The sequence below is a fragment of the Coturnix japonica genome, chromosome 12 (assembly GCF_054131305.1).
Source record: "Coturnix japonica strain WE chromosome 12, WE-NBRP24, whole genome shotgun sequence".
Lineage (NCBI taxonomy): Eukaryota > Metazoa > Chordata > Aves > Galliformes > Phasianidae > Coturnix > Coturnix japonica.
In genome coordinates this window covers 11,602,049-11,746,227 of record NC_140674.1, presented here as the reverse complement: position 1 = coordinate 11,746,227, position 144,179 = coordinate 11,602,049, and the positions used below count along the sequence as shown (strand labels likewise).

Below are 144,179 nucleotides of genomic sequence, written 5' to 3'. Positions count from 1 at the left end.
TTACCACTACCTCTATGCTGGAGATCTTTCATGTCAGAGCCAATTGCTATGGTTACAGGCAATCTGCTGTATGTTTCATCTCCAGGAGCTGTAAATGAGGGAGTTTTAACAGCATTTGAGTAAGCGCTGCCTCTTCTTTACATGGACCACACAATCCCATTCAAATTCATCTATCCACTAGTTGCTGCTCACATCATATATATTACACTAATAAGAAATTCTACCTAGATATACCAAGTGTGAATGAGTTCACTCCTTGCGAGGAACAACAGCTACAGAATTTTATGACGTTTTTCATTTTAATGGCCTAAGCATACTATTTCAGTCACACATCTTTTTGGATGTAAGCTCACATTCTGACTGTGGGATGCTGGAGAAAGAGAGCTGTGAGGGAGAAAAAGATTTGATCTTTTTAATCTATCTGTGGTGGTGTAAAATATCAGTGAAATTGAATCTACACACCCTGCATCTTGAAAATAGTTTTTAAAAAGCCCTACAATAAAAATTATCCAGTATTCATTCCTATTTTATGCCCAAAGTGCACTGGACTGTTACTCCTGAAGTGCAACGGAGATGAAGTTTGTTACAGTTGAGAATCAACTAAATACATGCTCTTAAGCCTGTTATTCATTTTTTCTATGTGTGTAAAAAGGATGGGAGAGTAGCAGAGCACTCAACTCTGGATCTGAAAATATTTGTGCCAGTTCTAGAAGCCAGATAAAACTGACAATGCTAATATATTAATATTTTAACTCAGGTGTAAATCATACTAGCCAGAAAATAACGTTTTCATAAACGCTAATGAAAAACACATTAAGAACCACTGATGGTGTGATCCTTCTTCAATTCTGAGTGAAAATTTGACAAAAGCAGCTTGCAAGATTTTATTGCCAAGGCATCCGGCACCATTTCTTCTATAATTCTGTCAAAAAACAGAGCCCCAGTCTTCTTACAAACCTCAGCAGGATCAGGTCTCTGATCACCACGCTTTCAGACTCAACACAGGTACCCACAATGTAAATCCTGATCCTTTCAGCCCTCAGATGAAATATTCAGCTGCCTCTGCCAGGCTGCAGCAGCACAAAGTGCCTCCTGCCCCACCCACCATCAGCAAGAAGCCACCAAGCTGCATAGTCCTAGTTAAAGAGCAGCCACAGACAGGCACACTCGTAGCCTCAGTTCAAGCATGCACCTCAGCACTGGTGGAGACTGTCACCACTGCCATACCCACTCCCTTGAATTAATCCAGGCAAGTTCCGTGGCCTTCTTTATACAGAATGGCCTCTTTCAACTTTGTAACCTGTGACTCCACCAAATCTGCACAGAGCAACAGTCCATAATCAGGAAAGCAGCCTTATGTAAAGCTTCCTTTCTGCACTGCAAGCATTGCATGTGAATGATGGGGACACAAACAAAAAGCATAGTCCCTGCCTCCTGCCTGGAAGCAGAGCGGGTCAGCTTTGGCTCCCTTCCATTTCCCACCACTAGGGTCGTGCCAAGTCTCCCCAGTGCTGCAGACAAGGATAGAGCTGCCACCCCTGGAACCAGGCTCCATGCTTGGGCACAGGCTGCTCCCTTTTCTTCTGCTGTCAGTCGCAGCCCTGAATTCTTTCTTACTCATAGCTCGGATCTAGTCCGGTGTGAAAATGGAGCAATTGGCTGGAAAACAATTCTTTTCTGTAATCACAGAACAGTATTTAGATCTGGTACAGTGCAAAAATAAAATGAAGTTGAATAAATCTAGACCCGAATTTGGCTCTCTGTCCATACTATCTTACAAGAAGATGGTGACAGCTGAATGAAATCAATATATCCCTTAGGCAAATGACTTCCCCTTCCAAGAATAAATCTTTACAAAAACAAGATTGTGCACAGTCATTTCAGGTCCCTGAAAATAACATGACCAACAAATAAAAAAATTATTTTATTATATATTTTAATAAGCTCTCACCCAGTTGACAACACATCCTTTTAAATCTCTCCTTTCATATAGTTTTAATACTCATCATGGACCCCTAGCTTGTGAAATTTTCACTGGAGTGTATATAAGGAACACATGTGTAAAGCTACTGTACCCACTATTAATTCCTGGGGTTGGTCAGAAAGATATCTGTACTGCGCAAGATCACATCCATCCAGGACAGCCCAAGGGATGTAAGTTATAGGAACAGGTTGCCCAGATAAATTGTGAAGGTGTTCAAGGCCAGGCTAGATGGGGCCTTAAGCAGTATTATCTACTGGATGGTAACCAGCCCACAGCAGAGGCTGGAATTAGATGGTCTTTAAGGTCTTTTCCAACCCAAGCCATTATGCAATTCATTTGGAAAGTCCTGCTCCAGTCTCAGAACTTTATTCTGGCCCCCAAGGATGTCCCAAGGAAACAGCACAGGTCTGGGTACTAATCTCTGCCCATGAAGTCAATACCCTTTTTTTGTCATGTGTTACAGAAGATGATGTTGGTTCTTAGGACAACACAAGTTTCAGTTTATCTGAACACACATTAACCTCTTTGTCAGTTATAAACCTACATTTGTTTCTCAAAGTAGACAAGTGTAATGCTTTCCGCAGGAATTTACTATCATCGTTTGGAAACTCTCAGATAAAAACCTTAGGCCCACATTATTTTGTTTTTTAGCATCACTTGATTTCTGCATGTAAATTTACGGATCATTTTGCTCCATTTCCTGCTGTGGTCATCATCGGGTCTTGGCCTAATTGTGAGGAAGTAAGCCATGAATGGCAGAAAACCCCATGGCTGTCCTTATCTACAGAATGGCAAACATGAGCTGAACTCTGTGCAAAGTCTGCTTAGCTGTCAAAAGAAAAAATACAAAAGGCCTTTCTTATTTCAGTGTAGTAATATATTTCTGACTTTGCAAAAGTCTTTTACTTAACCACAATTGCATCATATCTGAAATGATTTTATGACCTGAGGCATGCATAGCAGGCCCATCTGTTCTCTCATATTGGCTCTGAAATGGCCGCCACCATTTCAATCAGTGTTTGAAAATGCCAACAATTAAACACTTCCATATTTGTTAATGAGGTTTACCAGAAAAAGGACACCACCAAAAAAAGCAAGAGCAAAAATAATCTCAATTTGGGTCTTCCCAAGCCAATATTTTAACTTTCCAAATATACTCAGTAAATGCATTACAATTGTCACCAGAAAAACAACTGCAGACCAGCTATCAGTGAAAGGAAAAGTGGCTGGAGGTTAAGATGTATTTGGTAAACCACAGCTAGCTTTTACACTTGTGATTTTTAAGAACAACCCTTTAATTTTGAAATTCACAGTCTCTCCACCATTACAAGACCCTTCAGGGCAATGATCTATCAAGTTCTGACTGTTTCAAACTGTTTGTGCTAGATTCAGCATCTATCACTCCTCAGACTTGCTTCACATTTAGCCACAGAGCCAAGAAACAATAATTTTCAATTAAGAAACCTGGAGAAGACTTGGGGACTTGATTTATGGTGCATGACTAATTATCGAATAGCTAGCCTAATGAAAATTAAGCTGCTAGTTACTACAAAGATTTAACTTCATTTTCCTGAGAAGATGCTGATATGACCCAGAATAAAATTTATTGAAGTTTTATTATATATTTTAAAACGGGCAAAATAGCAGAAATGATCTAATTAAATTTTTAACTATGATTTAAATTTTTTCTTTTTCACATTTTACACTATAATGGAGATAGCTCATGTAAACTTAGATCTGAATTAAAAGCTTCTTATTGCCTGAAGTTAAAGTGTTTCCTTTCGGATGGTGATAAAAGAGATAAGAATATGAAGGAGGACATGACAGAAATTGCTTTTAAGGCTCAGTGCATTTACAAGCAAAAGATTCAGTTCAGCACAGAGTTGGTGCATAAAAACTGGGTTCAATATCAACAGTATTTTATATGTAGAAATCTGCTTAGAAATTCTGTTTCAGAATGAAATTTGGTAATCTTGGGGAAAAAAACTATGCTTATTTAATTTAACTCTTGGTGTGCTTGGTTCAAGGCCTGAAAAAAACCAACAGACTCTCCTCACAAGCAGTATTTGCTTTCCACTAGTACTGATCTTCTTCAGTGCTATAATGGTCCAATCATATTTGCAATATATGCTCATACAAGCGACACCATTAGGAAGCGTAATGGGGAAGTGGAGAGTTTACAATGAGGCCCTAGGAGTGAAGGTAAAGGCCTATTAATTACTATTTTTGTAGTGAAGCATTGTATAGAAATTCATAAAACTATACTTCCATACTTTTTTTATACTGTGTTATTAAGCAGGAGGAAATAGCAACATTGGAAAGGTCCAGCACAAACAAACAACTCAGTCAATAGTCACTACTTTTTCTATCTGTACATTCACAGCAACTTCTATTGGTCTCCCTAAATCTACAGACAAAAGAAAATGAAACAATAAATTCTCAGTTGCACTCTTTTGCAGAAGTTAAAAACCTCAACTTTTTCTTTCCAAGGAACAAGTCTGTTCCTCCATGAGAAACTAACCTTAGTTTGATATGTGCCACTGTAAACAATGCATTTTCTACTGCAAGTCCTGTACACAGAGCTCATAGACATTGTTTTGTACACGTAGGGGAAAAAACGAGGAAGGAAATGTCAAGGTGAAATGATGAAAGCCCTAGATTAGAGCAGCTGGTAACAAGACTGTTCAGGGTTGTCACCAAAGATACCAGTCACTGAAAGGGATTTAAAAAAAAAAAAGGGGAAGGAGGAAAGGATAACTTGATTTATTCAGGAAATTGCTTGTTTCTTCAGAAGGCCTTTATGGGGACCATCACTTCATGTTAGGAGAACAGCTGGTAACCAGAAAGGGAGTGGGAAATAAATTAATTTCCTATCTAACTCTTTAAAGATCTGGGTCCTGTTCAAGTAGATGTACAGATATCGACTGAGGGAAACCGATGATTTTCCTTCTGCTTCCCAATTGCAATCTGTACCAAAAACAGCCTATACAGACTGTACATGTAAAGACTGTACATTTTATTATTTTCCTGGTAACTCTGAGTTTACTCTACTAACCTAAATTTCCTTGATAGTTTCAAAAACAAACAAACAAACCACGCATGCTTACTTGTATGCTTACAGAACAAGACAGAATGGAGGACCTTCCTGAGAAAGGCTTTGTGCAATATATGTCAGTGCAGAGGGGGTAAGGACAAACAATCCCAAGCAGGCTGCTTCTCTATCACTACGTAGTGACTGCTCTCCAGATTTCCTGTGACTTCTAGGTTCTTCTTGATGAAGCTAATAGTGGTGTGATGGCTCTCAAAGCAGCCCCAGATGCTTAAGTAACAGTTATTTGCACTGGCCTGTGATGGAAGAAACCTTTCCTTTTATCTTCCAAGGTGTTTTCCAGTGCCCCCTCTGAATTACTTAAACTGGCATTGGGAGAGCATGTTGCCTTTGCTCTCCTAAACCCATTGTGTCGTAGTGCTGTGTGCTGTTAAACAGCTGCCACAATTCATCCCTGGGCTGGCCATACTTCAATAGTGGGTGAAGTGATTCATGCATGTATGGATTGTAAGGTTTGTAAAGCACTTCAGGATCCTTTGACATAAAAGCTGCTACATCACTGTAATTTATTAGCAGAGTGGGTTAAGTCTTAACTACAATACCCTCCGAGGTAATGCAGCTCAGACTATTAGCCTGAAATGGTCTTGAAAAGTTTACACACAAAACTAACTGTATACTGTAAAAGCATTCCTCTGTCTGCAGTCTGGGGCCACTGTCTATCCATAGAAAGACTTCCTTGTCATGGTTGTTTCTTTAAGTTTTATGGCATTTAGAAGCTGGAAATAAACATATGTCCAGTACCTTCCTTGTGCTGTATGGCAGTACAATACAAGTGGTTGTTGTATTCATTACAGGAATATTATCTGACTGAGAAAGAGGGGGAGGGAAGATCTGTGCAGTCATACATAGTTCAATTTCCATACAAAAAATGATGAGCATCTCAGTTCAAAACTTAGTTTAGTCTCCTGATGTATCACTGTAGATAATTTTTCCAATCAAGTCTCATAATAAATACTTACAAGTGAACCCACTTCCTGAGGAGGGGAAAAAAAAAAAAAAAGAAAATATTGACCAAGCAAAAAAAAATCAGAACTTTATTTCAGGTCTAGGACAAGGTATTTGTATTTTTGTACCACCTTTGGAGACCTAACATAATTGCATTAGGTAGATCAATGGCAGATAAAATAAAGCATCAAATCCAGGAAGAAAATTATATATATTTATATATTGTGCGTGTGTGTGTATATATTCCTATAAGCACACAGTGCAGGTCTTCTATATCTGTAACACGTAGGAGAGAAATTTACTGCAGGAAAACAAAGATACTCTGTACAGAAAAAAAGATATATGGTCCTTCATTAAAGAGGGTTTTCAGAAAGAACTCAAATCTCCCATTTCCCCTAACCACCCCCCCCCAGCTTTGGCCCTTCGCTATATTCCTTGCTGCTAATTTTTAACATCTTCTAATTTCAGTAACGGAGGAAATCTTCCAATTAACACTCTAAGGCAAGAGTGAGAGCTGCAATCATTTAGTTTGACCCACAGAATTCGACAATAGCTATGGTACGTGGCACAGGATTTCATGGAGAGGTGGCTATCTGGGCCTCCAGCCTCTCCTACTGAAATAGCCTTCCAAGACAGAGTCTACCACCCTAAGAAGTCATTGGTCCAAGATATAAGACCCAGCATCCATTCATGACAACATTCATGCTGTTGTCATTTATTCCATAGTAGATAACAGATTCACCCATATACTGATTAATTACCTGCCTGCATGTAGATACTGAGTTTGAATCAAGATTAAGTTCACTGATCAAATCTACATGTCGTACATAACAAGTAAAATGCAACGTAGGGCATTATTATACTCCGAAGTTATCGGTAGATGAAGTCCAGAAAAAACATGGTACAGACTTAAACTACTTTTTTGTTCCTTTTCCCACTGATATTTTGCTATGTGCATTGAATTCTACTATAAAACTCAACATTTCTTGGAGCAACTGCACCCTAAGAAGTAGAAACACTGTGGGCATATTTTTGTTATCTGGGACATATCCTCTGTATTTCCTCTTTAGAGGAGAAAGACCCAACTTATGCAAATAGGCACTAACAGAACAGTTTCCTCCTATTTCTCTGCTCCTTAGAGATAATGCAGATAGTCAGTTGGAGTGGTTTGGCACCAAGCAGCCCTAGGCAAGGCACAGGCAGCAGGCAGTTCACAGCGGAAGGCTAGACCACAGGACCCAGGCTGCTGAGCCCAGTACCATCCTATAGCAGGGAGGGCCCAGGGCCCTCCAACATGAAAATAAGAGCCTACTACAAATATTGAGGCGGGAAGCTAAGAAAAACAATGTGTAAGCCAGCTAAAGATCAGCAGCAGGGCAGGTTTAAAAAATAAAAATAAATTTAAAAAAATTTTTTTGAAGTAAACAAACCACTCTTAACTAGGCACCCACCACAAGATTCACCTCAAAAAACATCTTATTTGTTCTTTAATCCCAGTTGGACCTAGAAGCCAAGTAAATTAAAAAGCTAAGGTTTGGTACAATCGTTCAGGACAGAACAGCCTAAAGGAAAACAAGTTCAGCAGTCTCGGATCCTCTCCCAGACTGCCTCCCTTGCCACTGATATCAGTAGTTGCCTTTCTTCTTGGCTGGCTCAGTCTTGTTGAGGACAAAATAGGTCTGAAGTTTTGCCCACGCTTTCTCTGATAATATTTCGCTAGCTCAGAGAACACTGGAAGGATACTGAGATGAGATTTGTACTTGCTGTTCATCTGCCTCCATCCATTAATGCTGGACTTCTGCACATAGGCAATTGCTCTACCTATCCCTTACAAAAACATGGAAACAAAATGAATTCCTTTTTCCCCACACAGGACATGGCTGTGTGAAGGACTAAATGTGTTTTGAAGTGAATCTTCATGCCTTGTACAGAAAATCCAGTGAACGTTATCTTTACCTCTTGCAAACACAGAGATCACATTCAAAGAAACTTCATGAGGAGCGTAAAGGCAGATGCGCTTAGTTTAATGCCAGTTACTACCTTTTAGATCAAAATAGAGCAGAACATAAATCTCTTTCTGTCCAAGAGAAATAAGCTGAATACTCAAAGAAACTATTTTAAGTATGGTTATAAAAACATGATGATTTTACTAAAATTGGCTTCCCTTTCTAAAATGTTTAAATTTTAAAGCACTTGTGATTAGTCTCAGTTTTCCCCAGACACTAAGTTATTACAACATGGGCTTAGACCTAGAGGTATCATTAATTCCAGGTACATTTAAACTAAACAGTTGCTGTTGTTGCTGTTTCATGATATGAACAGCATGTTTTCCCACTCTTCAGACCATAAAACGCAGTTTAAACAGAAAGGCTGTAATGAGCTGAACCAAGACAAAGTCCAAATTTGACACCTTATGTAGATCATTGTGGAACTCAGCAGATTCTGCTAGACGAGGTGTTATCAAAGTAATCTTAGAGCAGAGCATCCAACAAAGGAAATCAGTAATTTCAAGCATTTTTATCCCTGTTTGTTGCTGTTTCTCGTTAGGAGATATATCAGATCTCAGACAAAAGCATTGGTAAGCCCACGCAACCTTCCCAGGAACTGTAAAGTCAGCCAGGCCTGAAACTCAGGACCACAAAAGAAAGAAAAAGTTCATGTTTCCTGGGCATATATACCTATACCATACAGGTGTGATTTTTATTCCATATCTGATTTTAAGCATGACTTAATTCTAAAAGCTCTCATTTTCTCTACAGTTAAAGCAAACTTGCTGAAAATAAAACAGTGAAAATAAAGTAGGAAAAAAAAATCATATTAGTACAACTATAGAAAGCTGAATCATCAACAGTCTTCTCATATTCAACTGATTTTTATTTTTTTTAAGTGCTAAGTTTCTCCATTAAAAAGACATGGAGATCTAGTTTTACAGCATATTTGAAATACACAGAAAAATGTTCCATGCTGGGCAATGAAATTGATTTTTTTTTTCCTATTCTTGAAAGAGATCTATCCATTTCAGTCACTTCTGCCATATTTTAAGTTAAAAAAAAAAATAGGAATCTACAGAAATATTTTTGGTAAAATTTGTGAATAACTGCAGGGGTTCTGGAACTAAAAGTAATATTTCTTCCTACCTTCATATGAATAACTCAACTGCCAGCCCTATTCTTATTATTTCATTTGAGCTAAATAAGAAAGACACAGAAAACAGTTTCTCTGCTCATACAAAACCTCATGTCTGTTACAGATCCAGTAATATAAGTCAGGCACTTTTTGTGTTAAAAGATTGAAGTAATGGAGTGTCTATGTGTACTTGTGGCTAAACATTTTCAAAAGACAGTCTCTGTGCTGAAGAAGTTACTCCATCCTTACAAGTAGCTGAGTATATTCCACCAAGACAGGTGAGCCATGGGAAGGCAAAGGTAGGGATAAGAAAACCAAAGCAATGCACTGATTTTAACCCTAGGACAGCCCACATGAAATACAGCCAGATATCATCATATGTGTAAAGCTAGTAAGGTAACTCTCCAAAACCCACGAAAACTAACAAGCATTTTTAAGGCAAAGCTAAAGAGTAGCACTACTCTTGTAAATCAGACAAGAAAGAAACAGTACAGGAACTCCGCTGCTGATTTTAACAGAAGGCAACAACGTAACAAAGAACACCTTAGGCCAGCTTATACAAATTTACTTTGTCACTTCTACCTTCAGAAGGTAGAACTTACTTCTTCCTCTTTTAAGTTAGGTATTTGTTGGCCCTTACCAACAATGGAATTGCTTCCCATAAATTCATTACAATACCAGGCAAAGCATTGTTGAGAACAACAATCACTTAAAATAAAAAAAAGTTAACTCACCAAGTCAGAGACCAGATCTCCAGCTACAGAACACTACCTCTCCAGAAAAGACCTTCATCCAGAATACACAGTCATTTTGGAGAATAGCCCTTAATTGAGCCCAGGAAGGACCCAGGGCTCATCTCTCCCAGTCACCTGGGTAGCACAAGTGAATTGCTTGAACCTGTGCTTCCTGGGCCAGCCACCACCTGCTCAGTCATCAGTTCCCTTACAGTCTTGATTACTAAAAATAAAAGCTGGCTTTGTCAACTTCCCTGTTTAAAACTTGTCACCATGCTGGAAAAAGAAAATTAAAAAAAACAGCTCGTTCAACTACACTTGCTAAAGCAACACTGAAAATGTTGCATGTTTAGTATTTAGATTTCCCTTTTCTTCAAATTTCTAAGAATCAGCCCTTTGCCTCCTTCTGTCGCTAATTTCACATAACTCAATTGAGGCATTTCTTCAAGAGCTCATGATTAGCATATCTTACAATGAATGAAGACAAGCTTTATGGCTATTAGGAAAATATATTTAGGTAATGTGATATTATGAAGATATTACAACACCTGAGGTAGGCTGTGAAACAGAAAGCCAAAGGCTAAGTAGCCTTTGCTATGGTTACAGTAATTATATCATACTTTTTGTCATGATGTTTCAGATTAGTTTATTGGATGTAAAAATTAAGAGTGGTTAACCCTCACAACCTCTGCTCCAACCCCCTCAATCAAACAATGTAGTATGAATGAAAAAATGAAATGTTTGCTGTGGTTTTTCAAACTTCCAGTCACTTGAAAAACTAATATTAACATGCAATCATCTCTAAAGACTGCACTATGCTGTTCTAGGTTTGTTTTTGTCACATCCTGCCTTATATTGTGAACGGTCTTTGAGCATTGCCTTGATAATTCATTTTCAGTGGGTTTGCAAGGGCCAGATCAGGACTTGGCTTCTGCATCTGAAAATTATATGTGAACGTAATACCATATAAACAGTAAAAAATATAAATACTTTCCATTTGCTGGAATATGCTCAGGTCAACCAAACTCTTGCTGTTCTGTGATTAGTGGTCTATTAATAAACACTGAGAGTACATCATCTTGCTTTCCCATGGTGATATTATAAGCCTATTAAATGACGAAGAATATATTATATATACATGTTGGGATGGAGCAGGAAAGTGTTAAAACATAAAGATATTTTTTGCTTTTTACTTTTGTTTTTTAATGATAGTGCTTTTTCAGTTTTCACTACAGTTATCTCCCTCATCTGTAAGCAGCTCCTCTGGGAAGTCAAAACAAGCATCCTCTGCAGCATAGGACCTTCGTTTTGTGAAGATCCTTAAAGACTCATCTGTTGATCTGGCTACATTATCCAGTCAGAAGATTCCTTCCAATCATGAACTGGTGGTAGAGAGCAAAGGAAGTCTTCTAAATTCAGCAGCATGGCCTGAGGTAAATCCTTCCTGAGTTTGCCAAACTGTGTATGCAGCAGGATTACAGACAAGTTGGGAGCACTCTGAGTCGATGGTCTACCACAACCTCATATCAGAAGCAAGGGAGATTGCCTTGATTTTTTTAAAGGAGGCTCCATCCACCCCCTTGCCACAACTGTTTGGTCTGCAATGCACTACCTCTACAGTATCATAGAATCATAGAACATCCAAAGTTGGAAGAGAGCCACAAGGATCATTAGATCCAGCTTCTGGCTCCACAGTAACACCCTCATTGACCTTCTTCTCATCCTGATCCTCAAACCCTCACCAGCCTGATGCCCATCTCCCAGAGCTACTCCATTCATCCAAGCTGTTCCTTCACATACAGGCAGCCCCTTGGCCTGATCTATTCCTGCTCCTCCCAAAGAGTGTGCATCCATCTATCCATCCATCCATCCATCCATCCATCCATCCATCCATCCATCCATCCTCACAATTCTCCCTCTATCTCTTAGTTCTTTCAACAGTTCTGAAGTTCTGTGACTACATATGCAGCTCTGGTTCCTCCAGTTTGATCATTAACTTCTCTTGCCGCTAAATTTTTTACTTGAAAGCACTCTTTAATTTACCATTTGTGTTATTTTCACAATAAATCACTTAAGGCCCGAGAGTTTGCAGGATGGTAGGCAGTGCAGGAGAAGGAGGCATCATTCAGACTATGCTTCCTGGTATCTCTCCAGGAAAACTCTTTTTATGCCACAAGCAAATATCAAAAAGCTCCCATCCCAAGAACACCCTGGCAGAGTGGTGCCTGCAAAACAACCACGCCTCTCTTTGCCTTTTTGGGAAATGTCTGAGGGGTAGTTTTCTCTGTGTCTCTGGGAGGGAAACAAACTAAGCATGCAAATGGAAACCAGAATACTATCACTGCTAATTTATGAAATATGAGTTATTATAAACAATGCACATTTCCCATTAATCTTCTAGAAAATCTGTTTTGTGTTAAGAAAGAAGAGTAATTCATAGTTTCTGGGGTGGCAAGTTTAGGGAATTGAAATATAATTTGAATTCCTGTAGGTTTTATCAGATATAATTTACACAAGTTACTTAGTTAAAGTCACATTTTCTTGTTTTTACTCTTATTAGATGACTAAATTATGATGTATAGTAAATTAACCTTTAATCAGTAAAAGCTGTGTTCAGACACTAAACTACTCTTCCTGGCAAATGCTATCCAGGAAGAAGAGCTTTGTTCTTGTTAGCTGGAGCTTTCCTGTGGAAGGCAGCATCTTCTACAGCAGTAACACACCATTTGTTTTAGGCAAGGAAGTACTTCTCCTTACATAAGCCTGGAAACACAGAATACAGAATTGTGAATGAATCCTCATGACAGAAAAACCTCAAACTCTTGATTTGGAAATCCTGACTTCCATATGTCATATCCTGTTAAAAACAGGCATCTTTTCAGGCTCCCTTCTATAATGTGGAAGGTATTTATTATATTTTTCAGAATTAATCCAGCCCACAGCTGGTTTAATGGTGTCATATTCTGCTAATTACACTGTCTTAACATTCAGTGTTCCTGGCTGTGAAATCTACCCAGCCTCAACATCTCCATTTGATGGACTTACTTGATGTTTTGGCTGCTGATGCTCAGACCCATCTGCTTGAATGGCATTATGCCCACTCATCAATTGGTTGGACCTTTTCATTACAATATAGATGTCTATCATTTATGAGTTTATATTAGTTCTCCAGCTACCAATCGACTCAACAGCCATGTAATGTTTTATGGAAAGCAAAAGATGCACATACTGACACAAAAAATATGAAATCTGGTTTCACTAACAACACAGACAACATGTCTGAGATATATGCACATTTACATTATTAATTGTGAACAATTTATCACCTATGTTTAATTCCTTCTTTTCTTACTTGAAAAAATAAATAAATAAAAATAAAAACAGGCAATTTTTTCCATAGTCTATTCTTCACTGAATTGGCACTATATATATATATATATATATACACACACTATAAGTATATATATTTATATACATATACATAGAGAAAGAGAGATGCTCTCTGTATGTGTTTGTGGTATATAAACACAACTACCTGGCTTTCAGAGTTCAGTCTGTGGGTATTTCATAGAATCAGAGAATGGCCTGGGGTATCGGTATGTTTTTCACAATGTATTTATTTACATTCACATTCTCCTGTTTGTGTAGTCAGTAAAAGAAGTGAAATCTAGAAAATAAATGTCTGATAATGAGAAATTGGTTACGAGACATCGTACTAGGACATATGTGAGAGTTTGGGCCTTTAGCTAAAGAATATTTATTCCTGAATGTTACCTCCAGCAAAATCCATCCTGAATAAGTATTCACAGACAAAAAGAGGGATGAATGTAGTCAAACTACACAGCCACTTGGGAGACTTTAATTCAAGTTTATGAACTTCATTAAAGACAATTTACACCATCTGTGGATCTACTCAGTGTTTTAGCAGAATTCATTTTACTTTATTTAAAACTAGTCCCCATTTTTCTAAATGGGGGATTGAAATTTTATATCAACATCATGTGTTATGTTAAGTGCTAGCCAAATATAAATCTTAAGATGAAATGGTGATGTAGGATAAACTAATAAAAGAAAAGCAACCAGACAAGAGATAATATTACTGAGGATATTTCAGATGCTCCCACACTATTTTCAGCAATGACATACTTCGAAAGCTTTTAAATAGCTAATTTTCTCTCTTCCTTTGTTACCTGTCAACACAGCAGCACAAGGAAAGGAATTTCAGACTCACAGTGCCTGTGTTGTATTGCAAACATAACAAAATCATTTCAAGCACGTTTGAAGACGGGTGTCCATGCTCAAGATTTTTGAGCAAATGGCGATGATAAGGGAAGGCTATACAGAAAAACATTAAACAAGGCAGGGAGCCTTGTTTAATAGTGATACAATTCCTTCCAGGTTTGTCAACAGCATTGTGTTAGCAATTTGTTTGCTTAGTGTTTTGAGTCTGATGTAACTCCTGATATTCATGGAGAAATCTAACTTCATAACTCTTACATCACCAGATAGGTCTGCTCTGTAACCAAGCCTCTAGTTTCATCCCTTTCTCTCTCTCTCTCTCTCTCTCTCTCTCTCTCTCTTTTTTCTCCACATGAAACACATGTAACATGTTTTAGCCATTCATCACTTCATTGGGAAGTTTTTATTAGATGTTCCATACTACACACTGAAGCCATGGGGTAAAGGCCAGGCAGAGGCACCCAGACAGGGGCAGTGCATTGCCACATGTATTGCCAGGTACACTCCGCTCACCAGGCAGCCAGCAGTGGTGTCTGTCCTCCCATGGCAAAGTCACACAGGACCCGATCGATGTGCTGTCGGGTACTTGTGATTGCAGCTTGTCAGATATTGTCAGCTGCTATCTCATGCGTGCGTGTGTCATGAGTAATGAACATGCTCGTTTTGCTCTTTCTCTCCCAGTGCAGACACGGGGAGGATGCAGGCTATTGTTTGCTGTTCCTCCCTAGGAGCTATGTCAACATGCACTGAAACGATTTCATGAGTGGTTATAGAGTGATTTTCAGCCTGTGGAACTGGGGAATTCTTTGGCCAAGGGTATATTTTGCGGAATTATCATTCCCCCAGTCAGAAAGTTGGTCTTAAGCTGACACAGAATTCCAACAGTGCTGGTTTTGGGGAACAGTCTGTCTAAAAGTGATGAAACTGCCTGCTCTGGAAATTCTCCTCTGTGCTGAGATACTACTGAAGAAGGAACGCTAATTTCTTGCTTATATTCAATCAGACTTGTTGACATTTAGATGGAGGGGAAAAAAAGCAGCCCCGAATACATTAATGGTGTAGAAAAGAAAGATATAGATTACATGGACCCTCTATAAAAGCATATCTCCCATGAAATTCTTGTCATTTGATTAATATCTTAAATCAAAAGTCTTACCACATTGCAATCTGGGAATCAAGCCAGCTTAGAAGTAAAGCATGTATATGCAGAATATCTGTATTCCTAATGAAAGGACCGCACGGTCATCACTTCAAATTAAATAAAATATTTCTGTCAGTGTCCTATTTCCAGGACACAAGGCTGCACCTTTAGAAATAAAACAAACCTCATCAGTTTGTAGAAAGAAAGGTTCTCTCTACGGAAACTAATCATGGATCCCATAGAGCACTGGAACTAGGAGTAGAGTGAGGTTCCCTAGAGATTTCCTATCTGGTGAGGCAGGGAAAGAATTACTTCCATTAATTTTCTACTTTTGTTAAACTTGAGTCACAATCACTTTAAATAGATGCATGTTAAACCGCACTACTGACAAAAATTAATCACATGCCTGTGCAAACTGGCCTAACATCCCACTTCTATATGCTCACCTGCATATCTGTTGCTAGGGCTGGACTTACAACAGATTTTCTCTGCTGTTGCCCAAGAAAAGTCTCTACAACCACAAGCACTCCTGTTTTAGAAAACATTTATTTATATAACAAGCCTCATGCACTTTGGCATAGATGCTGATGATCTTATTTAAGACTGCTCTAGGAAAAGCAAATTCTGCCTGCTGTCCCTAAACACCCACTCCAGCATCAGGTACCACCCTGGTAGCATCAGTTCAGGGCAGCAAAGAACCCACATTATGTGCCATGGTTTATGCTAGGAGCTGCTCAAACACAACAAGACGAACTTTTCTGTAAAGCTCTTACCCTGCTTGTAATCACAGTAAACTTTGAAATTCTTTTGTCTTTCTGTAGTGGAGTTTTATTCTAGGAGGAATTAGTCCAGGAACTCAGAGCAGAGGACAACAAGGTGTATATGAAACATCAAAGCCTTATTCTAATTTTAAAATATTTTGTGAATATAGGACTGTGTGTAAAAAAAAGTTTTAAAATAAATATTGGAAAAAGAGAAAATATGTGACATTATAGGTTTTTTTATTTTATTTTTTTGCTTTTTTAGCATTATATACAGTATGAAAATTAATGTGAGATATGGATAAGTTTTTCTCTCCAGAATGTGCTTTAGAAGTCATAGATTCTATATGATGTTTCTGTTGCTATAGTAACAGGGTTTTTGTTGTGTTTTTTTTTACAGCAGAGTAAATACTCATACAAAACCTTTTGACTTTTAGTAAGAAAATTTGCATTTTCTAAATGTTTTCAAATTTATTACCTAAAAATAATAGATTCATTGTCTTTCCCATCCCCCAGCTCACTCAGCTAAATGCAAACAATTAAAAACATGCTTCCTTGACCGAAGACTTATTTTGTCATCAAACATGAGATCTCAACTCACGGCTAAAATTTATGCAATCCTGCAACTTAGAGTAAAACCAAACGAGACTTCCTATGCTAAGTACTGTAGTAGATTTCCCTTGTTTTTCTTTTGTTTAAAGGTGATTAATTACTCAAATGCAGTGTGAACCATTCACTTAATACGTAGTGTGTAAGCTCAGTCCTTTTTATCTTCTCTGTTTTGAACACCCAACCGGCCAGTTTTACCCCACTGAACTAATGCAAGACAAAAAAAAAAAAAAAAAAAGAAAAAGAAAAAATCAATGGCACACACTTTGGATAAATACCTCTACACTGTACATTTGCCAAGAGAGCTTCTAAGATCAGCTCTGTAAATGTCATGATCCTTAATGCTATTGTGGTATAACTGAAGAGCGTTCCTTGAGCCCATTTGGCTAGGCTGACTAGCGCGCTTTGTTTTCCCAGGAGAAGAAAGCAGAGTAGTAAACCATTTTTGCAGAATGTCATTCTCCCACAACAGTTTATGAAAGAAACATCTGTGACAAGAATCTTTAATGCTTTTCTCAAAGCCAAGCTGACAGTAAAAGAGCATTGCTAAAAGTGGCAAATCAATCCCATTCCGCTCTTTCTAGAGCAGGACACCTAATTTGCTATGTATCACATGTATTTTCTTCACATGTGCTGAGAGGCTGTGACATTGATGTGGTGGCTGTCGTCCAAGCTTCTGTTGAATAAACACTTTGGCCATATAGCAGGCAAGCTGGCACGTTTAGCAATGTCTGCTGTCCGTTGTGAGTTTACTTCACCTCAGGGAAAGGTTTGTTTAAGTTGCAGATTGTAATTCGGGGATATAAACAGTATTTTTGAAAGCTGATTTGAAAACACTAAATGATCATATTGAGCGCACTCTGTAGTTTTGTGGTTTTGTTTTTTTTTTAAACTTGTTTTACTTAGCACAGTATGAAGGGCTTTATACTACCTGCAAATGCAGGCAGATAGTGCAGAACACATAGCAGCAAATAGTCCAGCAACTAAAATTAATTTCATCACTTACTCTGATTGCTTTACAAAAAGATTATTTAGATGAAATCTACCTCACAAAGTGTATCTGGATCATAGAGAATCATTTTTATATTTAATTACTTAAAACATCTGAAAGCCTTCACTGGCATTGTACAATGAATCAGGGCCTTCATCAGCGGTGTGCTGATGAAACAGAGAACTTGACTGTGAATCAGAAGGATTTTTCATAAGTTACTGTTATTTTTTTAAAGATATAACAGTACTGAACAGTTTTATTATTCCAAAATTAAAGTGAATTGTTAAATAAACTTCTGATGCCTGTAACATTTATACTGACTTCTTTAGAAGGCTTTAAAGAGGAAAAGAAGACAGAAAGGGGACCACAACTTTTGGCATTGGTCCTACATACTATATAGCACTCCTCTTTCTTGTTAAGACATTAAACGCAATGCTTCTCTTGTCACACTTCCCAGCATGAGCACATGGGCCAAGCCATGTAGTCTTTCAGCACTATCAGGTCTCCCACTGAATCCCATGGGAGGCTTGACTGAGCTGGAGTACAGAGTGTAATGAAATGGATCTAGGGAGCAAATCAATAGCTCCAAAGGCTGTTGCTGGCAAAGAGATGAATATCCACAGCTCTAGAGGGATGAGTGAGATTAAAGACTGAGATGAGGTGGTTTACAGTGTATACAGACATGGTGCACAGGAATGGTGAATGAGTTGTACCTCACTTGTTGCTCCAGTGATAGTCCTAGGACAAAAACACAGCGGAATTTTGCACTTAAAATAAAGGAGCCCTATAAAGGGTAGCCGAATGAACGTATCATATACTTAGGGTTTTCAAATTCAGGCTATAGCACTGAGGCTGCTGTGTGTTAAAGAGTGAAAAAGTTCTGAGTTCAAGGAAAAGCATGTCTATTTATTCCATTAGTTTCCATGGATAGCACTTGTTTTCATATGTCTTAGAGCCAAAAGAGTGGAACTGCTTAAATAGTGGGACTGGAATTCAGAATACTTTCCAAACAGATGTAAACTGGCATCTCCATAGCTGCTCAATTAGTGGTACTTGATTGGATAAGCAAGTTCATGTCTGGCCTCCTGAATCCCTCCATGACTTGTAAATCAGCTCAGTGACCTGTGGACAGTCAGAAGGCATGGAGCAAACTCCAGTACTAATGACACTTGGAGTGATAAACCACAGCTTCTAATTAACACAGAAGAGAAAAGGAAGACAGAGTCATCCTGGGATTGTGTGAATCATGAGTGTTGGTTGTTTTCCAGCCAAAATGCTGACCTGAAAGATTTTATGTCAGTGAGAACCTGTCACAAACCCTACTCATGTCACCACAAACCCTATCCCATCTTGCACATTTTCTTCCCACTTCTCTCACTATTCACAATACAGAGGAAGGAAGGCTCTTCAGGAAGCAGGAGATTCATCTCTACTATTTTTTCCCCCCTTCTTCTTCAGGAACGAAGGCCTTCCACAGAGAAATCTTCCTTGCAATTTGACAGCTCATTCGAACTTCAGAATCCTCTTATTTGAATTCAACAGGACATTTCTTCAGTTGGACACATTTGGCTGATCAGCATCGTCAGTGGGAAAACTACTATCTGCAGCCACCTCTCGGCTGCTGTTCCCACTTCTGAACATTCATCTCTTGGAGGCTGTGATTCTGTTTCTTCATCTGTACAGTTTTCAACAGTCTGTCCTGGTGGCAACATGGGGCTCACAGGTACAACACAATACAAGTGTATAATTGAAAATGTCACAATGGCAGCAGTAATAAAAGCAGACAAGAAAACAAAAGCCCATTAGATTAATCCTGAGCCCTAAATTTGCCAAAAATATAACATAAGCAGGTAGTTTGCACACTGCTAGGATTTTTAAAGGAAATTAATTCAGTGCAATATATAATAAACTGTTTTTCATCCTTGCTCTTTGCTTCCTATTGTATGGCCTTGTTCCCATATACTAGATACTCAAAACATCAAAACAATCTCATTTTGTTTTTTAATGTTCATTTACTTACATTTGAAGGCTTTTGTTACAAAGAACAAAGCACACATGCCTAACAGTTTGATGCTTCCTCTATCCTTTCCTTGGGGCTGCAACTTTATTTAGGTAGTCTTTGTTGTGTGGGATACCATGCTCAAATAGTATGAGCTGCTGGTTTTCATAAGGCCCACAGCTGCTCTATCCACAGTACCCAGTAATGCTTTGGAACAGATTAGAAAGACATGGCTAACACTGAGTATGCTGGGGAGTAATGATTATTTAGATAGAATAAATGAAAATAGAGAAAATATTCTGTTTAGCGAACTATGCTGACTGCAAAGGACAACTAACGTGTATTACGCATCTGTCTTTTTCTTGTCCATCACTTTCTTTTTGACATGGGAATACAGCACAGTATAGGCTTCCTGTGAATCAGGTGCTTATTCATGACTTAGGACCTTGTAGATTCTATGTAATGGTGTTAAAATGTCATTTTATTTATCATGCTTATACTAGATTTTGTTGTGTGCCAGCACATTTTCATAACCCCTCCTCACATACTGCTGTACATGCACAGAAACAGAAATATGGGTTTCCTGATCAGATTTCTGAAGCAGATTCTTCAACAACAACAAAAAAAAAAAAAAATGGCTGATTTACCAGATAAGAGGGAAAAGTCAGAAAATCCCTTGTTCCTGCCTATATCAGCTCTTGTCCCCATCTTTGGCATTCATTCCCATATTTTGGAAGGAAAAAAATAGTCAATTCTCTTAATGAGTGGTTTCAGAGTTGTTCCCCCTCTCTTGCCTCACAGTCTGGATGTTTTTCTTCCCTATCTCATTGATTTCCATTTCACACCAGACAAGCTTCGTTCACCAGTCCACAGTTGCCAAACAGATTCCTTTGGAGAAGACTAAGTCTAAAGCCACAATCCAGCACCAAAGCAGTTCTCAAGCCAAACCAAAAGGAGGCTGTCTTCCAGTGCACAACTAATACATTATTTTCAGAAAGTTTTACATCTCATGTGCAGTGGTGACATTCAACCTAAAGGGCAAACTCTATTTAATTGAAAATAAATTCTCTGAACCACATGAAATGAAATTGCGAGGAACCAAAGCACGTATTGGTCTGGTGTATAATATGTTTTTCTATAACACTGGATAACGTAAGGTATATATTACACACAATGTCTGCCAAGTCTGCAACTCCCTCAGATCATTAAAAATCTCTGTCCTTGACAAGGCTGCTTTCACAAAGTATGCAGAGATCTTGAGAATTCTACCTCTATAGATTCAAAATTTCTGGACGGACAGAAGGATCAATACTTTCCTATACATTTGCACTTCCCCAGAGAATTAGTTAAAACTCCTGGCATTCATGTTGAGACATAAATCTGTGTCTGAACAATGATATCAATAAAAGCCCTCTGTAATTATGCCAAAATGTTTTTGCATTAAGATGTTGTCAGCTCATATGTTTTAACTAAATGCATACTTTAGGACTAAACTGAAACTCTGAATTTGGAATTTCCTAAACTTTCAGGGGCAGAAAGGAGTCATTTGAATCTTATGTGTTCATTCCATGAAGGACTTAATCAAAATCAATTCCCACCTCACCAACTTTAGAAAGGGATTTAAATCCAGTACCAGATTTGGATCTGAATGTTGTGCCTGGGGGCTCATTTCTGTTATCAATTAGTAGTTGCTCTTGTGATGTATCAAAAGGCAGTAGTGTATAGGCTGTTGTTTAGAGATGTACATAATGTAGCTTTAAATTTCATTGGGAAACTAAACAAAACCTCTGGCCTTAGGGCTGCATGTTCAAATACTACAGTCCCATAGTGCATTACACCAGTCAACACTTCTTTTCAAATACCACCCGCATAACAATTAACCTCACTTCAACCTTGAGGTCTCTGATTAGTGATGGCCTATTGTTTAAGTTACATTAACATAGCCCCTGTGTTGCCCTATTCTCACTCAAATGGACTAATCAAATCAGTCACCAAGGACTTAAGCTAAGTCCAACTTCTTTAGCAAGCAGCGATTTTCTATTTAAGTAGAATGGTGAATGTCATCAACATGGTCACAATTAGTATAGCTCTGGCATGGAAAACATTAGTAATGATCTCCAATTTGTGAAATATCAAGGGCCCCACCAACTTGCAATATAAAAATTTCTATATATACTAGAAAAGCTACAATATCAATAGTAGTCACTAATGCATTACCTTGTCCAAGACTAGTCTCTGAAAGGACAGAACCTCAATTGGATTCCATTTACTTTCAGGAAGCAAATGCTGTTTTGTACCAGTAGAAATAAAAACATGTTACAGCATTTTTTAATGTTATTTTTCACTACCCACACCACATTTATTATGTAAAAGGAAAACATTGTTTATTTTTCTAAATCTAGTTACAGATTTGTTATTCTTGACATTCTTATTTGGATTGCACAACCCTGTTTTCATTCACATTAACTAATTCATGCTGCTTCAGCCATTTGTAATTGAAAATTGTCTAGTGGTCTTTCTTTGAATTGCTTTAGCACTGTCTTCTATTTCTGTCAAGGTAATGGATGATTCAAGCACAAAATTCTAAGAAGAAACTGGAAAAGTCATTGAAAACACAGGCAAAATTTCATCAGTAGAAATTCAGGGCCAAATTTTCAAAAGGACAATTATGCATACAAGGAGAGTTACTGCCCGCTTATCAGCAGAGATACCCACTGTGCACAGGCAAGCAATTCTGTTATTTTCACACACACCCCATCGCTGCACAAGCAGCATGTGCATTTTCTAACCATTCAGATCTTGTTTTCCTATGAAAACACAGCAAAAAGTCAACATGGGAACAACCAACCATTGTTGCAGGATGTAGAGGACACTGAGGATTTTCAGAATGGAGCCTGTCTTAGAGATAAGAATTTGCTCTGATTGTAACTGTTAATTCCTACCTAACAAAAAATAACCTTTTCTCTCCTTTTTTTCTTGTTGCCTTGTTTTCTTGCCAAACTGTATCCGCTTTCACAGTCAAATACTTTTTCAGGGACTGCAGCAAAATCATACTCTCTCTTCTCCTCCGAATATGATGAAGTTTCTAGATAATGTTCACGTGTAGCTTTTCTTTTATGATCAGCTAGAACACTGTGCACAGAATAAACATTGCCAGATGCATTAAACGTTTTATTTCTGTGCTTCAGAGAATGAAATTTGGCAGAAATATTCCCTAATTTAAATCCAGCTTTTGTCTGCCTCATTGCTTTACACACCATGTAGTGAAAGAACTGGCTTCACACTGCTCCCACAACACCAGTCCATCTGACTGACAATAGATCCAATCTGCATTACATGGGAGGCCATGTGAGCAGTCCATTCTGCTCCTCCATCTCCACCAACAGCTGGAACTGGACTTGGACTAAATGCCAAGAGAATTTGCATGACCATCCATTTGGAGCAAGCGTGCTATAAATTCACCACTGCTGCAAAATGGCAAACCATAGGCCTCATCCACACAGAAGTTACATGAATTTAAATTAAAACCAATTTAGTCTAAACCAGAATGAACTTCTGTATGAACACTCGTAATAATTTAAAATCATCTCATTTCAGTTTAGCTGGCACCAGTGGCGTCTCCCAGAAGACAGTTACTAAATGCAAGCAAAGCACAGATACTAAAGAGCAGTAGTCATCTTTAATTAAACTCACTTTGAGGCCCACCTGTAGCCCCTTCACTGACAGGGGCTATGTTGAGGCTATTCATACTTGTCACTCAGAGCCAGACTCCCTTGCAGTCCTCTTTTCTTGTTTGTCTTACCAACACTCAATCATTCCACCCTGGAGGACTCCAGAAGTGGCATCAGCACATCACCCAGATTTTGGTCGGGTTGGATCCTTCCAGCCTGCCAGCAAACGCACTGGGGCAGTAGATCCTGGAGTGGCAAAAGCTGCACATTCTCCAGCCATTGTTTTGGTGACGTTACCCCTGGGCATGGACCCCCGCCTGCACTGCCTCCTGTTGCTCTTTTGTTCAAGAGGAAACTTGTCATTTAGAGGCCGATTATTAGTTTTCTTTTCTCTCCCCTCCCAAGTCCCCCTTTAACTGGATCATCACCAGTTTTAGAAGAGTTGCCCCTTTCTAAAGAAAACAAAACAGAATAAACAACCCCTTCCCAGTCCCTGTCAGAGCTCTCTTCTTTTCACCAAGATCCATTTTCTCCTAAGCAAAATGAAAGGACAGAGAGAGAAAGACAGCTTCTTCCCTCTCCCTACAATGAAACAACAAAGAGCACAAACAAAATTAAAATTAGGCATTTAAGCTGATTTTCACCACTTAACTTTTGACATGTTTTTTGCAAATTTCCTTCAAGTCCCCTCTGAAGATTCAGCCAATGAAACCCACTGCATCAAGTGGTGTTACTAAGCCTTTTTGCACTTCTGTGAAATGACTTACAAGTTGTTTGGGGCAGCAAAGGCACCTTTCTGCTAATCATAAAACTGAGAGGTAGTGACAGAACAAAGTAACTGTCCTTTTAAGGAGAAATCAAGAGTGAAATGCATAATTTTTCAACTTTACATAACTCTGAAAGTATTTAAGGTCTGAAGCATCCAAGTACAGTCTAGAAAAGGCTCTCCAGGTGGGTGATTTATTAGAAGTTAAAGCCATTGCCCAAAAGTTCTGTTCTGTCTTATGCCCACGTAGCATCAGTTCAGTTCCATTGTCTTGCTTTCAGAAGTAATTGTTTTTCTCTCCAGAAATATATTTTTCTTCCAGTAAGTCTGCATCATATTCATCATCTGGAATTTATTGGGAGCACTGCACTAGGCTGAGTTTGCAGCTGCTCCTAATCATAACTGATGTGCTTAGAGCAGACCTGCAAAATGCTCGGCAGGCTGGGACTGCCTGTCCGGCACAGCTCCCCCTTCACCATGCTCAAGAGACTTTGCTGATCTCCATTTTCAGGTGTAATTCAAAATGGCATTTTTGATCCACAAAGCCATTCATGGTTTAAGAGCTTGTATTTCTTCAAGACCGTATCTCTATTTCAACATCATGTTTCACCTGGCAGCCAAGATTGGCTGCAGTTGCCTGAAATGAATAGCAATGTAAAATAAAGGAGAGTCTGTAGAATGACAGACTGTTCTCCTCAAGTACATAGCATAGGAGCAATGGAAAGATGGGGAATATCTCAATTCATAGTGGAGAAAAGAGAGAAGGACTTTTTTTCTTTCATTAAAAAAAAATCTCAGTTTTTTGCAATTAACATATTAAAAATGGAACACATGCCCTGCATTCTTATAAAACTACTAAGAAATGAGTGTATGATTTATGTCCATGTTTGTAGTGTGGTTCACATTCACAGTAGTATCTTTTCCTTAGAAGCTACTAAGAATTTTAATTGTACTGTTTAGATTGACTTAATTTGGAAAATCTGGAGGGGGGAGTGGAAATCACATATACAAATACAGGATGTTATCAGAACAGGAGACTGTATAAATGGAAGTTTGATTTTGGGAAGCAGAAAAGTATAATCTTGTGTAATATCTTAAACGCAACCCAAAGCACGCAATAGTGCTAGGCAGGCTGTACATTTCTTCACTGAGACATGATCCTCAGGTATAGAAGAAACTAGCTCTGATCAGTGTGTACTCTGCTCTGATCAGTGTGTATTCCATGAGATGAGATTATGCCTGCACAACTTTGCAAACATCCAGCTTCTCTTGGGATTAATCTCTGGTTTACCAGCCTACCTGACAGAGGCAAGACACAAGTAGTTACAGTACACTTACAGATTCCTCCCATGTAACCTCCAGTGTCTGCTGCCTCTAAACAAAGTAGCCTTTTCCAAGGAGCATCCAGGCTTCTCCACCTGCCCTCATTTCCTCTCCTCCTTTCCAGCTTCCCACATACTCATTCTAAGTTTTCCCATCTTTCTTTACTGATGCAGCAGCCAAACAAAATATTTTTCTTCACTTACCCAAATTAACTGCTTTGTGCTTAGTTTAACTGGTTGTGTTATAGTATGCCGGTGGTTTGATTGCAGTTTCCCTAAGGATGGAAGATCTTTATCACTCCATCCTCTTCTCATAAAAGGAAATGTTTAACACTTATGTCTGTGAAGAACCGCTAACTAGATGACTTCAAAGCATTTCAGAAACAGAAGCCACGTGGAAAATTAGAAGTTTTCTCTATTTTTCCCAAAATCCCTTTAAAATCAAATGTTATGCTCAATGTGGTGGCAACAAGGAGTCACATTACATATTGTACGTCTGGAACTGACAAAGCTGCCCACTGCCTTGTGTTGGTTTAAGTTCAACATCCCATGATTTGCAATAAGCTACGTTCATTGCTATAGTTTCAGTTACATGAAGCTAACTCAGTAAAGATAACTGAAGAAAACACCATTTTTCCTCTCTTAGACAAGACTTGAGTGTAAAGGGATTCTGAACACTTAACACTACATACAGCAAGAGAGTAGGAAACTGTCTGCTGCACCGCTGCCGGCTTCCCTGAGCCTAGGGACCTGAGAGATGCCCCAGGCTCCCCAGCAGCAGTTGCTAAGGAAACATTTTAGGGAACCTTTTTCATAAATTCATAGTAATCTCCATTTCTCAAATGTCAAGGCTAATGACTCACCCTTTGATTGCAAATGGGATTTACTACCACAGAATTGCTGGCAGCCTTCAAAGCTAAATTGTATTTGTCAGCATTTGAAGACTTTTAGTACGTTGGTTACCACTGCTCCCCTTGAGTGAGCGGAAAATGTAGATACATGAATATCTGGCAGAATTCCCTCAGAAATATTTGAGCTTTTCTTCCTATGTTTCCACTTAGGAGAGAAGATAGGGTCTGGCGTCTCAGGGGCTGGGTGTAGTGGGAGCCCCTGCACTATGGCCATCATCACTGGGAGTCTCAGCAAGGCACTGCCACCACTCTGTCCTGGGAAGCAGGGACAAGCAAGGGACACACAACCTGCCTTCTCCTGTGGAGGTCAGTTTAGCTAAAAGGCAGCTGAACACATCCATGGATTCCCTGCAAGTTACACATGAATGAGTGTATTAGCATCCAGGGCTTTCCTCTCCACAACCTAACAAAGCTGGTCTACCACTCACGTATTTGGGAATGTTAGCAACAACCAGAACAACTGATGCTTCATTACATCACAATCTTCCTTCTGCCAAGTGCCAAGCTTGCAAATACACCCTGAGACTTTCTTCTTTAAAGTATGTGATGAGACCAGACTTTAAGGATGATATCAATTGCTTTGATAGCAACACATATTAAGAGGATTCTCTCCAGAGTAATAGAGACCTCGTTGCAGGTGGATCTATTGCAAAGTTAAAAGCTTAAAGGCTGGAATACAATTTAAAGAGTGGTACTTTAAATACCTGGATCTTTAAAAGCACATAAAGAGTCCTCAGAATTGTGGCTCTAACCACACAGTTTTCATAAATAATTTTATGCCATCAATTCACATTTATAAAAGTGTATATAATAAACCAATTTGAGTGATGTTTTTTATTGTACTTAGTTTTCCATTTAGTATAAAATTTACAAATATTGTGCAATTTTAACTGGTTAAATTATATGTCCCTTTGTCTCATGGAAAACTTTTCTCCCTGAACGTGCTGATGAAGGATATGTGGAAAATACCACTGCTGGAACCAGAAAAGTTGATGTATGTAGCACCACATACACAGTATGTTCTGTGATACAATAGCGGTACAGGCCCACTCAAGAATCTCTTGATTAGAAATGACTACAGAGGAACATTTGGGATGCTTCCAGGTCAGTTTGAACACTGGAGCATGCAGGTAGAGGGGGAAAAAACCCTCTAATCCAACTTCTGCTTTCCCTGTCTATGGAAAACATATCCTTCAAGTACATATATATATATATATGTATGTATGTATATATATATGTGTGTATATATATATATATATTGAATATATATATATTCAAGTACATTATATATATATATATATTTTTTATTTTTTTTTTAAACCAGCCTGCCTGGAGACAATTTTATTTTCCTATTGTGTCTGGCTACCGGATTTCAGAGTTGAGCATTTTCATTTTTCTGTTAGCATATGCAGCCAAGCTGCCAGAAAATACACATCCTTCCCCTAGATTCTGGTGCTGGGAGGAGGCTCCACTGTTGAATCCACTTTGCTTCAATTATAAAGAAAGGAGTCACTGCTCCTGAGATAATGACACAGATATTTCTAAGGCCATTCTTGTTCCATTGATTGGCTTCTACTTCTATAATATCTCATAGAATTTTACTTTTACTAAGACTGTAAAATGAAGTACCATAAGTTCAGAAACCTCTTTTAGTCACTTCCCCTCTTCTTTAGTTTCCAGCTGACAGTATCTAACATGATAGCCAAGAAATACACTTAGCTCAGAAAACGCCTCCAAAACTAGACTGAAAACATGTGGCCTCAAAATGTAGGAGAAAAATGAACAAACATCTGCATTATGATACTATTTACCAAACGCTGAAATCAAAGTCCAGTCTGGTTTCTTCCAGTTTTAGGCTGACCACTACCTGTAGCTCTTTCACCCAGCTGCCTTCTTGCATCCAAAGTAATCTGCCACGTGCATCAAGGTATCTCTGAAACACAGGCTGATCCTTACTGGCATCGGCTCCGGTATTTGTAAGTACTGAGATGTGCTGTGCTCCCTCAGAAGCAGCACAGTTTCATGGGGCGGTGGCTCCTGTGATTGTGCTGTTAACCTTTTAAGAGACTCAGGCTGTTGGTTCCCTTCGAAAATGGAGATACTGTTTCTGGGAGGTTATGACCAATTTTATTCCCATGACTGAAATGCAGAAGGCTCTGGTGCTTTCTGTAATTCAAATAAAGTTTTATTGTTTCCTGAAATGTAGCAACTATTAGAAAATCATCGAGGTAGATTAACACTTTGCTGTCTTTCTTGCTAGGCACTAACAACTTGATTTACAAGCACAGTAGATGTGTTCCTAATGCTCCCTGTTCCATTCAAGTAGGGAATTTCCTCTAATTTTGGCAAATGATATGCTGAGAGAAATGTTACTTTACTCGCTGCACAGCCGTAAATCTGCTTTGTAAATCTTGCACTTTTTGGGAAGCTTATTGCTAAAAGTTTTGCTTCAGAAGCACATTTAAGGGGTTTAGATTTAATAAGGTTAAAAACCATCTAAGCATTTTGAGTCTGCAAAGAAATAATATATCTGTAGCGTCCCTTGCGATAGATTAGAGACAGGGTTTGGTTGCAGTAATGAATATAAATGGGATTCTTTATTAAAGCCACTGGACACAGGCAGGGCTGCAGCGCTGCTCTCCAGCTCCCAGGCTAACTGCTCACAACCTATGCTTTCTAATAGCACACACAGGTCTGCCCAAAGTCCCGGCCTAGATCTCACACTCTTGGAAGGGATTGCCAACCTCCACAACAACCTGGCTGCCTAAATCTCTCAGCAGTGAGAACAACTTCCAGAGCAGCGGCTGCCAATGCTTTCAATAGTCACTAAATTTGCACATGTGAGTTAAACAATGAAAAGACTGTTGATTCTGCAACCTTGAACAGACAGATCCTCTGCACAAAAATCTGCTTTCCTTGCATGTTTTTGGATAGAAAGATCTGTGATGTGGAAGCGTGCCTTTTCCCTTAGAATATATGTAAACATACAGTGGAGAGAGGCAGCTACCACCACATATACTATAGCCAGCCTTATGGGCTCATACCAGGTGCTTTGTTCTCCATAGGGGATGAACAGGAGAGCTGGTAATTTCTGATAGTTACACTGTCGTGAGGCCAGAGCAAGCTGAAGACATTAGCATGGGCAGCTGTGCTTAGGCCTAGACAGAGCAGACTGCTTGCACTCATTCAGGGGTGCTTGCACACAGCCTGCAGCCCTGCCACCCCGAGTCACTAAGCTTGGAGGTTTGAATCCTCTTCAAAACACATTCATGTTACTGTTCTTAGCCTTTGCCATTAAGGATGCTTTTAGCTGAGAAACAGCATACACAGGGCTTTTTTCTCATTTTCCAACAAGTAAGAACTCACAAGGTACAAGCCACCTGGTCCCAGCTCAAGCAATAACAGCCAGAAGCTCTGAGATTCCTCAAAAAACATCTCTAGAGTCAAACATGTCCCACTCAGCATTGGAAATATCCCTGACAAGAGCTGGGGCAGTTTTTTAGCCTGTAGCAGTTTCTCTTAACAGGACCATGCCCTTTCTGGTGTGCATGGACACACCAGCACACCCAGCCACCTCCCTGGGACCAACCTCAGACCCCGCTCAGCATCGCTGTTAACCCAGTGAGCAGGGGGAGGCTGTGTAGGTGTGGGCTCTCAGGATACCCAGAGGTGAAAGGGTGACACCACTTTCTGATTTGAAGAGCTAAGTTGAGGAAAGCCTATGATCACAGCCGTGAGCCACATGTAGCAAGCAAGCACTGCACATGTTAGTATATTAAACATATGTGGTTCTTATTTCCTATGAGAAAGGAATATTGTTTGCAAGCATCAGAGCGCACGGTTATTTCAAGTGCATGGTAAATGTGGATTAAGGGCACTAAAAGATTCCCATGGTCCAGTGACCATGAATACCTGCAACACCAAGCTTCAATTTTGAAGTGTCCTGTCATCTTTTAAGTGTCTGCCTTACCACAGTCATGTGGAACCAGGGTTCATTTTAAAGGCTCTTGGATATGGCCAGGGCAACAGGAACAATAACAGCATCCTTTAGGAAAATACAGGAAATCTTTTCAGCCAGATGTACTGCAGCACTGGGGCCACCATGGAAGTCTCACAGTTAAAGAATCCTCACAACAGCTTCTAGGGAAAAGCCAAAGGGATCATCACATCTTCCAACACTTCGTCTTGCATTAGAAATAATTCTTGCTTGAGGAAGAAAAAAGAGCCAATAAAATGTTCAAACTTCATTCCTTTATTGGCTTTTTGTTGCCTGATGTTATTAATAAGAATTTACAACCTTATTTGCAGTGTAAGCTTCTAGTATGGACTACGTCTGTATGTGAATTCTTAAAGTTCTGAATTGAACAAAATCTTTTTAAGAATCAGTGGAGCTCTGTCTAGGGACAATTTAAAAAACACATTAAAATGGCCCTTCTTACTTTTGTGTGAGAGGAAGTAGGGTATCCTGTGCACCTTATGACTGTGGTCTTGGATATGAAGATGTGGGATTTGCATGCTGCAAACACTGCTTGTGACAAGATGTAAAGCAAAAGGCAAGCTTACAGCCATTTTGAAGCAGACTTCCTGGATGGGCTTTTAGATGCCAGTTGGATGGATAGGGGTGCTGGAGAGATGCTCTGAGGTTTCATTAGCACAAAGTAGCGGCATAATCACTGTTACTCATCTAACAGAGAGACTGAAGAGGCAGAAAACACTCAGAAGCCTTCCTTTAATGGTACAGTCTTGAATTTTGCTAAGGTTATCATGCCAAACAAACAGCCAAAATCTGACTCTCCTAAATTAAAGAATACACATTAAAATGTTGGCCAGAGGCTTCTGATTTGTATATTCTGTCTCCCGCTCTTCCTTTCCCTTTCCTCTCCAGTATCAGTGCTGTACTGAGTTGGAAATGTATAAATGTTACACGTAAGATGCAGCCTTACTGTTGCATCTTTATTCAACATCAACTTCCAGATGGGAACTATTTTTCATGGTTCATAAAGCCAAATCCAGCTGCTACATTTGGACCTACATAAGGAATCCACATTTTATTGCCTTAGCAGTGCATATAAAACAATTGCTGTTGTTTCTTTAGTACTGGTGCACCTCACGTTTCTCAATACATTTTAGCTATTTAAATTTTTAAAACTGTATTTTACAGTTGCTCGTTCAGCTGTGCACTGTGACAAGATCCCTCTTTTACAGCATTTTCCAGATATCTAACATAACTGTAAGAAAAACGATCTCGGACAAACAGCATTCAGTATAGCAGCCATCTATTCAGTTACTTATTGAGTGTTCAGACAATTTCCTAAGTAAACCACAATGATATTAAATACTTCTGGAATCTTTATTAACAGACAGGAAGTGCAAACTCAGGAGCCTTTCCCCTCCCCCTGCGCTAATCTGACTCTTTGATAGTCATGTGTTAGGAATAACCATGGAGTTTCTCCGAATGCAAAATATTCCCACAGCTAAGAGAAATTAACCCTTGTGAAGCCTCAAAAGAGAGAGTGGAGACCATGTGTTCACAGAGAGAAAAAAGAAATCATTCGGAGGAAGTTTGTACCAGCAGATCTACACAACACTGCCAGCTATTATATTCAGGCATAATTCATTTGCATTTTAGATGGGATTGTCAGAGCAATGAAGGCGCATCCATTGCAGAGGAGAATTACCCAGCCTCACAAAATTAGCCATCTTTGTGCCTTTATACTTCACTACGATGGGAAGCACACTGCATTCACTCAGCCATGTGTGCCAGGGCTTTTCTCCTCAACTCCCAACTAGCAGATAACAGACCCCTCACTAGAAAGCAACAACCCCCGCCCCCTCCCCACCCCCAACAAGCAACGAGGTGGGACAGAGAGAGTTAATGCACGAGTATGACAGGGAAGCAAGTTTGCTGTGAATTGGGAAGCACAAACTATAGTAATCCCCACCCTGCTGAGTGGCTTCCCCAGAGGTCTGATACAGTGCCAAAGCCTCTTACGCATACTGAGACAAAGCTTATTTCAAGCAGAATTCAGCTCCTGAAGCCACCATACTGCTTCCTGACAGCCTCCAATTGCACTGCCTCTGTATTTGTGTTTCCTGCTGTTTATATTTACTTGTTCCCAGAGCCACAACAGCTACAAAACAAATAGTTGCTGTTTGTAGGGCTCCATATCAACACAGGTAAAGTGCTCCGCTTCCTTTTTAGTTTTACAAAGATTGTGCAAATAGGCTTTTAATACCTCAGAGAGATTAATTCGGTAATTATAAACCAGTTTAGGAACACATGCTAAACAATTGGTCATATAATCAGCATCCTTGTTTCAGAGCATTAGTGCGGCTGAGGCAAAAGGTTTTTAAACTGTAAGGTATACACAAACACTCCCTTGATTATATCTCTATTATTTCACCATTCCACTGAGACATGAGCTTGAAATATTACTTTTTTTGTTTGTTAAGTCCCTGTGGATACTCTCCAGATCTGTGATCCTGTCTCTTTGGCTCTCTGTACAGCTATTGTGATGGTGTCTGATTTGGGTAATGGAGATCTTGCTTGATATACTTATTTAAAGGATCAGCTTAAGGAAGCTTAAGAGCCATCAATTCTCTTAATTAACTGCAGAGAAATGATTAACACTATAAATACGGAATTGATCAGGAAAAAATTATAGTACAGAGGATATCATGCGAGTTGTTCAACAAATATTTCAGACATTAAATATGATAAATCTGTTCTTGGATAGAGTACTCATAAGTACTCAAGTGATTTATGCATCTCAGACAATTCCTACCACAAATCACTAGGGCTGTCTGAATGAAGCTGGGAGATGCTTTTAAGGTAGACAAAGTTACTTTTTCAAAATGAAAGCCTCCTCTAGGAGCACGTCCAGCACTGTACCTTTTAAACAAAACAAAGCAGAAGAGTTTCAAAGCATTTTATTCTAACCTTGTCTGAAAAGAACATTTTCATTTCAAAACGGTGCTATTTAAAATTCATTTTATTCCACACACATCAATGTCACTTTAAATAATGCAGAAGTTTCCCTTAGTAGGAAATTTTAAAATACATATATTTTGATCCAGGCCAGAAGATGGGCTTCCTTTCAGAAGTACCAACCAGGAGACCTACCTGGTTGCTCCCCATCCAATAGTGCTTGCCCGTGAACGGAATTAAAAGCCTAGGCAACACATCTAGTGATACAGTAATATCTCTGACATTTGTTCACATCCAGAAACCAGTACATTAAAAGCTCATACATGTGGTATCAGAAAAGATAACTATTTATTTATTATTGCTTTCTACAATGTCACAAATCTTCCCATCTCCCCTTCCTCTGGTCCCAAGGATGAGAGTTATGGAAATAATGTCTCTTGAGCTCATTTCTCAAGAATTCTGTACTTTGGTCCACTAGAAATGCAATGCCGAATCCACCCACATGCAAGATGTCCTAGGTTACCACTTTCAGAAAGGATGTTGGAGAGACAACAATGTCACTGCCTTCACAGACAGAGCTAGATTCACCTACAGAGGACTAACTTCAGCTCCATATTTGCTCTTCCCTAGAGATTTATTGTGACCAATATGGGCTGGGAGACCATAGCAGAAAACAGCCCCCCCACAAGCAACTACACATAGTAAAGGAGCTCTCAAGACCTATCCACAGCCTGCTTAGCCATCACCAGCAGAACATGCAGAGCCACAGGAATTGCAAGACAGGTGGAAGGAACCTCAGCAATCAACAGCAGCTCCAGGGACAACAGCACTCCATCTAACTGGCATGAAGTGAAAATAAGGTCATCTAAGAAACTTTCCAGTCTTACCCTGCAATAGGGATAAACCCAACAGAAGCACCTAAGATTTCTGGACACACAGTAAGACTGCCTTCAGAAACAACAGAACTAAGGCTCCCTGTGCTGACCAGCCTCTCAGCAGCCAGCACATGTGAGCAGAAAGCTGTTCTGCTGGTCCTTGGAAGCAGTGAAATTGTCCCCACTAAGTTCTCTGCATCACCATGCAAAGCATCATTAGAAATACCAGTATTCACATACAGGAAAAGTTAACTCACCCAACTGATGAGCTGATCTCTAGCTACAGCACACTCCTTCTTAGGAAGCAGCCTTCATCCAGCAGATATGCCCTTCTCAAAGGCTAGCCCTTAAATGAACTCAGGTGGAGATGGGCCCTGGACCTAACTCTTCAGGTCACATGGGAAGCATGGGGGAGTTGATTGCACCTGTGCTTCTTGGGACAGCCAGTTCCTTCACCAGGTGCTCAATCAACAGTTCGGGCCCTGACGTAACAATTCCCTTGCATATGTGCTGGGGATTGCTTTCTGTAATGCATTCTTTTGCCTGTGGTGCTTGCTATCATGAGAGTGGGGGCACCTGTAGAGGACAAGAAGCAGTAGTGGGGCACAGAAACAGTGGTACAGTGCTTTTCAATTCTCCCTGAAACTGAGGTGCTCAAGAATTGATTTTCTGATTGGATCCTCAGGCTTGTTATAATTTCAGAGATGAGACCAATTTAATTTTTATAGAGATGTGTAATCCACCATTTCAACACACTAATTGAAATAGGCTGACATACAGCTATGTGCCCTGTGAGTCTTCCAAAGCACATATCTTGGCACTTTCCACTAGAGGGTAAATGACATGACTAGAAACCATACCAGAGCCTCTGTGTTTACAGGGCTCTGCTTCTACATTATTATTTTGATTGCTGGCTTTACCAACAAACATCCAAGCAGCAGAATCCACTTGGAGAAAATAACAGAAAGCAGAGCTGTAAAAGATTTCAGGAGGTCAAAAATCAACTATAGCTATGCTATTTTTGACAGATGTTTATTTAACTTGTTTTTATAGTCTTTCACCAGTGAAAACGCACACCTTTTTCACTGTGCAATCTGATCTGTTCTTTAATCGTGACATTTATAACGGCTAGCCTAGTTTTCTCTTGGAGTTCTTCAGGTCTGTATTTTCTCACAATGCAGAGAAAAAGTGTTAAACAATTCATTACTTTCTTCTCTGCAGTAAATTTGTACATATTTGAAAACCATTATGTTCCCTCTTTGTACGCCCCAAATAGCTCTCGCGCTTCCAGTTTCCTTGTCAGCCATTCTGATTGCTTAGCTCCATCTACTCCATTGCTCCACATCCCTTCTGGAAAGTAATCCGTAAGTTTGAGCAAGCTAAGCAAGTTACAAAAAAACTACAACTGCCTTCTATGATATGCTTATTTTAAAATAAAAAAATAATAATAATTTTAGACATCTCAGTAATACATTTGTCTTCTTCACAGCATCCTTTCACTGAAGTAAAGGTTGAGTCTATTATAACTTTTCCTTTTTATTAGAACCAAAAATGTTGCTTTCCCTCCAGCAGTTCTGCAGCTGATTTCTCCTGTACATACAGTTAGGATTTACTTCTTTCTCTACCTATTGAATAACATATTTCAGTCACTTCTCCTGTCTGAATTCCAGTTCTATGTGTAGCTTTTCTTCGATGCAGCAAGCATGGTCGTTTTTCTCATGCAGAATGCTAGCAACATAAAGCAGTGAGACTCCAATCTCCCTGCCTAGTGCAGATTTCTATTTGAACTGTTTCCTTTAATGGTTTCCCAGCCAAGAAAGCATCCATCTTCTGGTAGGTTTTGTCAAGACTATGACTCCTGACTTTTGTGATAGAGGCTGTTTCAGACATGAAAACAAATACAGTGAAGTGGGGCAGAAGTAGCACTCAGTCTAAAGGATAGTTAAAAAGATAACTAGAGATGATTGAGCACAGCTTAGAATTTGCATTGCTCTGTTCTAGCTTTAATTTTGCAAATAGGTGCTGACTTCTTTTCCATCAAAAACACAACTCTTCTCTACAAGCAAAAGGGTCAGTGTTTGAAATCAAGAACACAGAAGAGATGATGAATCTTGAAAAGAGTCCTTGTTCAAGGCAGTGACTGCAGCCATGAACAGAGCTATCTATCAAAGAAAAAAGGGAATGAACTAAGGGGAGCTGGTGATGTGGTCAAAGGCAAACAAAAAAAATTTTTTTAAAGCATCAGCTTGAGTTCTAGCTCAAACTTTGCTCCTCATTATGTGAATTTGTCAGGGATGCTGTGACTTGAATCTTCATGTGATTTCCAGCACTGCATTCCTCCTATTTCTATTTTACCTTTCAGGGTAACCCATGGGAGAATAAAATAGGAGCCAAATTTAACAGTAACCTTCAAGATATTCTAACAGAGATTTTATGTTTGTTTGGAGCTTTGCAACAACTAAAAGCATGAGTACTTGCATAATCTTTGCTTGTCATTAATCTCTCACTCCCAAAAAGAAACTACCTGTCCATCTACATGGTAGAAGACAATGATTTCATTAGTTACACTGCTCAGAAAGCCTACACTTGACAGATGGTTGAACCTATGTTGAAAGAGTAGGATCACAGAGATAAACTGTGTACATTTGGAAATAGTTCAGTAACTAATGTGAATTGTAAAATCTTGCTTCACTCATTGAGAGCAATTACCATTAAAATTTTTGATTATTCACATTTAAAATACTGACAATCTAACAGGCCCTTAAAGCATTTATTTTGGTTGTTAGTTTAATTACCTTTTCAGCTGATATAGTCATTTGTTTCACAAATTTAAAAAAAAAAAAAAAGAACAGTTTATAGGGGAAACAGCACAGTAGCATATTGGTGGAATTTCTTGGGTTGATCCTCAGCCAACAAATCTCAGTTCATCGCTCAAGCTGCCAACCACTCTCAGATATGGAATCCCAGTTTCATGTATTGTATTTCTGAAGAGACAGCCATGAACTTCAGATCCAGATGTTAATTTGGTTTCTGTAGGGTCAGGCTACACAGTACTCCATTCAGGCTGCAAAAAAAAAAATTGTGGGAGAACTGATTTAAGTCACAGAGAGGAAATGTAGGCAAGAATCCACAATCCACAGTGATGCCTTATTCAGAACACCACCCCATCCTGTTCCTGGGTCATTTGCTTGATTCTTCATTTCAGAAAGAAAAAATATTATACATTTTTTCTGGTTTTCCATCCTTTCATCATATAACCTTTTTGTCTTACCTTGTGTTTTGATACACACTTCTTTAATGACCTCAGAGGCACCACCATACCTTGTATCAGATTCTTCACTATTTTCAGAATGACCAATTTTCTTTCCCAAAAATTAATCTGATGGTAAGTGCAAGAGATTATCAGTTAAACCTTGTCAATTTGATATGTACTAGCACATAAAAAAGGGTCTGTGTGAATTCACAGAAAATGAAAGCAAGTAAAACACTATCTACATAATAGCTCCATGAGTGGAAATGAAGGCCTTATTTTAACCATAATGCTTCTTTAACCCTGCTTTCATCCACAATTTTAATTTCATTTGAGTTCTTCAATACATCTGGCATTCCTACATGTCTCTCACACTGTCAAGAAAGCCTTCTTTGCAAAGAGAAGTGCATGCCAGAAATGATCTTTTCCCCCCACTGGGGATCCGCCAAAGTACATTCATTACCTTAAATTAAAAGGAAACACTCTAAAGTAATGTATTCGGGGAGATGTCTACAGCAATCCAGGCTGGCAGATCGACTTGAACCTGAATGTACAATATTTCTACATGTGGAAGATGCTGTGGTCCAGTGAAGCAAGCAGACTTCTGAAAGCATGAGGCACATTGCATTGGCTATGTAGAGAACTTTGGTCGATGTCAGTGGGAGCAGGTAGCATCAGGCAGTGTGCGCCTTGGGCTGGCACTGACCAGTCCTCTCCTCTGCTTCCCATTGCAGGGGTTCCCATAGCATGCAGGGAAAAGCAGAAAGTAGTAAAGGAGAGAAGAGAGATTCTGACCATCTGTAAAATCAGTGTAGTTGATGAATGCCTATCAACTGGTCATAGATACTGTGTGATTTACTGAAATAAATGCTGTTTTCTGTTATGAAAAAATATAGAGCTGAAAAATGTGAAATATCAGTAGAGAGCTTGTAGCAGCTGAAGAGAAAGGCATGACACAGAATGAGCGGCACCAAAAAATATTTGTTGAATTCCTACATTTTGTTTTTTCGGCCTTAATGCTTCATTTCTCCTAAGTGAGTGTTTCAGCTAAAATGGTGCCCACGGCGAGCCACAAAGCCGGGACCGCAACACCTGGCTGAGGGAGGACATGCTCCATTGCGACACATCCTCAGAGCAAAAGCAGGTTTCTCTCCTTGAAGAAAAGTCCAAACGGTGCATTAATAGTACAAACAAACATCCACAATAGCCCTCTATCTTCTGCTTTAAAAGAAATAAGGAAAGACCTTTATGAAGGGAGGAAGAGAAGAAGGGCAGAGCAGCTTCCCTCCCGCTTCTCTGACTGATGTCACAGTTCCTGTGGCCAAAACATGTTTGTTGCTAAGCAACTATGTATATATTACACCCCTGTGCTTCCATTTGGGATTTAACATACGCATTTTCACTTTCATCTTTGATGCATAGTTACATTTGTTTGCAGTGGGTGCCGGAGTGAATGGAAGCTGTCCAGTACGGGATATGCATAAGAACTGAAAGGCACACAGAGTGATTTACCAATGTGCATCATTGTTTCGCAGCACAGTTCAATGGGAAACCTACTGAGTGCCATTCACCAGTGGCTGGGCCAATTTTTTCATTCAGGAGTGATGCTGGTTGCTATATAACGGCTATTGGTTCAGGGAGCGCAGCAGTTCTCAGATGTCATGAAGTAACATAGGGTGCAGATAGCCTGACTGGTAATTATTGCAGATGGATTCTTTCTACGATGATAAAAGAGGTCCATTCTTTCATCTGGAGTTTTGCGTTTTATGCATAAATCCACTTTTACCTACACCTCTCCCACTTACTTGGCAGGCAATGAAAAAAATCACCTTTTCCTTTTGAATTGCGTGCAGATGACCCAAATCAGTGGCACGCATCACTTGCATTTTTCTATGAATCAAATCTAAAAAGAAATGAAAAGAGGGTAAGGAGAGAAAGAAAGCAGGATGTGAGAGTTCATTTATATTATAAACACTCTGTAACAGAGGGGAAAAAAAAAATCTGTTTTATAAACCACACATCTATTACCCTGTAATGAAATTACAAGAGAATACTATTAGTCATGTCTGTACGTTTATCCACATTGTGAGTTCAGTAATTAAATTAGAAGATCTGACATGGAGTTTACTAAATAAAAATCCATGCTATAGCAAAAAAAAAAGAAAAAAAAAAAAAAAAAAAAAGGAACAGGATATTGCTGGCTTCCTTTTGGTTTTAGCATTGTCTCTATTAATAAGCATTAAGGAACGAAACACTGGAAAACACTGGAGGAATTTTTGCAGTCTAGATGATTTGGGTTTTGTTATGCTTTTCAGTTTAGCTTAATTTCCCACTGGAAGCTTCTCTATAAGTGCGGGCCCAGGATTATTGTCGCATAAGGATAAGAAGGATCTTGAGCTCAGTTTTTTGCCTTCTCCTCCTTGGAACCCCAGACAGGAGAGGGAGCACAGGGAGGGGTGAGGCAGCCTCTCAGCCTGCCATGGCACTTACACAACTTGGAGGAATTTCCCCTGAAGCTCGAGGAAAAAATGAGCTTATAAAAAGGAATATTGTATGAAAGCAACTTGCCCATTCCCATATACATTGATTCAGGGCAATTCAGATTCACAGTTGAAAGCAGAACTTCTCACTGGGTGTGCAGAGAGAGTCAGGGCTCAGCAGCTCTGGTGGCCTCCTCCACAGAAATCAGACGATGATGATTCGGGCAGGGTTATTTCATGCACCAGCCCACGCTGCTCCATGCATCCAGCACTTCCCTACGGGTTCCAGTGCCACATCTGCAGCTATTCAGCTAGTTACTGGAGCTACTGCACACACACTTTCCAAAATTTGAAATTCACTGCACAGCCAAAGGACTGACAGCATCTTCACATTTAACTTTTGATCTCTGGGTATTTTGCCACCCTTCAAAAAGCACTGCTCTCCTAATTCACATTCCCATGGCATTTCAGCCTACCCAACATTAAATAGAGCACAGCTTAGAAAATGGTTTATGATAATATGTACATCCATATTTCTTCCAGAATCTGCAAGATGATGATCAGTAGTCCACTTATTAAAATAAAATATATTCTTGATCTCACAAAATATTTTATATGTTTGAAATTTGTTTAAAATATAATAAGCAAGAAGCTACTGTCTGATATATAATTCAGTGGTTATTTTTTAACCAGTTGAGCTGCATCTTAAAGAGCAAATCAAGTGATGTTACCCCCTCTCAAGTACAGCAGCTGAAGCAGCTCCACCAGGATGGTTCTGGAGACACATCAGCAGCTCCCACCCACAGTTAGTGAACACATTCCCTCTCCCCTCCAAATTAGCACATCACCTCCTAATAACATAATAGAATGGCTTGGGTTGGTAAGGACCATCAAGTTCCCACCTCCCACCACAGACAGGGCCACCAACCACCAGATCTGGTGCTAAACCAGATTGTCCAGGGCTCCATCCAAATAGAATCAAAGAATAAAACATAATGGCACTATGTAGAAAACTGAGAGAGTGTGCTGCATCTTCCATTTCAGCAGTCACTCTGAAGCTGAATAAATGGTTTTTCATCCTTTTCCACTGGAGTCTACATTTGGAGGATATTAAGGGAAGCTGAAGCTAACACAGATGCACACATTCCAGGGATTCAAGCAAAGTATTGCCACTGCGAGCGCAGCCCAGGCGAGGAACCTTTGTGGACCTTCCAGGAAGCTTATGAATTTTGTTGTCAAGTTTAAAGGCTCTAAACTATAAAAGGAAATGAGATCCCATGGTATTTATACAAATTCCCATGTCAGACATAAATGAATACCTTTGTCTACTGTTCAACCAAAAAAACTTCTATGAATTTTTCCCAAATGTAAAAGGGGTTATATCATTGCAGTGCTAAATCTGGCAAAAGGTGTATGAAGTATGTGCACTGAAAATTGTCTGGGAATGGGTGGGAGGAAGGTAGTTATATTGCATTTGTGGCCTGTAGTATCTACAGTTACCTTCATTTACAGGTTTGTGGCTTTTATATTTGAGACAATTGCATACAATTACTAAGCACACAGTACTCTAGTATTAGTTGCAACTCAGCAGATATGCAGAATAGAATGTTTTTTGTTGTGTCTTGTGCTTAACTTAAAAAAAATCCAACCATTCACCCTGCCTTTTGGAAAATATTCATGGTGCAAAACTGGCAATAGAAAAATAATTATTTGAAAAATATTATATGAGGCGAGTTGTTGCTTCCCTACTGGATGCCAGTTTAAATTGAGCTAATTTGTTTTACCAGTAGCTTAAGAAAACCCCAGCACAGCAGCATGACAATTATATCCAGGTGCAAGGACTTAATTCAACAAATTCTAGGTGGATCCTTCTAGTCGGCTCTGTGGGCCCCATCCTCAGCTGTGGCTGAGAACAGATGCCCTTAAAAAAAAACTCTGTAATCATGATCCATTCAGTCCTTGAGTAGTGAAGCTGAAATGTGTCCAGGAAAAAAAAGAACGAAATATAATTTCTATGTCCAGAATATGAATTGAAACAGACCTAAGAAAAAAAGAAATTTGAGGTAAGAAGCTCAAATGTAGCTGCTTTTTTGCACTACTATTATATTATATATGTAAAAAGCATAACTTATTGTAACATGTAAAAGTATGTTTCACCACTTTGCAAGGATTTAGAAATGACACCTGAAAAATCAAAACTCTAAGTCTTAATTTAAGGAATATGTTAACGGAGAGATCCAATTGCAGGGTTTGCCATTTTAATTGGCCTATGCTGCAACATAATAAAGCATTCTCTTCTAAGGCAGTAATTCAGGGAAAAATTAAAGATAAACAAGCACCTTATGGGCATATATTGTAAATCAAAAAGTTTGGATCTTTACAGGTTTTTGATCTCTTGCAGCCAATAACTCCACAATTTTAACAACTGTCAATCTTTTCTCTTTCACAGTCCTCAGTAATGCACTGTTCCTGACTTGGGCAAACCTACACTGATTTCAAAGATGATAATACTTTGTTTGCCTATAATTTAGAACAAACATGTTATGACATGCAAATAATTTATAAAGATGCAACCAAAATATCACCTGTTTACTTGATAATTTTCTGAAATACACCCAGATGTGTACAAGTTTTTACAATTCATGCACTGTACAGTTACAACCAGTTGTTAGGTCATCAGGGCCATCAATTAAAGCTCATTTGTTATTCAAATCCACATGTATATACAATAAGTGTGCATACTTTAATGGAAAAAAACAGATAAAGACTAGCTTTCATGACTTTTGTCAGGAACTTCATCTTACTTCTTTTCTTCACCATTTTGTTATCATCATCATATCTTGTATATTCCAATTTATTTTTAACATAATTGCACAAGATTTTGCCTCGTACCTTCTTTTGTTCGGGATTTTACTAAGTTCTGTGTGTTATTTTTTAACACATTTTGGTATTATGAACTTCAACTTTAACTAACACTAATTAGAGGTGTACCAGATGACTCTGATTAAACTAGTGGGTAGTGCTTATTCAGATTTAATGCGAGCAATCTGGACATTTTGAAAAACAGCCAAGCTGGGCTCAAATAAAAACCTGCCAAAAATCCAAAGTCTGAATTCAGCCAGGCATGTAAGACTGGTTCCCATGAACATTAAAAATAAAATTAAAATCAGTTGGAAGCCTTGGTTTCCTTCAAACAAGAGAACATCCTCCCCATACCCTCAAGAAATACTTCTGCCTTAAACATGCTGCCCTTTCAAGGCCACCTCTCAGTAACCAAAACAAAGCGAGGAAGATGAACAGAAGAGAGGTTTTCATTGAGAATATCAGCTCCTACATTACTGAATACTGGTTTACTTGGTGAGGATAGAGTAAAACAGGATGAGGCAGCTACCAGTTGAAAAACATTTTCCAAGACTATCATCCAGAAATCAAGAGATGTGTTTTCCACTAGCTTTTAATATAAAGCACACTGTACAGAGACATATCTTATCCATGTGAACCTTTTAACATCTGATATAAGGTGAGACTTAGGAATCAAATTTAGCAGGCTCAGTTTTTTGCTGGTGTAAGATGACATAACCACTTCAGATAATGGATCTGCGGCTGCTTATACCCACATTTGGGTTTTATAGATTCAAACAACCCTTCCCCCCCCCCCCCCCCCCCATTCTGTTCACTTGCAGTGCATGTTTTACGTTTACACTGGTGTTAACTTGGAAGGAAAAGTCAGAATCTAACCCACTGTGTGTTACTACATCTTAACAAGAGTTCAAGTAGAATCGAATTCATCAATTTGTACAAATCTAAGCAACAATCAGGTCTCAGGTCATGGCAGCCATCTCTTCCTTTACACATACCTCCAAATGCCATGCTTTGGTTTTGTTTTATTTTTTAAAAGGAGTGTATCAAAGATTTAAGGAAAGGGTTACTTTATATACTTTTATACAGCCTGTTGCTGTATAGTGTGAAGAGCCGCTAAATCCTCCAGGTGATCTTATTTTCATAAGCCATATTTCCTTAAAAATCAATATGTTCTGAAAAGGATAAGGACAGGATAGATGTTAACCCAAACTAGATTGCATATTAAAGTTTGCCAAACCAAAAACGTGCTTTGTAAGGCCAAAGGGTCAAATATTTAAGATGTTTAAGATGTCTAACTCCTGTTGGGGAAAAATGACATTATTGGGTTTCAGCAGTTTCATGAAACTCTGATGTTTGGGAAAAAAAATAAAAATAAAAAACAGGCTCTTAGTTGAGTTTTTTTTTTAATTACTGTTTGTTTGTTTTTCCATTTTTAAAAATAATTATCCCCCCAAACAAAAGGTAAGGCCTTACTCTATTAAACGGGAAATTTAAAAGATCATGCATGCTTTATGCATATTAGTCTGGATTATTATTATTACTGGAGACACGCAATCATTAAGCCCATTGACTATGTATGTAAAGTCAGTACAAATCTGTACAGATATGGGTGGGATTCGTTTATCTGATCTTTAGTATTTTGTCTTACATCTAGAAGTGGCCAGAAAAAGTTTTCATTGGAGCTTTTCATAATCACATCCTTACAAATTTACCTGTAAAATAAAAACAGATAACAGACTGTAACATACCTAAAGTAGATTTCCTTGAAAGTAACCATGGCTTGTATAGGTTTGTTTGCCTGTTCATTTATTAGCCTGTTGAAAAAAAAAAATTGTTTGAAATAAATGAAAAATTACTAATAATCTGTAATGTATGATTAGATGAGAACTCACTATATTTTTCTGATCAACTGCTAAAATATTGTTAGCATTGTTTAACAACACCACTTTTCAACACCATTTGTTTTAAGCTTCCAACGCTGTTCCTAGTGTCTGGTTTTGCTTATATTTCATTACATCTTAATGATTATTGGTCATTGGTCATTAATTTATTTCAGTGTGTACCTCTGAGGGCAGTAATTACTGCATAGCCTTCAAAAAGATATCATTAACAAAATGAGAAGAGAAAATAAATTACTGTAAGTGTTCTACTGTTTTCTCCCTGGAAAGAAGAGAAAGCACAGATTAAGAACATATACTCTTTTATAGACATCATATAAGAAAACCAAAATCTCATATGGCCAGAAATGAGACCATTTCCTGGCCATTCCAAATTTTATTTTAAATTCTTACAATAACATTCATGAATCAAAATGAAAAAAATTCTCCGAGTTAAATTTTCAATACTTTCATGAGAAATTACAGCATTGTAGAAGTGAGAATTTCTAAACAGAGCACTAAGAAAAAGACAGTGCCAGAGATTCAGCTCAAAATCCGATCGTCACCATGACAGTCAAACTCTCCAAGCTTCCCCACTAAGACATTATATTTGAAATCACCTGGGAAAGTGGGAGGGAGCACATCAGCAGCGATGCCAAAGCAGAATGTGGCCTTGTATCTACAACATCCAGCTGAAAGCCACAGTCCCCTCTATGCAAGTCCAGAATGACAACACAGGATCTGCATGTATGAATGCCTCTTGAAAGTAAGCAAACAGAAAAGCCTCATGACTGCTGACGAGGATATGCAGGGTTTATCTGAACTGAGACTTTCCGATGTAGTTTTTGACATATTTACCCAGCTCTGTATGAGACCGTTGAGTGAGCTGAAAAAAAAAAAAAAAAATCATTTCCCATAGACCAAAAATAAATACTACATGGATATCTGACTAACCATTGTGACTCCCTTAATGCCCTTAAATCCATAAATTGGCTACTTAACTGAAACCGAGATAGATCAGGAATTTGACTTCATCCTAAGAGTCCATGTTCCCTTCAGAACTGAGCAGATTAAACACCATCCGCTGGTGTCCTTTCTGACAGCTCCACACTTGAGTGGATCATGTTGACTAAACATCACAGGCTAGACAAATTCTCAGCTTGTGAAATAACTTCAGCTCAGTTTTTAAGCTCTGACATCGCAGTCAAAACTCTGCTAACATGATTTACAGCGAAATTAAACATGAAAACATCATTAAAATAACTGTGATAAGGTTAAGATCTAATGCCACACATGCTTTCTAAAGGCAGCCAAATGCAAACTCCAGTCTGAGTGCCCCATCAATACAGATGAATATACACTGTGTTAATACAGCATGTATGAGTTACAGGCTTCCAATATTTAATTACTCCTTTTCTTCAACTTGACTCTTTTTTTCTTTTAAACCACACTCACAATTATTCATGCACTCTCTCTTGATGTTTTATTTTAAATGTAAAACTCTGGTATTTTCTGTGCCATTTGTAGAAGTTATATTGCAAGAGACATAATCTGTAAAGTATCTTTATTTTTAGAGCTTTTGTATTTTCCATGGAAATAGAAAATTCTTCCCTAACAAACACTTCTTATTCCAAACAAAAGTTTATCAAAATGTGAATGTAGAAGAATTTAATGTCTCTTATTCGCATCTCATCAGCCACCTGATATATGATCAAGGAAACTAGTAGAATAACCTTGACAGTATCATTCTAGTGGTTCAAATCCTTCTAAAATATTTAATTGGCCTCACAGATACTCCAGTCTCTTCTGAGGAAGAATGCCAAAACAAAAACAAGAGCTCTGTATACACAGATACCATCTTTTCACTAATCTTTCAATACATTGTCTTGTTTTCACCACTCGGGTAGGATGCATGCCTTTTGTCAAGGTATACTAGAAGAAAAAGTCTAGTTCTTCATATATCATTATCAAGGGGGAATGACCAGACTCAATTGTTTTTTTTCCTTCTTTCTACCTCAAATCTTTGTCCATTTTCAATAGGTAAAATGGGATATCCTGAAATGCTCATGGATATTATCAGTGTTTTATTATCATGACAGATTTTTCTTTTTCCCCCCCAGATAACTTCTTGCATGCATTTATTGTGAAAGACCTTTGCAGGCAGTGCCATCATTCCCAGTTTCTCTAACAGAGTAAGCAAGATGCAGATACAATAAAGATGACACACATGTCTTCATCAATATTCACAAGATGAGAATCTCAGACACTCTTTAACTTCTTTAACTGAAAACATAACTGGGAATCATCAAATCAGAACAAGGGCTAAGATAAGCCCCATGTACACAGGGTTTGAGCCAAGTATCACAAATGAAATAGCTAAAGTCAGGGAATTCTCTCCTGGATTTTTCTACAGTAGAACAGGAAGAGAACATCTTCCAAAGTACTTTTTTAATGAGTGAAAAAGATGAGGACTAGTTCTGATCTACCCTCAGCATAAGGAAAACAGGCAATAGTTCACTACAACTCTTCAAAAATATTGTCAGATGTTTCCTGAATCAACGAGCGGTGTCTAGCTTGTTGGATGGACTCTCTCAAGTCCTTGTCATTTCTAGCAAATGACATTTTGCAGGCATCTTCAGATTTCCCCAGCTGAACTTAAGCACCAAACATTTCAGCATTAGTATCACAATAATCTTCACACAACAAGATATGAGCTATGTTTTAACACTGTGTTTTAGAGCTGCATTTTTATATTCTTGTCTGCACTATGGAAGACTTGGAAAATACCTGGAAAATTATCCTATATCTTCCTTTCCTGAGAAAACTAAGAGCTATTACCTAATCTTTTTCCACTTCTCAGCACACAAATTCCCCTTCAAGTTCCTTCAATGGCTTCCCCTTCACCTTTTTTTATGTTATCATATTTCATCTTCACTTCAAGGCACCACACTCTACCAGTCCTTCCTGTGTCAACCCTCCTTTCCTCACAGTGAACCTCCCGCTGACTGTGCTCTTCTCACACTGCTCTTCCTAATGCTTCTTCATAACCTTCTCTCATGACTTTTATTAAATGCTGTCACTTTTACACACAAAAAAATCTGTTCCAGTTCTTGAACACCAACTACTCCTTTTCACTGAATTATTTTTATTAAAAACTCCTCTTCAAAGCTCAGAAAAAAATAGAAGGATTAAGTATATACTGCAGAATAGAGGTGTTTTCTGTGTATTTGTGAGTACTGAGTTTAATAGGGAGTTTAAAACAATTATGGAACTGCTGAACTTATGAAATATACTGAAAATGAAAGACAAAGAATCAATGTCAGGCAAAAGTAACCAATAACTAGGGAGAGTGGCATTGCTTATACGCAAACTTAGATAAACTAACATGATTAAGGTAAAGTCATGCATGTTAAAAAACACATTTGTTCTATGTTTAAAATGGTTGCCTCTGAACCAGTAATTTTCATAACATCACAAACTGAAGTTATGAGATATTTGTGAAAATATCAGCTGACTGTTGGATAATAGTTTTAATTATTTTAAACTATTTAATTTAAATAATTGAATTAAAAATAATTAAGAATGGAGCAATAGAGAAACAGTCAATATACTATTTGCCTGCTCATATCCATGATTCTACACTTAGTAAACTGTTTACTTCTAAGCCTTCCACCTCAAAAAATGTCTTGTTGTTTCCATGCAAGAAAAGACTGAATAAGCTAAGACTCTTCAATCTGGAAAAGAGACAACACGGGGAAAAAAAATTGTGGAGGGCCTCAAAGCCATGAGTGGCCACAAGAGCAATTCAGAGATTCATTGCTCATTGCCTCTTTCAATACAGAAAGTGAGCCATCAAGGGAAGCAAGTTGATCCAAGTTCAAAATAAACAAACAGTTCTTCATTTATATGTAGCAGAATTTAAGTCATTGACAAAAGATGCAGTAGAAGCAGAAGTTGTTTTTTTTCACAAGCATAGGCTTAGGAAATACTTGGATAAGACTCCTAGAGAGGGTTAGGAAATAGAAAAACCACAGTGGTCTTAAAAGTCCTGAGCCAGAATATTTAAAGACTGAAAGAATACTCTATGGAAAGATTTCAGACACTTGCCTTGCATATACTGTATAATCTTCCCTTGACATCTAATTCTGGCCACTGCTGGAAAAAGAATAATGTTAGACCAGCTCTCTGCCTACACTGCTGAGTTGCTTTTTTGAAGTAACTTCTAAACAATATAACAAAAGCAGACAGAACACGTTTCTGAGCAATATCATGTCTTCTAAAAGTGTAATTACAAGAGAAGAGAGGATGGTACCTCTTTGGGTTGTGCTATGATCCAAGGGCAACTAAGATTTTAATAGCAGGAGGCAAACTGAGAATATAAGTCAGTTTAGAGATCATCTCACATGTACAAGACTGCTTATCTAAGTCATTCCTGTATGTTAGATCCAATTTGGGTTTTACACAGTTTAAGGCTGACTGGCACTCTCAATTTCATAATGCCTGGGATGATTCAGAAACAAACTGAATCTAGGTGAACAATCCCTTGGCTCTGAGAGGAAGCTGAAGGGCTGTGAGCCTCTGCTTACTCCGCATCCTCCAGCATACCCGAGAGAACGCAGTGTAGCAAGGTGCTGTCAGTGACCTCTTTGAAAGTCTCGGCCAGAAAACAAATACAGGGCTGCGCAACTGCCATGTCACTTGCACATGTTCTGTTTGCCACTTAAGTGAACAAGTACTATCTTCTTCCTTGTCACATGCTTCAGCAAGGCCCCCTGTCAGGGATTAATAAAGAATAATCCAGTGATAAATTACAGACAGAGTCTGGAAAAGATTTCATGGGATGAGACTTTGGCTAGCGTACAGCACTCACAACACTTGGAACATCTCCTGTGTCAATGATTTAACACTTTGCTGAGCATTCTGAATACACAGAGTACTTCATATGCAATAGCTGACCTTAATGAGGGCAAAAGATATCTGAGGTTTTCCAATCCTAGGGAGAAAAAGAGTGACCAAGAAACTTTCAACACATTGACTCTGCAGAAGCAGGACTTGTTACAAGAAAATAATAATAATAATTCAAAATACTACTAACAGCAAACTTCTACGTTCTTTCTTGATACACGATCCATATTTAGAACATTCTTGGAGTGTGCTGCTTTGAGAAGACAAACACACTAACTGCAAACCACACTCCATTAAGTTAGGAGAAGACACCTGCAATATTAAAGGAGGTGCTACCTGGAAGCTGTTCAAACATGACACATATTGCAGCAACTTCTGAATGCCTTACAGAACACATGACACCTATGGCTCTTTCCTAGTCTTGTGCAAAGCATCCCAGAGACCTTTGTTATTTATATAACTGCCAGAATGAGGCATAAAACAAGAATGGCATTAACCATGAGCAATCCTTCCTCAGAACAGTGTGCTACTTAGACCAGCATAGATGTATGAAGCTATGACATCCCCTCTCTGGAGCACGGTAAGAAGCTGATCTGCATTTCAACAATAGGAAAACTATTACCAAAAGAGGAAAGGGTGGATATAAGTAATGGCTGAAGTATGCAGACCATTTCTGAAGTATAAGAAGAGTAGAATATGTAGCAAGTAAATAGACTTTGACATTTAAGACAATGTGCTCCTTGGTATTAGTGTTTTACATTCATGCACAAATTCTTACCCTGACCAAATCCTGTTTCCTCAGTTATCGTGCTAAAACTTGGAAAATCCTGAGGCAGATAAAAACAACCCACCAAACATGAGGGGGAGAAAAACACAAGGTGGAGAAAAACACAATGCTCAAATCATTGCAGTCAAATCTAATTCTTGGGGGATGTGCTACAATGCTATTTCTATCCCTGTAGAGCAAGTTGCATGGATTTTTGACAATAATACTCTGATTCAGAGATAAAGAAAGAAGAGGGAAACCCACCCTAAGGGCAAGCCAGACACGGATAAATCCTAGTGTTAAAAGCATTGAAGCTTCCAGCCAAAGCATGAAATCCTCTATAACATATAAACCACATTCACCTGAAAAGCATGCTAAAAGGTGGCGCACTGCAGATCAGAAATACAGGTCTTCTTAGTAGACTGTGGAGCTCACTCTTGTGCATGTATAAACATGTTTCACACAGCCTCCTGCCCACACCCATCCATCGGTCTTCATCTGCTGTGTTGACTGAAGCACACCTTCCACCAAGTGATCTCCCTTCCATCTGTTACATGGCTACTTTGGCCTTACAACCAAATATCAGACAAGAGGCTCCATTAAAACTTAGAAAAATAAAACAGAACAGGAAGAGCACCCTGTAAGAAATGTAAGACCTTCCTTTCCTCACTTGACATTCAGAAGACAACAAGAATATTAAGTGTTTATTCCTTTCAGCTAATCACTGCTGCCTAGGTCTTCTTACAGCTACAATACCCACCTCCAAATTACCTCCTCCTCCCTGAATCACAACAGGATTTAGAGCTACCCTGTGGTACCCCCCTTTATTGACTGGCGGGTGAAACAATTAAATCCCCACAGCTGGCTACCCTGAAAATCCCCCCGCTCAGTTCAGGCAGCTGTGGCCCTTCCTTTAGCAAAAGGGAGAAAATTAACTCCTTCCCTACCATCTCCTGCTCTTAAATCACATCACCCATCATTTCATACACTCCTTCCCTATATCCTTCCGTATCCCCCATTTCATACACCATCACCACCAATGTGATATTCAAAGCCCTTTAAGCCTGAATAAGATGAAAGCTGAAAAAAAACATATTCAAACTGCTATGTTGTAGCTGATTATCTTTTTTTTTTTTTTTTTTTTTTTTTTGCTGCAGAGACCTAGTCTATTAATTTCCATTAAGAAACTAAATTTGATAAATAGATAACATTAAAAAAGAAAATGTAATTAGCGTGTAGCCTTGGTAGATGTAAACTTACTGGTACCCAGGAGTAATAGCAGTTTATGTGAAAACTAGAATGTTACTATAATTATGAAAATGAATGTATAATTTATGCATAGAAGATGGAAAATATGCAAGGTGTGTAGAGGATGTGATTATATTACATTTTCTTATTTCTATTGATATATTATAAATCTTTAGAATATGTTGAAACCGTGCATTATTCTGCATGATTTTGGGATGGTCGTGATTTCTGATAAAGTTTTTTTTTCTTTTGTTTTTAATTAAACTCCATTTTATAACAGCAGCCTTTCGCCTGCTTTATTATGCCAAAGAAGCATATGGAAATATAAACTCTGAGATGTTACTGATTTATTTTGATGTTGGAGCATTTTGCTCTTGTGTAAACATTTCTTGTGACATGAATATGGATAGTTTCAAATCTTAGAAGAGTTCATTACTAAAGGTAGCATATGTTTTTGACTCCTGAACCATGAGGGAAATGAGAACACCCAGCTTGCCAAACAGTAAATTGTAAACAGTTGGTACACCCCTAAGCAAAAGACTGAAATAATTACTGTATCTGTGTTTTAAAGTAGCCAACTCGTTTTTATGTCTCATTTTTGTTTGTGGGTTTTTGTTTTATTTTCATTTTGCTGATTTAATGTTTTTCTGCTAGGTTTGTAGATGCAGTCTAAATATATGCTTTGGGCCTGCAGCATCATGATTCTACACATGCAGATGTCAGTGTGGATTCATGGATTCTAGGATACCCTACGACCATGTATAAAAGCCAGTGCTGAAAGACTCAGTCATCTGTGTCCCCTCCAGACCTACTCATGAAATGCATGGGGGTTTTTTAGCCTAGACTCAATCTTGCAAGGTGCCAGGCTTCTCCTGCCCATCAAAGAATTCTGAATACTTTAACCACTTTGCGGGGGCATCTCCCCATACACAAATACTGCCTTTCCTCTATGAGATAGAAAGAGTTATTAAAGCATAGAGGTAGTTCTTCAGAGACCCATGGAATGTGATGGCTTTTAACAGAAAGCTGCCTTTCTTCTCCTTACTCCATGTCTTTTATTGTTCCCGCTATAAGTGGCCAATCTGACTTGGCCCTTGGGGCAGGTAGCTGCACACACACACCCATATTGAGTGTGGAGGCTAACAGGTTTGTGGTTACTTTTACTCTGGGCACTGCCCTGGTGCCTGCTTGGAGTCAGCCATAAATGCTCTCCTGTGGCCACATTCCTATATTTGATTTTCCTTCTCCTTGGCAGTCCCCTATATTTTTCCATATGCACAACACAATTGTTGGTACCATTTGCAGCATTACCTTTTGATATATATGGAATTGAGCTGAAATGGTGGACACAGATGAAGCAAAGATACAGCAGAAACCTGCCCAGTCACTCAGCTGCAACTTCATCACGTGATTGCTTCTAAATTGCATTCAGCACTCCCGATAAATCTGTCCTGGACGTCAGCATGTAAAGAAGATCTTAGGTGCTTAACTATTTCTGGGAATCTGGGTCAAGTGATTTACCTTGGTCCATGCAGCAGGATTAGAAATCCTGGGTCCTGAGTCATAGGTTAGCACTCTTTCTAGAGTCTGACACGCAAACCAAACTTACACATTCGCACTTGGTGTTGTCTGAAGTGAGGACTTGAGTTTAAGGAGATGCTGCACTACACATAATACTGTAAGTACATGTGGGTTCACAGAGTTAAAAAGAACCCAAAAAAAGTGTAAGACATTTCCTTACATGTTTCCTTTCTTGAAGAAGAAGAGAAAGAACAACATGCTACGGATGCAATTAGCATTGTTTAATATATTAAGGGAAAACATTCAGGCATTATAGTAAAGACCATCATATGAGAGCAGGAGATGCCACTGCTTGCTAAGCGCCTGAGACCCATACACAATCAAACAACACTAACTCACAGGGACCTAAGGAATGCTCCTCTTGCATCCACATGGTTTTACCCAAGGTTGTGTTACAATACAACTGTCAAGAAGCACTTCCTAGGAGCAAGTAAAGCTTTACGCACCATCAGAGCAGGCATAATTAAAACATTTTTCTTAAACCTAGGCTCAGTGGTCTAACACTTGGGCCTGGTTTCACATTAAGTAATTTTGAAGAAATGCAAGTGTGTTCTAACAGTCACATTTGTAGCAATATACTGTATCAGGCATGTATCATAAACCTTTCACAGGGCCCTAGGAAGAATTTCTTTTGTCCCTACAAGAGTTATATATTTGGCAAATTCATCTCTTGTGTAACGTTATTGTCTTCCATTGTAGTTACATGAAGGATAAATTAATCCTGTTACCAAATGATTTTTTGCAAACAAATAATTGAGGCTAACTAAATGAGAAATAGAGACACTGCTATTTAAAAGCCAAAGCAAGACAAAAAATGGTTCCCATATTAACTCCTTTAAATCTCTGCAAAAAAAAAGTGTCAAGGGTCAGGAAACATAACACAATCCTGCACTGCAACGTTGCATGCTCTTTCAGCAAAAAGAGGATCTCAGGTACTAGTGAAGGACAAGGAATTGATCAAGCGGCAACAAGTTCATTTTTCTTATATATAAAGAGTAGAACATAGCTCCTTTGTTCCACATTTGTTCCATGCAGTTATCAACAAGAATTTATTTGGGCTTTCATTCAAGTGTTATTGTATGGATTAATTCAAAGGGTATGAATGAAGTGGTGGCACAGAGATAACTGCCCCACTTATCTCTCACCTCCACATTTCATGGGCTCCATTAAACTTGATCCACCTCAGCATTTTAAATAAAATGTAAAGCAGAAGAGAAGAGCAGAAGGTTCAAGAGGAATGAGATGGGTGTAAAATATCAGGAAGGACAGAGAAACAAATGTGGGACTATGTCAGGCAACACAAGATTGAAAGCTCCTCAGGAAAGATCCAACACACATGAATGATGTTGGAATTATCTGAGTGCAACAGATCTTATATTACTAGGTAGCATTTGGGTGACAGCTGAGGCTAAAGTCTGTTGTAATGAACGGGTACAGCACAGGTACAGCTTAAGCAGTGATATTAAGAGACATTGCTCTTCTGCTGATGTTTATATCACAAGACCTTTACTCCTCTTCAGTTCTTTTGCACTACTGCTTTTGGTATCACCTACCAATCATTTCAAGGTCTTGCAGCAGAATGCCATTTCCTCTCTACATATGCCATACAAATAATACCACAGTTATATACTGTGAAGTTCTATCACATCCTTATACCCCAGGCAGCTGGCAGGGTCTGCTGCAAGCACCAGCAGCTGGGGCATGACAAAGCACAAGACAGAGGGAGGAAGGGAGACGCAATGTCCGTCAGTGTTCCCCCAGTTGCTGTTCATCATAATAGGAGGAACAAAATTTCTGCCTGCCCCAGGTGCACCCCTCCCCATCATCATCTTTTTGTGTTCAGCTAACTCCCATGGGTCACTTTCCTTGCAAAGTTTCTCTACAGACAGAATTTCTTTCCCTGTTGAAAAACAGACTGTGGAGAAAGATGGTAAGAGCTGACATTGCTCAAGCTACACTTGGCTTGTTGTCTTTGGTACAATTTTCCTCCAGTTAGAACAGAAGTTATCTGCCCAGCTTCCTTGTTTCTAACTTGAAGTTTTCATCTTCATTAAAATTCATTGTTCCCCATTCTCCCTCCAGGGCCTCTCACTGTTAATTTTATCTTTGCTGTTACTGTATGTACTTAAAAAAAACAGAGCTCTGCTTTTCTACCTGCCTGTACTCTCTCTGTTGGCCTGTTCACAGCCACTTCCTACTTCTTGTGTTTTACTACTAAGTAATTCACCAATTTAAAGAACAATTCATTATTTGTATCTCACAGAGAGCATCAACAGGACTGTGGCCACACCCAACTTTCACTGACCTCTATTCAACTGCTCCACAGTCCCTTCAAGCCTTCTTTCTTGCATTCAGACCCTTATGCCTTATCATCTCACCTTCTGCTTTTCATTTTACAGGTGAAAAATGTCCAGAGAGACCAAGAGCACACAGACAGCTGCACCCAGGTTTTCCAGATCCTTGGCTGGCTGACTATAAATTAAGCCACTCTTCTTTCTTTTGTAATTCCTACGCCACATGGATGTTCTTTCTGTTTTTCACACTTCTGCCTTATCTACCTCAGAAACATTTTTGTTCTTAAATCTTTTCTGAAAACTTTCCAGTTCACTTTCCCTTTTCTTTTTTTCCACTTTTTTTTTCTTTTGCTGTTACACAACTCATTTCCCTTCCCTTCTTTTCCCATCTCTTTTTTACTTCTCTAGCCCTGAGACTGAGGTTTGGAAAACAGTTGTTTTGCTATTTCATCTTTATTTCTGATTTTCTTATGTTCATGCTACTCTATCCTCAGAAACTGTTTTCCATTTTTGCCTCTTTGAGAGACACTGTGGCAATCTAAGAAGAACACTCCTTTTCTTTATCTCTCTCCAAAGCATTTTGCACTACTTTTTGTGGAGGATTCTTTTATATAAATAAATTAGATTCTGATTGTATGGAAAATAAAAAGACTATAGTAAGAAAGCTCTAAGGACACTGAAAGCATCATAAGTACCAAAATTTATTCTTTAGCCAACCTTATTTTAAAAAGTAAAAAAAAAAAAAAAAAAAAAAAACAAAAAGAAAAGAAAAAAAAAAAGAAAGAAAGAAAAACAGAGATAACACATTGAAAATTTTGATGCACAAAACATAATGTGTCTCTTCCTAACAGTAATTCAATTTTTTACCAAGTTAGCCCACTTTGGAAAACCACTCCAAGCAAGTTATTAAGTAAAGTCCCAGAGAGAATAAGAGTGTCTCATATGTTGTCGTAATCCAAGTCTATGCTTACAGAGAATGCAGCGGTTTTCCTCATCTTACCTTCCATGTTGTGCTTCAATACATTCTGTCTTTAGCATATAACCTCTCAGGTATAGGTACTTTTTTTTTTTTTTTTTGCTTCAATATCATGAACAGGAAAAGAAAATAATACTTAAATCCATAACAGCTGCATAAGCTTCCCCCAAAACCAAACACACTGTAGATGTGTGAGCCTTCACCATTAAATATTTTCAGCTGCTTATGTGATATACACATGTGGGAAGTTAGCAAAGTGTTAGCTTGCAATGCTCCCAGCCAGTCGTATATCTTTTTTCTCCATGTGTTGTTGTCTTCTATCTTATGCACATCAATATAATCTTTACTACCTATCTCCACCTACTATAAATCTACCTGAACGTTTGCATAATAGGGAAAAAGATGTGTCCTGATATGGAGATTTACACAATTAGATGCAGAAATCCTTCCTATGAAAATTACCAGTCTTCAATGTAAAATGGTGCATGGGCTCAATGCAGTTTTGTTAGGAAAGGAAGATTTCATTTCCTTATCATGAATTCTGCTATTTCCGAAATACAGGTCCCACCAGCTCTCTCACACACACAGAGAAATGCTCACATTGCTCTGAACCTCGACAGTCACCCTGGCTATGTCACCTCAGATGGGTAATGGGAATGCTCAGGGTGGGTAGGACTTCTCCGCCATACGGACAAACCTTGTGCCACACTGGCTAGTGCAGTGAATGGGTCATATCTGCTCCTGAGGACATCACTGGAGCCTGCTTTGCCCTCTTTCAAATCACTACGCATGAAGATAAACTCCAGAGAAAACAGAACATGATCTGGACAGAGATTTGTAGCCTTGTAGCCCAGATGTTCACACAGATCATTCATACTACAGAAGTCATTTGTGCTTCTTGTAAGCCCACTTCGCAATGACTTGCCTTTTCTGCTACACAACGCTTACAGTAGTACAGTGGATTAGTGTGATGGCTTAAGGATATGAAGAGTGAAAAATGAGGACAGAAATTCTCCTGTCAATCTAACAAGACAGTCAATGAAGGCAGAGAGGCCCCTGGCACACAGACCTTCCACAGTTCATGTAGAATTGAACCTTGATGTTTTTCTTCATGTTGTCACTCAGTCTATAAGTGATCATACTTCTTTCTACAAAACTGATCTCAATGATTCATCACTCTTCAATATTAAAAACAAAACAAAAGAATCATTAACCATCTTTCCCCATATGCAAAGATGCCTCAGAAATGATCACATTAGTCTGGTAGCTGTGCAAGCAGAGAGTGGCTGGGGACTTTCACTTGGGACCACAGAGCTGATGACATGGATGCATTGGCCTGTCCTATTGCTTCATGCCTATTAGCACTCACAGAACCAAGTGTGTTTCCTGTCACAGTTCAGCTATTATCAAGTTCTGCTATTCATATGCGGACCACAGTGAATTTGAACCAAGTCCAGCAAAATGCAGAGTTACTTTGGATTTCCATATGTGATGTAGCATAATTTGTCCTGTGTGGGCCACAGCTCTTACTCCTTTATCATGAAAATCCTTTGCAGAAGTCAACATGTAAAGCTGTAGGTAGACTCATTAAGATTTCCCCACTGGTATTACTTTAGACAAATCAGACACTGTAATCAAGAAGCACAATTAATTGAAGTACAGAACTTCCTATTGATAGGAACTTGGATAATTTCATGTGTGAAACTAACTAGAACAAAATTACAGATCCCTGTGAGAAGACCCCAGGTTAGCCAGAGCTTTGAGGTTACTTTTTCTGGATTCAATTTCTATACTGACTTCTCCAAATAGGATTAAAGTTTTTAAACACTGTAAGGTTGAATGATATGAAGATGGTAACAAAGATGATGGCAAATATTCAAAAGGCTATTTGTAAAGGAAAACTCACCAATATCAATGCCTTGTCTGGAAAAGCTGGAGCAATCTCCACCAGAGAGCAATACCCAAGAGATACTGCCTTAGTGGTGGTCAGCCCTTAAATGAGGTCTTAGAGGAGGTGGAGTCGAGCTCCACCCATTCTGAGAGCACAGCTGAATTACTCTCATCTGTGCTCCCACAGCTGACCCAACACTTGCCTCAGCTGATTAATCAGAGGTTCAGGCTGTGATTACCAATTTCCCATACAAACACAAAGCCAAATTTTGTTACAATATAAATTGGAATACTTAACTTTTCCAAAAAAAGGAATACGGAAGTAAGATAAGCCCTATCATATATGCCCAAATCCAAACTTAGGCTTCCAAATAAAATTGCTTGATTCTTTACAGGCTGTGACCAACTGGAGGCTCTGACTTCAGTAAAGACTTATGAGTATTGGGTACATAGCCATGCATAATTAGGAAACCCAGTGCCAAATTGAGGCCAAATTTTAACCCTAAACATTTGAAAATTTCAGTCAATATGTCAATTTTAGATGTCTATGTATGTAAGGTTTTACCTCAGTGTGTCTGTATAAATGTCTTCAGCAATCCTGCAAAAATGTATATTCAGTCAGGTCTCCCCAGTGGCTTACCATGTTTCTCCTGTTAATAACAAACAGTTTTAAGAGTTACCCATATGTTTTTTGTCAATCTTTAGCTTTCTAGGGTTACCTGTGTACCATGTCTTGAATGACAGAAATATCATGATCTCATAATTTATACATTGTTGAGTCATTGTGCATTGTACCCATGTGATGTACCTTAAAAACTGATATTTATGTTTTAAATCAAAGCAGAGCTATCCTGTGCCTTTCTCCAGATGTAGCAATCTGAAGAGAGATGGCAGTATTAGTACAGCTGTACAACAAAAAAGTAAGGGGTTGGGTGGAGAAGTCACAATTGTGCCCCTTAGATACAGCTCAGCGTCAGGTTTCTCTGCTGACCCAAGCACACTGCAGCTGCACAATTCAGAAAGGACTTTCCACTGCTTGCTTCTTAGACACTGCTTTTCTTGTAGCAACGCTTACATTTACAGACTCGGTAAAATCATAAAAGCAGCACAGATAGTGTTGAGATAACATTTACCTTCATGCCTATTAATTCAATCAACCTTTTGTTGTTGACATCAAAGTGAAAAAGATGTAGTTATAAATGAGGAATTAATAATGTTACAGGACTCCTGTAAGCACATTGTTCCATATTTAAGAGGGATGCTGCTTCTCCTATTCCTTGTGGCTTTAACTAAAAATCTTCCATTCATGACCTGGAGGGCTTTTATTCTATCGTGTATATCAATAAGTGATGTCCAGTGTCAAAAACAAGTGCCATTGTCCAAGGGTGAATGATGATGTAAATATTGCTGTTGTTTACACAACAGGAAAAGAAGTTTCTGAAGAGATCCATATAATGATTCAGAATTATGTCATATTTGGCCAAAATTCATTACATGTTTTCAAAAGTCACTAGTGTTTATGAGTGATTTTTTTAAATGCCTGTTCCCAAATTCTTTAAATGGATCTTAGTTTGGTCACCACACATCTTCAGGATGCTGAAAACAATCCCTGTTAGCAATTGGGAGAAGTGATGTGACTGCAAGCCAGTTCTGGTTTTTTGAAACATATCCACAGTTCTTAGTATTCCTAAGAACCTGCTCCAAGGGTGTAGCCTATGGACTGCGCACAAAGATTTTATACTGGTCATACCCACAGTCATTTTTCTGTGAGGAGGGACCTGATTCACACAGCATCACCTCTGCCCCATGGTTGATTGATTAAAACTTTTTGAAGAAGTGGAAATTAGTTGTTCTGTACAGAGCGAGTAATGTGTATTAAAACCTTTCAGACACTACCAATACCATTTCTGAAATATTTGGATTTTACATAAGCCTTCACAAATGTTGGAAGAGCATGTAAATGTCCAGTAAAATGAATAAAATGACTCCCAAATTGTATTGGGACAGTCCAACATTATTTGCAATTGAATTCTTCTTTCCTTTTGTATATTTTTCATCTGATATCATTAAAAATAATTATTACTCTTCTAAGTTGCACTTAGGATCAAAGTTTCATTGTGCTGTGTTGAATATTCAGAAGGCATAGCCCTGCTCCAAGGAGGCTGCTAGCATAAGAGACAAAAAAAAAAAAAAAAAAAAGCAGAATCCAGATGGGGAAATGTGATATAGCATACAAGCACAGTGGTTAAGGTGATGATAGCTTCACATCTTAGCCAAGAGCCTGCAAACTGCACAAAACTGGTTGATATCCACACCCATACAGTAACCCATTGATTCCAGTGGGGCTCTGACAGGCAGCTAGAGCTTCCTTTAAAGCACTAACATCTAAATGGGGTCTCATAATTCCTCCACTAAGGCTTTTTCCCATTCTATTCATTCTAATGATCTTGTTGCTAATTTTTACTAACTTTATTTTTACTCTCTACCTACACTCATGGCCAGCCTTGTCTGCTTATGCTCTTGTATAGAACTAAACCTATTTTATTTTACCTTTGTTTTTAATTAAAAAAAAAAAAGGCATTTTCAATTTTAATTTTCAAATTTTTCCTTTGTTCTTTCAATTAACCCATTTTCAGCTCATTATGTCTCTAAGTTACCAGTTGTTGCGGTTTAATCCCAACACTTCTGCCTCCCCCAGTCTCAGAGTTACTTTAACATTTCAGTTCTTGTTCCCTCCCACTCGCCAAATTCTCAAAGAATCAAATTACTTCTTCTACAGTCAGCACAATGTCTTGATTATCGTTAAGTTGTCTAATTTAATCTTTGCTAACTCATTCAGCAATATGAATTCCAAAATAATACACTATATGAAAAATAGTGTGAAAATAAACTATCTAGTAATGATTAGAACTCCTGCTGATTGCCTGGCTTTATGTGAATGATGGCAATCACATGTTCAAAGCATGCCAACTGAAGTGTGGCTGCCATACTTAGCAGTTCAGATTCTTATATGACAGTAGTATGAAACACAGCAAATAACCTTTCCAGGGCTCTAACAACATATATATGGTAGAAAAGTTGTATCAAAATTTGAGAGGAGAGGAGAGGAGAGGGAGAGAAGAGGAGAGGGAGAGGAGAGGAGAGGAGAGGAGAGGAGAGGAGAGGAGAGGAGAGGAGAGGAGAGGAGAGGAGAGGAGAGGAGAGGAGAGGAGAGGAGAGGAGAGGAGAGGAGAGGAGAGGAGAGGAGAGGAGAGGAGAGGAGAGGAGAGGAGAGGAGAGGAGAGGAGAGGAGAGGAGAGGAGAGGAGAGGAGAGGAGAGGAGAGGAGAGGAGAGGAGAGGAGAGGAGAGGAGAGGAGAGGAGAGGAGAGGAGAGGAGATGGGCTTGGGGGAAAACGGAAGCTCTTTTCTCCATTATGAACGTTTGTTATCATATGAGGACAGGTTATGCCAGACTTCTCCTTAACCATTTCTGATACTCTTATGTCAGGAAGGGTCAGATACTGTTTCCACGATCAGCTAAAAAAATGCAAGTTGAAGAAATTAAATGGCTGTCTGTTTAAAAGGTGGAGACATCTGTATCAGGTTGACCATGGATACCCCAAAGAGAAAAGTTAACATTATGGATATCACAGGCATTATCTTAGGTCCTACTGTTCTACATAAATCTTGCCAAAACCCTTCTCATAACATCCATGGAGTGGTTCAGACAGGAGCATGATCTGTGTCAGCTGCCTTCTTTATTCCATGTCCCTCTTCCTTCAAGGGGAAAGAGACATCAGAGGGCAGGAGTTGAAGTGGAGGACTTTTGCTTTCCTCTGATTTTAAATTAGCAGATAAGCAGTCTTGAGTGTTAATGGCAACAAAGACATCATAGAAAGTGTGTCTTGCTCTGGGACGGGGAGGAAAGTTGTGAAATGCTTCCCAGTTCCAATAGCAGCTCACAAGAGTGTTGTCATTTTAGCTGCTGTACTTCTGTCAGACAGGAGTTGTAATTTTGGTTGTATATTTCAGGGCAGATATTCCTACTGTCAAAAACTGCCGCTTCTGTTGCTCTGCAGGTGCCACAGTGGACACAGCTTTCAACCCAGAGATTAAAATGAGTGTACCTGAACATGATATTCAGACTGATTACAAAAGATCTCATGGGTGAGTAGATTTCAAAGTTTCTGTAGCGTAATGAGAAATCAAGAAGCAGAAAAAAACCTCAAGTGACACAGATGATAGCAACGCATTTCCGTATTGATACTGAAGCACCATGTACAGCTCTGTGAGATGTCCCTATGTAAAATCACAATCTGTTCCCATGTGTATAATAACCCTCAAATGTTGCAATTTTTGCATGTAGAGAGGCCCAGTGAAATTCTCCAGGATCCACCTGCCTAGAAGTTGACCATGTAATGAAATGTCTAGCAATTCCAGGAGAAATCTGCATTTTCATAATGTTTTATAGCTGTTCCTAAGTAATTTGGTGATAATCTGTTTCAAAAGAAAGTATAAATATCATGTTATAGACTGAAAAACAAGGAGTACATGGGATAAGAAACATTTGACATACACTGTATGGAGAGATTATAAAAACCTCTTAAAAACTGAGTTTTATTGGTATATTTAAGCATTCTTGATGAGACCATAATTAAAACCAAGTTGATAACTTCTATGTTAGAATATTGCAGCTTGCTTATAAGTAGGAAAAGTCATGTCTAACCCATCATTTCTAACTTATCAGCTCTAGTGGCTAGTACAATCAGTGGTTCCACACCAAGATCTTCATGAGCCAGCTGTAGCCATGCAACTCATTAAAAGCAGCTGGGAGAGTAAATCCTTGTGTGACTAAAGCACAGAGATACATGTTTGCCAGTAATATGCCTCTCAGTCTTTGTGACTAATCAGTCTCATCTGTGATAGCATGATACAGGTATCTCTGGTGGACACGCTTTCATTTTATTTAAACATTTATACAGTTCATTAAGCTGTAAATCCATCACCATTTGGAAAGCACACCATCAGCCACATGTAAGAGTGCTACCTCAGATGTCCCATGGTTACCCATGTTGTAGAGTTTGTAGATGGCCTTAACCATCTTAAGGCTCTTCCCACTCTCAGAGGATGAAAAACAAGAGATCTGAGAAGCTGGAAGAAATGTTTTGGCCTGTAGTAAATTTTTGCTAGGAAATCCCTCATAATACTGAATGAGATTCTCCTCAGGGATATTCCATTCTTACAGTGCCTGTCACAGAAATTCATACACTGGCTCAAGTAACCTGTGAAAGTAAATTCATTATTTTTTTACAGACTTTATGGAGTAAAACCATACATCCTTGCACAGTAACCACCAAAAAGAGTCACAAAGGTAAAAATAGTGTCACAATTACTGGAAATGACTGTGCAAATCCAGAATTTCCTAACATGTTTGAAGTTTGACCAAGACGTACACCCTTACATAAGAGACTGAAGGTTTACACTGCAGTTCCTCACTCCTTAAGGAGCACAGATAGTCAATTTTTAAAGGCACTTTGCTGTTCTGATTGTGTAAAGACTTAGGAATCTAAGGAATCTTAAAAGTCTGCCCTGAATTCTAGCACACCGCAATATGTGGGTTCACTCATGCCTTTGAAAGGTGTGCACAGCCCGCGCTTAAACTGGGACAGGATTTGGGACTGACCGCAATAGCAACTGCATGTTTGGATATACTACAAGTTCCATCAAAGCTTTCATGTCATCAGATTTACTCAGATTATTGTACTATATTTTCTCAAATGCAATAATCCTACAGTTGGATGTTCATATGTGTGCCCTCTGTTGGCTGTTTTTTCTGTGCCCTCTGTTGGCTGTTTTTCCCGGGGTGTACATTTATAACCTTAGGTTATAAATAATTAACACAATTTAATTTTCAATACTACTGGAAAGAATACAGTTGATGTGTCTTAATAATGTCTGTTACAACCAAATGCATATGTGAACTTTGACTGAAAGGGAGGTTAAGATAACCTGTGATATTTTCCAAATGTCCAAAAAAATACATTGGCTGGCGTGTTACTGTCACATGATATAGCTATTAATTTCAATGGGATTATGCCACAATAGAATCCTCATAGTAATTTTAAATAAGTTTGCACAAAATGACCCCAGCAGCTGAAATAATGAATCACTTTTTGTTCTTACAAAAACTAGTCCAAAATTAATTTCTGTGCATAATTTATTGTACTAATCAAAACTCTATGTTTAAATATATAGCCATACATATTTAAATATAGGTTTCCATTTGTAATTTCCAATACTGTTATAAAATACCATAAAGTCATAAAGTCAAGTATATATAACTATGGCCAATATAGTTTGGGTACTTTCATCACGATCAATAGTTATGCTGATTAACACCAGATGAGGATCTAGCCCAATAAACAGCTAACTACATAATGAGCAAAATAATCCACCCTGTTATTAATTATAAAAAGAGCTAACAAATACTTAATCCAAATGTTACAGTTTGCAGAGGGTGTTCCAAAGCACGTAGGCAGTGGAGGGCAATTTGGGAGCAGACCAATGTGTCAAGCTGTGGAGTTCCCACATTTCTCTGTTCTCAGCTATAAACCCTTTGCATATTTTGAGAGTAAAGGAGGAGTCTACTTTTTTTTTTTTTTTTGTAGATGCTGGAAATATGCCAGATCCTCCTATTACAAATACTTATATACAATGCCAAATGCTCTCACTGGACACACTCTTTGTATCCCCATAACTACTGGTTTTGCTCAGTCCATTATTCAATAAAACTATCCAGCAGCCCAGCTGGAATAGTCTGGTCAGAGAAACTGGGCGCTAGAAACTCAGACACATCTAGCTGAAGAAATTGGGCTGTTAATAAATCCAACGTGCTGAGATTTATTACATAATTTTTGCATTAGAAGAAAATAAAAAGCACTGCCTCACAGGTGCAAATATGTTTTACTAAGGATCATGTAATGACATGACTTGAAATGATAACAGTATTTAAAAATATGATGTGAGAGAAATGGACTAGCGATAATAGACATAAATTCCTCTTAGATCTGTATTTTCCACTCATTCATCTATCACTGACTTCAGTAGGGCCAAGAGTTCAACCCTAATGTCCTAATGATTTGGGAAAAATTGAAAGTACCTCAGCTTTAAAGAATTTTATTTTCCGCCTATAAGCAGTACTTGAGATCGAGTACGTTCTCCCTAGTGAATCTAAAAAGAAGGAAATTCGTGTATTTGCTACCTTCTACTTTCTACATGCAATTTTTCTATTTTCTTATCATTCTGTAACAATGAAAGATGCCACATTAGTGCATAGAGCCTTAATCTTAACCTGTCAGATGCATTCATTCCTTTCACTATAAAAAATTGCATTTCACATTTTCTTTCCTTAGACCCCAAATTTGCAAACACTTAAGCACGTGCTTAATATTAAGTCTCATTTAGTACAGAATAGGAAAGCAATGAACTATACTTAAGAGACATCAGTTCTGTACAAAAATATTTTATAGCTGTTCTGCTGGACAACATTTAATTATTTTAATTCCAAATTGAACTGTTTCATCTCATTGGCAGTACACTACAGAAATCTTGAAGCTGCTCTTTAGGCTTCTTTTTATCCAGTGACTATTTTCTGTTTTTGAGAATTCTTTGAATAACCCATTGATTTAATTGCAGCTCTTTTTCCTCCAGCCTAGCAACTTATCCGGAGCCATCACACATTAAAGGCAATGAAAATAGTCTAGACTGATTTACAATAAAAATATTTATTTTTAATATTAGTATTTCTACAGTAGGTCACTAAAGGAATAATAAAAATGGTAGGCTGTTGTTAGTGCTTTAAAAAAAGGGATTCTTATTTGAGCAAATCATGTCAGTGTCTGAAGCCTACTGGATTATCTTCTAACATATGGTAAGTATTGGTTATGTGGTGTGCTGGCTTGCATTTCATTGTTGGAAAAGCATAGAAAACTGATTTTAGTATGCCTTTGCTCTTAGCAGCAGGGTATAATCATTTTTAAAAGAAATTATGGAATCAAGCATTAGCATACTGTGTAAATTTAGGATTTATGGAAGGATGTCATATATCACACACATATATTGCTTTGGGATGCTTAGGAAATCTTCAGTACCACATGTCACTGTTTTGTAGTTGTTTAAAATGGTAACTAAGCACACGCAAAAAGATAGCAATGCTAGGATAGTCTGCTAAAAATTACATTGTTAAGTATTTAATAAACATAGCAAAATGTTAATATGTTATCCATTTTACGCCCACTGAACTTTAAAGAATTTTCTACCGCTAACGTGTCAGTTATCATTATCCCTGAGAGTATTAGTTAAGCCCCAGGTATTTAGCACCTTGCAGCCTTGCCACTTTTACAGGATTTTGTTTGGGTACACAGAGATGGGAGGCTGGGGAGGAGGTCCTAGAAAGCAGGTCTCCTAGCACCCACAGGAGAGAGAAATGGCATCTCAAGAACAATGGGGCAACTCCTGGTCTTTCTCAGTGCAAGTGGAGCACATACTGAGTCAGCACATGACACTGCCTTGCTAGCAACAGAGCGGGTGCAGGATGAATGCATAGTACATTTACCCATTGAGGCACTGCAAAAGTAGTTCTCCTGCAACACTTGCTGATGTCAGACTGATCTTCTCATACAACCTACATCCTGTTACTCTAAACAGCAAAGCTGCAACTACTAGGTGAGAGAACAGTGCATATTATGTACTCACCAGCACACAGTGACTGCTGATAGTAGAACAGACTTGAGCCTTTAGATTTCAGGAGTTTAAATAACCTACTAATGTCAAAAGGAAAATAATCTATTCCAATCATTTATTCTAAATACTTGGTGCTTTGAAAAGTCATCTCAAAATTGATCTCGCCTCCATCAAAATTAACATAAGACATGGAGACAAGGAGGTTCATGTCTTGAGACTCTCCACTGAGGTCCCCGTGGTTCCACCAAACCCATAACTTGCTACCGATCATTTGACCATTGCTTCTTATTCCAGATTTGTGTTTAAATAAGTCTGTACATATATATTCTACGTAACTGAGCCACAGAACCCCAAAATTAAGAGGATTTGTGGGTATTGGCTGTTACAGGACTTTTCTTTTGGACTCTGGCTGTGTAAAGGTTTACAGTGAAGCCACTGTGGTGGCAGATCCTGGCATCAGGCAACAAAGAGTGGGCACAAAGTCAAGATAAATCTTTATTTTTCATTGCACCATGGCCCATGTTTTACCAGTGGCAACTCACCAGTGAGTCACCACAGTCCTTTGAGAAATGAGACCAACACATGTTATAGGTGTCAAGTGCTAGGAAGAAAATTACACTGCATGAAAAATGAACAGTGCTAGTGCCTGGATTACTCCATTTAGAGACCAAAATGACAATAGTGGTGGGAGCTGCTCTTGACGTAAATTATAGCTCATAGCCATTTAGGAGAGACAGTGTTGTGGTCATGTAACAACTATCCAGAGGTGATTGCTGTAGCATACCGTATCCTGACATTTCTCTAGGTGCCAGGTCTGGTCTCCTGCCTTCAGCTAGGTACTTGCTTGGTGGGAGATAGAAAAGTAAATCACAATTCCCAATGCTGACACGTTGGATATCTTAAATTTTAAACTACTAACTGCTCATGGAAGAAACAGGCACAGCTAGAAGCAGTATCAATTATTTAAAATTATAACATACAATGCCAGAATCAGCAATCGCATCAGCAACTGATCCAAGCTGCTTGAAATTTGATCCAGAAGTGAATGCTTAAGCAAAATGTCTCATCCTGTGTGACTGCAGCCCACCACATCGACTTTAAGTGTAACTCACATTTGTAGACAACAATTCTGCATTCCTGACATAGCCCATGACATAGTGCTTAGAGATTTCCTTGCAAAAACCCTGTTATTCTGTAATAACTTAAAGAAATCCCAACTTTTGCTATTACTCCATGACCTGTGAGCTTGACCAGTGCCCCAGAGACATTCTTGGTTCAGCCAGGCTCTCCAGAACAATTGCTTGGATGGACCGTGAGGTACATTGGACCTGTGCAAGGAAGGGGACCTTGGGTGAAACCAGGAAAGCCACCTTTGGAGTCAGATGTGAGCCTGCAAGTTCTGCTCTACTGGAGAAGACTTTCTCTTTCCCTTTTTCCCAAATTTGCCCACTGGTTGCTCACCAGTGTTCTGCAAAGCTTGGAGACCTGAGGGAGAGCTGACTGCCTCTGCTCAGCTATCTAGGAGGGCACTGTCACAGAATGGTTCTCTGACTCACTGAATCGTTTTGAAAATGCAATTATATCTAATTAGTGTGTAACGTTGGCTGACCTCAGTGTTTATATTGGTTAGTTTCCATGAAGTGAGATTTCTGAAGTATTTACTATTGCTAACAACTTGTGTCCTGCCTTGACAGTCACGTTACATTCAGCCAGGATTTTTTTTTGCCAATTATCCTGATTTCACATATGACTCCTGATCTTTACCTATACTTCCTCTTCTGTGAGTCCTCTCAGGACTGGAGTTTGTCCTTGTCACAGAGAGACTGTAAGAGCTGGACTGCAGAGTGACTGCACAAGAAGAAAGGAATTTGTTTACAAACAGCTTGCTGGGATAAGTTTGCCCAAGCATGCAAGCTATCCAAATTTCACATAAAACATGTCTCTTACACTGAAGGAGAGTAAAGAAAAGCTGTGGCTCATGGTTGGGTTTATATTTGCATTTTCCATCAAGGGGGTTATTTGATCCTCTCTGCAGGGAGCATTTACTTGAAAGATGGGTCTCAGCCGCAAAGTGTAAATTCCATTACACTCTTCCAAAAAGTTTGGAGCTATTCAGAACTCCCAAGTTTTGATCCTCATCCATTCCAAACTTAGTCTGTGGAACAAGAGCTACCTTCCTTTACAGTTCAGCTGTCTCTTTAATATGCACTCTTCTCTTTCATTCTCAGTTGTGTCTCAGCCTCTTGCACACATGTGACAATGTCAGCTCAAGCATATGCAACAAACTCACAGTTCAGAATTACTTGGCTCTGCAACACAAGATAATCTTAAGGAACAACTGCAAATTAAATGCTGTAATACAATATCCACATATATGTTATCTGATAATGTACACTGTGATTAAATCCTACTACTGTCAAATTATTTGAATCATTAAAAGCACAGTATCCAATGGACAATATATTCATTCTAGAAGTGTTTTGACACTTTGGATCAAAATAATTTTTAGAATGGTTAGCTAACCTTAGTAATTGTTCTCTGGTGTGCTGTTTACCCTGAGAGCACTTTACTAGCTATTGTGAACTATCATTTCTATCTCTGAACTTTGGAAGGGTGTAAAAACCCACATTTTCAACAGTGAAAGTTCTCTAGAGAAGTCTAACATTTACAGCTCATTAAGAACTAGTGACAGTTGTGTCTTGATATTACAGAGGACTGGGATATTGTGAACACAAACATCCACCAGTAAAGATATTTTATGTTACATTAGAGTTAACTTAAAAAAAAAAAAAAAAAAAGATTTGTCTTCCTGAAACCACCAAGGCTGCTGACATTCCAGTGCTATGAGTTGTACAGCTGGATTAGATCAATTAGTCCCCAAACACAGTATTAAATAATATTTTACTACTATTAGTTCATGCAACTTAATTCTGTTACAAAAGCAATGCTTCAAGGGTGAACAACAACACATTTTCAATTTCCTTGTAGCCACTGAGTTCAAAGACAGATTCTGGAGTGTAGCACATTTAGTTGTGTAATCAGTTCATCCTGCTTATTTTCCTAAAGGCTCCAATCACATTTTATTTTTACTTTTTATATCCAGATCTGGTAATATTTGTTTAACCGCTGTTATATTTACAGAAAACTCTTCAAAAAGACAAAGAGAGATGTGTTGGGAAAAAAAAAACAACACAGCTTTATCACAGTTGTGTTGGTAACAATGGTGTTATCAAATCTTTAATTTTGACCTTTTTATTAAAACAATTTAGTGGTCCAGACGTGCATTCAGCTGAATATTTGAATATATATATATATATACATATATATATATATATATATATATATATATATATATATACATATATATGAGTTTATAATAACCTCCCAAGAAAGCTATTGTTTAACCACAGCTCTGGTTAAACAAAGTCAGCTGTGACACAAATTTTGTACCTTACTCACTTTCAGGTGGAACCAAGTGCCATGAGTTGTGCCTTGCTTTCTTTGAAGACAAATGGGAGCTGCCTCAGATGTATGCAGGAACAGAACTGGTTTCTCTGGTCACAACCAAAGAGTCCCTGCAAGGAGCAGAGCTGGTGTTGGCCACCTGCAAGAGGCACAGGGAGGTACCAGCTCTAGAAGTCACACCCTAACTTCCACCATCCTAAGATCAATCAGTGTCCTTCTGCCTCGGCAACAGGAAGGTATTTGTTTACTTGTAGACTGTGAGAATTAAGATTTTAGTATTGAGTATTTTCAGAAAAAATATTGATGTTGTTCTCCAGGATGAGGTTTTTTTCCTATATACATTAATGTTTTGCCTCACATTTCAATGACTTTTGTTCAGACTTACTTCAGCTGAGTTGCAAAATGTTGTCTTTGTCCTTAAGACCATGACAGAGAACTTTATCTGCATTCAGATGCCTACTGGTTTGTGGTATTTCAATAATAAAACAGCAGGATTGAAGGCTCATGATGAGAAATCTGACTAATTACCTGTTAGATGATAGATGGTTGTAACTCGGCAGTGCCAGTCACTGAAAACAAAACACTTCTAGATATCAATCAGCTCCCTGACAAATTCAATTTCCATCACATTCAGTGGACAATAATGTGAATTTTACCTCAGCAGCTATATAGCTTTGACTTTTAGCTTTCCAATATGCATAATGATATTTTAATAAAGTAGAGATTTTTTAAAAGTAAATTAGTATTTAAATACCTGACATATTCATATTTCAAGCTCAAAGCTAGTGGAAATAATTAACGTTGTAAATCTGTCTTGTGTTCTACTGCAGAAAGCAAAGGTGTACTTAATAGCAGTTTTCTTGTTTTCTCCATGTATTTTTATTTGAGACCAATTATTTTCAACACTTGAATGTGTTCACCCTCTTTTTCCAGCACCTTCTTCATCCATATGTCAATGAGTTGGGTGTAGATTCTACAAATGATTCAAAAAACAAAATGTCCAATTATCACCACAACATACCAGCGTGTGGACAAAGTTAAAACAAAGAGGGATTGAAGCCTGAAATTGAATATGGGCTCCAAGAAACAGCTCTCCTTCTTTACACATAGGGACCCATTGCACAGCCAACATCTGGAAGTTGTGGATAAGCTTGTCCAACTGAGAATGAATCTCAGTCCACTTACTCTGTTATAAATCAAGAGAGGTCAATCACAGTGTGTTTAATATCCAGATCAACAGTGTGAGATGAGAATTAGGCTCCAGAGGTCATAACCTTTTGTTACATTGGACACAATGAAGTGGAAGCTAAGAGGAAATGCTAGCATTGCCCCCATGTTGTTATTTGCACTCTGATATCACTGCAACAAATCACCCCAATGAGTGATCCCCTGCCCCATACCTGGAACAGACAGACTGTCCTGAACATCTGAAATCTTCACTTATCACGGGCTACAAACTCAAACAAAATCATTGCAGCATCAACAAAACAGAAAGGAAGGGCAGAAAAAAGACATTAGTACCCATTTTATTTTACCTAATAAAAAAAAACCTGGCACAAAAAGAAAAAAGAAAATAATAATAATAATAATAATAAAAATCACCCCTTAATACAATTGTCCTTCCTGGAGGTGGGGACCTGAAGTACAACCATTTCAATGAGCCCCGTTAGCTGCCCATGGTGAAGCAGAGCTCCGAGAAGCAGTCAGCAGCCCTCGATGCAGGAGCTGCAGGGAGCTTTGTCCTTGGAAAACAGGATAATTATTAAGCAAGTAACATCTGGGACCTGCTTCTCTCCAAGAACATCAGGGAAAGATAACTGTGTTAGTGTAAATGACGGCTGAGTGTTTGCAGGGCTGGCCGCTGGTCCGTGTGCTCGATGTGATTGATTGGCAGGTGCTGGGAGAAGCCTGTCTGCTCATTTCTCCTGACTAGAAGCTGCCTCAGCTTTTACCCAGAACTGCCCTCATGATCCCCAGATGCACAGTGTACCAGGGCTGGCAGAAGACATGGGGCACCCTAGGAGCAACCTACCCCAGGGGTGGGGACCAGCAGAACTAGGAGGCCCAGGCTGGAGGGGGCCCTGCCAGAGGCATAGTGAGATGCAATAGATGGAAGGGCTGCAAGTGTTTCAGCAGTGTAAGAGATGAACCAGGAAACACACTGCAGCACAACACTTCTCCTGAAGGCGGGTTTCTCCCTGTGGCCCTCACCATCTCACCATAGTGCTCTGGGAACAGCTGCCCAAGCACCAGCCACAGAACAAGGTTCCCAGAGCACTGCAGGTTGCACACATATGGATCAGATTTGGCTGCCTGGTGTTAGGTTTGGTTTAAATGGTTTTACAGTGGAAGCTGTGGCCAATTTGCCCTCCAAACCACATCCCTCTCCGCAGCCTGGCATTTTGCAAGTCACTGTTATTTTCCATTTTGAGGGATGCATGGTATTGTCTCTGAATTTTCAGGAACATTGTGCTAAAATCTTTATTAGTACTATCATGGTTTGTCTCTTACTTGGAACAGTGGTTACCTCTGTAAATCAGAGCTTTGGGAAAGCAATGAAGAGTTATATTCTTTAAAACAGGTTGTTAAAGATTATTATGCCAAACTGCTCACATGCACATATATATACATAATGTATAAAACATCTAACAAATAACAGATAACATGTATGCAGATGTCCCTGTTCATTGCAGGGGAGCTGGAGTTGTTGACACTTAAAGGTTCCTTCCAATTCAAATGATTCTATGGTCCTATGATTCTGCACACATACACATATATATGTGTGAAGGTAATCAAACAAGAATAACTTATATTGCAGCTTTTGGAAAACAATAATGGTTGTATCAACAAATCCTTTATTTTCTGATACAGGAGATCAATGACCAGGCTCACATCTATATACTACATGTAATTATATAAGTATTGAATATTTCATAATGATTTTTTCTTAATCAGCCGCTAAACAGAATTCTGCTTAGGCTTTTCTTAGAGAAGCCTGTCATCAAGGGATTTCTAAAGGACAAATGGCACCATTAAAAGCTAACATACTATTTATGATTTTAAATGGCAGAGGTATGATTTAGCCCATTTTATTACAGATGTTATAAATGATGTTTCATCTAAGAATATAATTTTCTCATGGCATTCCAGGTAGAGTTTCTGCTGGCTTCATTAAAAGGCCTGAATGTAAAACAGCTGCAGAACCATGAGTTGGGGCCTGGCTAGTGAAATTGCTCTTTTTTTCTTTTTTTTTTTTTAATCTCTTGACATGGCAGCTATTTAATTACAGTCATACAAGAACAATAAATAAAAGTCACATGACTTATGTTTCAATAAAATAAAATCCACTATTCTTTTTAACTAAATTGTCATTTCCCATTTATTTTCCTGTGATGTGGTTGCCAGTGCCCAATTTTTAGGCTCAGTGCACAACAGTGATAAGGTCAAAACCTGAGACGGGGTGATGTGATTAGCCCTGTCCTAGGCTACCTCATAAAAATGTCTGCCACAGCACATGCTCTGTCATGCAAGAAAAATTGGTTACCAAAAGGCTCAACAGAACAGAGAGTTATATGAAGATGCAGGAAGTGCCACCGTCACCTTTTACAGCCTCCTCTCAAATGATTTGTACAAGGAAGATTTTAAAACATTTAAATAGAAGAGAAAAGTAAGATCTCTAGAAAATCCAAATTGTGGTGGGTGGTCTGACAGCTCCAATAACTGTTGCAGATGACCTTAATGAAGCAGAGGTGTGATTCATCAGCCCCATAATTCTTCTGATATAAGCTATGTTCCCTGCTTTGGAACAGGCACAAACCCAAACAAAACCTGACCTGATGAGGTTTGGTTCACAGAGGTCTCCTCTCTCCACGAGAATAGGTGGGGTTACAGACATCAGTACTATGTACTAATATGGCACCACAGACAGAGACTTTATTTATCATGCGGAGAGTACAAACAAAGCTTTCTAATAGATTTATTAGTAAAAGGGGAAAGAAGAATCTAGCACGGACAAACTCTATGTTCCCCACATCTCAGCTGCCAGGACTTCCTGCCCTCAGGCTTAGATATATTTATCTAGTTATAATTCAGTAAAGTCGTGTGATTTTGGGCCATTCCAAACAAACAATGCACCCAGGGTATCAGTCAAGGATGTCCTGACAATGCAATACTTCACATTTCTGTTTGGAATAAAAGATGGAGATGCTAATTAAATGCTTTTGCAAAGATGAGTTTTCTTCTCAGAAATGGATAGTATTAATTGTATCTTTGTAAATGGTATAAGGACTGTAAAAATTAAATTGAAGGCAGTTTTATCTGGATGAAATTACTAAAACATGTACATCAGTGGGAGAGAGAAAAAAGTGTATGGAATATATATATATATATTCAGAGCTTGATTGTGCTGTTTCTTTGTATTCAAAAGCCTCTGTGACTTCACTGGAAATTTTACATATGTGACAGTTGCAGAAATGAGTCCTCAAAATGTAGAGAAATCAAATTTCCATGTTAAAGAGACCCTGTTTCTAATTTCACTAGGAAAAATCATTGTTTATCATATGTTCCCCCTTCTTGTTTTTCCAGCTTTTCTAAACACTGGGGCTTGTCACAAGTGAGAGACACTGTAAAAAAAGAAAATATATATATATATTCTAAAAACAAAAGAGAAAGAAAGAAATGGAGAAAAATTGTGTCTGTGTCTTCCAGGGGACAAATATGCCACTGGAACAAGTGTCTGGTGTGAAGTACACTGTCAGGAGTAAAGAGGAACATGGGTAATGCCATTTGCACCCCAGTGCTCAAAATAAAATATTGATGGCAGCAGTCCCTGAGAAATTGAATTACTAGGAAAAAAAATCTAAAAAATATGCAATTCCACTGCCTTGTTGAAAGCCCTCACATAAATTATGGTCAAATTAAAGTCCTTTTGTCTTCGGCACACTCACTTTATGACCTTGAGGGATGCTCCCATATAAACATGTGAGGTTTTCTTCTTTAGAAAGAGTTGTATTTTGCATGTACTCAGTGACCAAGGAGAAAAGTGCAACTATTAGCTGGGTCTGAATGGGTGAAAGTCAGTTTGTCTGCAGGAGTCATGAGATGATCTGGGCTCTATTCTGTCCCTGTTTAAACCCCCAAAATGATTCATCTTTAGCGAGTCTCAAAATAACAGAAGTGTGCTAATGACAAAGGGTTAAGACCCACCAGCTAAGCCAGTTTGTTCCCAGCTGCAGTGACAGAAGGTGGGACTTAGCAGGTGATGAGAGTTCCCTTTCTGTTGTCTACTGGCCATCAGCAGTTAGTGGCTGGATGTTAGATAGCTTCCCTTCTCACTAAGCTGAAAATAAAAAGTCAAAGTCCTTTCAAATACATGTGATAACTCTGTCTACTATACCTATATACTCTACTATAATTGTTTCAAATATTATTCATTACCTCAAGTTTCCAATGCACACTATATCAACAATGTGATTCAAACAAACAAAGGGAAAAAAAATCTGCCTCCTAGGTTACTATAGTTTCAAAAAAAAAATCATGATGTGAAGAAGGGAAACATAATGACTCTGTTGGTTTCCTACTACCTGTATTCATTTCTATCTGGGAAAGAAAATATGAAATAAAAATCAATGACCTGCCAGCAATTAAAAATAGTAACATATTTTATACACACTAACATCATGTTTCAAGCAAGTGAATGATTTCCCACCAATCTCTTAAGCAGGAAAGGATGTAGCCTTCACTTGCTCCCTGTGTGATACAGGTAAAGTATGAAGGGGCTAAAACTTTGATTTGTCTGAAAATAAGGTCACCAAGAAATACAGATATTTAGAATATAGACCTGCATTTGGTTGAATAATGTCGAATATGGGAACTCTGAGTGCCTCACATGGTGCTTAGCATCCTGTAAAACAGTAGTGTTCTCAAATAGGGTTTGACCAAGCATCTGCCTCCTGCCCTGATCTTTACAAGGAGACTATCTCTAATGTTATAACTTAACAAAGTGTTATAAATTAATCTTCCTCACTTACAAATATTATTTCCAGAAGGCTTTGTAACTGCAGTCCCCCAATTTCAGATATAATCTACTCTGCTAAATTTTAAGAACAGTTTTACAGAATTGATGCAAACATGCTTCAACTTAAGATCCCACAGCAGTATAATAAATATTCATCAGTGCTACATTTCTCTTTATTCACTACCCAAGATACAAAATAGCTAAATAACACAAATTTGTTACAGTGGCAACAGCAACACAATTATGGTTAGTGGCCTGCTGCTGCTACATCCAAAATCCAGCTCTCAATAATATAAAACTCTTGACAGGCCATTCATGGATCAAACATAAAATACAAGGGAAAAAGAGAAATGGTTTTAATGACTGAAAGCTTATGGAACTCCCAAATAACAAATGCACATATGGAAAAGAAAAGCAAATGTATAGTGAGATGAACAAAAGTGTGCACATTGCTCATAGATTCCATATATACAAGCAATATTTACCTGGGCACTTCCAAAAGACCACATTAGATGGTGCCCTGGGCAGCCTGAGTGGGTGACTGACAAACCTGCCCATGGAAGGGGTTCAAACTGGATGGGCTTTAATTCCAACCCTTCCAACCCAAGCCATGCTGTGATTCTACCGTAAGAGATGGAGAGCCTGAGGGATGCTCTCTTCCAAGCCAGGAGTCCAAGCTGAGCTCAGGATGGACAGGTGGAATGCAGGATGGCTGCTAGGTGCCAGAGGTGCATGTCCTGGGGGAACCCACAGCATGCCCCACAAGGAGAACTCCCAGGTAGGATGCTCTCACTCCTTGATTTGTCACTGGACATTCCATCAGGAACAAAATAAGTAAAAGATACAGTTTGGTGGTATTTGCTCCCCTGCCTTTAGTGCTCTGGTCTGACTGGGCTTTCTCCGTGGACTGGGGATGGAGGAAGAGATGAGAAAAGTTTTCTTCAGTGAGCAGATGAGAGCAGCCAAGCAGAGTCCAGCTCCTGCCTTACTTAAACAAGGTTTCCCCAACACTGTCTGAGGAGCTGAGGAAAAAGCTGACAGAGATCAGCAGCCACCTGGTTGCTGTGACCTTCCCAAGGAGATGGAGCCCCTCCCAGCCCCCACCAGCCCATGGCTGGCCCTGAGGACTCCAGGATATTCACAGGGATTATCTCCGAAATCAGGTCAACCACTCAAAGAAGGAGCACTTGCTCACCTCCTCACCAAAGCTTGCACCTCCCAGTCCAACAACAGGAGCTTCACTTACTGAAACTTATTCAAAAATAAATAAATAAATCCGTAGCTCCATGTGCTAGCAGCCAATGAATTATTAACAGAAATAATTAAAACTACTATATGGTTGTAAAAATAAATGAATGAAGTACATTTCATTACTCAGTATCCTTGTTTTTTATGGTGCTTTTTGATTACTTGCTAATTTGCAAAATGTGGTAATGTGCAGCACGCATCCTAGTCATTACTGAAATCGTTCTGTACTTTAGTCAACAGGCTGATGGACTGACGTGTTGCACCAATGCTTCTTCTATAAGAGAAGTAACAAATGGAGAGGGCCTGATTCACATTCCTATGGAAGCCAGTTTACAGCACTCATGCAATGAGTTACCAGTGCTGCAGAAGGGCCTTTGGTATGGCATGGGGATATAAAACAAAGTAAATAAAATAACAATCCCACCAAAGACTTCTGATTTTGGTTTGTTTTGTTTGCACATATTTTGTCTTCTGGAATCTCTGATTCAGACTGGTGAGAATATCTAGGTGCCACCCAGAGGATAAATATAAGACAGTGTGGATCAACACTAGCTCCAACACCCAATTTTGAGAAACATATGTTCTCCTCAGCAGATATATGGGTGTTATCATTGGCACTGCTATAAATAAATATTAAATCATCTTCAGTCAAAATAAGGAGCACTCTCAGGTTTCACTTTCATCAGTTAACAATAACACTTCTGGAAAAACATTAAGCCTAAACGATAGCGTATTTATTATTCAACAAAAACTATCTTACAAAATATTATGTTTCGATTCCCAGATGATTTACATAATAGATTATTACAGCTGCTACAACAATCCCAAAGCTGGATTTCTTTTTTATCTCAGATGCCTCTGAATCCTCTAAGACTTCGAGTGTTTTTCCAGGTCTCGTTTTATTAAATTAACATGTCATGACAAAATACCTGCATATCTTTTCCTAGAACCAAACTGGCTGCTATCTTTGCTTGACAAAGATGGGAGAACTCGTGGTTTATTTCACAGTCACCTGTTGAGCCAAGGTTCAAAGAAGAAATACTCCTTCTTCCCCAGCCCAGGATCTGTGCAGCCTGGGGGGCAGTGAAGATGTTTTGCAGGGTATGGATGTGTGCCGTGCATGGCCAGAGCAGAACCTCCCATCAGATAGAACTGCATTTCAGCCTTTTAATCAGAGCCCTAAAATAAATGGCTCTGTCCCAAATCTCCTTTCCAGCAAAACCGCTCTTGAAGCATGTTGGGTCCTTTGTTTAATTTCATACACGTGCAAATTTTATTTTGGGATGAGCAAATAATTAATGCATTAAAAGGTTCCATGGGACATCCAGAAAGTCGCCATGAAAAATTGTTGTCAGTGCAGAGCTGAGATGCTGCTTTATAGAATTAGCCCATAAAATAGTATCATGTGTAATTGCATTCATGTTGTCACTGTCTCTTCGCAAATCTCCAGAGATTTACAGCACCACACACTGGAGCAAGACTATCTAATATTTACAATGTTTCATTATTTTCATCTACTTGGAACTAAACCTATAGACTTATACGAAATCCAACATGATGTGTCAGAAATAGCTGGATTTATGGCCGTTCACACAACGCAGGCAGACACAATACCGCAGTAATTGCAAGCTACCAAACAGCTGCATGGCATTTACTCAAAATACTTTATGCATTTAGCGCACTTATTGAGCGGAACTTGAAATAGGCTCATTGTTTATTTGGGCATGACAGAGGGGAAATGTTGTTTCTTTACTAGACTTACAGAATATAAACAGATCTGGATCATAAAACCCTTCCCTCGTGCTTCTACAGGTAACAATAATATTTTAACTAGTAACAACTTTGGCCAGAGAAAAGTTAAAAGTCTGCAGAACTTTGCTTATGGTTTAGCTCGGGGCCTTTCTTGCAAGAGGACAGTCAGGCAGTTCTTGCATTGCTTTCGTATCAGAAGTGAGTTGTTTACAGCTTTCTGAAACATTTGGGATTTCATATTAATATTTCCTAATTTATGACCAGAACAAACTACGGGCAGGCAGCTTTCTGCTTGTAACTGTCAGCCTGCACACAAACACCGCACTGACAGTAAGACAATTTCCCTGTAATTGGTGTGGCCTTAAAGTACGTGCTCAAGCTCCGTCAAGAACACAGTGTTGATGTCAGTGGGAATTTCGCCAGACTAAGAAAAGAAGAATTTGGCCCTTCCTCTGTGACTTCTGACAACACCGCACAATTTTGTGCCGTTAGAATTTTTTAATTAAATGTGTTGTTGTCTGGTATACAATAGAACTTAAAGGGAGAGAGTGCCTAAACACGAGGGTAAGTTTCTAAAGGAGTCTGTAAGGGCTTTGCAGCTGAGGTGAGAAAATGTAAAATTCCACCGATAGCTTTTCTAGATAAGCAAGTCCATATATTTTAAAAGGGGGGGAGGGAGTTTTTGAATAGCTGAGCTTTTTGCTACAGTCAATAAATATCATGAGAAGGAGAAATATGATATTAAGCAGGATCTGATCCTAAACTTATGGCTCCAGTGGGAACAGAACAAAACCCATTTATAGCATATCCCAATAGAAACAATCCATTTGCCATAGCAGTGTTTACTGCATCTGAATTCTCCCAGCAGAAAACAGCATTTTCACAGTCAAGTTCCAATATTAGCAGGGAATTAATTATTAAGTGATATTTGTAGAACAACACTGGGGAGTGAGAGGGGTCCCTTGTTGCTGTTACTCCTTGGCAAACAAGCAGACAGATTTGGTAATCTGGTCAAATTTCAACTTGTGGCCATGTGGCTGAAAGAACAGATTTACTGAAAACAACCAGAGCACTTCTTTCAGGCAGTTGCTACATCTGTACAGAATACATCCTTCTGTAAAAGAATGGGAATTTAAGAAATATCCTAAAGGCAGTCATTGCTCATATAAGGTGAACGCCGTGTGTAATTTCCACCAGCTCTGCAGTGCCAGTCCAGCCTTACTGTAGGTGCTTGCATGCAAACGCAGATCTTTTTACCCTGGAGATGAATCAATAAATTTTAATCTAGCCCAGGAATGTTACCTGTAAATAATGTGCAGTAAGGCAAAGCAAAAACTGGAAAGAGATGAACGGAGCTGTACCTGTACCGTCATTTATTCCCAGCCCAAAGCCTGTTCCAGCTCAACAGGAGTTTCCCATTGATTTCAATGTGTTTTGGTTCAGTCCCTTACTTCAAATCTCCTGTGTGGTGCCGGTTAATGTAGTTACACCTCCTGGCAGCCTCTTTCCAGTGCTGCTTACAGGAGCATTCAACAATTTGCTATATGATAAAAAATGTTTATGGATGTATGATCTGCGTTATATTTTGATCTGACTTGCAGACTGAGGAGTTCCCATAAAAACCACAGAAGAAAACTAATCCAGCACATAAAAATCTTCTTGTTTACTTCTTAAAACATCCCAGCCTTTTTAGACAAACCAAGCAGACGATCCTAAGTGATCGCATTAGGGATATTCACCTCAGTTAAAGTCCTTCTACAAGCAGTAATGGTAAATAAAAATAAAGAACTCTATCTATTTGGTTAAAAACTTAGGGCTGACTCTAACATTGCCATAAGCAGATGACATGCTTCCCTCACCTGCAGGAAAGATGAGGATGCTGGGTTAAAGAGAGACACCTACATTCACAATGTAACCGTCTGTATCATGAACACAGCTCCTAAACCAAGCGTGCCTGTAAGCACAAGTCTGAGGGCTGGGCAGCTTTCAGCAAAGCAAAAACTCACAGCAAGGAAATCTGAACTAAAATAATTAAACATGTACATTTATGAATATGAAAAAGATATTGTAAATGCTGTGATGCTGAATTTAGAAATTCCTGATGTATCAGTCATGGGATATCTGCAGTGTTTCCCGATCTGCCTCACAGACTCGGTGAACATACGCTTCTGTTCAGCACTCACATTGCCCACCAGATGAATATTTTCAGAGTATTTTCTAGATGGCTGTTTTTTAGATAGTAAGACGAAACTACGCCTGCTCTGATAGGGTATTTTATCATGTTCTACACTTTAAAACCTGAAGTTCCACCGTAACCACCCTCCATGCAATGTTCCCTGCTGACTTTGGTGTAAATGTTCACCATTCAAGCATCAAAGAAAGGTGAATTTCTAAAAGGAAAATAACACTATTCAACAGAAATATGTTCTTCCAGAAATATTCCATCTCGTCCCAGCTTATTGCTAACATTCGTGCTGCCTGAGCTCTCTTGGCCTGCAACCTGCTAAGGTATCCTGGCTGGGCAGCACTTCCATTTCTCTGCTACAAATTGTTAGCAAAACCTACATGAAATAAAATGGAGGAAGGGATACGCAGTGGGATCTGCGCGAGGTTGTTATCAGTTTCCTCAGTGGCTGTTTTATGTTCTGACTGTAAAAGGTGCACGAAAAGAAGAAATGGGTATAAGGGAGAATTCCAAATCTCACAGCATTAGGTTTGTATTTTTTTAATAGAAGTGTGTGACACATCACTCCTTTGCTTCTGGAAGGTGCATATTTGGGGACATACTGAACCCTGCTCTAAGTTTAAAAAGTTTCAGAATTAAAAGGTACTGTTCCCCAAGTCCTTGCCCTCTGCTCTGCCTTTTAGATAACGAAATAGCTGTAGGCGTTGCTCAACACGGAGGGGAAAAAAAAGAGGTGGGGGGGCCGCAGAGGGGAGCAGAAAATGACAGAAAAACATATGTTTTTGCCTTTCTTTTGAGTTTATTTGGAATCATATCCATCTGGGTGAAGCAGCCAGCTCCCCTGCAAATTAATGGTCTGATGATTCAGGGAAATGTCGAGCTGGGTTCTTAGCTGTAAAATGCATGTAAATGAAGAAAGGAGTGAGTGGAGGTGTATCTAGTTTGGTAGCATGCACATTTTTCATAGATTAATTTAGAAAAGATCACCTCCTAATAAAATGTCAGCACTACAGCAGTTTTATTAAAACACGTCTACAAATAGAGGATCAAATTCGCTCGGACTCAGCTGCAAAGCGCCGAGGAACCTGAGCAGGGGCATCATTTATTAGCAGAGGGGACTTATTAGAGAGGGGGAAACTGCAGCCGGCTGGAGCTCGGTCCCGCAGATGGAAGTTGTGCCTGAGGAGCTCGGGACGGCCCCTCCGCAGTGCCCCTGCCCCTTTCCCCTGCTGCAGGGAGGGAATGGCTCTCACCTCTTCCAGCGGGGTAAAAAAAGGACTTTGGGCTGCACTTGAAGAACGCTCCTCTGTCTCTACAACAGCAGCTAGCAGCGTCCGCAGATGCTCAACAAATGATCGGTTAAAACCTGAAACGCTGTTTCTTTCCTTTTTTTTTTAATTTATTTTCCTTTCTTTTTTCTTTTTTTTTCTTGATTTTTTTTTTCTCTGACAGCAACTTCTGGGGACTCATCTCTCTCCAGAGTCTGTCCGTGTCTTGTCATGTGAGCAACGCCCTGCCCAGCTCCACCAGACCAACTCCGACGAGCCTAGCACTGAGGGAGGGGGCCGGGGAACTCGCGGAGCCGCGCCGAACCCGGCGGGTCAGCCCCTATCGGCTGCGCAGGGCCCGCGGAACGGCTGCAGCTCGGAACCCTCCCCTCCGGGCCCGGCCCAGCCGCTCGTAAGCGCCCGCGGTCCCTGCGCGGAGCGGCTCTCGGGCCGCGTGCCCCCGGGACAGCTCCCGGCGGCGGAGACGTGCCCTGAACTTGGCGGAGCCCGCTCCCCTTCGCCTGCTCAGGTCCCTCCACGGCTGCGGAGCTCGGGGTACCGCTGCCCTGCTCCGTGAGTGGGAACCGACCGCAATGCCGGAGAAGCGGAGTGCTTAAATTGATCCGCTCTTCACTTGCTAAATTATGCCAGCCAAAGGTCAGCCGGACTCAGCGGTCTTCTTCATTTTCCTAATTTAAATTAAAAAAAAAAAAAAAAAAGAAAGAAAGAAAAAAAAAAGGGGGGGGGGGGGGGAGAGGGTGATGGGGGAGGGCGGGGGAGAGAAAGCAGCAACTTATTCAAATTCAGCCTCATCTGAATAATCGTGAATTGGATCCAGTCAGAGCTGCAAACTGTACATTAAAAATAAATGTCCAGGAGGCATTTACTGTAGTAGATTTATATATATATATACACAGAGGCTCTAAAAATACCACGTTTCTCCACCCCTTCCCCCCAATATGGAGTGAGTTTCAGGTACTGCACGAACCTCACGGAGTGGCAGCAGCGTGTCTGCAACACTTACTCTGAATGCACGAACCCCCAATCATAATTGCACGTTCACAAAGCACATATGGCAGCTGCATTCTTTGTATAGTTTGTTATGGTCTGGTGTGTAATGTAAATATCAAGAACAGACCCAAAACACAGGCTCCCTCTCCCAAAAACAAAACAACAAAAAAAAAAGTTGCTTTGCAAACTTAAAAAGAATGACATTAGTTCCATGCTACTGTCTGAGCCGGCAATGATTATTTGGTCTGCTTGCTCCCATTCAGAGTTAAGACACGACAATAGTTTTACTCTTTGCTGCTTGACGTGAAACCAGTGGGGTTGGGCAATTCTGCTCCAAACAAATACAACTTCTACACCCGTCCCTGGGACAGCGAGCCGAGAGCTGAGCGAGTTTTGCAATGGAGAAAAGCATCACTTACCACGACGGGGATCTAGATCTCGGCAAATGCTGCCAGTAGGTCTGAGAAGTGAAAAACTGGGAGGGAAGCGCAAAAGGCAGAAAGTTGGAAAGGGGATTTGTGTGTGTGTGTGTGTGTGTGTGTGTGTGTGTGTGTGTAAGCCGGAGGGAAACGCGAGCACAGCGCTCCCTGCTCTCCCCGCTCGCCACCAAAACAAAGGTCCAGGAGTGAAAGGAGCAAAGCTGTGCCAGATCCATGCACACAGCTCCTCGGGGCCAAAGCTCAGCTCCTCTCTCTCTGCAGCTCGCGACAAGGGTTAATGCTCCGGGGGGACAGGCTAGCCGGCCCCTGCCACCATTGGCTGGGACAGAAAGCAGGTTTAAGGTGAATGTAGTGGTGCTTTGCAAGTTGCAAATGGATGATTTCAAACAGAATATCATCATTATAAATTATAACAAGCTGTAATGGTGAATAACAGCAGCAGTAGTAATAATAACGATAATAATATCAATAACAACAGTAACAATAATGATAACAAGATTAATAATAACAATAATAATAACAGATCTCATCCTCGTCCAGTTGGCTGAGAAGAGGCGTCGATGCCTCCTGTCCTGCCTGACACCAAACGTTACCGTCCCGACTCCCCCCCTGCTCCTGTCTGAGCCCTGGGGCAGCTCGGGGAGCCCTGGCAATGCCAAGCTGGGAAATCGGGATAAAGGACGGGATAGAAGGAAGGGAGCGACGAGGCCATGAACACTAAATGGAAAGGTTCAGCCTCGCACTTGGAGGGGACCAACAGTTTTCTGGGGGGAGTGAAGTGATGCAGGGGGTTCCCGGTGGGGCTGGGGAGTGCTGCAGGGCTACTGTCCCTTCACATGCGCCTCCAGACATTCGGGGAGATTCCTTTTGGCGAAAGAGGAGGAAGTAGAAAAGAGGAGAAATAATAAAGCCGGGTTGGAAGGGAAAGAATGCATGTTTCTGTGCGTTCAGATACATCTGTGTAAAGGTTGGAAACAACCTTCCACGAGGGGAAGCGAGGTCAGGATGTGCCCTTTTTGAAGCGAACAGGCGACGTGATGGACACCGGCTTCATCGCCGCCCCTCGGCGTGGGCTGAGGCGATCCCCGGCCGGGCAGGAGGGGCTCAAGGTGCTGTCCTGGGTCCGCGCTGCCCCGTGTGTTCCGACGTGCGCGGGGAACAGACCGCCTCGTTAGCAATGCTCGGGAGAGCAGCTCTGATACCGGGCGGTGCCGACCTGCCGCCCTACAAAGGCTTTGTGTCCACTTTACTCCGTCGAACAAAGAGGGCTGGGAATTATTACTATTTGTGTAACAAAAACCTCGATGCCTGCAACAGAGTAAATGCGTGCGCGTGTTACTTGGGTCTGTCCTGTGATATCGATGTCTCAGCAACATAATGTGACGTGCCACACTGTGTCATGAGGTTCTGCTAAGGGGAAAGGTGCAGAGGGGAGTCCATGACAGCCTTTCTGCCCTTCCCAAGGGCCCGGACTGTTCCGGTGGGCGCAACTCGGGGACACCAGGGCTGAGCGCTTCGGAAATGCCGCTAATTGCGGGGGTCCCAACGTGCCTGGGTGCGGGGCTGAGCGCAGGGACGGGATGGACAGGACGGGATGGACGGGACGGGAGGGATAGAAGGAGCTGCTCCAGCAGGGTCGGGCCGGGGCGCGGCCGTGCGGAGCGGACAGCACTTGCGGCGCTGCCCTGCGCGGCCGCGGTTCCCTTCCGCGGGCAGCGGGGGGGGGCGACGGAGCCATAAATATTCAGCAGCACGTGGAGACGGGCCCTGCGCGGGCGCGCATGCGCCGCCGGAGTGCGCGGCGGGATCGCGCAAACACCGCCCCCGCGCACCGCCGCCTCTCCCAGGGACCGTCCCCGAGCGGGCGGCCCCGCATCTCCCGCTGCCCCCGGCCGCCCTCCGACAGAGGAGACATCAAACAGCGAGCACATGTCCGGCGGTGCGCAGGGGGGCTGCCTGATGAGTCGGGTTCTTTCCTTTTTTTTTTTTCTTTTTTTTTTCTTTCTTTTTCTTTTTTTTTTTTTTTCTTTTTCTCCTTTCCTTCTGCTCCGTTCTTCGTGGGATTTTGGAAGTGAGAAAGATCGGAAAGGATCTGAAAGTCTCAGCCGGTGCCAATGCACAACTTTAGGGTCGGGATGAGAGCAGCCCACTCCCGCGGACGTTGGACTGCGGAGTGTGGCCGTGGGTCGGTGCTCAGAGCTCCGTGTGCCGCCTTCCTGCCAACGCCGCGCTTGGTCCGAGGTGTAAACACATCCCCAACCCCACAGGCACACACGGAGCAGTTTCTTAACAGCACTTTCATAGAGAGGTAGTATGATCCTATATATCTAAAAGGTAATTAATTTGATTTATTATACTTGAAAAATCCTGTCTGCAGTACGGGCGTCATCTGGAAACTTCATGCTATTTTATACTATCGCTCTAAAGCCGAAATAAATGTTACGAATTGATGACAGCTTCCAGCTGCATGATAAAAATAGCCCCTTCGCCTCGCAGGATCGTGTTTCTTGTTATCGAAGATGAACCAAAGCTGACCCATGGAATTGTGCAGAGAAAAAGAAATAATAATAATATAAAATGAAACCCTTGGCTACGTTTAATACGCAATGAACCTGAAATCGCAGCTTGGTTGTGGTGGAACGGAATCCACTTCGGTGTGCTCAGCAAGTCAGAGAAATCCATCCTGCGCTCAGCCCCAACCAAAGACCTCGGGTATTAATCTCTCCGAATGAATTTGGAGAACATGTCCCTTTTGTTACAAGCTCCATCCGTCTGCACAAAATAACGGAGGTTACGTGAACCTCCAGCACTGCACCTCCGCGTGAAGGACACCGATGTGTGTCTTTCTGGAAACACTGCCGTTTCGTGACATATAAATACAGATAGACAGCGGTGCGGGTATAGATATACACATAATAAAACCGGTTTCACGAAGGGTGATTCTGGTAAGCGTGTGTGTAGGGCACGCGTGCCCCGTGGGTTACCCCAAAGCAGATCCCGCACCTCCGTGCTGCTGGAATGGGGCTGCGGGGCCGCAGAGGGCCCAGCCGGGCCTCCCGGCTCTCCCGGCCTCTCGCCGACAGCACAGCCCCGCTCGGGGCCGGGCCGCTGCTTTTGGAGAAGAAAGCAAAGGTTTCTCCCCCGAAACGCTGAACCTCTGGCTGCCGTGTTTCGAGGTGCGCGGCGCGCACGTGTGTGCGTCCCGCGGTGCGCGGTGCCCGGCCGCGGGGCTGCGAGCGTGTTGGTGTGGATCTGTGCGTTTTGGAACCGTGTCCAATGAACGGTACCCCCTCGCCCGTGGGGATATCGCTCGCAAACTCCTTGCCCTCTGAGCTCCAGCGGTAACACGCACACCACCTCCTCCTGCATCGGGTCACTCGAAACGCCCTGCGCCGTCCCAGCAACCTTCTGCCCCCGAGCTCTCTGTGCCCCTCCCGCTGCTGCCGAGTCCCCGCCGTCACACCGCGGCTCCGAGCCGGGCTCGGTCCTCGGGTGCGCCCCGCGCTCCCTGCGCGCAGCCGGCACCGGCCCGCTGCCGAGCACCGGAGCTTCTCTCAAAGGAGCAAACGCTTCGAATGTGGAAAAGATGACGAAGTCGAGGCTGTAGAGTAGCGTAGCCAGAAAGGCAGCGATCATAACTCCCAACTCCTCACGCAGCAGTACAGGCACTGCCACTTCCTTACGGCTAAAAAAACGGAGATAAGCAGTGGAGGCCAGCGTGAAGCTTGTGTCCCCATTTGAAGCAGGGTCCGCTTTAAGGAAGCTAACTTTGTCTCATGAATGCCGGCCTCGCCTTTTTAAAAAATTCAAGCGATCATTCACAAGCCATTAAAGAGACCTGAAAGGCGACTCTTCGGGGGCAAATGGAAGAGCCCGGTTATTGTTTTGCATTTAACTTTCGGCTTCCGAATAGCACCAGCACTGCCGGGGGGGTGCTGCGTGAACACTGCTTTCACGGGGACCGCACCCCCGCACCGCACACACCGCACGCAGCCCCTCCGGGCGCTCCCTGGGCGCTCGCAGCTTCCGCAATGCGGGGCCCAGCCTCTGGCTGCCGGCACGGCGAGCTCGGGAGCGGGCGGCCCACAGACGAAAGCATCCCGAGCAGCCAGACATTAAGGACAAGAGCGAAATAACGGCCCCCCTTGAGGCTGGAGAGCAGAGATTCGTTTTTCTCCCCCCAAACCTTCGGGAGGAGTTCTGCACTGGGCACATCGCTGGGGGAAAGTTGGCTCCGGTGAAGGAACCAGCGAGGAGAAAGCTGCCCAGCAGCCTCTCCTCCTGCTCGATGCCCCCCGCTCTGCCGGGCACCTCGGGGCGCTGCTCCCCTCCACATGGCCGAGCGGGCAGCACCGCCGTGCCGTGGGCTGGGGTTCAGAGCATTAATCGCCGCTAACGCAGAACACCCATGGGGCTGCGCCGTGCCCCCGGACAGAAAACAACAGCAGCAACAGCCAGACAACAGAACACCTCCTCGTGTTTCGGGGTGCTCACACAACCCTCAGCCCGAAAGTTGGCCGAGCGCTCTGTCCCAAGCGCCGAGACACACACAGACACAGATCAGAGCCCAGCGACGGCTACGGACTGCATACAAGTTCAGACCAACTTGCCATACACATCTTTAAAACACCTCTCCCGCAGCTCGTCTCTCGGTGGGACAGGGCCTTCCCTATTCCCTATTCCCACCACTTTCTCCATTAGCTGAGCTCGGGTCTCTCTATCCGAGCCCCATTCGGGACGGCGAACCGCGAGCCGCATTCGGGGCGCCTTAACCCCCATCTCCCTGCGGCCGTGCCCCGCGCAGAGCGCTCCCCGGGCAGCAGCGCTCCGTGCTGGGGTCCCTGCGGGCCGAGCAGCTCCGGTGCCGCCGGGCCCTGCAAGGTGGCGCTCTCAGCATGGAGCGGCGCTCCGCCTTAGAATAAACGCTGCGGGAAGGGAAAGTTCGAGCCGAGCTGCGGGAGCGCTGCCCCGAGAGGGGCTCCGAGCCCGCACCGAGAAGTTTTGTGCGAAGGGGAACGGGATGAGGAGAGAGGGGTGCTGACAAACAGCTCGGGGAGCTGTGGAAATGTTAGGGACAAAGAAAAACGCTCGCATAGGTTTGCCGCAGGACAGCCCGGAGAGCTGGAGGCGGCTGCACGGAGCCGAGAGCGGAGCTCCGCAGCCCCCTCCCCCCCATAGCCCCCCCCCCCCACCCGCGGTTCATATCCCCATTGAGTCGCCGTACACATAATATTTCTTTAAAGAAGCTGTTAAAGTGTCATCCTGGTCTACTGGAAGGTCAGTCCGTGCAATTCACTCTATGACATATCACAAGCGCTCGCAGCTTTAGCCAAGCTCATGATTTGTGTTGTCTGTTGATATGTTGTCTGCTTAATGGGGCGATCATGCAAGCTACAACCAGGAACAAAGCCCAACAGTTCCAACAACCGTAGCTAAGTTAGTGGAAGCAGTACAGCTTGCAAATCTATCAAACTAAACTGCAAGAAAGACAATCTGATTTAGAGAAAAGGCGTTCTGCTACAGTCATTAAGCACAAGTAATTTAGATTTTTTATATTGTCTTCTCATTTACAAATTTACTGTATCAACGCCAGCCAATGGAACGAATTTCTTAAGTAAATGAGAAATAAATAAAAGAGATAGAAAGATAATCAAATTACATAAAATAATTCTTACCCCCTAGATTTATTTTTTAGAAAGCTATTAACACTGGCAAATTTATAGTAATAATAATAACATAGCATAAGAAGTAATTGATTTAAATTAACATCACGTCTTAAGGAATATCAGCAAAAAATAAAAGGAAAAATATAGAAAAAGAAAAAGAAAAAAGGGGGGAAAAAAAGAAAAGAAAAAGAAACAAAAAAGAACCAAAAACCAAAAATACACCCAACAACAACAACAACGGCCTTCATGACACGGTGCTGCATCTCTCAGAGTGAAAGGCCCAAGGAAAGTCATGAATCCACTGCCTGAGAATTAGTTATGGTCATAAATGCTCTAAATTAAAATAGCGACCGAAATGTCCTCTGTTTTAAATCTCCTAATATATGTTATCCGAATTAATTTAATTTAGGGACCCGGTCCATGCAGATTCATGGGCAGTGCTGGAGTGGAGTGAAGCACTTCTCGTGTAACAATTCCCCACATTAATATTTATGTAGCATATGCAATCTATTTCTGTTATTTTTATGGTTGTTATTCTATGTCTGCAAAGGTCATTTAAATTATACTGCGGCCGAAAATTTGTTTCATAAATTTTGATATAAATACTAATTACACACTATAGTAATGCCAGCAGGGATCCTTTCATTTATCACATTTATATCACCTTCGCTGCTTTAGTGATGACATAATGGAAAGCAGTGAAAAACTGGGACAGTTTTATCCTAATATCCTAAAGCTAGTCGGAGTTGCAGCAGGTTGACTGAGCGAATAAGGATTCCTACCACCATGCGTGGGATTTAAGAATCTTTAATAAGGTACGAAATGTTACCAAACAGTTCTGTAAACTAAATTTTACATACCAATTCTTCTAGCCATAAATATTGAATATCTTGTAACATGTATAACCGGACCTTTACATGCGGATAAATATGGAAATCAGGATTTATATACATTATGTTCTTGTATTTGCCAAAAGCAACGGACAGATATAGTTTATATCTTTTTTTTTTCTTTTTTTCTTTTTTTAATATCACTTTACATAAACAAATGTAACAGTTTGACACGCAGATCCAGGCTTTCACTATACGAATTTCTTGACAGGACGTGTAACAACATTTTACTGCACTACTTAGACTGGACTTTGGGACGAAATGTTGCACTTTATACAAAAAAGCACATTAATACCAATAATATTCTGTTAGATCGACGTTTAGACTGTAATAATACAAAGTAATTCACATTTTGGTACACATTTACTAGAACATTCTTGCCATTCAGTACAAATAGTTGGATTTCTACCTCTCCCCTCGGCCCCCCCCACCTCCACCCCCCTCTCCGCTCCCCCCCTCCCGCCCCTCCCCCCACATAGATGCAACCACAACTCCACGGCTCCCCGGCTTCGACTGTGATATAACTATATACAAAATCAAACAGTACGTTCGTATTTTTTTGTGTTTTTTTTTTCTCTCTTTTTCTTTTTTTTCCTTTTTGAAGCTAATAGTTCTGTATTTACAAGAGGGAGTGGGGGAAGGCCGCTGCCCGAGCAGACATGCAGTTGAAGAGCTCTAATCAGTGGTTTCCAGTACAGCCCTACACGGTTGGCATTTGCCCTGGTAACCTTGTCTTCTTATGCATCCTACTAACCCTTTCGCCTACCAAGCCTTGGAACAGAGCAGAGCTGAACAGTCCAAAAAGTACAAAGAAAAAGAAGAAAAAAGAAAAAAAGTAATAATAATTAATTTAAAAGAAAAAAGGAAAGAAAAGGAATAAAAAGGGAAAAAATGAGAGAAATAAAAGAGTAAAAAAAAAAAAAAGAAGAAGAAGAAGAAAAACAAACAAAAAAATGAGTCTTCATTTTACTCAGTCCTGGGTCTACTGGCAGCATTTTGTTTTTGTTTTCTTTTTTTTCTTTCCTGCTTTTCTTTTTAATTCTGATTTCAGAGTGTTCATTATTTTTGGAGTCTTTTAAATAGGGTCTGGATTCGCTCGCTTGGGGGCTTTTTTGTTTTGTTTTCGGTTTGTGTTTTTTCGCTGTTTTGTTTTAGCGCTTTAAACGTACCATTCGTTAAAATTTGATGTAAGCGTGCTGTGGCTGGACGTGTGGTGGACTGCGGAGGAGGAAGGGGATAAGGAGCTGGCGGTCTGGTTTTCTGTGGATGGAGACACGATGGTTGGAGGGGTGGAGGACTCGTAGCCTGAGCTGGCGGCGGGAGAAGGCTGGGACCCCTGCGAGGACGATTCATGGACCTGCAAGAGAAAACCCGGGCAGAAATAGAGCACGGCGGCGGCCCCAGGCCCCGGTGGCGGCGGCGTTCCGCGGGGACGCGCCCAATATCGGCACCCGGCGGCGAGCTGCGGCCCGGTCCCCCCCTCGGGGCTCTCCTCGGGACCGGGCCCTGCGCGCCGGGGCTCCCCCCACCCCCATCCCCGGCCGCTCAAACGGCGCTGCCCGGCGCGGCGGGGCGGGGGCGGCCCCGAGCGGGCTCCGGGCCGGGGCTCGGCTTTCCTCGGCGGCCCCTCGCCGCTCTCCTCGCTCAGCCCTCGGGCACCGTTCCCTACGGCCCGGTGGGTGCTGCCCGCGGCCGTCCCCGCAGCCCCTTCCCCCGGCCAGGCCCGAGGTGGAGCCGCAGCGCCCCGCACAGCGGGCGCCCTCCATTTACCTTCATGTGCTTTCTGAGGGAGCTGGGGTGCGTGTAGGACTTGTCACACATTTTGCAGAGATAGGGCTTGTCGGAAGTGTGCACATGCATGTGCTTTTTGCGGTCGCTGCTGTTTGCAAAGCGCCTGTCACAGCCCTCGAATTCACACTTAAATGGTTTTTCACCTATTGCAGAGGGAAGGAGGGGGAAAAAACGGATCGGATTAGGCAGGGCCACCGGATCTCTGCTCGCCCCCACCGCAGCGCCGGACGGGAGCCCGGGGCTCCACCGCAAACATTCGCAACTTTCTAAGTTCAGCGGGGCTCAAAGCCCCAAGCCTTCTTGCTCTCCTCTCTCCTATCCGCACCTCCGGCCCGCTTACGGCTCCCATTTCCAAATGGGGGGAGGGGGAGAGCACCCAAGAACTTTTCTTTTTCCCCTCTCTCTTGTTCTCAGGAGCGAGTTCCAGCTGCAGTCCAGCCCCGGGCGCAGCTCCCTCTCCTTTCTCTCAGCGCTCGAAGCGAGAGGCAGAGCTGGCGTGCTGCTATTTCCACCCGATCGCCGCGTCTGCTTGCCGTTTTCATGCCTCGCACTCGTGATATGTTACCCTAGGCCCCCTCCCCCGTATTTTCCCGCAGTAACGAGCGCGGCCAGGCCGGACCGAGGCACACAAGGCGGCCGCAGCCCCACGAGTCCTTCTCGGAGCAGCTCGGAGCGGGGCGGCGGGGGGGGGGAGCGCTCCCGGCCCAGCGCAGCGCGGCCGCCTCCCGCAGCGGGGAAAAGTTCTCAGGCCCCCGGCGCCCGCCCTCCTCCGCACAACAATAACACGAGAACGCGCTCGGCTCGGTTGATTTCCAGTCTCTCCACGGAATTAAATATTTACCAGCCCCCGAATCGCACAGGGTAGACGGATGAGCCGCCTGGAATATTTAGCACCGTTTCTCAACGCGCCACACTCAAAACTGCCGAAGAACTATTAATTAAAACCTATAAATTTAGCAGAACGGGTCGCTGCGATTTTTCCTTCCCCTCCTGCCCTCACCATTCCGGCAGCAAACCGCTCCTCTCTCCCCCTCCGCCTCCCGGGCACCGCTCGCTTTTTGTCGCGGCCGCCGCTTTGCCCGAGCTCCAACCCCAACCGCAGCGCATCTCCGCGGCCCCGGGAGCAGCGAACGGCCCCGAAGCGGCCCGGCCCGACCCGGCCCCGCACGTCCACGCGCGGACAGAAAGGCTACAGAGAAGGTTACCGTACCTGTGTGAGTTCTTTTGTGTATTTTGAGATTCTCTGATCTGGCAAACACTTTGCCACAGCCTGGGAAAGGGCAGGGGAAAGGTTTTTCACCTGTGTGGACTCGGATGTGATTTACGAGTTTGTATTTGGCCTTGAAAGGTTTCCCTTCTCGCGGGCACTCTTCCCAGAAACATATGTGATTGGACTGCTCGGGTCCTCCAACGTGCTCCACGGTGACATGAGTCACCAGCTCGTGCATCGTGCTGAAAGTTTTGTTGCAGGACTTTTTGGGGTTCGCCAACTGCTCGGGCTCAATCCACTTACAGATGAGTTCCTGCTTGATGGGCTGCCGCATGTAGCGGAAGAAGGCCCCCGCCCCGTGGTGCGCTGCCATGTTCATGTTCATGTGGCCGTAGCCGTGCAGCTGGCTCGAGGCGTAATGCTCGGAGCGGGGGCTGGTGACCTGGCCGTACTGCTCGGCTCGGCCGTACATGTCTCCGGAGAAGCCCAGGCGCATCTGCCCGTTCACCACGTTGGGCGAAGCGTGGCCGGCGGCTTGCTCGTGCAGCCCGGGGAAAAGTATATGTCCCGCGGCATCGCCGTGTCCGTGCGGGCCGCCGAAGCCGCCGGCGGCGGAGGCGAAGAGGCTGTGCTGGGCGCTGGCGGCCGCGGCCTCCCCGAAGCCGCGGTTGCGGAACAGAAAGTCCCGGGTGGAGTTGAACGCGGCGCTGGAGTAGGAGCCGACGTGGGGCGGGTGGTGGTGGTGCCCCAGAGCCGCCGCGTAGCCCGGAGCCTGCGAGGTGAAGGCAGTCTGCCCGGCCGAGGCCAGCTCGTGGCCGCCGGGGTTGAGTTTGAAGGCGCCCATGCCGTCTGCGAAGGGGTTGATCCCCAGCCCCACTTCTCTGTCCGTGACATCGGCCGCGGAGTGGTGGCGAGACGATCCGAACGTAGTGACTCCTATGGCGGGATACTGCGGTCCAGCATCCAGAAGCATCTTCCCAGCGTCGATGCAGCAACCCAAAAAAAAGCACGCGCGCACGCACACAACGCGGAGAGAAGCAGCAGCAGCGGCGGCAGCGGCGAAAACACCCTCTCTGGAAAGTCGGCGACGATCACCACCAAAGCAACCACATCAAAAACACCCCCTTCGGCATCAGAGCGGGAGGGGGGGGGAGAAAAAAAAGGGGGGGGAGGAAAAAAAAAAAGGGAAAAAAAAAAAAAAACAAGAGAAAAAACCAGAGGCTGGTGGGAAAAGGGGGAAAGAGATCTTCGCAGTCGCAAATAATAGTAATAAAAAAAGGTGCCCCCCAAAAAAATATTCACTGTCTCTCTGCTTTGACTTTTCTGGGAGGCTGAAGTGGGGAGGGGGGGGTCGGGGTGGGCGCAAAAAGAAAAGTGCCCGCAAATAACAATAACGGCGAGAGCTCGGCGAGGGCAAAGCAGGAGAAAAAAAAAGCACCAAAACAAAAAAGAAACTTCCTTCAGTGATTTTTTTTGGCTATAGGAATGTCGCGAAGTGGCCGAGAGGTTGTTTCTCTCTCCTCTTCGAGCTTCCCCAACACTCTCCCCTATTATTATTATTATTATTATATTTTTTTTTTGGCCTTTTTTTTTTTTTTTTTTTTTTTTTTTTTTTTCGCTTCGCAAAAAAAGGCGCAAATCATGCACAATATTGTCTTTTGCGGTTTATCTTCCTGGGGAGAAACTTTCACCTCCTCAGCCGGGCGGTGAACGCGAGACTGATAGCGGCAATCATTCCTGCAGATAAATGAATTGAAAGGACGACACCGGCCCCCCCCTTGATGAATGGGAGCCGGGGGCGGGGCGACGTGCGGGCGGACGTGGGAGCAGATTGGCTGCCGGCGGCTCCCCCTTCCTCGCGTAACTCCCCCCGGCCCCTCCAACGAGGGGAGCGCACGGCCGCCTCCCTCCGCTGATTGGCCGCTCCGCCTCATCAATCGCAGGTATTGTGAGCTCCCTGACAGCCCTTTGGACAAACAGGGCTTCCAGGAGTAGCAACTTTTTTTTTTTTAAATAATAAACCCTTATTTATATTTATTTTTTTTTCCACCAAAATAATTCCAACGCATCTTTTTGTGTCTATGTGTACTAAGGAAATATATATATATATATACTTTGATTATTCTTAGGGTTCCTTTCTCCCCCTGTCTCCCTCTCTCTTGCCCCTCTCGCTCCAGCACTCCTATAATGACGGTAATGATGGTTTCGTGGTGATCCCGATTTTTTAAGATCACTGAGCAACTTTTTAGGCTCTGAAAAGAAGAGCCCCGTAGTCACTCGCTGCTTTTGAAGTTGCTGTTTGCCTCCTGGTTAATACCGGAACTCTCCGAGAGTAGGTGCTGGGTGCGCTGGGCTTTATTTGTAGCCAACAGGCGTGATTCTGGGGGGGGGGGGGGGGGAGCTGCCTCTGCCCTCCACCACTTTACTGAAATAAATCTTGTTTTCTGCCCCCATCAACACGCAGGTGGGTGAGAACTCTTCGCTTTCTACTTCTGTTGTTGTTCTTTCGCCTCTTTTCTGTTATTTCCTTTCTCCTTTCTCTCTCCCCAACCCCCCCTTTCCCCCCCCCCCCCTCCCCCCTTCTCTCGCTCCCTCTTTTTACGGGGTCTCTTTCATTCAGGTAAAAACTGCGAATCTCCCAAACAGACCATCATTCCTCGCTCTGCTGCATGAAACTCCTTCATCCTTATTATTATTATTATTTTCCATCTGCCTTTATTTTTGTTCCATTTAAAACCCTCGATTGGAGCAATGTAAATTTTCTGACATCCAAACCTTTTCTAGTTCACAAATCAGTCACCCTTGTCACAGTTATTGAAATTCCTCAACTTGCCACACCAGGACGGTGGAAAAAGCAGGCGGTGCCTTTGTTGCTGACCAGGCTTTTGATCGCCAGGGAAAATTTACTTACCTTCAGATGAGTGAGCAGAAAAAGAAATAACACTCCCTTTGATTTAGTTAGAAAAATGCAGACATTTGGATTCAGTGCAAACATACAACACTTGGTTGTTTTCTAGATGCAACCCTCGATTAACCTGTCTTTCCCCAGCTCAAAGTCTATTGAAAATCTGCGGATAGTTCTTTTTTGTTCTCGCTACAAAGAGCCATTGACTATATATTAAAATGATTGTCGAGAGGTAGAAGTGTGATATTTAAAGCAGAAAGCCTTTGTGGCTTAATCAATTAAGCCAAGCAACATTTGTACAATATTTTAAACGATGCTTCGGCTCTGAAAAAAAAACAGACCTCGCGAAACTTTACAATAGATGCATACGTGTGTGTATATACACTTATGTGAGTGCACATGTGTGTGTACGCGCATAGAAACCCGGCAAATTGTTTATTTACTCGGTCGCCTGCATATTCATTAGCTCTAATTATTTTCTAGTAACGAAAACACAAAAAGCTCGCTAAGACTCGGAATCCTTCAATTTCGCCTTTGTTCAGCCCTTCACTTGGCTTATTCGCAACTAAATCTGAGCCCCTCCAATTCGTGGTGGCAAACAAAGAAACTTTCAACTCCCTGTGCTAATGAAGGGCGCGGGCAGCCACCGCCGCGCAGGTACCGGAGCGGGCGGCAGCGGCATCGCCACCAGCGCTGGGAAGCACACGGTGCCAGGAGGGGTGGCAATGGCCGTAGCCCAGGGAGGAAACCAACCAACGACCAACCAAACAAATAAACTTTGATATGCCTTCAAGGAGCGCTCCGCTGCAGTTTATCTGCAGATGCAGTTTGCCTGTGCTCAGTGCGTGAGGATCGCTTCCAGAGCAGATGTATTATGTAATTTCCCTTGGAGCTTGGGAGGCTTTGCAGCTTTTCGGAATAATGAGGGGCTGAATCTACACGTACGCATTCATTCTGCAAAATCCGCTCGGAGGAATTGCAGTAGCTTAGAGCAACAGGTACACCCGCCCTGCGTGCCTCTGCGGGACGTGATCCTGTGCGGACGTCCCATTAATCTCTGCGTTTGGTTCTAAAATTAACCGGAGCGAGGGACAGAGTTGTCAGCGTAATGGGGAAATCTTCAGGGTGATGGCATCAGGAGAGCCTGAAAGTTGGGCAGCGTGGGGAGAGGATGCCTCCAAGTGCAGGGGGAGCAGTGACCGTGTCAGGTCCGCACAAAGCTCGCAGAAAGGCGGACGGGAGGGTATTTTTAGGAAGCATATCTAAATACACGGTGTATGAGTGAATGTAAGGGGAAAAAAAATGTTGTGGGTTGTAGAAGTTATCAAGTGGGATTTGCGGCGCGCTCTCTGCAGGAAACGAAAGCTGCTCCAGTTCAAAGCCACATGCACCAACGTGACATATAAGCCATTAAAATATCATCCTGACGGCTCATTTCTGCTTCATCATACATTCCCTAACTGCTTCCAGAAAGCAAGAAAAGAAGAAATGAAGGATGACCGCCCCGATGGAAGCGCCAAAGAGGTGGTGGGTTCTTACGGGGGGAGGGAGAGGGGGAGTATTGTTTTCTTCTTTCATTCTTTCTTTCTTTTCCCTTCCCCCTTCCCCCCAGTCACACCCCCCCTCCCCCTCTTACGCACCCCCCCCCTCAATTTTTTGCCAGTTCAGATATGAGGGGAAACCTTCAACAGGTCGAAGGGGTAAGTGCCGGGGAGGAGGGGGTGCCTTGGGTGGCTGCCCCCACCGCCTTCCCCAAGACTTGGGAGACAGCTCCTTGCCCTCGGGGGTCTCGGCAGGAGGAGGATCGGCCACCCCGGGGGAGAAGGGTAGGATCCCTGCGGGGCCCGGAGGCAGCGCCTCGGCGGCCCCGAACCCACGTGGGGCCGGCTCCCGGCAGCACCTCGGCGTGTGGGGCGGGCGCACGGAAAGAGAAACCCCGGGGTGCCGTCGAGGGGGGCACAGACTCTCACCACCAGCCCCGCGCCCACTGCCCGGGCCCTGGGGGCTGGCTGGGAGACACTCCGCAAAGCGGAGAGGGACGGGGGTCTGCGGACCGGGGCTGAGGTGGCCCCGGGCGGGACGGTGGCAGCTCGGTGGGGAAGGGCAACAGGGGGCCAGCTCGGTCCCGCGGTCGCTTGGGTGGCCGGGAGTGTTGAGCAGAAGGCGAGGGGAGCCGACAATGGTGAGACCCTTTGTACGGGGTCCCAAGGATGCGCTCCCCGCCCAGCGCCTCGCCCACCGCCGCGCCCGATGCCGTGGGGCCGCTCCTGGGGAGCCAGCGCTTCGGCACAGCGCGCCCTTCTTTATAGGCGGCTGCAGGAGGGACGGAGCCCGGCCGGCCCCCTCCGCCCCCACCCACATCCCACTCCCCGGGGCAGGGCCGGGGGAGCTGCCAAGGATCTGGGTGCTGCCGCCAGCACAGAGCAGCGCCCTCGGGGGGGGGCGGGACCCCATCCCTAAAGCCGCCCGGGAAAGGGGAGAGGCTCCCACATCGCAGCTGAGGGTGACCTATGACCCGAGCCTGGCTCCGTGTGCCAGCCCGGGGCACCGGGAGCTCCAAGTCCTACGGTTGCTTTGCCAGGCACTGCCCCCAGCCCTGGGCAGCCCTGCCGGGTTCGGTCTGTGCCGCCATCCCCGCTTGGGGAGCCCGACTGCTGGTCTCGGGGCTTTCTCCACCTGGTGCAGAGGAACTTTTTCCCTGCATCGACTTCTTCCCGGTTTTCCTGCGGGCAGAACAGGCTACTCGGCCGAACTGTCACACCCCGGAGCAGTGTCAACGAGCCCGGACGCCGGAGCTCCCGCGGGGGCTGCGGGCAGAGGCATCTGCTGGCCCCGCACTGCTCCGTGGAAGGCTGCACACCTCGCCCCGTACTCTGGGGAAGAGCGGCCAGATTACACCCGCGGCTGGCCCAAGGGAGCCTCGAGCTCCTCGGCGGCAACGAGGGCCCCGATGGGGTCTGGAACCCCGCAGCAGACCCCCAGGGCCACGGGACAGGGCCGCCCTGCCCAGACGGTGGGGCATCCTGCTCCCCGCTTTGATAGTGGCATGGTGTGATTAGAGAGGCTGCGAGGTCGTCCCTGAGCTTTAGCCAATATTTACTCAGTTCCACAACTGTTTTGCCTTCGGTTCTGTCATCTGGTAACCATTTTAAATATCAAATGCAGCAAATTTGTATTTATTTATTTCTTTTATCCAGTTTCAACAAGTTTCAGAGAACGCTTGGGAGCTGAGCACTCCCAGCTTCTCCATCCTACCCCATACGGCACCACTCCTGCAGAACTCTCGCCAGTAGGGCAGTGCTCACTGCTCTGGCTCTATAAACGTGTGAGCGTGAATGGAAATTGGCTAGTAAAATAATTCCTGAGGGTTTCCTCTGGTCCTTTTTATTTCGGTAGTAATTTTCATCACAGCAGTGAAAAGGTTGAAGGCATCAAATTATTCGTGATGGAGTGTGCCTGTGATAGGATGACGAAGTTTCATAATTAATATCATCAATTATTTGTGTTAGTATAGATTTTTATTTCCCAGCCCTGGAGTCTCAATAATAGTAATAGCAACAGAAATAGTAATAATAATCTCCTTCGGGGCCAAAATAAATAAATAAATAAATAAATAAATAAATAAATAAATAAATAAGGATTCTCCTCTGCTTTTTCTGTATTGTAAAACACTTGAGAATTTCAAAGGTATCTGGAAGAATTCGGCCTCGGCCATTGTATCAAAGCCCAGATCTGCACTCAGGGCTACTGCTGCCGCTCAAAGAGATGCACGAAGTTCTGCCTGCAGCAGTGACAGTGCTCTGCCTCGCAGAGTGCAAAGAGCAAGCTGAAAATTATAGGCAGGGAGAAGTGCCAGGGTGTTACAATGCTAATCCTTGCTGAGACAACAACTTGCGTTGGAGGCTCGCGGAGAGCCCGAAATTTAATTTCGGGAAGGAAGGATCTGTAAACAATACAGTTGAGTTGATAGAAACCCGCCTCACAACAGTCTGCCAGAAGGTGAATGTCAGATCAAAGGAGAAGTTGAAAAGATGCCCTTTCATAATTTTTTTCCCCCCTTCATCAGCCATGGAAACTTCATGACTCCATAAAACATGTGATGCTTTGCTGGGGAGACAGCCTCCAGTTTCCCCTAGAAGAAAGCTCCTCTCGCCCACCCCTCGCTGTTAACTCTTGGGGTTTGTTTCTCTCGGCGTTTTTTTCTTTCCTTCTTTTTGCCTCCACGGTGCCCGAGTCACACGTAGCCATACTTATTTCATATCACATACAAACTGCTACGCTCTTAACTTTCCACCCCTCTTCCCCAACAGGAACCAAGTCAGGAAATGAGGCACAAGACTCCCCTTGTAATGAGGAAAAGAAAACGACTTTACAGAAACATCCTGGAAAAGTCAAGTAAGTTGAAATATGTCTATTTTTTCAGTTCAAAGGAGACAATATTTTTTTCAGCTTAGTGTTTAACGTTCTTGCATAAACACAAATCAGCGACACAACGCCCCACCAGCAGCTGCCTAATCCCGCTGAATGCCTATTCATTTGGAGGTTCTAGAATTAATATTTGACGACTCTCTCATTGAAACAACAACCCCTGACCCCATGTGATTGCACTGTCACATTATTCTATGACATATTCATCTTGAATTCATTTACGGACGATTTGATTGGAATGAGGTTTGACATGTATTGGATCCTATTAAAGAAGAAGACTTTGATCTTGTTGATGGGGTTTACATGATATGTATCATCTTTACCAGGGCTACTAGGCTTCTACCATGTGGTGTCTAAGTAGTTAGTGACTGACAGCTTATCTGACAGGAATACCTTAATCTTGAGGTGCTGAATGAAATATTCTATTTAAAATAAGCATATGATTTGCTTGTCCTGGGGTAGCTCTAGGTCACAAAAAGTGAGAGACAAACCTAGGCACAAGTCCTTGCTCTTCTGATGGCTGAATTCCCTGAAATAAAGAAGTCCTCGTGTGTGGGAATGGGGCGAGGAAGTAGAAACAAAGGGAGTATGCGATCCCGAATCGCTCGGTGCCCCTCTCTGCGAGGAGATGCCGGGGGTATCGGCAGGCTCTCCCGAGCCATTTCTCCCGAGCAGCAGTGCCTTCTCCTGGCTCAGCCATTGCCCTCACGCCCTCCTGGCCCATTGCGAAGCTGTTGGCTGTGGGATCGCACAGGAACGCAACTCAGTCCTCTCTGTTTCTCTTCATTATTTTTTTTTCTTCCTCTGAGTAAATATTAGGATTTTCAGATTAATCCTTTCCTCCAGTCCAGGCGTTGAAGCCTACAAGGTAACTCCTGGAAGCTGCTGTGTGGGGATTTCAGGGCATCCCCTCACCGCCCAGATCGGTGGGGTTCTGGCCGTCTCATCGGGCAGGGAACGGTGCTCAGAGGCGGGAGGGCACGGCCGAGGGGCCGGAGGTCAGAGCCCGGGGCAAGACCTCTCCTTGCACTGAGCACAGCTTTAAGGGAGAGCAGCATTTGGCCCCAATTCAAAGAGCACAGCACGAGCAGTCCCGGTTTCCTGGGGTTTTGCCTATCGCCTTCACAGGAAGGTAGCAATAGGGAGAAGTGTCTTGCTACGTGGGGAGATTCACAGCAAAACCGTGGTAGCCGTGTTAACCGCTCTGTGCAACCAGGATGGGCCCATTCCCGGGGCTGTGCCGTGCAGGGCTGGTCCCGCAGGACTCGGTGCGGGCAGTGCCGGGGGCTTCATGTTGCAGCCACCCGCCAGTAGACAAGGGATGTAGGGCCAGGGAGAGGCATAGCCCTGGGGCCAAGGAAAGGAGAAAGGTGCCCCGGAGTCATCTTAGAGGAAAAAAATAAGACAAAAAAACCTGGTGCATCACCCACAGTCTCTCAGCTCTCTGGAGGAGATCTCCAGCACAGGCAGGCTTGAGGACAGCTGCTAGGAAAGTTGTACCCAGCACAGAGCTGTCGGGAGCACATGTTGATTGCCCCTGGATCTGTAACCAAGGGAGTACCAAGGTTCCTCTGTATTTCATCCTATCCTAAGGTCTACCCTATAGATCTCATTGTTCTAGCACTGGACCTACCCTGACGCCTGGCTCACTTTGAACTGAATGTTTCTGTTTTGCTGCTTGAGCATTGCTGCCTTCTGCCTGGAAGTGCTCAGGTTCATCCAGCTCAGCAGTCCCGGGGGGGGGGATCCAGGAGGGGATGCCCATACCGTAGCCAGGTGGGTGGAAAGGAAATAATAACAATAATAATAAAACCTTGGCCATGCACAGGCTGATGTTGACACAGTTGAGCGTTTGCCGAGCTCATCTGGTCACACACGGCTCGCAGAGCTGCCAAGAGCAGGAAACCTCTCTCACCCCCAGAGCGGCAGCCAAAGGGCCTCCTAACGGCGCTCGGGATTCCAAGCATCCCGCGAGCAGCGCCGAGCTCCTACCCCGCTATTCCCCTCCTCCTCCCCCCGTGCTGCCCTACCCTGCCGGCACCGGGAACCCCACCTGCCCCCCGGGACACGGGGGTCGGGGCTCGTTCACTCTTGGGAGCGAGAACGGGAGCGGGGTGCGAGCCGAGAGCCATTGGTGTCCAAACAGAAAGCACTGCAGTATCCGAAGTGAGCGCAGGACAAATCCGGTTTGAACATCTTTAATAGATAAACTGTTCCAGATGTATTCTCTCCTGACCGAGAAGTGTCAGAACTGGTGGATAACAAGTATGTAGAGGTGGAGGGTTTTCGGGAGGTTAGGGAAAGCAGCTTTGTTTGGAATTCACACTCTCAGTTCATTTGTAAGTAACAGATTCGTACTTCCTAACGTCTGCCTCTCTGAGCACTCCTATTGAGATGCTTATGAATAGGACCGCCAAAGCCATTCCCTAGAGCCAGTAGTAGGAAGTTAAGATACTATGAGGATGGCGTGTGCTGTAAAATGCCTGTGTAAACATGCTCTGACTGCTTCATTAGCCACTTTTCATCATATCCCTACTCGGAAAGACGTACTAGGATGTACCTACAGTCGGTGTCCAGAATATCACCTTTGTGTTATGGGGCAAATAGAGCGAGAGCCAAAGCTTCAGCCAGGCAGAGTGCTAGGCTGTGTCAGAAACGTGTTCTATGGGTGTCTCATGTTTACATCTCATCGTTCCCATTCATTGACTTGTAGCTTCTGTTCTGAGAGCAGCTGGTTTGACCGTGCGGAACATTTTCATATTTTGCCACTTACTTTAAAGGCATTTATTTTAAAAACTTGTGTGGAAGCGTGGAAACCTGTGATGGGAGCTTCATCTGTCACGACAGAGAGCATCCACGGGGAAGTGACAGCGAGGCAGGTACCGAGCTGCAGGAGCCGGGCTTAGGGAACTAATTGCTGCTTTCCCTTGTTCACTGGCAGAGTCCTCTTAGTGGTAGGACCCCAGATCTGGTGCTGCTGTAGGCAGCTACTTACAGTTGTGTTTCTTGTTCTCAAAGCACTCACTATCTTTCTTTTGCTTATTCCCATGGTCCATGGAATTTGTTAAGTTCACAATCCCCTTTTTACACTGAAGTGGGAGCTTCCTTCTGCACCCCAAGTTTATCTAAGCCTGTCAGGCCTCAGTGCACGGAGCCTAACTCTTAGCTTTAACTTTCAGCCCACACCCCTCGGGTCATGCTCTCCCCTCCAGGTGAGAAGCACACAACAGAGGCGTTACAGTTGTGTTGCAGTGCTTCTCATTAAGTCGTGGATGGGGATTTACTTGATTGTCAGAGAGAGACGGGAAGGGAGAGACTCCCTCTTCTGGGTTAAGCACTCAGCCCAAACAGCACGTTTTCTCGCATTGCCCGGCAGCCAACAACCAGATAACGCCAAAACTTGCTCAAGGCGGTGAACGGGACCTTTTCGAGAGCCCTTTGTTCGGCTGAGAGCCGCAGTACGAACCCGAGCACGGGAACGCGGCGCAACCCCACGGGGCGGCCAGCGGGGCTGAGCGCGGAGCCGGCCGAGAAAGCGCCGGGGCCCCAAACAAAGGAGGAGGCCGCGAGGAGCGGACGGGGCTTTCCCACCGGGGCTCCCGCTGCCCGTCGGGGCTTTGTTCACCCGCACCGGAGGCCGGACCCGGCGGCGGGACTGGGGGGCACACTCCGGCCACGGCCCCGGCCCCCGGCAGGGCTGCGGGAGGGCTGCGGGGCAGGGAGCCTCCGGTGGAGGCGCATGCTCAGTACTCAGCTCCCCGCAGCCCCCCGCCCGCGCCGAGCGATAACCCCTCGGTTCGGCGGCGGGACCTGTCAGCGGTGACGCCACGACGGCGGCTGCCAATGGGGGAACGCGGCGATTGTTTGGCCGCGGGGCCGTGCGAGGCGGCCCGGAGGCGGCGCGGTCCCGTCCCGCGGCCGCGCGGAGAGGGGTCTGCGGGGGCCCGCGGAGGCCGGGCCGTACGGGGACCTCCCCGGCCGAAGCCGCCGCCAAAAGCGAGCCCCCGCCACCCCCGCGCAGCCCACCCGCTGGCACCGTGCGCCCCCACCGCCGGAGCAGCGGGACGGGAAACTTTGGGGGGGGGGGGGAAGAAAGAAAGAAAAAAAACAAAAGTTTTCCCTCCCCCCCCTCCGTTTTTTCTTTGCTTTTTATTTATTTTCCCCCCTCCGTCTCTCTCTCCCCTCCGGCTTTTTAGCGTTAACAGCTAAAGAGCGTGGGTGCTCCGGGGATCCCAGTGATGGACCCCGCTGCTCTCTGCGGGCGGAACGCTGCGCTGAGATTCGTTGACCCGGGGGGAGCTTTACGTCCCCATCTCCGCCACCCCCCGCAGCCCGTTCCACGCTGCCCGGGCCTCGCCGCGCAGCCCCCCGCCGCTGGGTCCCGCCTCGGGCCGCACCAACACATGGGGCACCGCCACCATCCTCATCTTCCTCCTCAGCATCACCTCGCGGCCCTAAAGCTCGGCCCTGCCCCTCAGCCCCACCGCCCGCACCCGCAGGGCCCGGCTCAGCCTCTCTCCGGTCACACAGAGGCGTTCGGCCCGGCGGCGGCCCCCTGCCCCGTGTCCCACACAGCTGCTGTCAGGGACCCGGCCATGCCCGGGCTGAGCGAGCAGCACCCCGCTGCCCGATCTCACCAAGGACTGTTTGTCTCGACAACAGGTAGCTGCCCCGGACACCGCGGGCACCACCGCCCCTCGGAAGCCGGGAATCCCGCGCTGTTCGCTGGACTCCATGAGCAGCCGCCCCATGCAGCTCCAGGTGGCCATCTAAACGGACAGATAAGGCTGGGGTTACCTGGAGAAATGTACGCCAAGGCTGAACATTTCACTCCAGTGCCAGCCTCCAGGACAGAGCCTTTTGCTGCTTCTTCGCTTCATAGCTACGGTGGCATGAACCTGAACGTGAACCTGGCTCCGCACCACGGCCCGGGGGCCTTCTTCCGCTACATGCGGCAGCCCATCAAACAGGAACTCATCTGTAAGTGGATTGAGTTGGAGCAGACTCCCAAAAAATTATGCTCGAAAACTTTCAGCACGATGCACGAGCTGGTGACTCATGTCACCGTGGAGCACGTTGGAGGACCCGAGCAGTCCAATCACATATGTTTCTGGGAAGAGTGCCCGCGAGAAGGGAAACCTTTCAAGGCCAAATACAAACTCGTAAATCACATCCGAGTCCACACAGGTGAAAAACCTTTCCCCTGCCCTTTCCCAGGCTGTGGCAAAGTGTTTGCCAGATCAGAGAATCTCAAAATACACAAAAGAACTCACACAGGTCAGTATGGAAAGCTCTATTTACTCTCTCTGTATTATTCAGCATACTGTTTTGCTTTATTTTCTTTTGAACGTGTCCTTTGCGTTGTTGTTGAATGCACGCCAAGTCCTTCTGGAAAATAAATTCTCGAATTTGTTTGCTTCTGTGCCGCTTGGAGGGAGGGGGGGAAAGACGGAGGGGGGGGAGGAAAGGTGAGCGAGAACAAATCTCAGGATTCTCGTCCATGTTTTTCTTCTGGTTTTGTGGCTGTGAGGTTTGTGCGAGGAGAGCGGTGACCATACCGAGTGGTAGAGCTGTTGCTGCTGCTTCACACGGGCGTGGATTTCTTTCTTTCTTTCTTTTCTTTTTCCTGTTGGCAGTTTAATGTAGTTGTGGGGAGGGGGGGGAAATGAAATCATTGTGCAAGCTCCCAAATTAAAAGTGAACAATAGGACTTACAACTTGTCTAGTCAGTTTTGAGTGATGTCGCTGAGATGCTGCTGGTCGAACGTTGTGAGAATAACACAGCTGCGACCTTTTCGTTCAACAGTTTTGTTTTGGGCAGAAGGAGTTTCCAATGTTTGATCTGAATAACACTGACATATTTAATGAGTATTGCCATCCACGAACTCCGTGCGCTCGCAGATACGGGGAGCAGCAAGTTCTGAATCTCGGGAGGGAAAAAAAAAAAGAGAAGAACCCCCGGTATTGTTTCGGCCTGTACGGTTTGAGATGTCATTTGCAGATCTGTGAAGCGAAATTGGGACATGTGTCGGGAGCGTCTGTTGGTTCTGGCTAACAGAAATAAAGTCATTCGGTGGACGATCTCGCAAAACTGTCTTTGAACTCTTCCGGCCAGGAAAGCATTTATAATTAATGAAATGACACGTAGAAAGTTTTCACACTTGCAGGAGCAGCTTGTGAAGTTGTATTAATTAGTTTAGCAGCCGGTGTTTGTAGTCTGTAGCGTTGGGTTGGTGGGTGTTTTTTTTCCCCCTTTTTGTCTTTTTCTTTCTCCTCTTTTTGTATTTTATTTTATTTTTTATTATTATTTTTCTTTTCTCCTAGGGACTATTAGAAATAAGCCCTTTTTGGAACATTTAATCTGTTCCAGTGTCGGGTTTTCCACCCCCACCCCCTCCTGTACTGCCTTATGCACTGCGAGGGAAACTCCATAATCCTATTGTAAGATCTGCTTACAGCCAAACGATTTTTTTCACCCTCCAGTTCCTAAAAGTCCCCTTCCCCCCACGCTCGCTGCGGCCCGACCTTCGAGGAGCCGCGTTTTTACGATACAACCCGACGTGCTGTAATATGCATGACATCTATCCTAATTTCGTATCGTATCGCCTAAGCATAGCGCGGAGGTTTTACAGCGAGCATCACTCGTCACCTAATTATTTTTCCATCGCTCTGTGAGTAGCTCATCTGGGCGGGGGTGGGGGTGGGTGGCAAAGCGGAGCTGGGTTCCTCTCTCTTCGTTCTCGGCCCCTTTGCGAGAAGAAAGGAGCGGCCCCGGGTCACGCAGCTTGCAGCCGGATCGGAACAGGTACAGCCTTCGCCCGGCGGAGCTCATCCCCTAATGACGGCGTTTTTCTTAAGTAAACAAACTTTTACTGCTCTTTAACGGCCTCACTGTTTGAAGTCTCTGAAGCAGAAAATGGTTAAATTCTTGGGGAAAGTGACCTACATCGGCGAGGCAGGTTCAGGGCAGAGCCGCGATCGGAGCCGTGCGTTTATTAAACATAATTCCGCGCGTCTGTACTTTTCACTTTAACGTTCCCGGTGATTAATTGCTGTATTGTGAAAACTCCTGCGGGGCCTTTATGGTTCCACCGTTTCTATTAAACACCCAGAAGTTGTCAAAAGCGAAATGTTTCTGAAACCCTAATAGAACTCGCTACAAATTATTCATGAAGACAGTTCTAGATTCAACAGGAAAATTATTGCCTCCTCAAATATTAATGACCGCCGCTCTCTCCGGGGCCGGGGAGGGCTCTCTGCCGGGGCTCTGCTCCCCAGGCCCGAGGTTCCCGTGAGCCCGAGGTAGGGGGGGTGCAGGGGGCCGGGCCGGCTCCCGGCGCTGCCTCCCGGGGCCCTCTGCGGGCGCTGCCCGCCGCCCCCGCTCCCCGCCCGCAGCCCGAGGCCGCCGCCTCCGGCCCCCCGCCCCCCGGAGAAGTTGGTAAATACCTTAATCCACTCCCGGAGACGGGGGATTATGCCACAATTTCCGAGCAGAGAACGGTTTTGCGCAGCTACAAGTGGGGGGGTAACATGGCGGGTTGGGTCCTGCTCTTCTCCGTCGACCGGAGAACTCTCTGAGAGTCCGCATCGCAGCACTTCTGTGCCCGGGCCGCCCTGGGAGGACGGCACCGTGTCCTGTCCCCTGCGGGTGGGGTTCTCACGTAAGAAAACCCTCTCTCGGGAAAGGAATACAGCTCGGTTGGCTCCTCTTTACCGAGGCGTTCTTAGAATGCAACCCGGGCGGCTGCGGAAGCGCTGCCCTCTCCCCGCTGCTCTCTGACTGCACGAGGGCTGTTCGGCGCCTCTCTCACGGGGTTAAGCGAAGTTTAACGTTTTTCAACTCTGGAGGAAGCAGAACGCGCCTCAGCCGCCTTTACCTGATTGTAACTCACGTTGCACAACCGGAGCGCTTATGAGGATGGCTTTCCCTGGGGCCTCCTAACTTACTGCTTGCTTGTACTACACTAATATCCTTGATTTGTTGTCTCAACGTAGATGCTGAAGGTCAAATTGTTGCCTTACGTGAAGCTGTAATTAGATTATATGCGTGCGTGCATATGCACCGCTGTATACCGACAGCATTTGGTTATGGACCCGCATCAATTTCTCCGAGACCTTATTTCTAACCTCTCCCCCTTCTCCCCTATGCCAGGTGTTTACCAATCCTCTGTGCAAATGTTAAGCTGAGACCATCAGTGGGTATTCCGGCGGAAGGGACACGCTCGAAGTGCGGAGCCGTGAGCCTTTTCCCACCCACCTTGCATAAAGTGCATTCATGTGAAATATTTGGAATGCTTTCCTTTATGTGCCCGTGCTCACAGCCAGAGCGAGGTGGGCTGCGCCCCTCCGAAATTCGATCGTGACGATCCGCCATGGGATAAAAACAGCCAACAAATTAAAAACCCGAAGCCCGGAGCCTTTACAAATGTTCCGGGTCCCTTCCGCCACACACACGCCATGATGGGAGCGCAGGGGCTTTGTTTACACTTGACGATTAGGGTTCGGCTGCACATCTCGTGGTGTCCCCTGTACCCCGATACTTCCTTAGTCAAAGGGATAAGGTTATTTTTTCCCACCCGGCTGCTGCAGGACCTGAGCGCTCCTTGCCAAGCTCGGTTTGCAGTGTGCCATTGTCAGTGACAATAACGCAGTCGTCGTTTCAGCCCGAAGTCTCCGTGGCACATTTCCTGGAAAGCTGCCTCTATTTCTTGTACCGTGCCCGGTCCACACCATCCCAACTTACGCGTGACTTTGGCAACACAATTATATTTCTATTCTGCTTAACGTCACTTATCATATTACTAGACAAATTAATCCCGACTGCGATTCCTTCCATGACTGAGTAGGTTCAAATGAAAAGAGAATGCTATCCCAGACAGAGCCGTGCCCCGGCCTACACTTTCTCCTGCCGAATCCCTCTCGTTTCGCCCACACCATCGATGTCTTTTAGAAAGATGCTGTGCTTTGCCCTACTGTGTCAGCAACTGGGGAGCGGGGAGGGGAAGGGGGGCGCGGATCTTCTGCAGGATCTTAATCAGTGCGAGAAAGGAGTGTATGGGATGTGATCTGGAGAGGTGACGAATAATATTTCCACGTGCACCTTCGGGAGTGTGAGAAATGTATTTAACGTAAAAACGTATTCAGAGATAAATCACTGCCCGCTCATTCTGCAGGACACCGGAGTCCGCAGGGACAGAGCACATTGTTTACCCAGAACGAGCACTTGGCCTCGAAGTTTTCCTGATCTGGGGGCTTTGTCTTGTGCACAAAACCTCACGTTGACACCGAGGGCAGGGGCGGGAAGAGTGGCCCCGGGCCGGCCGGGCGGAGAGCTCCCGCTGCGGGGCCGGGTGGGCAAGAGGGGATCGCGGCGGGGAAGGGCCGGGGCTGGCGGGGCCCGAGTGGAGCGGCCCCAGGGGAGCTGTGCAGGGACTAAGAGGGGGAAAGTGGGGTCGGGGTGGGGGGGCTGCCCGTAGGCCCCGGTACTAACGGCTCTGCTCTCCCTTTGCCACCCGCAGGGGAGAAGCCGTTCAAATGTGAATTCGAGGGCTGCGACAGACGCTTCGCCAACAGCAGCGACAGGAAGAAGCACTCGCATGTCCACACCAGCGACAAGCCCTACAACTGCAAAGTGAGAGGCTGCGACAAATCCTACACCCACCCCAGCTCCCTGAGAAAACACATGAAAGTGCACTGCAAATCCCCTCCTCCCAGCTCTGGCTACGAGTCCTCCACGCCCTCCTTGGTGTCCCCCTCCTCGGACTCCGGCCGGGACCCCCCCGCCTCGTGTTCCCACGCCGAGCCCTCCGCGCCCGCGCCGCCCGCCGCCAACCTGAGCGAATGGTACGTGTGTCAGGGCCGCCCCGCGCCCCCCGCAGCCCCGCCGCCCCCGCGCCCCGCCGCCCATCCCCGGCCCCGCTGCTAGGGAGAGCGACGGGAGCGGGAGAGCGGCTGCGGGAGCGGGAGAGGAGGGGACAGGCCTTGGCCTCGGCCCCGGGGAGGCAGAGCCGCGCTGCCGGACCCCGCTGCTCCCGCTCGGCCGGGCCAAGCTGCCTCCTTCCTCCGTGCGCACCGCCGGCCGATCGCCTCACTCCTGCCTGGCCACAAGCGCACTGAGTTGCTGCAGCTGCTTCCTTTTTCCTTTCCTTTTTCCATTCCTTTTCCTTTATCCCTTTTCTCTCCCTTCCCTTTCCTGCTTCCCACCCACAGTGGTTTCAGACAGATTCGCAGCTGTACAGGTTTTCTCTTGTCAACAGTGTCTCGTGCTGAAGTGTTCTGTTCGTTCACTACTTTCTGTGAGAGTGTTGTTTTGTTTGTTTGTTTGTTTTTTTAAAGAAAAAAAAAATACACAAACAATTATTTGTTACCGAATTGTACAGAATTAATCCATTAAATTCTTTCGTTAATTAACTCTCTCGATGGACGTTTCTGTAAAGAATCTCCCACCGTTCCCTGCAGCAGTACGTAACAATACATGCAGCTATCTATTTCCCCCAGTGGCTAACACAGGCGGCCCAGGAGGTGTGGGGCTGCACGTTCCTTCGGCTCTGACTCCCCCAAATCCCCCCCCTTATTCCACCCCAGGTGAGGTCTCTGTCTGAGGAGGGGGAGCTGGGGGGGCTGAGGGCACATCTGCCAATGACGTCACGCAGCGGGTGGGGGCCTTGTGCCCCCCCAGCTGAACGGGGCCGGTGCCATTGCTTCACGGTTGTGCCCTGCGGAGCGCTCCCGGTGCCGGTGCTCGCACAGCGCGGCTGGGGCATGCCCCGGAGCTTCAATCTAGACCCTACACAGACATACACAGCTCATTCCTCTAGGCGAAATAAAGAAGGAAGGAAGGGGGAAAAAACAAAAACAAGAAAACAAGCAAACAAAATAAAAAAGGAAAAAAAAAACAAAAAACAAACAACAGAAAAAGAAACCCACAAAAAAACAAAAAGAAAATCCCAAACCAAAACAAGTACACAAAAGCCTCCAGTGGGGTAGCTTGAAACTGCCGAATGGTACCGTTTTAATTACTTTAATGATGTTTAAGAATAGCAGATAGTATAGGCAAATAAATAGCACGGGCTGCTGGAAGGGGTTCCCACGGCTCGCTGGTTGCTGTGGGCGGCTTTGAGCTCTTCCCCTGTGCCCTGCACACCCCCTCCGCCCAGGTGGCTGCGGCTGTGTCCGGCGAACACACACGCACGTACACACGTGTGTGTTTATTGATGTCAAGATAAAAGAGAGAGGAAAACAGATAGCCGGTCAGTGGCAAACCCAGCTCCTCCTGCTGCAGCCGAATGTTGTTCCCAAGGCACTAAGTTCCCGCTTTACCAGCACAGACCCGACTATTCTGGGGGTTTGTGAACCTCGCTCCTCGCCGTGTGTCAGGGCGAGAGTGTCCCGTTGGGTCAGGGTTGGGTGCGCAGCCCACACTGGGCACTGCTCCCTTCTGCCACGCAGCCCCAAACTCACACTGCAGAACCGGAGCCGGCTGCGGGCAGAGGGCTGTGTCCATCCTGTCCCCAGCTCTGTTTAGTTCTTTATTTCTCTATTTCCAGAAGTGTTTGGATGTGCAGGCTAATCACCTTTAATTTTTCATTTGCTTGTTACAGATGTCTGCCCCGTTGCTCTCAAGGTAATCTAGACAGACGCAGCTGAAAGCCTGAATCTTATGCCTTAGACATCAAAGAAAGCTCGCACAAAGAAGTATTTCTTCACAACGGTGAATCTTCATGGTAAGTTAGGATTTCTATGGCAATAGGCAAGTCATACTTAAATAGTGAAAGGCGAAGTCTGGAGCCCGTCCAGTCTTTTCATTAAGGACATAATATTTACGTCTAACGGGCCCTTTTTCTTGTGTATACAAGTATATATTTTTGTTTGACGCCAACTAAATCATTTTCATTTAATTTCCGGTAAACAAAACCCACGCGAACAGGGCACTTGTTCCAGATCATAATAAAAATGGATAAGAATGTCGGGAAGAAAAGGCCCGCCTGAACCGCCGCCTCGGCTCACTTTTGTTTCTGCTTTCTGCCGGGATCAGAGAATGCGTTTGGGATTTGAGGGCGAGTTTCTAAAGGCAAGGAAATGGTTTTTAAGGGGGAAAAGAAAAGGAGAAAGGTCTAATCAAGCTCGGGTTGTTCAAAGGGCCTGATTTTGGGGTTGAAAGTGTGAGTTTTATGGTGCATCAGCATGCCACGTTAGGATCGCTATGGTAATGAGGAGAGCAATAGCAAGCGGCCTTCAAAGGAGGCACACTCCATTTGAGACAGTCTATTAAGATACATTTGCACTGACCTTTGGTTTCATGCTAGCTTAATACACTCAATCTGCCCCTCGCTACGGACATGCTTCTTCCACCCAAGGCCCTTCTGCCGGGCTGGGCTCTGCCGGGCTTCACCCTCGCCCCGAGCGGGCTCCGCTCCCCTCATCCCCCCAGAGGGGCAGCTCTGTGCTCCGCCCGCGCTCCCCTCACCCCCAGCCCCTCGGTTGGACGGGGAAGAACCCCTCTGGCGACCGCCCCACGGAGGGGCTGAGCCGGGGATGTCACCACGACCCGCGGCTCCGCTCAGGGCTCGGCCCGAGGGACCCACCCCGCAACCCCCGGGGGCGGGGAACTTGACACCCGCATGGCCGGGGCCATGGGCGCTGGGCCATGGGCCCGGGAAAGTTAGAAGTCCATGTTCCAGTAATTGTCTTGTTGTTTATTTTATCCAAGTACCCTGGTGAATAGGGGAAAAATAAACACGGTGAAAAAAAATTCAAACAGTTGAGTCGTCTTTAGTGCCAGCCCTTGTGGTTGAATAAAAAGGATGGTCCAATTTCTATTGAGCTGAGAAATCTTTGAAGTGGGAGTTATTATCTGAGAAATTCCTGCTCGTCGTCCTAACAACGCTGATGAAACGTAAAAGGTTCTTTGTCAGCGATTTGTTCTCCTCTCTGTCAAACTCACCCTGCCCGTTAGCTTTAAACCGTTTCTAAAGAGATAAAATCAAACTTTTAAAGATAACTTTGGGGGCCCAGAGGGTGCGGAAAATACCAAACTACCGAATCCTGTGTATAGACATACATCTGGATCTACGTGGCTGCGTCTGTGTGAAACTGCCTGCGTACAGATGTCCATAGATGTCTGTATGACCTTACTGCTCGAAAGTTGAAATGATGTCCACTTTGGCATTTTATCCTCTGAACTTTTCCGTCTAATAAATTATTCCTCCACATATGCTGCGCAGAATGCAGCTCCTGAGAGAAGGCAGAAACGTTGGGTCTCGTTGCCACCAATATGTGACCAAGAAACGTGTTCTTTCACTAGAATGAAAGCAACAGCAAAGACATCAGAGTAAAAGTCTTTGATCATTTGAACAGTCCGAATACCTATTAAGCGTGTATATACTGCAATGTATCGAAGTGGTTAACGCATTCAAAGCGATGGCTTCCATATGCTCCCATGTTTTATTGTCCGTAAGTGTAAAGATAGCCCAACCGCATCCCTTTTGTATCTTCATTTGATAAACATCACCGTGTGTACCGATTCCCCGATCAAGATTTATTTAGGAGTTTCCCATCGGAGATCATTAAAAGCTCTGTTTGTAAAGCGGATTCCTCGAAGTTGTAACTCATCGGTGTACTTCTGTTTTAGTTGCTACACAGTGATCTGAGCCCAATACCGCCGTTCTAAGCAACCCCAATAATTTAATGGGACTTTTCCTGAGTAAAGACCGAGTCAAACTGCGGCGGAGGGGGTATTACTATTATTAATATTATTGTTATTATTAATTCTGGGTCTTGTCATATTTATGGGGAAATCTACCACATTCCTCCTGAACTGTACAGAGAAGAAACACCTCTGAAAATGTAGCTCGCAAAAAAGCATTTGCAATGTTGACATCCTGTACCTGACTTCTTAAATTCCCTCTTTTTCTTCATCACGTGTTTGGTAACGGAAGAACTTTCTGTTGTGCTCTTGAACGTACTATTTATTTTTAATATTTGGATTTTTTTTTTACGATAAATATTTATAAACGTATCAATTCTGGGGTTATTTTTACAAATGTGCACTTTTAAAAAGACGTGTTTGTACCGACGATGCCGAGCCGTTCCCAGAGCGCTGTAATTCGTCCTTCTGTTGGTTTTATATTCGTTGAAAAAAAGATTTCCCGAGCGGTGTAATGTCGATGTGGTGTATGATATACGGCGTGTTTTTTTGTTGGTCTTTATCCTCTCCTAATGTTAATCGTTTTAGGTTGGCATTTGCATTAAAAGAACAAAACCAAACCAAAGCACCTCTTTGGCTTCATTTCGGGGACAGCTTTTTTCCTTTTCTTTTTCTTTTCTTTTTTATTATTATTTATTTATTTATTTCAGAGCAGAGGATTCCAGTGAATTCTTTAAACGTTGTCCGAAGTGCAGCGTGCGAACGCAGAACCCGGTGACCTGAGTTCCCTTAGTGAGCCCCGTCTCTTTCTTGTCTGCCCCCTCACTCCGCGGTTCCGGGCGGGCTGCTCCACTCTCGGGAGGTCCCCGACCGCCGGGGATGGGAGCGGGGCTCCGGGCAGAGCCCCCCCCCAGTACCGCTGTTTCTGCCTCTGTCCCATCAGGGGGGTTTTCTTGGCAGTGGGGTAACACTGTTTGAAGAGATTTCTCCCCAAAGTGAGTCCCTGACACAGTGCCACTTATTTGATGAGGATTTATACGTATATATTTAAGAGAGGAAATTAATTCATCAGCTGAAGTAGCATGAAGATAAACCTTCCGGGCCTTGTATATTGCACGGACTGATTTTGACGCCTTGCAGCTCCCACCTCGCTCAGAATCCCCTTAGCAGGGCTGCTCAGAGCCCAGCTTTGCTATTTGGGTGGATGCAGCCCTGGGCACAGCAGCCCTAACCCCTACAGCCCTAACCCTTTGGTGCGCATGCGTGCTGCCTTTAACTTCTTTTTAATGGAAAACTTGAAAGAAGTTGGCTAACACACAGAGATGACAAAAAGTTGGCTTTGGGCGGCACGAATATTGTCACTAAGAATGCGTCTGACTACAGAAAGGGAGAGAACGAAAGAAAGTAAAGAATTACTGGAAGAAAGAAATGAAAGAAAAAGAAAGGAAAACATTTTTGCTGATGTGTAGAAGACCAAACAAAAAAATGGCACAAAAAGGCAAGGAGGGCTAACAGTACATGCTAATTAAAGAATACAATTCTATGGTCTCTAATGATTGAGCGAAGACATGTACTTATTGCACTTGACTGTCAACAAGGGAAGGAATGTCCCCTCAGACAGCATGGTGAGAGACGTGTGGGCATTATTAGTGGCCCTTTAAAGACATTGCCTTTTCTTTCTCAATGCTGACAAACCATTTTGGAGGGAACCATCCCCTGTTGCTTCCTATCATCGATCCCAGTGCAAGCCCCTGCATTGTGCAAGTGCATTAATTAAAGACCATTCATTTAACAAAAGCACATTGTATGTTCAGGAAAGGAAGATTAGAAATATGAATCAGTAACCAAAGCCCATTTCCGCCACGATATTGGGAGAAGCAGAGGGGCAGGAGGGGCGGTCAGACACACCGAGTTGGACGGAGTAGTTTGGGACAGAAGCCTTGAATCGGTTTACATTGCAAAGACATTGTCAGTGTCTGAATGTGCAGAGTTCTGCCCGCCCCCCCTCCCCCCACTCCTTTCCTAGGGGTCGGACCCGCAGTAACCCGGGGCTGAGCCCATGCTCGGGGACCATCTCCCCAAAGGGGATTTTCCAGCTATCTCCGTGCACACACATACGGGCACATACACACACACACACGCTTACTCATCCCTCCCCATCCCTTCGCTGTCTCGATTTTTGCAGCCCAAAGGGAAACCCAGCTGGTCCGGCGAGGCCGGCCGCGACACGAGCGTGGCTTATCGCGATAAGGTGGAACAGGAGCGCGGAGGTTACGCGGGGGAAGGAGAGAAGCCGGCTCCCCAGCATCGCCCACATGACTGCTAAGCGGCTCCAGCTCCGCTAAAACCTCTGGGCCATATGTTAGTTTATTTATACCCTTTGTCTTTTCCCGTGTTGCCTGATGCAAAGATAGTCCTGAGGTACAAATGAAAGTAAGCAAGAGTGAATAATCAAGGGAGTGCCTGCTAAAGGGATATGTAATATCGCAGATCCCAACAGAGCACAGCGTTCCCATGGTTATAAGAGGGCCAGAATAGCAATTAAAGCTTTTAGTTAAAACCCTCAGATTTTTAATGCTGAATGACACATTGACTCCATTTTCTCGTGGATGATTTTGAGTTTTTCACGATTACTCTGGGGAAGGAGAAAGAGGGGGAACGACAGAAGTCACCACAAAAATAACATTAAACACACACACACACAGAATAAAACAACAACATCAACGGAAGTAGCATGGGGGATCAAGGTGTTCCTAACGATGGCAACAGCATACAAAAACCTCCTCAATTTCTCCGTGAAGCTGAATTGGGTCTCATCTTGTTCTGAGACGCCCGAGGGATGGGAGAGGATCGGGACCCGCTGCTCTGGGCATAGGGCTCCTTCCTCAGCCTCGGTTGGGAGCACGTTAGGCAACAATGAAATATTGATAGCCTTCGTTTTATTTTATTTTGATTTGATTTTCAGCAAAATAGACAGGACACCCAATAAAATCGGCTATTTATCTTTCCCCCCTCAGGTCAATGCCACCCAGAGGATCGGCTCCTCACTGCTGCCAAACCTTCTTCGGGTCGCTGTGTCGGTGATGGGTGGACGTGAAGAGCCACCCCGGGGTGCACGGGGAGAGGGTGGGGGTCCCGAGTGCGTTCCCTGACGGCGCTGCGCCGCCAGCGGCCCCTGCCCCCACTCTGCTGCCCCTCGGGATACCTGCTTGAGCCCGCCTTGAAGCCAAACAAAAGCACACAACTCCCCCTTTTCCCCCTCCCTCTCCCTTCCCTCCCCACCCAGCAGTTATGGGAAGGAAAAAAAAAAAAAAAAAAAAAAGAAAGAAAGAAAAAAAGAAGAAAAAGTATTGTCCAACTTTTGACCAGCCTCTGCTGGCTTAAATTATCCTCTACCCTGGGGGGCAACAGTGTAGCAATGGGAGCTCCCGCGGGCGGCGGGGAAACGGGGTGCAGCTGAGATCGGTCATAGCCGGGCTGCTCTGCCGCTGCCCTGCTGCTCCTTCAGGGCCGGGGGTGGTGGGGCTGGAAGTCCTGGAAGGGAACTCAGAGGGAGGGCTCAAGGGGGAGGTTTTGTTCTCTCTACCTGAAGACGGATTAATCCTCGCATACAGCTGATAAAGATGAAGATCTTGCTGGGAGAATAGGGAAAAATCGGTAGGAAAAGAAGGAAGGAGTCACTGGATTGTTATTGTCTAGAAAGCGGGCCACCTTTAAAAACCTGTTGTAGAAATACAGAGACTCCTTTAAGTGTGAAATATCATTTCATTGTAAATAGCCAAAAAAAGAGTCGGTAATCCAACTTCCGGAAACTGTTCTGAATTATTTCAGCAGACTCTTTTAAAAGGGGATTAGCAGGGCTTTAGGGGCAAAATCCTTCTGTTTTATTCAATCTCTGATTTTATGTTATAATTACTAGATGTAAAGACTCGCGAATTAGTATGCAGGCGTCGTCCAGACATTATGCAGGTGCTATTCTAATCATTCAGCTTTTTAATTAAGGAACGAGGTAAGAAAACAGAATCATAAAAACACTTTTGTGAGAGCTGAGAAAATCGTGAGCGACTGCATGAATAAAGCCTTTATACCTTATCCTGACAGGTCAGACACCAATTGCCTGACTTACGACCTTTTCTTGCTGAAACAATGGTTAACAGCTTTCTCACCTTGTTCCCATTATAGCCTTTATTCTCGGAGAGAATTTATGGAAATGGCCCCCAAATGCTTACACTAAAGAGGGATGCAGAAAGGTATTGCAATTTTAATTGGTGCGTGTCCTGTGTAAAGATACTTTCTTTGTGGGTCCTTCTGAAGCGGAGGGTCTCAGTCCGGCACGGGAATTTGGGCGGACCGAGGTGGTTTGAGGGGGAGCACAGCAGCCCAGCACCGCTGGAAGTTGCCGGGATGTCCGGGCAGCCGGAGCGGCGGGGCCGGCGCCGGTCCCCCTTTGTTCAGCCCATCAGAAGGCACCGTGCTCCTTGATCCCGCAATGCAAACTTCAAGCCTTTGTGGTCTTTGTTATTATTATTTAATTTCTTTCCCTCGCCTTCCTCCTCAACCCCTCCTCTCCCCCCTCCCCACTCCTGGCACTACTGCATCACGTGTATTAACATATGAATGAAACGAGCAGAGCCAATGCACTTAAGGTAATACCTATGCTCCGTTCTCGCCTGATTATCTTTTTATAGAAAGTTACATTAACTAATGACATTTACATAAATATGAATAATTAGTAAGGTAAGTAATTCTGCTCCGACGGGGAAAGGCGGAGTGGGAGAGCGCCTGAGCCCTCGGCCCAATTTTGGGCTCTGCAGAGCTGGGCGCAACCTGGCACCGGGACGGGGCTGAGTGCGGGGAGGAGGGGAGCCGTCCCATTTATATTGTTTTCTTTTTTTCCAATGTGAAACTTTTATCTTGTGCCCCTCTTTTATCTCCCCTCCGGACCTCCAGTTCTGAGCAGAGTTCAGTGGCTGTAAATGATAGGTTCCCAAAAGCATCAATCCGCGCTCCTCTAGTACTTGGCCGAGAACAATGCAAGTATTAGGATATCAGCAGCACTCGAAATGATCACGCGTTAAATTATTTTGCTTTCACGGATGAGGAGGCTTTTTTCCAATGTAAATCAAGCGCTTTAGTTATTAAGTCTGAACACTAATCTCCAACAACCTTTACATAATGTGGCAGAATGTGCCACACCACTTCGCACCTGCACTCTGAATAGAGCCGCCTTTTCAATGTAAGACACGCTTGTTGCCCCTGGGCTCCAAAGGAGTTGTGTGAATAAGTCAAGCTTTTTGAATACCCCTACTCGCTTTCTCTTCCTCCTTTGATCACAGAAAATGTCTTCTAATTTGTCCTTTTTCATTGTAACAACGTTTTCAAGTCTCTTTTTATTTTCCAAACCACATATTTATAAAGAACATAAATCGCCCCAGAAAACAAAAGTTCTTTCCTCGCCAACTGGCCGAGTAGCCTATGATCACTTTGTTATTCACAAGGAGAAGAAGGGGACAACAAGGTTCTCGCAAAGGCTGTTGCTTCTCTAGTTTGTCCTAAACAAACGTTTAACTCCGAACGGGACGTGGGAGGAGAACTGTGTACGTTCCCTCCAGAAGTATGGACCGAACCTTTTGACTCGGGGATGCTCTCGCTGCTGTCCCGAGGCTGGTGGCCGGCCACGCTTCAGCCTTTCGGGCGGCAGCGACACATGGAGAGACGGAGGGCGGAAGGACGACCGCCTGTCCCTGCCTGCCCACCAGGCAGAGCGGGGCGAAGCCAGCTGTAGAGAGCCGGCTGCACGCATTCATCCTTAGCGGAGCTGCCTACTTTAGCGACCTCAGAGGATAATGAACTCTAATTTAGAAACCCGCGCAAGACGTTCGAGATAATGGGGAGCGAACCCGCATCGTTCCTACTAAACCCGACGGGATCCCCCCGGTCCCCCCATTTCTCGACCCGGTTCTGCAAACCGGAGCCGGCGAGAGGCTGCCCCACTCCGGGGCGCGGGCAGAGCCCGGCGGGGCTCCCACCTCCTGCCGCCTCTCCGGCCCCGTCGGAGGCATTTCTGAGGCGTTCTGCCCCACTGTCTGCTAAGGAGCAGTAGGTTAATGGCATTTCAGTGAAGTTGGTCTCTCGGTGGGCTAAGCCCAACCTAGGAGTTTCTCACTCCTCCTTCTCACAGACGGGTTTCCGGGCTGCTCTTTAACATCCCCATTCATTAGCACGCTAATCAAGGCTGTAATCCCGGCGAAGAGGTGCCCGTGCGTTTGTGCTGCGGCTCAAACCGCCTCCCGAGCGCGCACCTTTGCGCGGAGCCGCGCAGCGCCCTCTCCCCCCTCCGACGGCCGACTCCACCGGGAGCCTATTTTCTGACATTACCGTAGGCTCCGGGTAAGAAAACTAACAAACCCTTCTAATACAGTTTAAAACACTTTGATGTCTTGCCAAGAAACACACTTCCTTCAAGAGACAAGTCAACATTTGTTTTTCACATTAAATGGCGTTTAGTTGCCACTGAAAAAATGATGCTGAAGGACCACTTTTTAATTCGATGTATAACAACCGCGGGGGTCTAAGAGAAAATAACGGCGAAAGCTATAGACACAAATAACTAAATTACCAAAACGTTAGTATATCTCCTAGGTTCATTAATATGTAACAGACTCCCCAGTTAATCTCCAAAAGCCAGTGTTCCCCCTCTAAAATAGCACTCTGGGACGAATTGTACAGGAGATCAATCACTGCTAATGCAGTAAGGTTTACTGCAAGGGGGGAAAAAGCTATTTACACCTTCAAATAGAAGCTTTTGAGATTTAAGAGTAAGGGTCATACATCACCAAGAATAAATGATTATGAATTGGTAAACGCGCCCTCCAGCCATTAGCTATGCGACGCGATTTATCATTTCTGGGTGTTTTTCTTTTTAAAATCATCTGGCTGTTTGAAAAGAAAAGCATGACGGAGAAAAAAAAAAAAAACACCGCGGGAAAGTTTGTTTTTGCATATACTATAAGTCATCAAAACACGGCTATTCAGAAATAAACGGGGTCACTTATGAACCGCTTAACGAGGGACAATAAAGTCCCTCCATTGTACACTTTTATGACTGAGCGATCGGTGGGCTCCTCCGAGCCGCGCCTGCGGCCGCGCCTGCCTTTTTTCTGCCTTTTCGTTGGAAGTTACAAAGCCGCGAGTGGGCTAAGAAATCATTCACGCCCTAAAAATGAATCTTTCCGTCTTTCCGTCGCCTGACAGATATTGAACTTCAGCTTCGTGGGACATTTCTCCAGTGCTCAGCAATCGCCGGTTGTTAGCCAAGATGCTGGCAAGCAGAGGGAGGGGGGAGGGGAGAGGGCAGAGAGGGCAGGGGGGTTGCCCAGATGCGGGGTGACAGCGGACACCCCTTCTTTCTGACTGCCTGTTAGAAAAGAACTGAGGGCCGCTTTGGGTGGGAAACCTCACGACCCAGGTCCTTGGAAGCTTGCTTAGCCCTTAGGCGATATGCGGAGAGCTTCTTTGCTTGTGTGCATGTTGGTTTTTTTTTGTTTCGTTTTTTGTTTTGTTTTTAACTGAATTTGGTTCTCAATGCCAAGTAAACCTTTTTCCACTTAGCCTGTGCTCAGGGCGGTGGGAATGTTGCTCATCAAATTAAATAATCTATAATAAAACGCATACTTCAGAGCTGGGAAAGAATGGCAGCGAGCTTCTGGAGGGCGGGGGCAGGATGGAGGCACCGCTACCCGCTGCCGAGGCTCGGCCTGGCACCTTTCGTCGGGGGGAACTGACAAGGAGGGCTGGGGGTGATGTCACAAAGGGATTTGGGGGGGATTCACCTGCCGCTTTGTTGGAGCCTCCGAGGCAAGGAACGAGGTGCTGGGGCTGGGGTTGGGCAGGGAGGACAGCGAGGTGGACATCTCAGAAGCTGGGACGTCTATGGAGGAGGATCTTAGGAACGCTCAGATAGGGGCAGCTCGGTCCCTGCAGGCCTCTAGTGGAGGCGTGAGAGGAACCTCCGCTCAGAAGGGCCTTCAGGGAAAACCTAAAGCCCCCTAAATGGTTACATCCCGCCGTCCCAGTACGTCAGGCTTCAATTGTGACAAGTGCCTGTTTTCTTCGGGTAAGGGATTTAATATGTCTGGTGAAGGGGACTGTGGCAACGCGGGTCACAGCAGGTAACCATCTCTGCTAGGGGGCTTGTTAGTCCCACTTCTAACACTCCCAACATATTTGCAAGATTTGGGAATAAAGAGGCTCGCTTGTAGACTTGAGGAAGAGCTGAGATTTCTGGTTTGTTTTACAAGCTCGTTACAGGCGCGTTTGGCCAAAGGGCACAGTTTTATGTAAAGACAAAGACACAGAACCCATTCCGGGGAATGCGGGGCTTTTACACAACCCTGCCCCATCGCTCATTGTCTACTGGGTGGCTTGGAAAAGAAGCCAGGCGTTCGCAGGCGATGAGCTTTGTGCCCTTCTCCTCGGGGTGCTGTTTCACTCGAGGCTCCTGGGGACATTTAACAGGAGAAAGAGTAGCAACGTTGAGTGGAATTTCCTATGGAAGGAACACAAGGGGAAACCGTAGACCTCTGCCAGGTGTGGGTGCAGAGGGCGGGGGCTGCCTGGTCGCTGCCTTGGCCTGTCTTGCCAGAGCTCTGAGCGCATGGACAGACTTCTGGATCAGCGCAATGCATCGCCTCTTTGGGATTATTCCTACTCCGGAGAGGGCTAATAAACGAGCAGTTCCTCTTTGTCACAGCAGAACACAGATTGACGCTGCTCCTCTCCTCCCCAGGACACCCACCGGAAGGTCCACCAAAAAGCACTGAGAGATGTTTCCCTCGGAAATCCACTCGTCCTCTCCTCCAAACTGCTCTCCTCTTCCCCTCAGAGGTCTTCTAAGAACCGCATTTCAGAACGTGGAGAGAGGAAAAAACAGAGATAAAAATAAATAGGAGATCTAGTTCTCTGCAATAGATGAGATTGTCTCCTTGCATATCTAATGCTGCAATTCCACTTCGAAGTAGTATACTCATTTCCTCTTTATTACATCATTCAGCATTTTATTTCTATGATTTTATGTTTTACTGCTGTTGCTTTTTTTCCCCTCGAAAGTCTATATTTTCGGGGTTATAGAAAGTCTCTGAAGATCCATAAGATTATTATTTATCTGACTTCGTGCGTCTCCGAGTGCTGTATACATTATATAATTGCTTTAAAATGTTTTCATAAATTACATTCAGAAATGTGTCATAGTAAATTACCTTTGTAATAAAATGTAAAAAATGCAAATGGCTGTTGTCTTTATTACGTTTTAAACCATTGGTTTATCTGCACTATTTCACTTGTCAGTTGCACAATATGTTGTATAAAGGGAAAGCACAGTTTGATAACAGATAGATGGAACCTCGTGTGTAATCTAGCAGGCACGTACAGTTTGGGTCATTTCCTTATCTCCCGCAGAAAAGACATTATCCCCCTCATATTTACATACTTTTCAATATTTGTCAAACAATCATAAATTATAAATTAATGAAATGTTCGACAGTCTTCAGAGATCAGACTAATGAAGACATTTACCTTTTTGGTGATTTGGAGTCTCATCTTTGTAAGTTTAATGACATTTAGACTCTCACGGTTTATTAGGCTTTATTAGATTTGTCCTTCACTCCTGCTGTCATTCAGATGTCTCTGCATAAACATCACCTGCTTCAGGTATGGGAACAAATCGACTTCTTCCAGGAAGGCTCCGAAGCACAGCCGGCCCTGGATGGGGGCTCCGGGAGGCACAGGAACTCTGCCCACCACCCCGGCCGATGCTGCCAACCCACTCCCCAGCCACCTCCCGCAGTCGGGAGTTATTAAATGCCCTACCAAGCCAAGAAACTCATGTGTGTTTGATTACGAGCCCGGCAGCCAGGCGCACCCACCCGCCCCAGAGGCCCCTCGGGGCCCTCCTGCTCGGGCTCCTGAGCCACGGGGGCAGCTTGCCAGGGCCACGGAGCTGCAGCTCGTTGGACTTTTTTCTTTTGTTTTGCCCAGTGGGTTCGGACGCTCCCAGGCGCCGGGCCGGGTGCGGCGGTGCCCGGGCTGGGCAGGCTGCCTGTCCCTGCTCAGCGCAGTTCGGGAACTCGCGCTGACGGATGGTGGCCGCCTCCCCAACACGATCAGACTGCGGGAATGAAGTTGCCCCCGGAGAGGCTGGCCCTCATCCCCGTCCACCTTTGCTGGGAGGCACAGGCTCAGTCCCGCCGACCAGAGCCCGGCGCCATCTTCCTGGGAACAAAGACGCGGGGATCCCCCGGCCTCGCCCTGTAATCGAGTTTCCTAATTGCATTACCCCTCCGGCAAATGGCAGAAGCATGTGTCGGGGCGCCGTGCCTCCCCCGTCTGCCTCCCCCCGGGGCCGCATGAGGAACCGTCGGGAACCGACCTCCGGCCGCGGATAGGGGAGCCGGGACGGGCGCTGCCTTCATCCTCTGCTTCATCAAATATGGATGGGGTCTGAAACTCGCGCTCAGAACCTCTAACATTGTTTGCAGAGGCTTCCAAATATTTCCAAACAACGCTTTTTTAAAACACAATGGAGAGTTATTAAAGCGCTTGTTGGTAAAGTGAGCATGTGTTCTGCAATCATCAAAAATTGATATGTACCGCCAGTAAAGTAATTATGCACCATCCTGAGGATACGAGAACAGTACATTGTTAATCCACTTGCACACCCGTTGACTTGCAGCATCAGGCTGCAAATAGCTTAATTAAGTCATACACGTGGAATATAACCATATTGTTACATTGCATTATGCACAGTATATCTCAATTTATTGGGACAATTAATGCAAGTGATAGACCTCGGGCAAAAAATATTAACCGCAAAGCACTAAAGTTGCATTCTGGTGACATTTGCAGTGCGGGAAGTAAACACTGTAATAAGGCACCGCGGTCCGAGAACAGCGAGGACTTCCGAGGTCCCCCCCCTTGCTCCAAGCCGCCCCAGCGGGCACGTTGGGAGAACTTCTCCACCACGTTCCGAGCTGCGTCCCGAGGTGCGAAAACGCCGCTCCTGGCTCCAGGGATGTTGGTGGGAACTGCAGGGTCGGTCCCAAGGAGACGTGGAACGTGGAGCAAGAAGGCTCCGGAGCCTAAATGTTTCCCCGCAAGGTTGAGGAACAACGCAAGGGGAAAGGAACGTCAGCGTTCCTCGAGTAGTGCTGGGACTTGAGAGGGCACAGCAGTGCCTTGGAGTCAGTAAGCTAGTGACTGTGCCCGCACTCCGGGATCTCGCCCAGGGAAGAGGTGAGGTTGCAGACAGCAGAGGAGGTTGCGGGCCCCGTGCGAGCAGAGCCGCCCGAAGCTCCCTCACCCCGGCACTGCGAGTAGCGCATTCTGGGCCAGGAGTGCAGCGGGACCGAGACACCACGCCCGCTGCTCCCGAAGTGCCCGAATTTCGGGCCCTCGGCCCGCCGGGGGCAGCCTGGGACCGCTCCCACGATGGAACCCCGAAGGCAGTGGGAGCTCCCGCAGCCCCTCGCGCTTTTCCTCCGCCTGTCTGGGGTCTCCAGGCACGGGCACTCCTCGGGCAGCAGTGCCGGGAGAGGTGCGAGGTGTGAGCAGTGTGGGGCGTGTGCCACCCGATTACTGGTGCCAGAGGGCGCGGTACGCTCCTGGCAACGGGCGGACGGGATACGAGCTTTTAGCGTCCTATTTATCCCTTTTTCCACAAAACCACTCCGAATCGATAGTAAATTTCTGGGGAGCAAATTATACCCAAACCAAAATCAAAACCCCTTTGTCTGACTGACTGAACTGCCTTTTCCAAATTGTCTAAATGCCCCTCTATTGTGCGCTGTCATTCCTATCGGGATGAAGTCTCACCGAGTTTCCCCAGCCCGTGTTTTTTAGGGATGCGTAGGGCAGTTGCCAGCTGCTCGAGGTCTTTGATTTAACGGATTTCCCAAACTTATTGGGAAAAAGACGTCCGGGAAGTAACCGGAGCTCCCCAGGACATGTCCCCTGCTCACGTTGGAACGTTCCCTCCCGGGACAGCCCCGAGTGCGGGCAGGAACCCAGGTCAGACCAGAGCGGGACTGCGGCTGGGGCTGCGGCTGAGTGAGGGGTGCCCAGCGGCCGTGTTTGCCCACTGCCATCCCGGCAGCCGGCGCTGCTCAGTCCCGTGCTCACAGGGTGGGGGGCTGCCTTAGAGATGTTTATTTCGTAGTTTCCTTCGGCATTTCCTTTTAGCCACTTTTGCGCTTCCCTAGAGCAACCGCACCGGTGATGGAAACGACTGCGAACAGGTTTCTGCTCCTGCCCGCGGGCACTGCTGCAGCCAAGGTCAGCGGTGCGGGGGCTGTCGGGGAGCAGACTCAGGCACGGCAGTCGCCAGGCGTTAGGAACCTGCAGAGTCAGTTTTGCTGTGGAAGGTGGCCGTGCCGGTGCGCGATTCACACTTCCTTCCGGACACGCAAACGCACACTCCTGTCTTATATCTGACTTCTAGCGTGTTTGCGCGATGTTTCCCACACATTTCGTTTATTCGTTTACAAATGGAACCCAGTATTGGGTTTATAATGCCCCCCTCCCCAGGAAGCAGCCGGCTCACAGGGATTCTCCTCTGTCCCCTGCGCCCACAGCCCGGACCCGGGCAGGACCAGCAGTCAGCTCCTTTCCCTCCGACGGCGCGGGCAGCACCTGCCGTCCCCACTCTCCGAGCTCGGGGGAACAGCGCTGGGGGACGCGGTTGCCCGGCACGGAGCCCCCGGTCTCTACCGAGCGCAGGTGGTTCTGGGCTGTGCCGCTGCCAACACCCGGTGCTGGAGCGTAGAGGTGAAGGGAGCGGGGTGTGACCCGGTGTTACGCTGCCGGCCGGGAGGGCGGGACGCTGGGATGGCAGCGTGGGCACAACGGGGAAATAGAGGTGAGGGGACCGGGGGGGGGAAAGAGGCTCTTTGAGTTCGCACCTGTGAAGAAAATTCCCATTCCACCAGTGCGCAGCACACCAGCACCTCGGAGTAGGAGCGTCGAAAGCTGCCTGCTAACAGAGCAGGTGGACGGAGCCCCATGGACACAGCGCCAGATAAAGGCGAAAAGGGCCAAACCTGTGCACTCTCTTCCAGCCAGGGCTACTTTCTGGAAGTCAATGACTGCCCCTCCCTCACACCGGAATGACGAGAATCGTACAGGTTATTAAACCAGGATAGAAGAGAGTTTGTTCGGGAGCAGTTAATGGATGTTTCCTAAGAGCAAACAAAATTCACACCGAATTCATACCCTGCTCCACAGATTCTTTGATCTGGGGTATTTATGATTATTATTGGAAACGGTTATTGTTTAGAGTTAATTATTACTGAGGAGAAGAAGGACGGAGCAGCCTGCAATTCAATCCCTGCAGCCCTTTCGGCTGCCCGCTCAGGTTGCGGCCGGGAGCCATCCCAGGGGGCGAGAGATGAGGTGCTGGAAATTAAAACCAAACACCTTGTCCAGGGGCTTTGAGACCACACGTCCTCTTAAAAACCAGCCTCTCCTCCACAAATAAAATAAGATAAAATAAAGTAAAATAAAATAAAATGTTGCCTTGTCCCTTTTCCAGGGGCGGGATGAAGAGTGGTGCGTGACACGTTAATCGTAAAAGTTCACTTTCGTTCTTTTATTTGTCGAGATATCTTAAACGGGGGGAAACAAAGCACAATAAACAAGAATAAAGTGGAAGGTCTGGAGGACTGTAACTTCGGTGGCTGGGTTTGAGGCGGGCGGACTCCGACTACCTTTGGCCATCTGGCTGGTTTAAGCTTTTGCCCCCATGCTGTATGATTTTAGCTTAAAATCTCTTCCGTTGCAGCGCCGCTTTTATTGAATTCATCAAAAGCAAACTTTCCCCGAGTTTTTTTTTTTTTTTTTTTTTTTTAAGAAGGGCTAAAATAATAAGTCGACCACTGTGACATTCTCTGGGCTTAGGCCATTTTTCATAACGCAGCTGATACGCTTTTGTGCAGCTAAGGCGACCAAACAGATGAATAACGAGAAAAGTCTCCCGAAAGCTAAAGCTTCCAGCTTTTCTCATCTTTAAAAAGTTAAGCAAAGTAAGAGGTGCGTGTCGAAAAACTTCCCAAATCCAAAAAATAACCCCCCTCCCCCCCCAACGCCAAAGATCAGGGCAACACGTTAATACCTCTGCATGGTAACGATGCCTTTATAACAACTTACTGCACACACGCACACACCCGCACACACACACACGCACACACACACACATACACACACGCACTCACACAAAACTTTAAAGCTTGTGAAACTGCCCAGGTGGTGTTTATAGGACCGTAGCCAGTGGGTTGTAAAGAAATCCGAGACATTTGAAGGAGATTACTCTATTTCAAAATAAATGACAAAAACTTTTCTTTTCAATTTTATTCCTGTTCCACTGTATCAGCAGTGCTTAACGCAGGGCTTGGAGGACCAGGTTGTGTGCAGCGCTAAGGAACAGTCCCACAAGTTGGGAGGATTTGGCAGGCGGGGGTAAGTTCAATTCTTAAAACGTGTTTTCTCATGTGTGTTATATGCTCGTGTGTGAAAGCCGCGCTGCGAAGAAAACGTGCCCTCGTGATTTTTAATGTCATTTTAGCCTGAAACCATTTTCGCTCTTAGAATCCCGTCCCTAAAGTTGTTGATGTTCTTCCTGGAATTTTGTCAAGAAAAAAAAAAAAAAAAAGAAAGAAAAAGAAAAAAAAAGAAATCCAGATTCTATCAGCAGCAGAACCCCGCAGCACTCAGACCCCACGCTGCTGGGCGGCTGCCTCCATAGGCACATAGGCAACAAGTAACGGGTTTCACCAACTTTCGCTCGGGTTCAGACGAATCGTTTTGAGTTGGAGGTGGCGGTGGGCTTTTCTGTGGGCTTTTTGTTTGCGTTCTTTCTTTTTTCTTTCTGCGTGTGCGTGGGTTTTTCTTTTGCTTTGTTTTGTTTTTCCTTCTAAATGTCACGTTTGTTTATTTATTTATTTATATTGCACGTGCGAACGCCAAACCTGCGTGCTTTCAGACCACAACTGTGATAGCCGGGTTTATGATGAAAACTACTGTACGTACAGCTTGGATGGAAGCACAGCCATTGGTTCAAAGGAAATGAGTATTGATTCAAAGTGCGAGCCCTCCAGGCTGATCCGAGAGGGAAGGAATTCATTTTTTTTTTTCCTGTTATTTTTTTTCCCCCTTTGAAAGAGAGAGACTTCTAAGCTGCGAGTGTGACAACCACCACCCAGCCCTTTGATTCCTCTGGTTTTTTTTTTTTTTTTTTTTTTTTTTTTTTTTTTTTTTTTTTTTTTGGACAGCAGGAACAATTTCCCTATGACAAATAATAAGGTTTCCTTGGAAAAATTCTGCAGGCAGATCACCCTCAGAGATAAATTCCAACCTTTCCTATTCAAAACAAGGCTTTGGTTTATTGCAACGACGTGGGGAGGAATGAGGATAATAAAGTAACTCAGTCCCCCTCCCTCCTCCTCTCCACGCACTTTCAATGGGAGCATTTCCCTGCACTGCTCTCCGCTCCCAGTTTCTCGGGACGTGCCCGCATCGCCCTTCTCCCGGTGCTGCGGACAACGAGCGGCAGTGCTCAGCCCGCTTCGTTGACCGAGGGTGGGGGGGGCGGGAGAGTCCAGGAAAAGAAATGAGTAACGAGGAGAAAGAAAGAGAAGAAAAAGAGAGGGGGGGGGGGGGGGGGGGGGGGGGAAGAGAGAAAAGAAGAAATAAAGAAAGATAAATAAATAAATAAATAAATAGAGAAAGAAAAAGAGAGAAAGAGAGAAAGAGAGAAAGAGAGAAAGAGAGAAAGAGAGAAAGAGAGAAAGAGAGAAAGAAAGAAAGAAAGAAAGAAAGAAAGAAAGAAAGAAAGAAAGAAAGAAAGAAAGAAAGAAAGAAAGAAAGAAAGAAAGAAAGAAAGAAAGAAAGAAAGAAAGAAAGAAAGAAAGAAAGAGGAAAAAAAATATAAAGGAGAGGGTGAGAAGTGCTCCCAAAGCCCCAGCTCGTTGGTAGCTGCTTGTTAGTGAGGGGAGGTTGGTGGTGCACCCCGGGCACCTCGCAGCCCACAGCCCCTCCGCCCTGGAGCTGTCTGCGAGCTCTCCCCGCCAGCTCCCAGCTCATAATGCCCTTCGCAGTGGTTTGGTCTGCGGTGCTCGCATAAAATGCAACTTTTGCCCCATTGGTTAGCTAGGTGAATTAGCACACACTGCAACTGAACAGTACTTGACCTTTGCCTTTATGTTTGCTCAAATGTTTGCCTAAAACACAATCACCCTTGACAAGAGAGCATGCTACCGTGTGACACTGCCTATTCAATAGATAGATGTTCCCTGCCACACACAACCCAGTTCAGCATTTTAAATAGCTTAGGTATTTGTAAAAGCCGTATAAATTAATGTCTGATGATTGCTAGTTGCTGGTTAAAGAGCCGACCATTTAACACGTAGAATAAAAGTCAGTTAAAAAAAGAAAAACATAAAACCCAAACCGGACCAAAACCGACAACTCTCGGGAATAGAATGGAAGGGAAGAAAACCAAACTCGTAGTGAAGGGCGATCGGCGAATTCGTGTTCAGCTTCCGGGACCCGGCGCTGCACCCGGGCATTGCCCGGAGCTGCCTGAGGCAGTGGGACGCTCACCTGAGACATCCATTGGTGCGACAGGATGGAGACGGGCACATTGTAGTGAGATAAATCTGCCCTATCCTTCCCCCCACGAATCTGTCTTAAGGAAACTGGGGGGCAAAGAACGTAAAAGTACAGTTAGGATATATATAAGATATCTTATATATCGGGTCCGCCCGTCGGGGCTCGGTGTCACTGCGGGGCAGTGCCGGGACGGGCTGCGGAGCGGGGCAGCAGCAGTCCCGGTCGCGGGGAGCGGGCAGAGCCCCGCTCATTAATAACCCGCCGCCTGAGGTGTGGCTTTTGTTTGAAAGGCTACTTGGGTGTTTGGGAGCGTGTGATAAAGCTGTTCTCCGGAGCAGAATATTTATACCGACTGCAGTTTATAATGTAAGCGGATACCTGCACATCTTGCCGGTGCTTCCACTCAGTAAAAAAAAAATACTGCGCAGCCCAATAGGAAAAGTACAAGTGGTATTGCAAACAGTTGTTCTGCTTTGATTTACCTTTACTGTCTTCATCTGGATATTTTTGACGACCTTTTTTTACTGTCTTTCAGTTTTGGGAAACACAACTTCCCCTCCTTCTCTCCCTCTGTGTTTTATTTTCATGGCGCGGTTTAGACAGGAGCCTTTTGGAAAGGAAAGAAAAAAGAAAAGAGTTGATTCATATTTCCGTGAATAAGCAGCTTTAGCTCTAAGTGTAGCGTGGCACTACAACCGAAGGGACAGGCAGAAGTCAGCAAAGCAGCTCACACAAAACGCTTCTTGTAGGAGTGGGACTGCACTGCACAGACTGAAATATTCCAGTTACTAGTTGCTACTTACATAGTGATATTATTTAGATCCATCATTTCATTTTTTTTTTTATACCAACAACGACATTATCTCGTTTACGATGGTTTAGCAAACGATCACTAGAAAAATAGCGATCGTACTTCGCAAATACTCTATTTGTAAATGAAAGGAATCCAGATCTAATTTATTTCGAGACTGACTGCTCCCTGATGGGTGTATTTCTGTTCACGCAGATAAGCGTGAAGTGTGTGTCCAGAGCTAGCACCGACTTACAGCAAAGCAGCGTTCATTGCAAAGGTCACAGCAGCTCAGTGTCCTGCCCGGACACTGAGGTTGCACTGGGTACTTCGCTTCTCTCTGTTTTGTGACAGAGTTTAAGTGACCTGGTGGGAACAATCTTCCTATAGCTGAAACGGTACTTGACGTTATTTACTTCTGTGTGGCTGGTTTTGATGCGGATACACGTTCACTCGGGCATACAGGTCACCGGTGACCTGGAATAACGTATTACCTTTGCCTGGAGGCAAAGAGAACTCCAAGGCCAGGCGAACTCACTGCGAAGCGGGTGGGGATCCGCTGCTGCTTCCCTCGGGCAGGAAGTGCCGGGACGGGGCTGCGGGACGGGCGGTGCGGGACCACCACGCACATCCTCACGGGTCCCTCTGCCTCGGCTCGGCCCCGGCAGCCCGGGGGGGAAACAGCACCTGTAAGGAACGGAAATGGAGGGAGCCCTCACGTGAAATGGGCACCGACATCGAGAGGAGGGGCTGGGGGTGGTTAGGAGCGTTCTCCTCGGTTTTGCTGGGGCTTAGGGTCTGCTAGGATTGCTGGTGAGAGGAGAGAAAGATGATTCTGCTCAGGTAGAGTGATTTCAAAAGGAAATAATTTGTTTAAAGGAACAAAGTCCGTCTCAGAGATGTGCATTTGTACTAATTTAGGTGCCTTCTCAATTTTTCTTAAGTCAGTAAAAATAATTTCAAGTACGAAAAACTCCAAATGAAACAAGAGCTGTGCGATGCTCCCCAAGCTATTGTCGATTTCAGTACATTCTGGCCAAACTCTCGTTTATGTTTATCAGTGTTCCCTGTGCAGAGGCAGTTCTCTGGTCACCTAGAGGACAATTGCTTTGCCAGCAGCTCCAATATTGTCCGAAAGGCCCCCACCGAGCCGCTCTCGTTCTGCCCGGCACATAGCGCGCTCAAGAGGTGCAGGGCACATCTCGGCATCATCACCCTTTTATTTGTCTTTCTATCTTCATTTTTTAAGGGATGAATTTTACTGGCATTAAGAGTAAGGATGTGCGTGTCTCGTCTATATTTGCAATGCTGTGCAGGTATCTCTAATTATAATAAGACGCCCAGCACAATGAGTAGCTATTGTATGGGAGTTTGAAGCATTATTCTTCCTCTTCTTGCTCAGAATCGCTGCTTACAGTTATTCTCCGATATCCGATGCCTATTATGTATACAGTCGAGCCTATAATCACCTGCTGATTTCTTTGTAGTAGTTAAAGAGACTTTATACTATTCGGGCAATATTGTCCAGTCGTTATGTCTCCAGAAGCTGTCATGAAAGCTTGAATATATTCTGTACAATCTGTAAGTAATCAATGAAATTTACGATCTCGACCCACGCCTCCCTTCCACATACATATTTCCTATCCAAGGAAGAAAAATTGAGATATGAAGGTGTTCGGGTCTCCTTCACAGCACCCCTTACACTGAGTCTTTGGACGGGAAACGAGCCCCAGGCTTGTTCACCTTCAGACGGGCTCGGGAGGAGGGAGGGGACCACTCTAGGGAGCGGTGCGGCTGCTGAAGCCGGGAAGCTCGGGGTGCCTGAGGGGCTCTGCCGGCACATCGCTGCCGGTCACTGGGACCATTAGGGTCGCGCTGCCCCGAGGCGTCGGACGTTGCCCCCGCCGTCTCCGCGGTGTGCTGCACTGAAGTGAGCGTGGAGACACCGCCTCCCTGCGCTCTCTGCTCAGCCTTTCCGTGCCTCTCCCACGCCAGTGCATGTCAGCCCCCGCAGCCACCGGGCTCTGCTCTCTGCATCACGAGTCTCCCCGGAGCGAGGGCGCAGAGAGGTGTGCGCTCACTGTGTGCTCGCTGTGCACTCAGTGTGTGCTCAGTGTGTGCTCACTGCGTCCCCCTACCCGGGAGCTGCCCCCCCACCCAGGGGTGTGTCTGCGTGTGTTCGAGGGAAGCAGCGAGCTGCCGCAGGCATCTCACGGCTCTGCTGAACACCGACCCGCTGCGGCTTTTTTTTCAAACGCTGTTATTAAAACAACATTTAGGGAGTGTGCATAATTGTACAGTTAAAAGGCATGGCTGATGCCTCTCTGCCCAGAAGGTCGGAACAGAGTAGCAGCCCCCGCCCTAAAAGATGAGGGAGGAGGGAAGAGAGAGGGGCCCGAAGTTTGGCAGAGGCTCTCTTAAAAAAAGAAGAAGAGGAAGAAGAAGAAGGGAATGGCACTTGCAGGCAGACACAATGGTGAATCTGCCCTGACCTAACGATTAATCTTGGGAAGAGCAAGTGACCAGATAGGGTGGGAAAGCTCTTTCCCGGGGAATCAGAAGGAGGAGGGAAGGAAAATTGGATCCTGGGCCCCGGGCCTGCTGCAGTTCATCCCAGCGGTTGTCTCCGGAACAGGTGAAAAATGGCCCAACCCACTTCTTCCTCACTCTGAGGCCCAGACGCTGCCTACAACATAATGTTGTTGTTGTTCCCAAGTTCTCCTGGTGCCATGAATACTCACTGCCTCAGTAACCAGGTTTACAGCAGTATCCTTTCTGCAGTCTGTGGGCACAGACTCTGGGGCATATGGATACCCCAGAAAGTGAAGGGTTAGCTCCTTGGCTCAGAGTGGAGGGAGTTTGTGGACTGGGTATGGGACCAGTGGACCAGAATTCCCATGCTGGTTATAGGAAGATGCTAAGGGGCATCTGTAAGGGTGAAGTGACGCCAAGCAGGTGCAGCTGTGGAGACTCGGCTGCCTCCAGATGCTGGCTGGTGCCCATAGACCATCCTGCCCACCTGAAATTCTCCCATTCTGTGAAAGGGCTGAACATCACCCTTGAGGCTTCAGTGAGGCAGCTGAGCCCTTTGCAGCCAGCCCAGCCCCTCTCCCTTCTTACAGCTCCCATGAGGATCCTTTGCCTTCACGTGCAGAACAGGGTGGGTGTTCACCAGCAGCACAAACCCAGACAGCGGAGCAGATGCCCATATCTACGTTCATTAATATGGGATTTTGGAACTAGGGAGTTTCTCTAGAAAATAGCTGAGAGAAGGCACTTAGGGACAGAACGAGCTTTCACCAACGATTTCTGATTTTGGTAAATCTTCTAATTTCCATTATCTCTCCAACCTACTGTATTGTATTGCCCAGAAATTGAGTCAAGTAGAAAAGTCTACTCCAGTCAAAAAGTCTACTAGTCAAGTCTACTCCAGTCAAGTAGAAAAGCAGTCTGTGATGGAGTCAATCACTGAATTGTACAGAAACACATTTTAGAAGAGGCACCACTGACAATGTAACTGATACAGCACAGACCAGCCATTTCTGGTGTTCCCTTCACTGGTGTTTTCATGAAAAGGAAGTAGCTGTAATGCAATCAACACTTCTCACTGCTCAAAGTGAGGTAAGGAACCAAGCCGTGTGATTAGGGTTAATTCCAGGGGGTTATGTGCCTAGTGTGACATGTGAGCCCAACCAACCACTTGTCCTTATGGAAGGAACCAAAGCTGGACTCACTTTTCCTTGGAGGGTTATTTATAGCCTGCCCTACACATGTGTGACAATGGCTATTGCTGCTTACTAACAGAGAAGTCAAACACACGCTTGTGGATTTGCATGGACACTCCTGTTTCTTTGCCTTACTGGTGTGAAAATCCAAGACAGCATTTCAGGGCCTCACGCTGTCCAGATTCATCTGATTTCTAAAGAAAAAAAAAAACAAAAAACATTGTGACACGTTGATTTCTCTAATATTCACACAAAACCATTAATTGGGGAAAAAAAAAAAAGCATCCATTTGCATAATGCATTAAAATCTACGGCAACGGGCATACTGCTGTTTTTGCACCCATCTCTGTAATTGATACCAGCATTAAGCAGTAGGCTTGGGCAGTCCCACCGACCCGGTCAGGGTCAGTGCCTTCCAATGGCAGCCTGGGCCTGGTGGTGGGAAGGTCCCAGCCTGCAGCAGAACCCTTAGGGCCAAGGACAGGGGACAGCAGGCAGGGCAGCACCCAGCCGGACTCAAGCTGCTCTGGGGTGGAGGGAGTGGGAGGGGGGGTCTTTGGCACACGCCATGCCTGGGGTTGGCAGGGCCGGAGGGAGCCCAGCACACAGATCAGCTACCCTCATTCCCTGCCCCTGCAATCCTCAGGCACAAAAGTAGACCCAAATTATAAAAGCCTGTTCTGTGCATCAACAACAAAAAAAGCCCCCTATTCTCCCCTGACTTTGTTCTTTTGATTTTTTATAGATCAAAGGCAGGATAGAGAAAAAAAAAAAAAAAATTGGCAGGCGAAGATAGACATTGTTCTAGTGACAAGATGAGGGTCCCGAAAGGAGAATGCTTGCTCCATCGGAAGTGGCTGCGTGGCAAAGGGAGAAACCTCACTTTTCAAGCCCCTTTGCGAGGCATTGTCTTTGGGGCTGGCGCTGCTGCCATACAGTAGGGTCCCCATGGCAACGCAACCTGCTGCTGCTGCTGCTGCTGCCCCTCTTCCAGAGTTGAAGGCACTGAAAGGCAGCTGAAGTGACTGGGCTTAAAGAGCAACAGAATAAACAATATTTTGATTCATTGGGAGAAGAGAGAGAGGCTCCCACCCCCCCACCCCCGCCCCCCGACCCATGAATGCTGGCATTGTCCATGCTTTTCTGAATCTGATTTACCATATCATAACCCCTAGGAAGAAGAAAACATCAATATCCCGAAGGAATGGAGATGTTTCTATGGAAAACCTAGGAATTTTAGTCCATAACAGATCTGGTGTAAAAATCAAAGAGATCAAAGGCGGCGCTCCCAGGAGTATAGATGCGTCTCTGAATTAAAGATGGACGATGCAGACTACAAAGTACTTTTTTTCCACCCTCCTTTATTCAGGCCTCTGTTTCCATTTCAAGGGAGGCGCTGTCCCAACATCATATCTGAGCCCAGACAGTCACCGCGAACAATGCTTGTGAAGGGGGAGAAGCGCTAAAGAAAGAAAATCATAACAACCATCCGGCCTCGCAGGATTGTTTCCATTACAAACCCGGGCGCAACAATTAATTACGAAATTGTTTAAAAAAAAAAAAAAAAAGAAAAGAAAAAAAAAAGGAAAAGAAAGAAGGGTGGTGGTGGGGAGAAAGGCTCAAAGCTCAAGCGAAGTGGCTGATACAGAGGATAATGGCTACGGGGGTTGGGGTCTGAGTGATGTGGGGGGCAGCCCCCTGTACCCAGCCCGGCAGATCACAGGACCATGAGGATCCGTGCGGATCCACTGAGGGCACTGCGGGCGGTGAGCGCTGCTCGGCCCCTCTCTCCCGGTCCGAGGGTGGTGCCGGATCCGCTTGAGCCGGCACCACTGCCATAAAACAGAGCAAAAACACATTTAAAAGAGCTAGGGCTAGGCAGCTCGCTTATCTGCGACACGGCTGTCCCTTGGGGAGCTGGGTGTCCCTTCTGGCCCGAGTCCCCTCCAAGACACCCCTGCTGGAAGGGGAAGCTCTGCCCATGCGGACATCTCTGGACCTTTTCTTTTCCTGGGGGCCGGGGCGCGGGGGTGGGGGGAGGGCAGGAACCCGTCGTTATAGAACCCGAGAAGATGAATATCGGAGAAGTCAATTAAGTTGTTTGGAAACACACGCAGAAAAAAGTGCTGGGACTAATGTTATGAAGAAAGCCAATTAAAATGGTTTGATAAGCATATGTATTAGCAACAAGTGTAGCACAGAGGTCAGAAACAACACTAAGTAAACAGAGTTGACAGAAGAGTGAATCTTTTGTGGCGGGTGCGCAGCTGTCCGGCCTCCCTTTGTCCGGGTTGAGGCTGGGTGCACGCTCCCTGCTGCCCTCTCCCCAACTCAATGCACAAAAACAGATTGGGATGTTCTGCATGCATAGGCAACATTGCAGCCCCAGTCCTCCCTTTTCTGTTCCTTCTTTAGGAGACAGGGCTCTCCAGACATTTTTTCCTGACAGTAACAAAGCGGGGCTGTAAAACAGTTCAGAATAGGAGGGGAGAAAGAAGAGAAAGGAGTCCCCGAGGGGGAAAAAAGCGCCATGTCACGGGACAAAAGAATAGGAAGTTGAAAATAGAAATAAAACTGAAAGCAAGAATTATCTTGTTAAACAGAGGTGCTTTTTGTCCGGAGTCGTCTTTGTGAAAGTTTTTAAAGTATCACGACGTGGAACAAGTGTGTAAGTCCCCACACATACCGCAGTCAAAGATTCATGAGCTTCCGAGAGCCTTGATGGCTTATTTATGTGTCAGCAACTTCTGCAGCTTAAGTGCGTTCTAAAAAACCAGACCAGGGTCAGTGGAAGTCCCACGGACATGGCTTAAACAGAGCGGGGCGGGCAGGGGGATGCCACCGTGGCCGGGTGAAGGAAATAGAAGGATCACGAAGTATAGACTAGGTGTCTCTTCATTTAAAGCGTTGAGAACGGATCCGAGCCGGGCTGTTCGCTGCCTGTCCGGTCCCGTTACCCACAGCCCGTGAGAGAGGTTCGGAACGGGGCCGGGCCGAGCAAACTAAGGGATGATAACAGACTTTTGGGACGGGCTGGGGAAGTGCCGGGGCTGAGCGAGCTGGGCCGGGCAGGGCCGGGATGGGGCTCATAGTGGGCCACCCCTCTCCGTCCCAGCTACGTTTCGCCTCTTGCACCCCGAGGTAAGGATGCGCTTTTAGGAAGTGGTGCCGCGCTCCTTACTCGGGCAGAGCCCCGCTGCCGCCACCTCGAACTCGCTTTGAGCTCTGCACTTGACTCTCCGCGTTTAACGTCAGTTAAGAAAATATCTGGCAAAAGGGGAGAAACCCAAAGTCGAGGAGGGAGCAGCAAGAAGAGCAAACACCTTTCTCTCCCTTCCCGAGATCTGTTCCTCCTGTGTCCCTTCCGAAGGTACGCGAAGGATGCCAGACGTGAGAGTCGCTCGCCTTTCTCAGCCCGGAGCACAACTTTTGTCAGAGCAGAGTTGACAGGGAAACCTCCAGGGAAACCTCCATCCCTGTTCCCAGGGACAACACGTGTTGCCTAATGTTGCCCAAATTGCCCGCAACATTGTCAGAATAACTCAGCGGCAAGTGGCTTTGGCAGTCCCCAGGGAAAGCGATAGCTCTTACACGCTTTTGATCCTGGACTCCGGTTTAGTCAAGTTTCGGGTTGGAAAAGATAAATGCAAAAACCTAAATTTTATGACTTGGGGATCTGAATATGAATCTTCGGTCTGGGCACGAGTACACACCAACCCACTGCAAATCAGGAGGGGAAAATCAGCATAGGCTGTCACTGAGGCTCTTGTTCTGGCTTTGAAACAGAGTCCAAGCACAAACTTTTCTGATGAATCGAAGTCGTTAAATTTTAGTGCGGATGAGTTATGGCTTAGCCTCCAAAACAGTACAAATGTTTAATAAAAATCGACTCATAAGTGGCCTTTTAGAATTGTCTTGTTTCACCAGCGAAAATTAAATCTGGGACATCTCGCCCCTTTCTAAATGCCATCTTCCCAGTACACTTCATTTATTAACATTATCAATTCTCTCTTTCAAGTATGTCGTTGTCATGATTTAAGGACACTCTTTCCCTTAAAGCGGAGATTTCCCAATCGGAAAAACAGCCGACTCCAGTCACGCCGCTGCGTGATTTCGGAAGCGCGTATAAAAGGCCCCGGGGGTACTGAGAAAGTACGGGTGACAGTGGCCCCGCCGAGGGGCGGCTGCGGACCCCCGCTGTGCCCAGATGCAGACAGGGCAGGGCAGGGTGCGGGGTCCCACGGGGAATGCCCGAGCACGGCTGCGCTCTGCCCCGGGCTGCGCCCGCTCCCCGCTTCCTGCAGCAGGGATCGCAGGGGTAATGTGCGCGTTCGACACGAATTTCAGTGAAAACAGATGCCAGCGTCTAAATTATTACTAGTGTTTTGCAGATTCTATAGCCATTAAAGCATCGAATTAATTAAGTTCTGCGGCTTTCTTTAAGTCGAGTGCTATCGTTTCATTCTCATCGATGGGAGGCGGGTCAACGCACTTGGGCACAGTCATCAGATACTTTCCAGAAGTTTATTTGTACATCAGAACACGTTCTGAACCGATTCCAGGAACACTGCTTCTTACTCACGAAGCCTGCAAGCTTTGGAGAGTTGAGTATAAATAGCGTTCACCAGCCCGTAACTCCAGCAGAGTAGCCCCCATCCCTCCCAACCTGGCCATTGGAAGGCGTGCTTGTATTTCTGGGGGGAGAAGGATGTAGTTGTTTGTTTGTTTGTTTGTTTGTTTTTTACTTTAAACTTCTGTTTTACTGTTCTTATTTTTTTCCTTATTTTTAATTATCATTGGTTTATTTTTTGGAGAGGCACTTTCCCGTAAGCCCTGATACAGCCAGGTAAAGACAACAGACACCGCCTAAGTAAGAGATGTTCGCATAGGAGAGGGGTTGACCGAGGAACTCTCTCGTTCACCCCCCTGCAAACAAAAAATAAGAAGTTTCCTAAAGCACAGGAAAGCCCCGCTGACCTTACAATTCACCCCGCACATTAAAACGGTGGCTGCACGGCTGCCTGCCTGGGAAGAAAAAGCAATAGACTTAAGAGGAAATTGAAACAAAGACATCAGAGTTGATCTGGTACATCTTTTGGATCAGATCAAGACAACTGTGTTTGATTTTGCTTGGCTTTACAGGGAGCACTAGGAAGAGCAAACCGCATCAAGGTGGGGCCCGGGGCTGCCAGAAGGGCAGGTCCGGCTGAGCCTGCTGCTGTGCATTGCAGGGATGTCTCTGAAGGGCTGTTAAAAGGGGCGAATGCATCTCCTGGCAAAGCCCAGCCCTGGGGCCACGGCTTGGTCCCAGTCTCTCTTCTGCTTTCTCCTGCAGAGCTTCAGGGCTGTCAATCCGTCTGTGTCTGTCAGTCCTTCTGCCGGGGGTCCCCCCAGCCCCAAACCTCCCTTTCGCCCCGGACCAGCAATCCCCACTGCTGTGAGGGGGTTCCGCTCCGCGGGGAGCTGCGCCTCGAAAGGCTCGTTCCAGCTCTTTAGCAGAGAGGATGACGGGTTGGTTACAGGAGGGAGGAAGGGGTTATCCCACCTCCGAGGGTCACAACGATTAGAGCGCGTTTTTGCGCAGACTTTCCAGAGAAATCAGAGGAGGAGGGCGAGCCTTGCTGTGCAGGACAGCAGCGCTGTGCGCAGCGACGCCTGAACAGCGGGAATGAACGCGCACAACCTATTCTTTTTTCCCCCGTTTAATCCCACAATTACCATTACGCCTGCATGCCTTCCCCTGCGTGTCCTCATTCAATTAATACAAGGAAAAAAATAAGAAAGATAACTGTACCAGAGGCCTTTGAAACGCCGAACGCATCCTGGGGTTGGCGTTAGGAAAACACTCCGCGCCGCGCTGCGCGCCCGGGGACCGGGGCTGGGACCGGGGGCTGCGGCTGGGGCGTCCCTCCGTCCCGACACCGTGTCTATCGCGACAGCCGCCCAAGGGGGAGGATGGAGAGTGTTGCTGTGCGGGGCGATTCCCCAGAGATTTCGGAAGTGGGAAGGTTTTCTGTCTTTGCGTGGCCAGATATAGGGATGGGGCTCGACCGAGTTCACCAAGACTCTCTGAGTAATGTAAATACATATATATATATATATATATATATATATATATATATATATATATATATATATAAAAATATATCCATTTCCCATGAAAGAAAAATAATAAAGCTCTCTCTGGGGTAGGTCCCTGCGCGGGGGTTTGCTGACCACATCCCCTCGCTAAGGGACGGCGGCAAACTCTGACGGCAAAGGTTTCTCCCTTCGCTCCAAGGGCCACATTTCCAACAGCAAAGTGCAGTTAATACTTAAATTACATTTAAAGTATATCCCGAGTATAAGGATGCGGTTTGTTGGAATATTACGAGCGTATTTCAAAGAAGTCAAATACCCGGAGTTAATCAATATTCAGACACTCGAGGCTACAAAGCTAGGTGAAAACAAAGCCTTTTTCAGCAGAGTAGCAGTAATATGCGGCACCTGAAGTAAGTCACTGCTGGGGAGCTCTGTCAGACACTACTAATTAACCTACTTTTCAACTGACTCGGTGTCAACTTTTTGTAAGCCAGGAGAGAGACGCACTTTCTCCGGATTCCATCGTAGCCCGCCGTGGTCCGGCCCCGCGCATCTCTGCGGGCGGTACCGGCCCCACCCGGAGCCCCCCATGCTCTGGGGACCAGACAGCGTCGGCGCGGCCATCTGAACGGCATCCGACTTCTTATTTTTTTTTCCTCTCTCTTTTAAGTGGTTCTTGGAGCGTGTTAGCCCAGCGCTGCTGGTAATGACTTTTTTTCCCCCCTGGAGTGACCCCTGCCTCCTAATTGTTACAGGAGGGTGAGCAGCCGTGGGACAGCCCCTTTCAAACATCGGAGCCTCAGTAAAGAAAGCCCGTATTCCAGGGAGATGCACTAAGATGCTGCTTGTTTTACTTTAAGAAACCTCATCCGAGCAGAAAGACAATGCCGAGCTGTCCTTTGCAAACCCAGGAGCGCCTCTCATGGATTCTTTAATTCAACAACACACGAGGCTCCTAAACAGTGCCCCCCCCTTTTCTACTAAAAAAAGAGTCCTAACAAAAATGACAATAATAATAATTAAAAAAATCGCTACAAACCAACAACGCCAAACAAAAACAAATTAACCACAAACAAAACAAACCAATCTCTTAAGCTACCAATGAAGAAAAAGTTCTTCTTTCCCCTTAATGCTTTGATTAGGCACAGCCCTGTGCCAGTTTATACCACCTGCTGGTCTGGCCCTTGGCTATATATAGGAGAGCACAGCCTTACAGCCTTTGCCTTAGTAAATGCTTCTACTAAGTGAGAAGGAACAACTGGATAGTTGGTGGCAGGTGAGCTATAAATAAAGGGAAATGAGGAAACCGTTTAAGAAATCAACAGGTTTGATCGTGGCTCTAGGGCATGATTTGTGAGGAAAGACTGCCTGACTAAGATTTGATCTAGAGAGGATGATGGTTTAGGAGACCCTCCGAATGTATTAAAAACTCTTGTTAAGGAGATAACGTGAGTGCTTTGTAGGGTACTATAGAAAGCAGAAGAGAAAAGAGGCTTAAATTGCAGTAAAGGACTTTGGGTGGAGATCTCCAGCTGAAAGGAGAGCTGAGTGCTTGGGCTGACCTGGGAAGCTTCTGAATCTCTATATGTGGTGAGAAGCCAGCCAGAGCTTTAGGTGTGATGTAAGTATGGGGATCCTGCCCTGAGGCAGGAGAGTCACACTGAAATCTCTGACTATGTGCTATATTTCTTATGGAAGAGAAGTGTCAGGTTTGGCACTAATGAAAAATAAAACCAGATAACTTAATCTTGTAGCATTGGTGTACTCAAGTGGAAGGTGCTTTCACCTGTGCTCAATTGCTCTGCTGTCACTTCCCAGCAAATAGGGCTAGTTTTGAGGATTACAAAGCAGGATTTGGCAGCAGAGGGAGTATTTTAAGTATTTAATCATGGACTTACCATATCAAACAGTTAAGGACAAGGCAAGTGAAAGAGAGACCTTTACTAGGTGGGATAATTGTGAAGATCTCCAACTAATGTGTGCTTCACTGGGAACGTTTCAGACAGTGTCCTGAAGTACTGAGAAGTTCCCAATTTATGCATTCC

General features: G+C 44.2%; 2 protein-coding genes and 3 long non-coding RNA genes across 16 annotated transcripts in view; 2 read left to right on the top strand and 3 right to left on the bottom strand.

Annotated features, from left to right (window-relative positions):
- Positions 1 to 36,867: 36,867 nt before the first annotated feature.
- LOC107318300 (uncharacterized) lies at positions 36,868 to 84,606 on the bottom strand. 2 transcript variants are annotated; one of them, XR_001557269.3, is made up of 4 exons: positions 84,327 to 84,599; positions 45,201 to 45,466; positions 44,452 to 44,517; positions 36,868 to 37,175 (listed from the first exon to the last, which is right to left on the bottom strand). It is a non-coding gene; the product is annotated as an uncharacterized LOC107318300 (long non-coding RNA). The 2 variants fall into 2 exon arrangements; XR_014933550.1 differs by lacking the exon at positions 45,201 to 45,466 and having other exon boundaries at positions 84,327 to 84,606.
- Positions 84,607 to 90,804: 6,198 nt separating this feature from the next.
- On the bottom strand, positions 90,805 to 94,979 carry ZIC1 (Zic family zinc finger 1). Its single transcript, XM_015871935.3, has 3 exons — positions 93,905 to 94,979; positions 92,674 to 92,837; positions 90,805 to 92,260 (listed from the first exon to the last, which is right to left on the bottom strand). Exons 1-3 carry the CDS (start codon positions 94,875 to 94,877, stop codon positions 92,063 to 92,065), a joined length of 1,335 nt encoding a protein of 444 aa, XP_015727421.1. The 5' UTR covers positions 94,878 to 94,979; the 3' UTR covers positions 90,805 to 92,062.
- A 2,647-nt stretch (positions 94,980 to 97,626) lies between these two features.
- ZIC4 (Zic family zinc finger 4) lies at positions 97,627 to 115,507 on the top strand. 7 transcript variants are annotated; one of them, XM_015871893.3, is made up of 5 exons: positions 97,627 to 98,336; positions 101,120 to 101,204; positions 105,900 to 106,514; positions 110,756 to 111,080; positions 112,838 to 115,507. In XM_015871893.3, coding segments are annotated over exons 1-5 (1,251 nt in total). In that variant the 5' UTR covers positions 97,627 to 98,111; the 3' UTR covers positions 112,839 to 115,507. The 7 variants fall into 7 exon arrangements, with proteins under 7 accessions (XP_015727379.1, XP_085369683.1, XP_085369684.1 ...); XM_085513557.1 differs by lacking the exon at positions 112,838 to 115,507 and having other exon boundaries at positions 110,756 to 110,868; positions 110,952 to 111,647; XM_085513558.1 differs by lacking the exon at positions 112,838 to 115,507 and having other exon boundaries at positions 110,756 to 111,647.
- A 5,469-nt stretch (positions 115,508 to 120,976) lies between these two features.
- LOC107318270 (uncharacterized) overlaps positions 120,977 to 144,179 on the bottom strand; it is a 47,632-nt gene continuing 24,429 nt past the window's right edge. The window contains exons 2-4 of one of the 4 annotated variants that reach the window (XR_014933225.1): positions 132,823 to 133,015; positions 132,021 to 132,145; positions 120,977 to 123,773 (exon numbers count right to left, since the gene is read on the bottom strand). This is a non-coding gene — a long non-coding RNA (uncharacterized LOC107318270). Of the gene's footprint in view, positions 123,774 to 130,199; positions 132,146 to 132,822; positions 133,016 to 144,179 lie in introns of those variants that run through there. The other 3 variants (XR_014933226.1, XR_014933224.1, XR_014933227.1) reach the window with 3 other exon arrangements.
- The window catches only part of LOC146758851 (uncharacterized), a 206,276-nt gene continuing 189,859 nt past the window's right edge, over positions 127,763 to 144,179 (top strand). For both annotated transcript variants that reach the window (XR_014933228.1, XR_014933229.1), the window contains exon 1: positions 127,763 to 129,387. This is a non-coding gene — a long non-coding RNA (uncharacterized LOC146758851). The remainder of the gene's footprint in view (positions 129,388 to 144,179) is intronic.

What these genes read in the sequence shown, in the direction of transcription:
- ZIC1 (XM_015871935.3), bottom strand. Translation starts at nt 94,877, where the DNA reads ATGCTTCTGGATGCTGGACCGCAGTATCCCGCCATAGGAGTCACTACG. An exon ending in ACACAAAAGAACTCACACAG is followed by an intron (nt 92,838 to 93,904) that starts GTACGGTAACCT and finishes CCTCTGCAATAG; the next exon opens with GTGAAAAACCATTTAAGTGT. An exon ending in CCCTCAGAAAGCACATGAAG is followed by an intron (nt 92,261 to 92,673) that starts GTAAATGGAGGG and finishes TTTCTCTTGCAG; the next exon opens with GTCCATGAATCGTCCTCGCA.
- ZIC4 (XM_085513555.1), top strand. Translation starts at nt 105,476, where the DNA reads ATGGACCCCGCTGCTCTCTGCGGGCGGAACGCTGCGCTGAGATTCGTT. An exon ending in ACACAAAAGAACTCACACAG is followed by an intron (nt 106,515 to 110,755) that starts GTCAGTATGGAA and finishes TGCCACCCGCAG; the next exon opens with GGGAGAAGCCGTTCAAATGT. An exon ending in ACAAGCCCTACAACTGCAAA is followed by an intron (nt 110,869 to 110,951) that starts GTGAGAGGCTGC and finishes CCCTCCTCCCAG; the next exon opens with CTCTGGCTACGAGTCCTCCA.